This window comes from Miniopterus natalensis, chromosome 10 (assembly GCF_054644295.1).
Source record: "Miniopterus natalensis isolate mMinNat1 chromosome 10, mMinNat1.hap1, whole genome shotgun sequence".
Taxonomy (NCBI): Eukaryota; Metazoa; Chordata; class Mammalia; order Chiroptera; family Miniopteridae; genus Miniopterus; species Miniopterus natalensis.
Genome location: NC_142090.1, coordinates 3,898,652 through 4,031,171, shown reverse-complemented (window position 1 = coordinate 4,031,171; position 132,520 = coordinate 3,898,652). Strand labels below are relative to the sequence as shown.

Genomic DNA, 132,520 nt, shown 5'->3' with positions numbered 1-132,520 from the left:
CCAGCTGGTGAGGGAGGGAGATGGGAATGGTGACAGGGAGGGAGCTGGGTGTGGGAGGGGAATGTTGACCACCTCACCCATTCCGGGTCTCCTCCCAGGCCCGGGTGCTGATGGGACCAGAGGAAGTGCTGATTCAGGGTGGAAATGTCTCTGTGAATGGGCAGCTGGTACCTGAGGGGGAGTCTCAGCTGCTCCCGGGTAAGGGACAGTCTGCCCACCCCCAGGGTGGGGCTCAGAGGGCAGCAGAAGGGGCAGCTAGGGACTGAGCTTGCTGCAGTTCCCTGGACCCCCACTACTGTTGGGAGGCATTTGGAAATGAGGGAGCCAGCTGAGGGGCTGAGGTCGTGGACCTAGTCCCTGCCCCACACCTGCAACACCCCTCCCCCCAGCCCCTCACAAGGCGACCTTGGGCGAGTCCCTCTACTTAACCACTTAACCTCTCTGAGCTTCAGTTTCCCCCACCTGCCTGCCACAGTGCTGAGGAAGGCTTTGGTGCCAGTAGATGGGACAGTCCCTACCAGAACTTCTATCCGGTCGGGGTCCATGGAGTGAAGTGGGAGTGTGTTTCTGTGTGTGTACACGTGGGGCACTCTCTCAAGAGACCATCCAGAGCCAGTGCTCATGAACTTCACAGCTGTGATAGGAAACCAGTGGGGGCTGCTTTAAAGGGTCTGAAGTGCAGAGCTCTCTAGAATGGTGGGAATCTTCCCCTGGGCAGTCTGAGCCCTAGTGTGATGGTGGGAAGGGTGGGGAGTGTGACTCGAACTTCCCCTGTGCAGGGCTGAGCTTGCAGTGGCAAGGAGACTGGCTGGTGCTGTCAGGAGGCCTGGGGGTCGTTGTGCGGCTGGATAGGTCCAGTTCGGTCTCCGTTTCTGTAGACCGTGAGCTCCAGGGACAGACTCAAGGCCTCTGTGGGCTCTACAATGGTCGGCGTGAAGGTGAATGGGGTGTGGTGGCGTTGCTGGTGTAGGAGGGAAGGGGAGGCCTGAGACCTCAGACGAAGCACCTCTGCTTTCCCTCCCCCTCCCCTAGATGATTTCCTGGAGCCAGGAGGGGGGCTGGCTGCATTAGCTGCCACCTTTGGGAATTCCTGGAGGCTCCCTGACTCAGAGGTGAGATGCAGCCTTTGGGGAACCTGGGATCCCTTGCTCCCTACCTGCCTACCCACGCCTAGCTTCTCTGACACCTCCAAGCCTCTGTTCTGTCTCCCTCAAGTGACAGTTCCTGCCCCTCTCCCAGGCCCTCAGGGAAGAAAAGGCAAGCTCAGGGTCCCACAGGAGCTCTGTGTAAGGTGCTGCCCACAGCCCCAGCTACCTGCGAGAACTGACCATGCAGAGAACACATTCACTGACCTGGTCACCAACCAGTTTTGGTTACTTAGCTAGTCATCAAACCTCCTGCATGCGGGACCCAAGCTCCCCTACCCCCCCCAGGTTGCCACTTTGCTGCCTCTCCCCCATAGCCCCAGGATGATATCTGGGCTGCTAGCCCTGACAGTAGTGCTTTGGAGCAGCTATGAAAGTGGTGGCTATTTTCCTGGCATCCCTGTTAATGTGCCTCATCCCTGCCTCCTCCAATTGTCCCCAGCCTGGGTGTCTGGATGCGGTGGAGGCAGCCCAGGGCTGCGAGGAGCCTCTGAGGGGCACAGAGGTGGGCATGGAGGCCAGCCAGCTGCGGGCTGAAGCCCAAGATGTGTGCCACCAGCTGCTGGATGGTCCATTCAGAGAATGCCATGCCCAGGTATGGGTGGGGGTGAAGGTGGTGCCTGGCACCAGAAGGGTGGAAAAGAGGGGATGCTAGGGAGGTGCCAAACGGGGAATCTGGTCCTGCCATGAGATTGCTTTGGGCCACTGGGCAACCATCCCCCTCCCTGTCCTCGGTTTTATCTCTGGGAGATGAGATGGCTCATGTGTATGAGCTCTGAGGTCCCTTCCAGCCCTCACTGTTTGGTTATAATCCAGGGAGAGATGGAAGAAGAGGAGGGAGTGCTGGTGAGTGGTGCAGAGGAGGCTGGTTGGCTGAGGGGCTGCCCTTTCTCTGAAGGTGCCCCCTGCTGAGTACCACGAGGCCTGCCTCTTTGCCTACTGCGCTGGGGCCCCAGCGGGCGGTGGGCGAGAGGGCCGCAGGGAGGCTGTGTGCGTCACCTTGGCCAGCTACGCCCAGGACTGTGCCAAGCGGCACATCCGCGTGCTCTGGAGGAAGCCCGGCTTCTGTGGTAGGGTTCCTGCGGTGCCTCCTGGCCTCCCACCCGCAGGGCTGGGAACGGAGGGAGGGCCCTCGTGCGGGCCCTACTTCTGCGCGCTCTGGCACTCGCTGAACGCCCGGCTGGCCTCCAGCTCCTGGGCGGCAGCGAGGTCTGGCGGGAGGAGGCGGCTCCGGGGCCTCACAGCCCCCTCCCGTGCCCCCAGAGCGCCTGTGCCCCGGCGACCAGCGGTACTCGGACTGCGCCTCCGCCTGCCCGCGCAGCTGCTCCGGGGCGGGCGCGGGAGGGGAGGGGTCCTGCGAGCAGCAATGCGCGAGCGGCTGCGAGTGCGCGCCCGGCCTCTTCTGGGACGGCGCCCTCTGCGTGCCCGCCGCGCGCTGCCCCTGCTACCACCGACGCCAGCGCTACGCCCCCGGGGACACCGTGCGCCAGCTGTGCAACCCGTGGTGGGTCCCCGGGCCCTGCCGGCCCTTCGCTGGGGTTGGAGACCGTCCAGTCCACTCCGACCCCTCCCGAAGGCCATCGCCTCAACCTGCCTTCCTTTCTGGGGACCCCTTACAAGTGCCCGGTGACCTCTCATGGCATAACTGGTGGCCCTGCTTAAAGACCTAGCAGGTGACCTCCACCCGCTGACCTCTAACGGGGGGGCGGCACCAAGGTGTTGGTGGGGGGCGGGAGGTCGTCTCCAGCTCAGCACCCCCTCCCCCGGGGGACTGACCGCCCCGGGGGCGGGGGAGGACTGACCCAGGGGGCGCTCTCCCACCCGGTGTGCCCGCAGCGTGTGCCAGGACGGCCGCTGGCTCTGCGCGCAGGCGCCGTGTCCGTCGGAGTGCGCCGTGGGCGGGGACGGGCACTACCACACCTTCGACGGGCGGAGCTTCTCCTTCCGCGGCCGGCCGGGGTGCCGCTCCGTCCTGGCGCAGGTGGGCAGGGGGCCGGCTGGAGCGGGGCCCCTCGTGGAGCTGCTGTGCGGGACAGGTGACCGTACATTAGGGAGCAAAGCCCGCACAGTCGCCTCGCCCCGGGAGAAGCTGAGGGAGAAGATCCCGGAGGGAGGAGGGCTGCAGGGGACCCGCCGCCGCCTCCCCTTTGGGTTCTCGCCTCCTCCTTAGGTTCCCTGGAAAGTCCTGCTGTCATCGCCACCCCAGCCCCAGGGCCACCAAACAAAATCCACCCTCACAGTCCTTTCTCACAGATTGGACAGGTTGGGTTTGTCACAGGCTCCTTGGTGCAAGATAATCCCAGGGCCAATGAGGGACCTTCTTGGTCCCCTAGTAAAATGAGGTGACATCCCAGGTTCAGGTGCGTGTTCTTACACACACAGACACAAACAGGCCCGCGCAGATGACATATGCTCACGCACGCGCATGTAGATGTGACATGTGTAGACGCACAGACACATACACATGAGCATACACACCTAGGGGGAGGAAAGAGGGGAGCCATCTCACCCCAACATGCAGACACACACACACACACACGTGTGTGCACATACACAGTCTGGCTGGCTGGAAGGTGGTCAGCTCACATTGGGTGGGAGCTGCCTCCAGGTGTGTGCCCTGGATGCCTTCCCCCCCCCCCACATTCCTCACCATCTGCCCCAGGACTTGGCCAAGGGGCAGCTGTCGATCGTGCTGGAGCACGGAGCCTGCGACTCTGGGAGCTGCCTCCACGCCATCTCTGTCTCCCTGCGGGACACCCATGTCCAGCTCCGGGACTCAGGTAGCCTGGGCTCTTAGGGTACCTACCTACTAAGCCTTCTCTCCTGGCAGCCCTCAGAACTTTGGGGCAGGCCTCAGGCCCTGGCAGCCTCCTGTTACCACTCCGCTCCCTGCAGACTCTGGCTCATTCCAACATCGTCTGTCCATACTGCCCTGTGGTTTCTGAGTCTGGGTCTCCCCTCAGAGTCCCCAAAGCAAACACACTGCCTCTATTTCCCCTAAATGTCCCATTTTTGAAGCAGACACACAGTCTCAAGGCATCTTCTGCCCCCATCCTTGGGGGTGAGGGTACAAGTTATGAAAAGTCAGGCACCAGGCCAGGCCCCTCCCAGTTCTGGATGCTGAGCCCACAGTCCCTCTGCCTCTCTTCCCTGCACCTGCTCCGCCTGAACACCTACTCCAAAGGCAAACTAGGTGCTGAGGGTGGTCCTTGGTGCATGTGGGTGGTGTTCAGGGGGAATGCGTGACCTCCCAAGGCTCACTCCGGTTCCCCTCACTCAGTGTGGGCAGCCCCTGTAACGCAGGCTCCCACCTCCTGCCCAATCCTTTCCCTTCTTGCAGCCCCATCCTGCCATGTGCTGTCCCCCTATCCTCATCAGCTCAGCCCAGCTCTACGGGGCAGCCCCTCACAAACCCCCTTTCCAGGAGCTGTCCTGGCCAATGGGCAGGATGTGGGCCTGCCCTGGAGCAGCCCCGAGGGCCTCAGCGTCTCCCAAGCCTCCTCCGCCTTCCTGCTGCTACGCTGGTCTGGAGCCCAGGTCCTCTGGGGGGTGTCTGACCCTGCAGCCTACATCACCCTGGACCCCCGCCATGCCTACCAGGTGTGCCAGGGGGCAGGTGACTGGCTGGGTGAGGCTATGGTGGGCCCGGATTTGACAATTTCATGTCCATTTGGTGGCCCAGGTGCAGGGGCTATGTGGCACCTTCACCTGGAACCAGCAGGATGACTTCCTGACACCTGCTGGTGACGTGGAGACCAGCGTTGCTGCCTTTGCTGGCAAGTTCCAGCTTGCAGGCGAGGGAGGGTGCCCCTCAGAGGACAGCACCCCGCTTTCCCCCTGCAGCACCCACACTCAACACCACATTTTTGCGGAGGCAGCCTGTGCCGTCCTACACAGCCCAGCCTTCCAGGTAACCAGTTGGGGGCGCTCCTCCTGTTCATGCCTGTAAGATGGGGTCAGTACTTATCCTCTCTCCTCCTGGGTTATCACGAAGGCCCTGCTTCCTGCTGACAGGACTGCTGAGCACAGGGAGGTGGCAGTGGGGACAGGAGGGGACGGGGAACCCGTGGGGAAGGAGCTGATCCATGTCCTCATCTTCCCCCAAGGAGTGCCACAGGCTGGTGGACAGGGAGCCCTTCCACCTGCGCTGCTTGGCAGCCGTGTGTGGCTGTGCCCCTGGCAGGGACTGCCTGTGCCCGGTGCTCACTGCCTATGCTCGCCGCTGTGCCCAGGAGGGTGCCCTGTCTCCCTGGAGGAACCAGACCCTCTGCCGTGAGTCAGCTCAGCCAGCCCCCTGATTTCCAGTCTCCTCCTCCCAGCTATAAGGGATGCAAGAATTTTGCAGGGGAGTGTGGGGGGGCAGTCCCCAGGAGGACCTCTGACCTTGGCAGATTCCTGGTTTACCTACTTTTGGAGGCACAGGAGGGGGTGGTAGGTTCCGGAGGGGTGGGCAGGGCAGTGGCGGCTATGCCCCTGACCTGCTTGTGTCTCTATGCCCAGCTGTCCTGTGTTCTGGGGGCCAGGAGTACCAGGAGTGTGCCCCAGTGTGCGGTCGAAACTGTGGGGAACCGGAGGACTGTGGGGAGCTGGGTGGCTGTGTGGCTGGTTGCAACTGCCCCTCAGGGCTGCTGTGGGACTCCGAGGGCCAGTGTGTGCCCCCCAGCTTGTGCCCCTGCCAGCTTGGAGCCCATCGCTATGCCCCTGGCAGTGCCACCATGAAGGACTGCAACCGCTGGTGAGGGCAGCAACCTTTGCGGGGGGCGAAGAGCCTGGGGTGAGGAGGTAGGGCTTAGAGAAAAGGGCTTGTAGCGTGGTGGGTTTCAGCATGGCACGCACATTGGATGATAAAGTATCCATAACTCCTTAGTGTGGAACACTTTCACGTACTTGATCCTATTGTCCTTAATTCTTATGATAGCTTAGTGAAGTAGGAAGTGGGAGAATTGCTCCCATTTTGCAGATGAGGAACTGAGGCTCATATAAGGTAAATGGCTTTCAGAATCACACAGCTTGTTAGTGATGAAGGTCTAGTGCCCAGACCTCTGAATTCCAGTTGAGTGTGGTCCAGAGGTCCTTCCAAGGGTTAGGGAGAAGTCAAGGCAAGTTACAATCCTATGGAGGTGAAGCCAGGAGCCAAGGCTTGGTGGGTGAATGTGGGACTTCAATGACATCCCCCTCCTATCTGCACCGGGAGCGGGGTGGTTCACTATCTCTGCCCTCCCCCCAGAGCCCAGAGAATGGCCCCATTGGAGCTGGGGCAGGAAAGGTGACAATGTCCCAGGTATAGCTGGGTGCTGGGAACAGCCCCAATCCCTATGCTTCTAACAACTAGATTGTTGGGGGAGGAATCTCGGGTCTCTGGAGTGGACATTAGGGGCTTGGGAGCCCTGGTTCCTGAGCCTCCCCCAGGTCAGACCAGTCGCCTAGAAGTGAGGCTGGCCTGGACCTGCCTCTCACCTCCCTCCCATGTGGGCAGTGTCTGCCAGGACAGGGGCCTCTGGAACTGCACTGCTCGCCGCTGCGCCCCCCAGCGGACAGTCTGCCCCCATGAGCTGGTCTATGTCCCTGGTGCCTGCCTCCTCACCTGTGACAGCCCCAGTGCCAACCACTCTTGCCCCCCAGCCAGCCCAGGGGACTGTGTCTGTCCTCCAGGCACTGTGTTGCTGGTAAGTCTGGGAGGAGCTGCATAAGCACTGCCCGGCTCCCTGGCTGTCTGAAACAGTGGGCAGGGCATTGGGTTGTCCTCTAAGGTGCCCTTTTGTTCCTGGCCTCTGCCCAGGACCAGCGCTGTGTGCCTCCTGAGCTCTGTCCCTGCCGCCATGGCGGGAGGTGGTATCCACCCAACGCTACCATCCAGGAAGACTGCAACACTTGGTAAGCCCAGCCCCGTGACCTGTAACCTTTGACCTCGTGACCCCTGGATTGGGGCTGGGGTGATAGGTGGAATGGGAGAACCAGATTGCTTGGGCAGTGGGAGCCCCCCAGGATCTCCAAGCTGAGCGTCTCTTTGGAGTTGCCTAGAACCTGACCAGTTTCCTCCCCGGATACAGCTCCGGGTCCCTGTCCTCATAACTCTGTTTCCCCTCCTTCCCTTGCCCACAGCGTGTGCCAAGGCCGGCACTGGCACTGCACGGGCCAGCAGTGCAGTGGACGGTGCCAGGCATCAGGTGCCCCCCACTATGTGACATTCGACGGGCTGGCCCTCACCTTCCCCGGGGCCTGCGAATACCTGCTGGTGCGAGAGGCCAGCGGCCAGTTTGCAGTCTCTGCCCAGAACCTGCCCTGTGGGGCCAGCGGCCTCACCTGCACCAAGGCACTGACTGTGCGACTGCAGAGCACTGTCGTGCACATGCTCAGAGGTGACTGACACTGAAGGGTGGCATTGCCAGGGAGGGGCACACGGGATGGCTCACAGCTCTGCACGGGCGGCTGAGGCCCTGGTTCTCCATGTCCCCCCACTTGTATCAGTGCCCTGCCACTGATGCCTCCTCTCTTGGCTGGGAGTCACCATTCTAGAAGGCTCTAAGAGATTAGGGCCCAGAGAGGTCTAATGGCTTGCCCAAGGTCACGTAGCTAGAGAAGCAAAAGGAAGGTTGGAGGGGAGGTTGGGAGACCCCATGGGGATCTGGGAGGCCCTCTACCCCAAAGCCAAGCCTGATGGCCTGCCCTTTCCTCCACAGGCCGGGCAGTGACAGTGAATGGGGCGAGTGTAACACCCCCCAAGGTCTACACGGGCCCTGGGCTGAGCCTGCACAGGGCTGGCCTCTTCCTGCTGCTCACAACGCGCTTGGGCCTCACCCTGCTCTGGGATGGAGGTCGGGCCCCACCCCTAACCCTCCCACCCTCACTTGCTTTACCCAGGGCTCCAACTCCCCCAGACCCCCCCTCCTTACAAGTGCTCAGTTTCCCTGCTGGGTTTCTGTTCATTATGAAATCAATGCCTCCTCACCAAAGAAACATTTAGAAAATACCACGTTTCATAGAGAAGAAATGAAGATAAATTTCCTAACATCCCACCACCCAGACCAAGCAGCTGGTGTTTTAGAAATGACTTACTGAGAAACTGGAAACCAAAATAAGCCCCCATGTGGGAAGGAGTCTGGAGGTCAGCATAGTAGGGCTGCCATGTCAGACTCGGGTCCCTGAGCCCCCTGGGGCTGGTGGGTGTCACAATCCTTCCTGGAGCCTGATTCCTGGCTGGAATCTGGCTGGAGAACTTCCTTGTCCCCAAACCTGGGTTTAATTAGGGGTGTAGGCTCCCATTTCTACCATTAGCCTCCTCAATGTACTTTCCTTTTATTACCACCGATCATCCCCACCACCACCAAAAAAAGAGTAAACTAGCGCCCCCTATTGGGTGGCGGGACTCATGCAGGTAGGCGGCCTACACGCCCAGTCTGTCTTCTCCCTGCTCTGGGCCCTGTTGAAGGCCAGCGGGTCCCTGCTTCACACACCCGGGCCCTCTCTGCAGGCACCCGGGTCCTGGTGCAGCTGTCCCCGCAGTTCCGTGGCCGTGTGGCTGGGCTGTGTGGAGACTTCGATGGAGATGCCAGTAACGACCTGCGGAGCCGCCAGGGAGTCCTGGAGCCCACTGCTGAGCTGGCTGCCCACTCCTGGCGCCTCAGTCCCCTCTGCCCCGAGCCAGGGGACCTGCCCCACCCTTGCACCGTGAGCAAGGGCAGGAGATGGGAAAGGGAGTGGGGGCAGCTGCAGAAACCCAGGGGGTACGCAGGCTGGGTGCTGCGGAGAGATCTGGCTGGTCCACCGCGCTGTGCCCACAGGTAAATGCCCACCGGGCCGCCTGGGCTCGCTCCCGCTGCGGGGTGCTGCTGCAGCCACTCTTTGCCCGGTGCCATGCGGAGGTGCCCCCACAGCAGCACTACGAGTGGTGCGTGTACGATGCCTGCGGGTGAGAGGGGCAGGCCTGGGGACAGGGAGGGACCGGTGTGTGGCGGTGGAGAGGGGCTGCTGAGGCTGACCGGTCTCTCCCACAGCTGTGACTCAGGAGGCGACTGTGAGTGTCTCTGCTCGGCCATTGCCACCTACGCAGACGAATGTTCCCGGCATGGGCTCCAGCTGCGCTGGCGCAGCCAGGAACTCTGCCGTGAGTGTGCCCTGACCTCGGTGCCCGATGCCCAGTCCCACCATGCTCAGCCAAACACCCCAAGTTTATTGCCTGGTAGAACTTGCGCGTTGCAAACAGCCCTGGGAGGGGCTCAGTAGGAATCTCCCCCATGCACCCCCTGACCTTCAGGGTGTCACCTGGGGCTGGCTCACCTACTGCTTTTGCATCCTGATGTCCTTGCCCCTTGGTGACCCAAGCCTCTCTCCTCTCCACCCAGCTCTGCAATGTGAAGGAGGCCAGGTGTATGAGGCCTGTGGCCCCACGTGTTCCCCCACCTGCCATGACCACGGTCCTGGAGCTGGGTGGCATTGCCAGGCCGTTACCTGTGTGGAGGGCTGCTTCTGCCCTGAGGGGACCCTGCTGCATGGTGGGTAGGGTCAGAATGAGCAGGGGGGAGGGGGCACTGAGACAGGGAAGAGGCCACAAGGCCACAGTGACAGGACTGTCATGAGGGCCACGGTTCCCTTTGCTCCAAACCCTGCCCTCTGTGACCTCAGGAGGAGTCTGCTTGGAACCAGCTCTCTGCCCCTGTGAGTCAGGGGGCAGCTTCTTCCCGCCAGGGACTGTGCTGCAGAAGGACTGTGGGAACTGGTGAGTGGGGGGTCTTGGGGGAGCCCCATGCCCCTGGACTGGCCCAGAACTGTGGGCTGATCCCAGGACATCGTGTGCTCAGCACGTGCCAGGAGAGTCAGTGGCTTTGTGGGAGTGACAGTGCCCACTGCAAGGAGCCTGTGCCTGGCTGTGCAGAGGGAGAGGCCCCATGCCAGGAGAGCGGCCACTGTGTGCCCCACCAGTGGCTCTGTGACAACCAGGATGACTGTGGCGATGGCTCAGATGAGGAGGGTGAGTGTCCTCACCTGTGTGTGGCAGTGGCTGTGACAGGTCAGTCCTCTCATGTGTCCGAGGGCAGCTTCCTAAGCTGCTGCTCCCATTACCAGCAGCTATGACTTGCAGGCAGGGGGTTCTGGTCTTCCTGGGGTGAGGGACTTCTCTGGGTCCTGTTGTTGGATCCTGAGCCCGCTTACCTGCCCCACGCCAGGCTGTGCCACTCCAGGCTGCGGGGAGGGGCAGGTGTCTTGCAGCTCCGGCCACTGCCTGCCCCTGGCCCTGCTCTGTGACGGACAGGATGACTGTGGAGATGGGACGGATGAGCAGGGCTGCCCCTGCCCCCAGGGCTCTCTGGCCTGTGCTGATGGGCGCTGCCTGCCCCCAGCCCTGCTCTGCGATGGGCACCCTGACTGTTCAGACGCTGCTGACGAGGAGTCCTGTCTGGGTGGGTGGTCCCCACCGGCATCCAGCCTACAGGGCACCCCTTCCTACAAGGCCCATCTTCTGAGCCCCGAACTGCCTGCCTCCCCTCCTCCCCCAATCCAGGTTCCCACTGGGAAGTTGGCACCTGTGGGTGTGTGAGTGGGAACAAGGGGCAGTGTCCTGGGCCAGCTTCTTCTTTCTCCACCCCCAGGGCAGGTGAACTGCACCCAGGGGGAGGTGTCCTGCTTCGATGGCACCTGCGTAGAGGCCATCCATCTGTGCGACGGAAACTGGAACTGCCCAGATGGAGCAGATGAGGGACCTGGGCACTGCCCCCTCCCCTCTCTGCCCATCCCCCCTGCTGGCACCTTACCCAGCCCCTCTGCTGGCTCCTGGGACATTGCACCAACTCCCCTGGCCAGCACCAGCCCTGGTGAGTCTCCTGGGTGAGAAAGCTGGAGTGCTGAGGCCAAATCTCCTATGGAGGATTTGGGGCAAGTGCTGGGGGGGGGGGGAGGGATGAACGGGGCACAGGCCCAGTCTTCTGAAGGCACCAGAAAGAAATGAAGGTGTTCGAGGGGGGCCTGAAAGAGCCCAAACCTTATTTCCTGACGTTCAAGGCCCCCTCTGCGCTGACGGGAGGCTAATGGAAATTCCTGGAGGAAGGGAGGCAGCTTTTGGGAAACCAACAGGGCGGCAGAATGCGGGAGCGAATGGACTTGGGGAGGGGTCGGAGGTGGGACGACGGCCGGGCTCAGGTCAGGGACAGGGCGGGCCTGGAGCTGGAGCAGCGGAGCGGGTGGCAGGGAAGGAAGGGCCAGGCTGGCGCGGGCGCCCTGCCCGCCCGCGGGGGTCTAGCGCCGTACCCGCTGCAGCGCCCCCTTGCGGCCCCTGGGAATTCCCGTGCGGCAGCGGCGAGTGCGCCCCTCGGGGGTGGCGCTGCGACGGCGAGGAGGACTGCACCGACGGCAGCGACGAGCGCGGCTGCGGGGGCCCCTGCGCGCGCCACCCCGCGCCCTGCGCCCGCGGCCCGCACTGCGTGGCCCCCGCGTCCCTGTGCGACGGCGCGCGCCCCTGCCCAGACGGCTCGGACGAGGGCGCGGACGCCTGCGGTGAGCTGGCCCGCCTCTTCCCCCTCTACCCGCTACCCCCAGGGGACCTTCGCTCCCCGCGGCCCGGGTGGCGCGCCAGCTAGAGAGTGACTTAGGTCTGGGGCAGCAGAGTCCCCTTTGAGCTTTTTCATGAAAACTCGCCCTTCCTCCCAGGCCCAAGGGAGAGTAGAGGGCTTTTGTCTTTGCCTACGTTTGGGCAAGAAAGGGTAAAAGGGGGAGGGGGCGCTTTCTGGGCACGGGGAGTGGGCCTGTTTGGAGGCCTAGCCCCCAGCTCTTCCCCACCAGACTTGGGGGTTCTGTTTGTGCCTCTTCACACCCAGCCACCTCCCTGAGGAGGGGAGGCGATTGTTCACACCTGGGCCTGGCCTGGATGCCCCTCCTGCGCCCCTCCCCAAAGCATCTCTGAGCCTGGTGTGGGTCCCATGTTGGCTCCGCTTCCCTCCCACCCACCTCCCCCTCCACTGCCTCTGTCTCAGCCGCCAGCCCCTCTGCAGGGAGAGGGCGAGAGGGGTAGGAGCCCCAGGACTTGTATTGTGCCCACAGGCTCCAGCCAGCTGCCCCCATGCAGAGACCTCTTCCACTGTCCTTCGGCTCCCCAGCTGTGCCTGAACCTTGAGCGGCTCTGTGATGGGATCCCCGACTGTCCCCAGGGCGAGGACGAGCTGGCCTGTGGTATGGAACTTGGTTTCCCTGATGGAGACCAAGGTTGGTGGGAGTGGGGTCGGCAGGTGGCTCTCTTTCCCCCCATCTGACTGTGTTTTTTCTCTTCGCCTCAGAGGGGCTGCCAGTCCCTGGAGGCCCCAACAGGACCGGGGCTCCCTGCCCGGAATACTCCTGTCCCAACGGCCTCTGCATCGGTTTCCAGCTGGTGAGGAGGGGAGTGGTGGTTCAGGGAACAGATCCATTGTGCCACCCGAGAAAAGGGCCCTGACCCGGTCCCTCCTCAGGTGTGTGATGGGAAGGCAGACTGCGAAACGACAGGAGAGGCAGAGCTCTCCCCAGAAGAGCAGGGTTGTGGGGCCTGGGGACCCTGGAGCCCGTGGGGACGGTGCAGCCACAGCTGTGGGCCTGGGGTGCAGGGCCGGAGCCGCCACTGTTCCCCGCCCAGGCTCCCGGTGCTGCAGCTCTGCCAGGGCCCTGAGCACCAGACTCAGGCCTGCTTCACGGCTGCCTGCCCAGGTGAGGGCAGTGGGGCTGGGGGGGCCCAGAGACACTGGGGTGAGTGAGGCCACTGGGCCCCTGCCCAGACCTCATGGTGCCCCTGCCTGTTCGGCCCCTTCTCGTAGTGGACGGTGAATGGACCTCCTGGTCTCCCTGGTCCTCGTGCTCTGAGCCTTGCCGGGGAACCATGACCCGGCAGCGACAGTGCCACCCACCCCAGAATGGGGGCCAGGCCTGCGCCATGCTGCCTGGGGGCCCTCACAGCACCCATCAGACCCGTGAGTGGAAGGGAGGGGGCTCAGTGGGGGGAGTGTGGAGGGGGTGCAGGGGGGCCTGCCCTCCCCACCTCCAGCTCTTGTTTCTCTCAGGGCCCTGCCCTCAGGATGGCTGCCCCAATGCCACCTGCTCTGGGGAACTGGTATTCTGGCCCTGTGCCCCCTGCCCTCTCACCTGCGATGACATCTCTGGTCAGACCCTTTGCCCTGCTGACTGGCCGTGCAGCAGCCCAGGTGAAGGTCTGGGCTCTGGGTGAAGTGGGCACACCTTTGGAGAGAGGCTGAGCTCTCTGCAGGGGTGCCTCACCCTGGGTCTTCCCTAGGCTGCTGGTGCCCCAAAGGGCAGGTGCTGGACAGTGAGGGGCAGTGTGTACGGCCTGGGCAGTGCCCCTGCCAGGTGGATGGTGCCCGCTACTGGCCTGGGCAGCACATCAAGGCTGACTGCCAGCTCTGCATCTGCCAAGACGGGCAACCCCGGAGCTGCTGGCCTGACCCCGACTGTGCTGGTGAGGTCTTGCCCTTGGCCCTGCCCATGGGGTCCCCCCCAGCCAGACACCCGCCCCTGCTCCGGCCCCTGACTCTTGGTCTTTTTTCAGTGAACTGTGGCTGGTCGCCCTGGTCCCCCTGGGCTGAGTGCCTGGGTCCCTGCGGGAGCCAGAGCATTCAGTGGTCCTTCCGGAGCCCCAGCAACCCCCGCCCCTCCGGCCGCGGTCGCCGGTGCCGAGGCATCCACCGCAAAGCCCGCAGGTACTGGACACCCACCTGGGACGCGCAGGGACCCGGACCCCTCTCTTCCAACCCCCCGCTGCCCATGTGCCCTTTCTCAGGTCAGGTGCTTCCCCGTGTGCCATAGACCCCCAAATGAGGAACACCCCTTAGTCTAAACTCAGGAGTTCCAGCACATCTTTGGGGAACCCTGGTCTCCTCCTACATTGGTTTTGTGCCCTCTAGGTCCTAAAGGGGGTGCAAAGAGCCCACAGATGCGGCTGGACAGGTCTAGGGTCCCCTGGTTTGCATCCTGTGCCTCCGGAGGGACTTGGGTGGGGCTTGTGGGGTGTAGCCATGCCTTCCTGCCCAGCCCCTCTGGGACGGGGCCCATTGGCCAGTGCAGCTTCTTGGGTGCAGGGGTGGGGTTCAGGTTACAGGGTGACCCTCCCTTTCTAGGTGCCAGACCGAGCCTTGTGGGGACTGTGAGCATCAGGGCCAGGCCCACCACGTCGGGGAACGCTGGCAGGAGGGCACCTGCACGGTCTGCCAGTGTCTGTACAACCGCACAGCGCGCTGTTCCCCCTACTGCCTGCTGGGCAGCTGCCCCCAGGTGAGGGGCATGGGGTGGGGCTTGGCGGTGGGACTTGGGGGGGCAATATGGTGGGGAATGGGGTGGGAGTGGAAGGGGAGTGCATGAAGGCCAGGGTTGGGGACAGCTGATGGGCAAGTGGCCAGCTCAGCAAGTCCACCTTGTCTCTTGTGCCTGCAGGGCTGGGTCCTGGTGGAGGGAATGGGAGAGCCCTGTTGCCACTGCGCCCCGCCTGGTAAGTGGGCCTGGGGGGGTGGCAGAGGAGCCCCCAAGGGAGGAGGATGGCAAGGACTTGGAGGAAACCAGGAGTGGCAGCACCTCGCACCACCCCAAAGCCTGGGACACCCTCTGGAGGGCCCTGTGACCTCATCTTGGGAAGGGAGCTGGCACACCTCACCCTGCTCCCTCCTGCACCCACAGGGACGGGGCCAGTGAGCCATGCACCAGCCTTGGAGGCGACTCACCCAAGCCCTGTGCCGAGAGCAACTGTCACCTCCACATCCCAGCCTGAGGCCACAGCCTTGCGACCAGGAATGGCAGCCGTGACAGTGCTGCCCCCCCACCGCATGACTCCAGCGGCCCCTGCCAGTAAGATTCCTCAGCCTTCCGCCTACCAGCCCCAGCCTCCCTGCAGCTTCCTTGCGGGGGACAGAGGCCCTGGGAGGTGGGCTGCTGCGGTGGAGGTTACACAGCTCTAGGTGAGCGCAGGGTCTTTGTGGGACCGGGACTAGAACCCAAGCATGCGGACATAGTTTATCACTTTTCCACAGTCCTGAGAGGCAGGAAGTGGGGTGCACCAGATGTGAGGAAGAGAGGTGGGGGGCTGCTGGGAGGTGACTCAGAGAGGGAGGACCGGGTGGGCTGCATGTCTGGTCAGCCGGCTGTGGTCATACCCACAGGCCAGAGCATCGCCCCAGGGCCCTTCCCGCCCATTCGGTGCAGCCCAGGCCAGGTGCCCTGTGAGGTGCTGGGCTGCGTGGAGCAGGAGCAGCTGTGCGATGGGAGGGAGGACTGTTTGGACGGCTCTGATGAGAGGCGCTGTGGTGAGCATGGGCCTTCAGGGCTCCACGGAGGAGCTGGTGTCGTGTGCATTGTGATGGCAGAAGGCTTTAGATTTGGAGAAATCTCTGCGCCCCCCCCCCCCATTTTTAGCTCATATGGGAATGCATCTGTCATCCATGCATTCATTATCCATCCACCTACCCATGCATCTCACCGTCCACCCACCCGCTCACCCATGCATCCATTCACCCATATATTCATCTATTCATAAGGTTCACCTATCCACCCACCCACTCACCAGTCTACCCGCCTACCCACCCATCCATCTAGCCATCCAACTCACCGCCCACCCACTCACCCATCCACCCACCCACTCGCCGGTCCGTCCATCCATCCGCCCGCCCGCCCATCCATCCATCCATCCATCCATCCATCCATCCATCCATCCATCCATCCATCCATCCATCCATCCATCGTAGATCACTATGCTCAAAGCTTAGTCTTCCAACCAGAGGAGAGGTCAAGTGTTAGCCAGTCACAGGAAAGGGCACCTCAGGGAGCACCCATTCCGGAAGGTGGCACCTGAGGGAGTGAGCTGCTCTGTTAGACACTGTGGCCTCTCTGGATACTCCAAGAGCCATTCACAAGCAGACACTGCGAGGGCCTGTGCAGAACATGATCTCGCCCACACACAGCGGAGGGAGGCCTGCACCGGGTGTGGGAGGTGTCAGGAGTGGGGAGTCCAGGCCCTTGGTCAGCAAGCTCTGCTCTGCTCTTGCCTGAGGTTGAAGGGGCTCCATGTACCATCCTGCCAGAATGACTTATCCTTTCCTCCTCTCCTCTTGCTCACGGGCAGCGAGCGCTGTGCCCTTCACGGTGCCCACCACAGCCTTGCCTGGGCTGCCCTCCCCGCGAGCCCTCTGCTCCCCGAGGCAGCTGACCTGTGGCAGTGGGGAGTGCCTGGCCCCCGAGCTGCGTTGTGACCTGCGGCCTGACTGCCAGGACGGCTCAGATGAGGAGGGCTGTGGTGTGTGCCCTGCTGGGAGGCACTCCTCAGGGCCCCACCCTGGAGTGAGCCCCCTCTGAGCCTGGCCCACCTGTCCCCCTGCAGTGGACTGTAGGCTGGCGCCCTGGTCCGGCTGGAGCCCTTGCAGCCTCAGCTGTGGTCTGGGCGTCACCTTCCAGCGCCGGGAGCTGCTGCGGCCTTTGCTGCCTGGGGGCAGCTGCCCACCTGACCGGCTCCGCAGCCAGCCCTGTTTCATGCAGGCCTGCCCAGGTAACTGGCACCCAGCCCTCAGCTTCCACAGGCCTGCTTAGGCCTCCGAGGGACACCTGAGGTGGCTTCCCATCACAGACTTGCACCAGGGAAATGTCCCTGCTCTCTTTGGGACCTCAGTGTCCAGGCTCCTCTCCCAGACTCTAGGAGGACAGCCCCTTCTGATGTCACAGCCTCCCACCTCCAGAGGGCTTGTCAAGAAGCCTGTCCCATGCTCTGCCCTCTTCCTGCCTAAGTGGCCCTGGACAGTTCCCTGACACCCGGAGTGTGGGAACTAGAGTAACAGTAGCTCCCACCTGAGTGAGGGGAATGGGCTGAGCCACTAGTCCTGGGCTCTATGCTCAAGGCCTTGCAGCCCTTCTGTTCTGTGGACCCCCACGCTGTTGCTTCATCGCTTCCAACACCTGGGCCTCTCCAGCCCTCACATCTGGCCTCCAAGCCCGGCTTCTGGCCATTGCCACCAGGGGACGCTCTGCTCCAGCCCCTTCCCAGCCCTTTGCTAAGGACCAGAGACTTTCTCAGGAGGCACCTAGAGATCTTTGCCCAGGTCCCACTCCTGGGACAAGAGAGGAAGCAGTGGAGTCTCCAGGGTACTGCTTAGGCTGTCCCGCTGGTGGCTATCCAGGCTCCTCTTTGCTCGGCCACCTGTTCTCTCTAGCACCTTCCATGTTCCCTTGGGCTTGTCTGGTCCACCCTTGCTCTTCCTTCCCTGCAGTGGCTGGGGCGTGGACTGTGTGGGAAGCATGGGGACCCTGCAGCGTCTCTTGTGGGGGTGGTCATCGGAGTCGCCAGAGGAGCTGTGTGGACCCCCCACCCAAGAACGGCGGTGCCCCCTGCCCCGGGGCCTCCCAGGAGAGGACACCCTGTGGCTTGCAGCCCTGCACAGGGGACACAGGTAAGGGGAGCTGGGTGGGGTCAGAGGGTGGGGCCCTGTGGGGTAGGGCCATGGGGGTGTCTCTGGGCCTCCGGGTGCCCACCTCACCTGGAGCCCATCTCCTACCAGACTGTGGGCCAGGCCGTGTGCATGTCAATGCTTCCCTGTGCCAGAAGGGGCTGGTGCCCCTGTGCCCACCCTCCTGCCTGGATCCTGAGGCCAACAAGAGCTGCAGCGGGCACTGTGTGGAGGGTGAGGCACACCAGCAAGCAGGGGTGCTGTGGACAGAACCCTCAGGGGGAGTGTGGGCCCCCACCCACATCCCCCCACCCTCAGTCCCAGGCCCCCCACTTGGAACTGAGTGCCCCCTCCCTGCACCCAGGATGCCGCTGTCCCCCTGGGCTTCTCCTCCATGACGCTCGCTGCCTGCCCCTCTCCCAGTGCCCCTGCCTTGTGGGCGGAGAGCTGAGGCAGCCCGGGCTCTCCTTCCTCCTGGACAACTGCAGCCAATGGTGAGGGTGTCTGCCGTGGGGAGGGCCTAGGTTAGGGGACAGTCTCCTCCCCACCCCACCCTCCCCAGCCCTGGCCTCCTTGGCCTCTCTCTCCTCTGCAGCATGTGTGAGAAGGGGGTGCTGCTGTGCGAACCAGGGGTCTGCCCGGTGCCCTGCGGCTGGTCAGCCTGGTCCTCCTGGAGTCCCTGCGACCGCTCCTGTGGCTCTGGAGTGAGGGCCAGGTTCAGGTGTGCGGGACACAGAGAAAGGAAAATGGGACAAGGAAAGGAAGGGTGTGCGGAGTGGGCAGCAGGCTCAGCAAGCCGTGGGGTTGGAGCCCTGCAGGGCAGAGCGTCGCGGTGGGAGGGTGGCTGGAAGACAAAGGCAGGAGTGAGGGGCCGGGGGAGGAGAGCAGCTGCCCAGTCTGGCCCTCTCCCCAGATCTCCCTCCAACCCTCCGGCCGTTTCCGGGGGTGCGCCTTGTGAGGGCGACACACAGGAGCTGCAGGTCTGCCACACAGAGTGTGGGACAGGTATGGTCAGGGGCCACCTACCCTTCCAATGCCTGCCTTCCTCCTCCCACCTCCTGCCCCAGGGACTCGATGGGTTGGCACGGGTGTCAGCAAAGGCTCCCCGTCATCCCAGAGGCAGCCCTGAAACGTACTGGCCTTAATGTGTGGGGCTTTGGTGGGAGGCCAGGGCCCCAGCGGCGACCTCCTGCCACACGGCAGCCTGGGTGCAGTGAGCAGGCTGGTCTGGGGGGAGCAGGCGTGGGAGTGAGGTTGACCCCACCGGCTGCGGGTGTCTGGCTAGGGGAGGCTGTCAGGAGCACGCGGAGGCCAGACGGAGGTTTCAGGCAGAGCTGGTGTCAGTGGAAGTCTCTGTGTCCCCCTGGCATACAGGGTGTGTGGGGCAGAGGAGAGGGCAGGAGAGTTGGAGGGCAGTTGGGTACAGGGATTTGGGCCAGGCTCTCACAGCAGAAGACGGAAGAGGGGCAGCGAAAAGTGGCTGCTGGTGAACTGGTGGGTCACGGGGACTCTGCCGTTTCCAACGTTGGAGTTGAATGGAGGACAGTGGTTTAGAAGGCTCTGGAAGAACTGATCTGGGGGGAAAATGAGGTTGGATAGTAGACATGTCAAGGTGAGGAGTAGCCCTGGCCTGGCCTCGTAGCTTCTCAGACGTGACTCACGTGGCCCAGCCTCCCCAGCCCTGCTGGGATCTCCCCAGCCTTCCCTTCCCCTCCAGAGGCGCTGGGCTGGACGCCCTGGGCACCCTGGTCCGCCTGCTCCCAGAGCTGCCTTACCCCTGGAGGGGGCCCAGGCTGGCGCAGTCGTTCCCGGCTCTGCCCCAGCCTGGGGAACACATCCTGCCCTGGAGAGGCCACTCAGGAGGAGCCCTGCAGCCCCCCTGTGTGCCCAGGTATGCCCCTTCCTGCCCCTGGGGTCGCCTGGGGGCCAGGGTGGGGTGAGAAACAAAGAAGAATGACCTCTTGGGCAGGGTCTAAACACCTGGGGTGGGAGGGGGCAAACCTGGCTAGTGTCTTGAAGCTTCTCTCCCCCCCCCCCCCCCCCGGAGACCAGTGTGAGATTAGCAGGGTGGGCTTGGCCTGAAGGAGTGTTTGGGGCAGCCTTGGAGGTGTGGGTGTTTGGGGGGGGAAGCTGTGGTCGAGACCCTGTATACCACACAGCCCCACCCCCCTCCTGCTCCCCCCTGGGTGTCTTTGCTGCATCCTGATGGTGGTCTTGGCTCTCCCCGACAGTGCTGAGCACCTGGGGTCTGTGGGCCCCCTGGTCCACCTGCTCAGCCCCCTGTGATGGAGGCATCCAGACGCGTGGGCGCAGCTGCTCTGGCTCGGCTGCTGGGGATGCCGAGTGCCAGGGACCCCACAGCCAGACCAGGGACTGCAACACGCAGCCCTGCACAGGTGCCAGCTCCCCTCCCTATGCTCCGGCAGCCCCGGGGATATTGACCTTTCCCCAGTCCCACCTCCGCACAGTGACCTCTGGCTCCAGGACAGGCAAGGCCTTGAGCTAAGAGACTTTCCTGGGTTTCCTGTGTCTCCTCCAGCTCCTACCCACTGGAGACCAGGTACCAGCTGTGGCCCCAGGGAGGGGCCCTCCTCCAGCTTCTCAAACCTATCAACAGGCTGTCACCAGTCACCTGCATGCAGGTTGCCCTCTGCCCCTCCATTTTCTGCCCTTCCCTTCACCCCTGCTGAGACCAGCTCTGTCTTCCCACCAGCCCAGTGCCCAGGGGACATGGTGTTCCGCTCAGCCGAGCAGTGCCGCCAAGAGGGGGGTCTGTGCCCTAGGCTGTGCCTGGCGCAAGGCCCTGGGGTGGAATGTACCAGCTCCTGTGCCCCCGGCTGTGCCTGTCCCCCTGGCCTCTTTTTGCACAACGCCAGCTGCCTACCCCGCAATCGGTGCCCCTGCCAGATGCACGGGCATGTCTACGAACCAGGAGAAATTGTCCTGCTGGACTCATGTAACAACTGGTAGGCCACCAGCCTCAGAACGGGGAAGCAGGGCTTTGGTGGCTCCAGAGATGGGCAGGTGTGGACTCCCAGGTGTGGGTGTGGGTGTGTTTAGCAGGCCTCCATGGTGCCAGGCCTGGACCCTGTGAATACCAGAGTGAATGACATGCTGCCTGGCCTGGAAGGGCGGGCGTCTGTAAGGAATTTTCATGCCCATTTGACTTATGGGAAGACTGAGGCTCAGATGAGCAAAGCAATTTATGAGGGAACGAGAGCCTGGGGAGGCGCGGCTAACGTCTCCTCCAGTTACCCCCGCTTCTCTTTCCTGAATGGGGTTACCTGGGGTCCACTAATTTCTGCTCAGAAACCTGGAGGCACCCGGACCCAAAGCTGATCCTAGGCCCTGCCAGCGGAGGGCGAGCTAACCCCATTCCCTCTTTTTTCCTTCCGCTCAGTCTCATTTTCTTTCCATTTCCCTTTTTATTTTTTATCACCGGGGCCTCCTTCACTTGTCTCCTTCACCTTCCCTCCTCCTGCCGCTTTCTGGTTTTCTTTTCCTCCCAGGTTATTTTTCTCTGACAAGTGGGCCCTAAAATATTTATTGGAGAAAAGTAAAAGGGAAGAAACAGGCACCGTTTTCGTCCCCGGGAGACTCAAGTTAGGACCTACACTCCCTGAATCGCTCCTGCCTGGCCCTGGAGAGTTGCTCAGAGTCCTTTCCAAACAGTGTTTAGTAAATACAAATGGGATGAAAGGGTGAAGGGCTACTTCTTGATAGAATCACGAGACTGGGCTCGGTGCCAGGGCTCAGGAGGCTCACAGAAGGTGGCCTTCTGCTCCTGGTGACAATCCTGGGTCACGTGTGAAATTCACATAGGATGCGAGCAACTGGCTTTACTGCCCAGACCCTCAGTTTCTGTTCTGCACCGCGGACATGATAGCAGGTCCCCTGCCCGGAGCCAGGTACCCAGAGCTCCAGGGGCGGGGGCTGACCGTGGCCGTGACGGGCCTCTCTCTGCAGCACCTGTGTCTCTGGCGAGATGGCCTGCACCTCGGAGCCCTGCCCAGGTACCCCTAGGGACCTCAGGGACCGGAGAGGATGCTGGCCCCATTCAGAGATTGACCCTGGGGTTCCTCAGTGGTGCCCTGGGGAAGTAGGGGGTCCAGGGACCACCTGACCAGCTTTTACACCTACTGTTCCCCTTCTCCCACTCTCACCCTGGCAGTGGCCTGTGGCTGGAGCCCCTGGACCCCATGGAGTACCTGCAGCCGCAGCTGCAACGTAGGGATCCGGCGGCGTTTCCGGGCAGGCACTGCACCCCCAGCTGCCTTTGGGGGTGCTGCGTGCCAGGGCTCCAGTATGGAGGCCGAATTCTGCAGCCTGAGGCCATGTCAAGGTGAGTCGTGGGACGGAGTCCCCAGAACCCTCCAGCGAGGAGCCAAGAACACTCTCAGTCTAATCCCCCCCACTGTGCACCCCAAGAGAGGTACAAGGGCCTACCTAAGAGATGCCACAAAGATGTGGTCCCCAGGAAGCTCTGAGAAGGGACCTCCCTGGAGGCCAGCCCTGCTCTGGGCTGAATCCCAGAGCCTCCGGAGAAGGGGTGAGGTCTCCTGGGGTGGGATGTGGGAAAGCAGAGGGAAAACGTGCCCAGGCGTGTAGGTGGGAGGGGAAGGGGGGCTGGGTGTCAGAAGGCAGGGCCTAGTGACTGGGGCCACTCCAGGTCCTGGCGCGGAGTGGGGCCCCTGGTCTCCGTGCTCCGTGCCCTGTGGCGGTGGCTTCCGGAACCGCACCCGAGGCAGTGGCCCGAACAGCCCCGTGGACTTCTCCACCTGTGGCCTGCAGCCCTGTACAGGTGAGGGCTGCCCTGGGACCCACCTCTCCACCGCACCCCTGCCCTCAGTTTTCACCCCCACCTGACCCAGTCCCCTGTCACCCAAGAGACCTCTTTTCCTGAGCTCCTGTGCAGCCCTGTGACCTCCCTGGCTGTACCAGGAGCGGGTGCCTCTTCCAGGTTGGGAGTCCAGGGAGAGTTGAGTGAGTCTGAGCTGGGCTGTCAATTTCTGTGTCCCCAGGGCCAGTGCCTGGCGTATGTTCTGGGGACAAGCAGTGGCTAGACTGTGCCCAGGGCCCTGCCTCCTGTGCAGAGCTCAGCGCCCCCGGAGGCACTAACCAGACCTGCCTGCCTGGCTGCTACTGTGCTCCCGCGATGCTCCTGCTGGTGAGTGTCCTCCCTGCCTGACCTCCTTGGGGCCTGGGGACCATGGATGACAGGGAAGAGACAGGCAGGGCCTGGGCAGAGACAGAGCCAAGGGCATGGGGCTGGAGACAGGGAGACCTTGGGAGGGCCTTTGTTCCACCTGATTTTGAGGAGAGAGTGCTGAACTCAGGGGTGGGGGCTCAGCTGTGCCATCAGGCGAGTTGCATTTGTCTTCCTGGGCCTCTGTTTTTCTGTTTGTGAAATGGTGCTAGGTCTCTATCATTCATGCCTGCTTGAGTGCTCTGCCCTCTCATGTTATTTATTGAGCACCTACTGCATGCTCAGTCTTGGGCTACGTTGTGGGGAAAGAGCAAGGGCTACCCTCACAAGGCCTCCAGTCTGGGAAAGCGGACTCAGAGCCCATAGAATGAAGACAGAACCATCCACACACAGGAAGTGAGCTTTGCAAGCTGCAGAGCAAGGGGCGCAGACTAGCAGAGGCTGGGTCAGTTGTGGTGGGCTTCCCGGAGGAGGTGGTCCTGACTTGGCGGCCACTCCAGTTGGAGGGCAGTGGAAACCAGGGCTGGGAAATGCAGCAGGGGTGGTGGAGTTTGCACAAAAGCTTGTGGGTGGCGGGAAGGGCTTACAGAGACGCTGCTGAACCGTGGGTGTGGTTAAAGGATAGATCCTGTGGAGTCTGGGTTCAAATCAGGCTCTTCTGCTGGCAGCTCTGTGACCTTGGGCTGAATATACTCATGCCTTAGATTGTGGGGTTTTTTTGTAAAACTGGGGTAGTAATGTATCCAGTCATCGGAGTCCCTAAGACGGTGACGTTCTCTCCCCGGGCCTGGCTCTCAGACTTCCTGCACCTGACATTGAACCATGTGTTTCTGGATGGCCATTTTTTTTTTTTAAAGATTTGAGACACTAGTGACTTCTGTCCAAACTGGCTATGCACATAGTTTTGTCTGGTTTGATTTTGTGGATGAAAATGTGGGGGTTGCTATACTGATTGCACTTTTTTTTAAATTAATCTTCACTGGAGGATATTTTTTTCCATTGATTTTTAGAGAGAGTGGAAGGGAGGGGAATAGAGAAAGAGAAACGTTGATGTGAGAGAGAGACATTGATTAGTTGCCTCCCGCACACACCCCGACTGGGGCTCAGGATCGACCCTGCGACCCACGTACGTGCCCTTGACCAGGAATCGACCCTGCGGCCCTGCGGTGCGTGGGCTGACACTAACCGTCGGACCACACTGCCAGGGATGGTGTCCTTTATACTTTGTCAGCTGATTTCAAAGGCGCGTCCTCAATTGGGCTGGTCTTTTCTCCCAGAAATTGGGGGTCCATCCCCTTTCCCAACGACAGGAATGGGAAGGGACAGATGTTTGAGGGTGGGGGTCGGAGAAAGGGGTGCTGAGCTCTCACAGGTCGGGGAGAGCAGCCCAGACCAGCAACTAGAAGATGATGCTGTTTTGGTTCCAGAACAACGTGTGTGTGCCCACCCAGGACTGCCCCTGTGCCCACGGGGGACGCCTCCACCCCCCGGGTAGTACTGTGCTTCGTCCCTGTGAGAACTGGTGAGACCCCTCCCTGTGCAATGGGCCTGCAACCTCTTAAAGACCCTGCTGTCCCTCCTCGGTGGCAGGGGACGCTGGCTGCCGGTACGCCATGGGGACACCTTTTCCCACAGGCACAGTGCCCAGCTCTCTGAGGCCAGGCCGCTTGCGCCCCTCATCCACGACCCCCCACCAACCTCCTCTCTTCCTACCTGCCTTACAGTCCTGGGGCTACCCCTGGGTGGCTTCAGCAACCGGCTGTATCTTCTCACCGTCCTGGAGACTAGAAATCTAAGACCAAATAGTCGGCGGGCTGGTTCCTCCTGGGGGCTGCGAGGGCGTCAGCTCCAGGCCCCCTCCTCTCCTGTTCGCTGGCATCCTTGGCTGGCAGCTGCATCCCTCCGATCTGTGGCCACATGGCCGCCTCTTCCCTGTGTCCCCACATCGGCCGCCCCTGTGCACATCTGTCTAAACTTCCCCTTTGTATAAGGACACCCGCAGTGTTGGACTAGGCCCCCTAGTGACCTTACTTTAACTCGATGACCTTTGCAAAGACCCCCATCTCCAAATCAGGTCACATTCTTGGGGTTGGGACTTCAACATGAATTTGGGGGGACACGGGGAAGCTTGTAACAACACCCCAACCCTCTGCTGCTCTCCCTCCAGCTCCTGTGTCTCTGGGCTCATCACCAACTGCACCTCCTGGCCCTGCGAGGAGGGTGAGAAAGGGGCCCAGGCCTGACTTCATCCCCTGCTCGATTACTGCCACCCATGTGGCCTGCGCCGGGGCTGGGGAAGAAAAGCCCTCAGGACAGGTGGGGACGGGAGAGGGGGCTCCCGTTGCCTGTCCTCTCTCTGCCTGTCCCTCCTGTGCACCCCCAGGTCAGCCCACGTGGTCGCCCTGGACCCCATGGAGCGAATGCTCGGCCTCCTGTGGCCCTGCCCACCGCCACCGGCACCGCTTCTGCACCAGGCCTGCTGGTATGGGTGTGGCGCTGTCCAGCAGGGCGCCGCTGCCCCCACGGGCCTCTCCGGCGCCTCTTTGCCCAGGCCCCGAGGCTGAGGAGGAGCCCTGTGCCCTGCCCACCTGTGACCGTGAGTCCCGCAGAAGCCAGGATGGTCCCTCTGAGCCCTGTGGATACCTGCTGCCTCACAGCGGCTGCCACACCCCTGCATTCCTTTCTCTGTTGTCTCCCCAGGAGCTGGGGGCTGGGGTCCCTGGGGGCCCTGGTCCAGCTGCAGCCGGAGCTGTGGGGGAGGCCTGAGGAGCCGGACTCGAGCTTGTGACCAGCCCCCACCCCAGGGCCTGGGGGACTACTGCGAGGGGCCTCAAGCCCAGGGGGAGGCCTGCCAGGCTGGGCCATGCCCAGGTACCTGCCAGGAGTGGGGGTGAGGCAAGGAGCAGAGACAGGAAAGCCGTAGGAGGCTTTATGGGAAGACAGGCCAGCTCTGCGGCCCACACAGCCCTCAGCCCCTGCTGTCCCCTCGCCTGCAGTGACCGACTGCACCTCCATCGAAGGGGCTGAGTTTAGCACGTGTGGCCCGCCCTGCCCTCGCTCCTGTGATGACCTCGTGGTGAGTCTGGGCCCCCTTGGCACACCCACTGGTCCACTGATCCCAGGGTGACTTGGCGGGCGGGCAGGTGGGACAGCCTAGCAGTGGCGGCAGGGGTGGGCCAGCTCCCCCTAGTTCCAGAGAGTCCCGGGGAGCGAGCCCCACACAGCAGCCCTTGTCTTCCTTACAGCAGACGTTTCCCAATTTAACCAGCATATTGACAAAGCAGCATAAACAATGGGAGTCACCCCACTGTGTCATCTGAAACGCCAGGAGCATTTTGGTGCACAGATCTTGAGAGTGCATGTACATGCGTGTGCGTGTGTGCGTGTGCGTATGAGATGTTGCCTGAGGGCCTGGCCAGGACCATGGAGAGGGGCAGAGGCAAGCTCAGACTGGTCCCTGTCCCTGGAGCCCGTGAGGTGGGCATGCAGCTGACCCTGTGGAGGAAGAATGACAGACCTGTCCAGGGGGATCCAGGGGGCTCCCCCATGTTCAGGGAGGAGGGGGAAGGGGCAGAACCTGGCTCCCAGTCTCCCCCCGAGGATCCCAACTTTCCCAAATGGCCGTCCTCTCCCGTCCCTGCTCCCCATGTTCTGAGGAAGTCTGGAAGATGCCTCAGTTCCCAGGTGTTGACCTAGGGTCCCCACTGAGCCCTCCATGGGGTTCACCTCTGGAGGTCACCCCACCCTGGGAAGCTCCTCCCAGGCTCCCCTTTCCTCTCCCTCCTCCCCAGGAGGGGACAAGGCAGAAGCTCCGAGGGAAACCGAGGCATGAACTGTGTTGACAAGACAAGGACTGAACTGGGATGTTGCATTTCTACTCTGCACACCCAGCCTGCTCCCTTACTCCGTCTGCTCTCCTGCACCCCTGCACTGACTCCCCAGGGCGCCACCCCTCCCAACCCCTCCAGCCCCATCGTCTCTGACTAGAGCCCCCCTTGTTGTTCCCCAGCACTGTGTGTGGCACTGCCAGCCGGGCTGCTACTGTCCCCCAGGCCAGGTGCTGAGTGCAGACGGGGCCGTCTGTGTGCAGCCCGGCCACTGTGGCTGCCTGGACCTGCTGACTGGGGTGCGGCACCGTCCAGGTGCTCAGCTGGCGAGGCCAGATGGCTGCAACTACTGGTGAGGCGGGCATGGGGGGGGAAGCAGGTGCAGGGGTGAAGGCAGGGTGCCCCTGAGCTCTCCCACGTCTCAGCTGGTGCAGGTTAGACTCCCCCAATCCCTGAGAAGATATGGGCTGGTCCCAACCCCTGTATGATAGGTGGGGAAACTGAGTCAGCCACAGAGTGCCAAGTGTGCGCTCTGAGGGGAGGGGACAGGTGTGGTGTCCTCAGACGACCTGAAGTCATTGCCTAGTAGAGCACACCAGCCGGAGCCCAGCAGGGGGCCCAGGGGACACCCAGGAGGGCCCAGGAGCAGGCTCTGGAGATTGGGGAGGGGACCCTAGACCCCAGAGGGGAAAGGGGCAAAGGGGTGAGGGGAAAGGAAGAACAGCACAGGAGGGGCGTGTGTGGCGGTCATGGGCAGCGCTGAGCTACCGCTGTTCCCCTTGTGCCCAAATGTCCCCCAGCACCTGCTCGGAGGGAAAGCTGAACTGCACGGACCTGCCTTGCCCACGTATGTACCCAGCTTGGAGGGAGGTGAGGAGAAGCTGCCAGGGTCCCAGAGATGGCTGGGACTGGGGAAAGGATGGCTGTGCCCCAGTGCTGGCCATTGACCCCCGCAGTGCCTGGTGGCTGGTGCCCGTGGTCGGAATGGACAGCGTGCTCCCAGCCCTGCAGAGGGCAGACAAGGACCCGCTCCAGGACCTGTTCCTGTCCTGTCCCCCAGCACGGAGGGTCCCGCTGCCCTGAGGAGGCAGGGCAGTCAGGGACCCAGCACCAGAGAGAGCCGTGCCCCAGCCCCGGCGAGTGCCCAGGTGAGATGTTGTCACTGGTCTCCTCCAGTCCTAACAAGCGGGGCCTCCGGGGCCTCCCAAGGCAGGTGATTCTGTCTTTCTGGCACAGTGGATGGAGCCTGGAGCCCATGGGGACCATGGTCTCCCTGTGATGCGTGCCTGGGGCAGTCCCACCGGAGCCGGGCATGCAGTTGGCCCCCCACCCCTGCAGGAGGCAGGCCCTGCCCTGGGGGCCACAGGCAGAGTCGCCCCTGCCAGGACAATTCCACTCGATGCTCAGGTGAGACCTTTCACAGAGTCTGGGAAGGCCCCTTGTAAGGCTGGGGAGATACTGGCTCTGACCTTTGACCCCACCCACACATGCATGTCACTCTCTTTGAGGGACAGGCCTCTCACCCTGTTGACCTGGGGCAAGGTAAAAGGTCCGAGCAGGTGGTGGTGAGGCAGGAGGGCTTGTCACCAAGTGTCAGGATCCCTCAGGATGGGCCCCTCAGCACCCACCCTCTCTGCTTCCCTCCTGCCATAGACTGCAGGGGTGGCCAGGCTCCTTGACCTTGAAATCCAGGGGCTCAGATAACCCATGTCAGCATGTGGTGAGCCCTGTAGGAGTGGCGTGTGCTATGGAAGATCGGGAGGTTAAGAGTTCTCCTAAAGGGTCAGTCTAGGAGGGCTTCCTGGAAGAGGCAGCATCCAAGGGGGTTGGAGGGATGGAGAGGACTTTGACAAGCATTGGTGGGGAAGGAATGCCAGGTAGCAGAAACAGCATGAGCAAAGGCCTTGCTACCACGAGGAAGTGCTGTGCTCAGGGCCTGGAGTGTCCATGGCACATTGAGCTGAGGGAAGGGCTGAACCAGATACTGACAGGTTTGGAACTCAGCCACCAGCCCCGGGCTTGCCCTGGTGCACTGCAGGCTGGGAAACATTTCTGAGCAGGGTTTTCCTTTGGCACAGGGGCTGCGGGGTCCACGGTGGAGCCAGTGACAGACCTTGCAGGTAGTCCATACTCCTCAGGTCCCCTCCCCACACTACCTGCACCTACACCTCCCTTTGGGAAAAGCAAACTCAGGGTCTCCTCTCGCTCCAGCCTTGCTTCCTGGGAAACTAGAAGCCCGGGGATGACTCATTAAGAGCCCTCCTCTCCCCTCCCCCCAGGTGGCTGGGGCCTGTGGTCCCCATGGTCCCCCTGCTCCCGCAGCTGCACAGACCCAGCTCAGCCCGCTTGGCGCAGCCGCAGTCGCCTCTGCCTGGCAAACTGCACTGGCAGGGACACCTCGCAGGAGCGCCCTTGCAACCTGCCCTCCTGTACAGGTGCGCCTTCCAGTCTCAGCCTCTGACCCTGACACACACCCGAGCCCTACCCATCCCCTCTAACACCAACAACCGCCCTTGAACAACTCGTTCTAACCCCCAGCCAATGTCCAACCCCAACCCCAACATCTAACATCCCTCAAGCAAATACTGAGCTCTGAGCCTGACATCTGATCGTGAATGGGTGCCTGACTCTGGACCCCGGGCCCTTTGCCAACCCCAGCAGCTGCTGGGAGCCCTGCCAACTTCCAGCAAATCCTCACTCGTGTGTGTACTGAACACCCCCCCCGCCCAAGGTCCCATCCAAACCCCTCGGCAGCCCTGAGAGTCTGGCACTACTGTCCTCCACGAGAAAGGGGAAACAGGCCCAGTTGTCAAAACCACAGGCTAGTCGGTATCAGGTTGGGAGGGAGAACCGAAGGTCTGGGTGAGGTCATACTGGCCCTGGAGCTGGGGCCGGAAGAGGGACTGGCTGCAGCTCAGCTTTGCCCTGTCCCACAGGGCTGCCCCTGTGCCCCGGCCCTGGCTGCGTGGCCGGGAACTGTTCCTGGACCGCCTGGGCCCCATGGGAACCTTGCTCCCGAAGCTGCGGGGTGGGCCAGCAGCGCCGCCTGCGGGCGTACCATCCCCCAGGGCCGGGCGGGCACTGGTGCCCGGACATCCTTACTGCTTATCAGGAGCTCCGCTTCTGCAACCTTCGCGCTTGCCCAGGTGAGGTGGGCTGGGCAAGACTGGGACCTGTTCTTCCCTGGCACCAGTGCCCCCTGTGGCACTTCCATGCTAGGGCAGGGCCTGTCCTCAGCTCATGGGACATGGTGGGGAGCCCCTCTGTCTGATCCAGACCCCTCATGTGGCCCTTCTCTCTCCCATGCAGTGCCCGGAGGCTGGTCACGCTGGAGCCCCTGGTCCTGGTGTGACCGGAGCTGTGGGGGAGGCCGATCCCTGAGGAGCCGCAGCTGCTCGAGCCCCCCACCCAAGAACGGGGGTGCCCCCTGTGTTGGGGAGAGGCACCACGCTCGACTCTGTAACCCTATGCCCTGTGGTATGTTGATAGGGACAGCACAGCCCTGCGGGCCTGTACTCTCTGCAGGGCTCTCCCACCCCCACCTCTAATTCCATCCCCACAACATTGTGTGGCATAGATGGGGGCCAGGCCAGGACCTCTTTGTCCAGTTAAGGAATCTGAGACGCATACAGGTAGATGTTGGGATCTGGGCATTGGGTGAGGACTCCAGTTCCCATTGGAGGCTTTGAGGGTGACAGTCATGAACGTACCTGGTACCCGGTACCTGGGATGTGGACTGAACCAGACAGGCTGTAACCCCCACTCCCCACCCCAAGCTTCAGCTCTGTCTGTTATTCGTCCTTCGAGCCCACCACCTCTACCAGGACTCCCCCCACCCACTGACATCTTCTGTCCCCTAGGTGAACACATATATAGGAGCCTTGTAAGTGACAGTGTTGGTATTTTAGATGCACAAATTCAGTCCAGCTCAGCAAGCATTTATTGGGTATCAGGCTGGGTGAGAGTAACCTCTGTCACTGAAAATGTCCCAATCCCAGGGTCCCCAGTGCTCCATGTTTCCACGGGCACTAGCATGGGGAGAAGGGTGGGGCATGTGGCTTCACAGAGGTAGGGATGGTCCCTGGGGCTTAGGGCCCTCTTGACCCTGGTCCTCTCTTCTGCTCAGAGGACGGCTGCCCAGCAGGCATGGAGGTGGTCAGCTGTGCCAACCTCTGTCCCCGACGTTGCTCAGATCTCCAGGAGGGGATCGTGTGTCAGGACGGCCAGGCCTGCCAGCAGGGCTGCCGCTGCCCCGAGGGTACGTCAGGCTGGCTCGGGTGAAAGGCGGGCCGGCCCGAGTGCCCGCACAGCTCTGGAAGGCTGCCTCCCCCACAGGCTCGCTGGAGCAGGATGGCGGCTGCGTGCCCACTGGCCACTGTGAGTGCACAGATGCCCAGGGCCGCAGCTGGGCCCCGGGGAGCCGGCACCAGGATGCCTGCAGCAACTGCACATGCCAGGCCGGGCAGCTCTCCTGCACAGCGCGGCCCTGCCCGCCGCCCATCCACTGCGCCTGGAGCCGCTGGTCAGCCTGGAGTCCCTGCAGCCGCTCGTGTGGTCCCGGGGGACAGCAGAGACGCTTCCGGTATGGGGCTGGGCTGGCTAGTGTCCCCTCTCCTGCGTCCTTGGATGATGTCTCCCTCTCTGACACAGCATTCCCAGACCCTGCCCCCCTTCGGTGACTTTACACCCACCCGGTACCCTGGTCCCAGCTTCTGTCCCTGGTCACCCTTGCCCTCCTTTCCTCAGCCACTTCCATGCTCACCCTGGGTTTTCCCAGCTGGTGTCTGTCCAGGAGGCAGAGGGGTGGTGAAGGGCCCTGGGCCATTTCTCACATTCCCTGCCCTGCCCCCCCCCCCAGGTCCTCCACATCCAGCTCGTGGGCCCCAGAGTGTCAAGAGGAGCAGTCCCAGAGCCAGCCCTGCCCTCAGCCTCCCTGCCCACCCCTGTGCCTGCATGGTGACCGCCCCCGCTCCCTTGGGGACAGCTGGTGGCAGGGCGAGTGCCAGCAGTGGTAAGCCCAGGGGCAGGGCCAGGTGGCCTGTGCTGACCTGCTGGATCGCACAGGGTCCCTGAGTCTGCCTCCTCCCCCAGCTCCTGCACCCCGGAGGGCGAGCTGTGTGAGGACACTGAGTGTGCAGGTCTGTAGTTTCATCAGTCCCCCATCTCTCCCCACCCTGCCAGCCTCTTGCCTTGCTGTCCATTTGCTTACTCTGTGTCCTGTATTTCCCTCCTGCCTATATTTCCAACTGCCACCCCCTGTGCCACAAAGGTCCCAACCAGCCCTCTGGGCCTTCACTCCCTCTAACCCCTCTAGCTTCACCTGTGTTCTCCCACAGTGCCCGGGGCCTGGACACCGTGGTCCCCCTGGTCTGACTGCCCTGTCTCCTGTGGAGGTGGAAACCAGGTTCGCACCCGGGTCTGCGTGGCTTCAGCTCCTCCCCACGTGCGGCAGCTGCCCTGCCTGGGCCCTGACACCCAGACCCAGCGCTGTGGGCCGCAGCCCTGTGGGGGGCTGCTGGAGGCCTGCTCCTGGGGCCCGTGGGGGCCCTGTTCCCACAGCTGTGGCCCAGGCCTGACCTCCCGCTCTGGGTCCTGCCCCTGCCCACCGGCCGAGGCTGACCCCGCCTGCAATGGGACCTTCCTGCTCCTGGACACCCAGGCCTGCTACCTGGGGCCCTGCCTGGGTGAGTGTGTGGGGAGTGAGCCCTGCCCTTTCCCTACCTGGGAAGATTCAGGGAATAGTGTACTTTTCCCCAACCCCCAAGTTATCCCCCCAAATATATGTATCTTTATTTCTCCCCAATATTTTGTTGAGGTCTTTTCCTCTTGCCACCAATTTTTCCTTTAGGCCCTTTGAGACATGACCCTCACTGAGTGACAGGGAGCCCAGCCAGGACCTTTCTGAATTCCTGGCTTCCTTTTGCCCTTTCCTGCACAGGGGGTTGGCTAGGGCCGGGGTGAGGTGGGTGGTGGGTGGGAGAGAGGCCCTTGAGTGACACCCCCATCTCCGTCCCTAGAGGAGTGCATGTGGAGCAGCTGGAGCAGCTGGACGCAATGCTCATGCCAGGTGCCAGTCCAGCAGCGCTACCGACACCAGAGACCGGCACCTGGAGGGACGGGGGAGGAACCCCCCTGCACCCGACTGGATGGCTACTTCCGGCCTTGCCTCATTGGCAACTGCTCTGGTGAGGCCCCCAGGAGCAAGAGGCCAGGGAGCCGAGCCCTGGCAGGGTCCCCCAGTTCCCCTACAGGCAAGCCTCAGTGCCCCCAGGATCTCTGAGCGGTTGCCCTGACCCCTGTCCTCGGCAGCCCAGCTACTCCCCTGCCCCCCCCCCCCCCAGCTACTCTCTATCCTCCCCACCCCACTCCGGAGTCTTCACCATGACTTTCCCACTTGGCAGCTGCTGGCCCCACCTGTAGCTTTGCCCGGACACAGCGGGTCTTGCCACCTCCTGTTGTAGCTGCCCTCCATCTCTGCCCCTCCCTCTCCCACCTGCCATTCCTGGAGCACCTGCCAGGCTCCTAACTCCCCACAGCCCCATCCTCCATGCAGCTCTGGGCTTTCCAAGGCCCAGTGTCCCTCCCCTTCCCTCGAGGCACCACAGGGCCAAGGGGGTGCTGGATGGGTGACTGTGGTCTGTCATGCAAGAGGGGACAGTCTTGTACTCTTACCAGGTGATTCTGAGGGGCTCAAGGGACCATGCACTGTGTGCTCTGGGCTTGGAGGGTGGAGGGTGTCGCCCAGCAACCTGTCTGCCTCCCTCCACCCAGAGGACAGCTGCACGCCTCCCTTTGAGTTCCGGGCCTGTGGCTCCCCCTGCACTGGGCTCTGTGCCACACACCTGAACCCTCAGCTCTGCCAGGACCTGCCGCCCTGCCAGCCTGGCTGCTACTGCCCCGAGGTAAGGGGTGCAGTTAGGAGAGATGCCCCAGAAGGGGGTACTCTGTGCACATTTCCACACTCCCCTCCACGATGCCCACAGTGACCCCTCTCCTGCAGACCTTCTGTACTTGGTCCCTCTTAACAGCTGTTCACACTGTCCGTGGCCATTTACCATCTATTCACTCAGCCACGTCCACGTGCACCAGCTGTGAGCCAGGCATTAGGACGCATAGAGACTGTCACACAGCCCTGTCCCTGTGTCCCCTCCTGCACAGGGACTGCTTGAGCAGGCTGGGGGCTGCATTCCCCCAGGGCAGTGTAACTGCCAGCACATCTCAGGAGAAGGAGCCAGGGTGACCTTGGCTCCTGGGGACCACCTGCGGCTGGGCTGCAAAGAGTGGTGAGTGATGGGGCTGGAGTTGGTGTGGGGGAAGCTGGGGGGAGGCAGCACCAGAAGGCTGGAGGCAGAGAGTGGCTTGGGGAGGGGGCAGGGCGCCCTGCAGAGAAGGCCAAGCTTAGCCCCAGCCTCCTCTGGCTCCAGATGAGCCCAGAGCTCAGGTTACCCCTACCTGAGCCCCCAACCCTGACTGCCCCTCCCATAGTGAATGCCAGCACGGGGAGCTGCAGTGCACCAGTGGGGGCTGTAGAGGTAACTGTGGGCCCAGGAGACCAACTGTCCCCCTTTGCCCAGGGAGTGTTTCTGGGACCCGGAACTTTCAGTGTAGGACTGGGACTGTCCCAGACAAACCAGGGTGGTTGGTCACCCCATCCTGGCCCCTTCCCCCCCCCCCTTTCCTCAGCCTTCCTGGTCATAACCTGAGCCCCTCCCTCCCTCCGCACTGGGTGGGAGTGGGGTCTCTGGGTGTGGGGAGGGTCACTGGGAAGGGGCCCACATGCTGCCTGTTCTAGGTCTTCTGCCTCTGAGTGGCTGGTCCGAGTGGTCGCCCTGTGGGCCCTGCCTGCCCGCCAGCATCCTGGCCCCTGCCTCCAGGGCTGTCCTAGAGGAGCGGTGGCCCCTGGACCCAGCCAGCCTCTCCCCAACCTCGGCCCCCCTGCTGGCTTCGGAGCAGCACCGCCACCGCCTCTGTTTGGACCCTGAGACAGGGAGGCCCTGGGCTGGGGACCCAGACCTCTGCTCCCTGCCGCTCAGCCAGCACCGCCTCTGCCCAGACCCTGGTGCCTGCCTCGGTAATGGGGAGGGGCATGTGCCAACAGGTGGAAGGGCCTAGAGGGAGGGGGGGCCGGGCCAGGCAGGGCTGGGCCATGTTCATTTCCGTGGCCAGGCAGTTAGCCAAGCAGCCAGTCCTGCACCGGGGGCTCAGGGCATGCCAGGGTGTCTGCAGGGTGAGTCTAGGGCATTAGAGTAGAAGCAGGAGGCTGAGGAGAGGTGGGCTCTGAGTACTGATTTCCATTTTATCTTCCCAGACTTGTGCCAGTGGAGTCCTTGGGGGCCCTGGAGCCCCTGCCAGGTGCCCTGCAGTGGGGGGTTCCGGCTGCGCTGGAGAGAGGCAAGGGACATCCCTGGAGGAGGCTGCCGGGGACCATGGGCTCAGACTGAGGGCTGCAACGTGGGGCCCTGCCCAGGTAACCCCTGGCCCAGCGTCTGGAGGAGGGGACAGGGACTGCAACACACAACATGGCATCTGAAGGGGATGGTGCCTCTGCCCCCTGGGAGGCAGGGTGTTGTCCTGGGGACCCAAGAATGGCCCCAACACAGACTCCTACCTTCTGGTTCTCAGGGGAGAGCTGTGAGGCCCGGGACACCGTGCCCACCCTTGACTGTGCCAACCAGTGTCCTAGAAGCTGTGCTGACCTCTGGGACCGTGTGGAGTGTCTGCAGGGACCGTGCCGCCCAGGTGGCCAGGCCATGCCCACAGCCTGGCCTGGGAACTCTGCGGGAGCCCAGGCCTGCTTCACTCCATGACCTGGGGGTGGGATGACTGCTGGATCCCGAGCTGTAGGGCAGCAAAGGTCACCTTTGGCAGCCGGCTGGGGGCCTGCCTAGAGCGAGCCTGGGTGACCACAGGCTGTGCCTGGGGCGGCAATGGGAGACGGTGAGGAGACCAGGTCCTGTGGGGCCACAAGAGGAAGGGTGCACAGTGCCAACCTGAGGCTTTGGACTCCATCTGGTGGCCAGAGGGATCCGTCCTATGCACCTGCCTGAGCACTGAGTCTTGTCCTCCCCCTCCCCCAGGCTGCCGTTGTCCCCCTGGTCAGCTTGTGCAGGACGGGCGCTGCGTGCCCATCTCCTCCTGCCACTGTGGCCTGCCCAGCCCCAATGCCTCCTGGGTGCTGGCCCCAGCCGAGGTGGTACAGCTGGACTGCAAAACCTGGTATGCTGCCCACCAGTGGCCAAGTGTGGGAGGGAAGGTGTGTGCTGCAGGTGGGAGGCCTGGGGCAGGCAAGTCAGGGTGATGGGCATTGCTGGGGAGCGAAGGTTCTGCTCACAGTGACTCAGGGTCTGGACCCATTTTGAACACCCCTGTCCCTAGCACCTGTGTCAATGGGTCCCTGGTGTGCCCACACCGCGAGTGCCCAGTTCTGGGGCCGTGGTCAGCCTGGAGCCGCTGCTCGGCACCCTGTGGTGGGGGCACCAGCGAGCGCCATCGGAGCTGCAAGGAGGGTCCCAGGGGGGCACCATGCCAGGCCCAGGACATGGAGCAACAACAGGAATGTAACCCGCAGCCCTGCCCTGGTGAGTACCTGGGCCATGGGAGCCTGTGCTTCCCTCCAAGGCTGCGGAGCCTGGGCCCCCAACCCAGCTGGCAGGTGGCAGATCCGGAGGCAACCCCTCCCTGGGACCCTGCCTCACTGTCTGTGTGCTCCCCCAGAGTGCCCGCCTGGCCAGGTGCTCAGTACCTGTGCCACTTCGTGCCCGCACCTCTGCTCGCATCTTTGGCCCGGCGCTCTCTGTGTGCGGGAACCATGCCAGCTTGGCTGTGACTGCCCTGGAGAGCAGGTAGGTGTGGGTGCTGGGCCTGACTCCCTCATGGGGGCGAGGAGGCAGTGGTCTGAGTGTAACTGGATCCTGTGGTGCCCCAGCTATTGCACAATGGCACGTGTGTGCCCCCCGCTGCGTGTCCCTGCACCCAGCTCTCTGTTCCCTGGGGCCTCACTTTGACCCTTGAAGAGCAGGCTCGGGAGCTGCCCGCAGGGACTGTGCTCAGCCAGAACTGCACCCACTGGTGAGGGCCAGGGCGGGGGCTGGGATAGGGAGAGGGTGGAGGGTGGGGTTGCTGAGAATGGGGTGGGTTGGAGGGCATGGAGGGCCCTGACACATGCTTCTGTCTTTCCAGTATCTGCCAAGGTGGAGCCTTCAGCTGCTCCCTCACTGACTGTCAGGGTGAGATATGTGCTGTCTGGGCCTTGGCTGGTCTCCCAAAGCCGAGGCCAGGCTGGCCTTGAGGAGGGGAGAAGGCCCTGCCCACCCTAAGGAAAGCTACCTTCTTAAGCCCCTTCCCCTGTCTGCCCATACTGACCTCTCCCTGCCCTGTGCTCCCTGGACGCTCAGCATGGTCCACCTTGGGTGGCTGGGGGTGTTGGTCAAGCCCGCTGTGCTCACTGAGCCAGGGCTGTGAGTGATGCTGGCAGCGGAGGGTCCTTTCTCTGCAGATGAGGAAACTGAGGTAGAGGGTGAGCTGAAACAGCTTGGCAGCCTCCAGGTGGAGGCATCTGCCCCGTGCTGTGTCATCCCTGTCTGGTCAAGGTCAACAGGCCTTTGCTAAGGTCCCACACGTGCCCCGTTCTGCCACGCAGGGCTCTGTGTGGATTCAGGGACACACAAGCATGGGGAGCCCCGGGCACCCCCAGCCTGGCAGCCGAGGACAGATGGAGATAGGAGACAGTGTCTGGCTTGCTGACAAGCAAGCAGCACCCACAGGATGTGAAACTGGTGCTGCCAGTGAGAGGTCAGGTGGATAGGACTCGTCAGGGGAGGCTTCCCAGAGGAGGTGAGACCTGAGCTGGGCCTATAGTATTTGTGAGGGTGAATAAGGTGTGTTTGGAGGCCTAGAAGTCCAGAGGCTGCTGGACCTGAGCAGACAGTGCTGGGGAGGGAAGAAGGGGTGCCCAGTGTGGGCAGAATCGAAGCTCTAGCCAAGGCTGATGAGAGTGGGGTGTGGGTGGTCTTCCCTGGCAGAGTGTCCCCCTGGAGAAATGTGGCAGCAAGTGGCCCCCGGGGAGCTGGGCCCCTGCGAGCGGACATGTCAGGAGCCCAATGCCACGGAGACTCGGGGCAATTGTAGGGCGGGACAGGCCCCAGGCTGCGTGTGCCGGCCAGGGTACTTCCGCAGCCAGCCGGGCCCCTGCGTGACCGCAGACCACTGCGAGTGCTGGCACCATGGGCATCCCCACCCGGTGAGATACCTCTGCCCCTCTGTGCCACCTACCCCTTCTCAACCCGACTTCCCTCCTGTCCCTATTCTAGGGCCTGGGGCAGCAGGTGGCTCCCCAGCACTGGGGCAGTCTCTGGGCCCCAAAGGCTCCCCTCCCCCATGAGACTGTTGCCACCTCCAGTCCCAGTCCTTTGCCCTGACTAGGCGCCCAGGCTGGGTTGAGAGGGGGTAGTATTATAGAAAAGTCTACAAGCTGAGGTGTGGAGACTGAGAGGATGTTCCATTCTCTGCAGCCTGGAACCGAATGGCAGGAGGCCTGTGAGAGCTGCCACTGCCTCAATGGGAGGAGCGTCTGCACCCAGCACTGCCCCCTCCTCACCTGTGCCCAGGTACCCACCTGCAGCCTGCTACCCTCTCAGGCTGGCTCCCCAGGCTTCTTCCTGGTCTGTCCCCAGAAGCTGGTCTTAGGGCTCAGGCAGGTGGTGCTGGGCATGGGGCCATTCTCCTGAGTGGACCGGGGGCCACTCCTTCTGCAGGGCGAGGTGACTGTGCAGGAGCCAGGGAGCTGCTGTCCCACCTGCCACCAGGAGTCTCTGGGTATGGAGGGGAACTGGGGCACCTCCCACAGCTCCTCTTCCTGCTCTGGGCCCTCCTACCAAACTTCCCCCTTCACTCGCTGGGAGGCCCACTTGCCCCAACCCTGCCCACCACGGGGATTGGCAGGGTGAGGACCCCAGTGCTGCACCATGGCGCCTGGCCACATCCACCCCAACATGCTCCCCTTAGGTCTGAGCTCAGTCCCCCTTAAACAGTCCCAGCTGCCCTTCTCTATCTGCCTGCCCCACAGAGGAGCAGTCAGCCTCCTGCCGGCGCCTCACTGAGCTTCGAAACCTCACCAAGGGCCCCTGCTACCTGGACCAGGTGGAAGTGAGCTACTGCAGTGGGCACTGCCCATCCAGCACCAACGTCATGCCTGAGGTCAGCAAGGGGGCTGCTGTGCAGGCCCAGGGGAGTCCCTTCAGCCCTCACCCCAGGCACAGAATGCAGGAGAGCCCAGGTGACACAGGGACATGGTTGATCTCATGGGGAGACAGCAGATCAGATCCATGATGTGGCCAACACTTGCTGTGTGGCCCGTTGACCCTCATCACGGGGGGGCTCCCGAGCCTGCTGTGCACCTCTGCCCCTCCAGGGAGTCCCCTCCTGCCTCTCCTGCTGTGGCCCATGCAGTTCCCAGCTCCCTCCTCAGCCCACTGGGCCCCTCAAGGCAAGCGAGCCAGGACCCCAAGGAAGAAAGGCACAGAGGGGCTAAGTCGGCTTTAAGTGGGAGCCTATCACACAGTGAGAGAAGCTCCTAGGGACAGACTGTGCACACAGCCTGGTCTCAGACGCTTTTGAGTATGTCCTGGAAGGCTGGCAAGGCTCTGCTCTGCGCATGCTCTCCTTGACCCAGAAGACCCAGCCCTGCTCCTTGTGTGGACATTCTCAAGGACTTTGTGCCCACCCTGAATCCCGTAGTCCTCAGCCTGGAGACCTGTGTGTGGATCTGGCTCTGTCCTGCCAGGTTCCAGACAGAATGGAGCCATGGCTCCAGGCCCTGCCTCCTGTCACCTGGGGTCATTCCCTCCTGCCCAGGCCCACCTGAGTCATCTATTCCCGGAAGGCGAAGGTGCTTCCTACCTGCTCCCCAACCCCAGGCCACTGTCCTGCTCCTCCGACCAGATCCCTGCACCTCCTGAAAATGCCTCCCCAAGTCAATTTGGGATTTTTAAAAATAGTAAAAGATAGTAAAGATATTTTTTCTGGGGAGGAAAAATAAATGATAGTGGGATAGAAGTCAAAGGGAGATTTTTTTATTTTTTACTGAATCCTTTGTAGTTTAAAAAAAAATCTTTTGTAGTTTCTAGAAGGTAAATTGTGAATGTTACCTATTTCAAAATAAAGATAGAATTATAGAAACAAATCAACCGTTCAGTGGGACTTGTATAGAGTTACCATATAGTCATAGAGCAAGAGGCGGCTGTGAGGAGGGAGAACTTACTTTGTACTTTGGGTCAGAACCATGCAGTTTGGGGCTTGGTTACATGCAGTTTCATATATTATTAGTCTGTGCCTCCAACTAGACTGCAGGCCCCTTGCAGTAGAGGCTGTGTCCCCCATTTCTGCCAGGGTGCAGTGATGGGCGTGTTTAAAGCATTCCTTTAAACTGTTGGATGCTCAGACAGGTGAGGGCTGGAGTGAAGGAGGTGGGCTTCCTGGAGGGGGTGGGCTTAGCCTCCACACATCCCTCCTGCAGGCTTCCCTGCTGGGTGAGGGGAATTGGATCTGGCCTCCCCTCAGCCCCAGCCTCTCTTGCATGGAAAGACCAAGGGAGGGAAGGGAGGTGGTTTGGGCAAACTCCGTTGGGCCCCTCTCCAGCTCAGCCACCCCTTCTCGCCCAGGAGCCGTACCTGCAGAGCCAGTGCGACTGCTGCAGCTACCGCCTGGACCCGGAGAACCCCGTGCGGATCCTGAGCCTACGCTGTCCGGGCGGCCGCACGGAGCCCGCGCTGCTGCCTGTCATCCACAGCTGCCAGTGCAGCCCCTGCGAGGGTGGGTCTGCCCGGGCCGGGGCCAGGGCCAGCGCCGGGGCGGGGGCGGGGCGGGGTGGGGCCGGGCTTCCCCCCAGGCCCTTTTACCCAGCCCAACCCCAGCAGGATTTTTGGTCCTTGAATTCTTCCAATCGATAGCACTCTTCCGATTTCCTCTGCAGTCATGCCTAAGCTCGGGTGTCAGGAATCAGTGGCCCCTGGTTCAAATCCCCGTTCACCTCTTTCCCTCCCTGACCTCATCTTTACAACTGGGGCTGGGAGGCCCCGGGGAGGGCCAGCGCACCAAGGGCCCGGTAGCGCCCGGTTCCTGTTAAGTACCTGCTCTGTGGTAGCCTGAGGTCACATGGAGTGGCAGGGGAGAGACAGATGGAAGGGAGCCGACACCCATACCGCCTGGGTGGAGCGCGGGGCCAGAGCCCGCCTTTGCTCCCGGCTGTTTTCTGGCGGCTGGTGCTCCCTCCTCCCCAGTTCGCTCCCGCTGGCCTCTCCTGCCCCTTCCCTTCCCGGCCTGACCACGCTGCCTCCCTTGGTAGCTCATCTCCCCCTCACTTAACATCCAGGAGGTGATTTCTCAGAGCGCTGACGGCTCCCTAGGTGAGGCTGCCCTGACTCGCATGTGATCGCCGGGCTCAGCAACAGCGATGCCTCTTCCCATGCCCACCCCTCCACTCCATGCCCTGGCACTAGCATTTTCCAAATAAAGTAACGTTGGCAGCAAGCACCAGTCAGAGTCTGCATCCAGGGGGGAAAGGGAGGGAGGGCAGGTTTAGGCCCTGGCCGCGACTGTCTCCTGGGCACTTCTGTGATCAGTTATACTGGTGAGCTTGGGCAAGTCACCTCCCTACCCGAGCCTCAGTTTCCTCACCTGTGGCAGGTTGAATATACAGTGGTGCCTCGGTTTTCGAATGTCTCAGTTGGCAAACATTTTGGTTTACGAACGCCGTAAACCAGGGAGTAAATGCTTCAGTTTTCGAACATGCCTTGGAAGTCGAACATGCCTCACAGCTTCTGCTGAGGGCAAGATCCTGAGGCCTAGCTGTCGGCTGTGGATCCCTCGGTTTTCCAGCGTTTCAGAGCTCGAACAGTCTTCTGGACGGATTGCATTTGAAAACTGAGGGACCACTGTAAAGTCTTAAGGTCTCTGCCATCAGACATCTCTAGTGCCCCAGGTGGCATCCCTCACGGCAGCAGAGGTGGGCATTTCCACGCAAGGTCCGCCCATCCATGCTGACGTCTGCTGCTTTTTTAGAAGTTGTATTGAGGTTTAACTTATGTACTATGAAATTCACCCATTTTAAATTTACACTTCAGTGACTTTTATAGAAAATACAGAGTTGCCCAAACATCACCACAGCTCAGTTTTTGAACATTTCTGTCACCTTGGCTGGTTTGGCTCAGTGGTTAGAGCGTCACCCTGCGGAATGAAGGGTCCCTGGTTCGATTCCAGCCAAGGGCAGGTATCTTGGTTGCAGGCTTGATCTGCGGCCCTGGTCAGTGTGAGAGACACACACATCAATGTTTCACTCTTTCTCTCTCCCTCTCTTCCACTCTCTCTGAAAAGCAATGAAAAAATATCCTCCGGTGAGAATTAAAAAAAAAAAAATTTCCATCATTTCAAGCCCATTTCCAATCCTTTCCACCTCCAGCCCAGGGGACCATTGAACTTCTGTCTACCTCAATAGATTGGCCTTTTCTGGATGTCTCATATAAAAGTTTGGCTTCTTTTGATTAGCACAACAATTTTGAGGTTCACCCATATTGTAGCACGTACAGCAGCTTCTTTCTTTAGTTGCTGAATAGTAATCTGTGTGTAGCCGCACCACATTTGTCTATCCATTCGCCAGTGGATGGACATTTGAGTGGCTTCATTTTTTGTCTGTTATGAATAAAGTCATACAAACATTTCCTTGTGTGGGCATATTTTTTCCTCTTTCGGCTGTATATACAGGAGTGGAAATTGCTGGGTCATATGGAAAGTGTATGTTTAATTTTGTAAGAAACTTCCAAACTGTTTCCCAAAGTGGCCGCACCATTTTACACACACACACACACACACACACACACACACACACACACACACACACAGAGCAATGTGTGAGGGTTCCAGTTTCTCCACATCCTCTCCAACACTTACTATTATGTCTTTTTAATTTTTTTTAGTCATTCAGCAGGTATGAAGTGGTATTTCATAGCTGCTTTGATTTGGATTTCCTTAATGACTAATGATGCTAAGCATTTATTTTTTCATGTGCTGATTTGCTATTGTATATCTTCTTTTCAAGCTTCTTTTGCTTTCTGCACCAGGGATTTTCTGACACAGAGACTCCACTTGGCCTTTGCACAAGCACAGCTAGAAGTGAAGGTGTGAGGATGGGATGTACTTGAATGAGGTCATAAGGGTGGGTCCCTGATAGGACTAGTGTTTCTATTAAAAGAGACATCAGAGAGCTTGTTCTTACTCTCTCCCCAAGTACCCACAAGGAAGAGGTCATGTGAGCACACAGTGTGTTGGCATCCACCTACAAGCCAGGAAGAGGGATCTCACAAGAAACCAACCATGCTGGCACCCTGATCTCAAACTTCTAGCCTCCAGAACTGTGAGAAAGTCAATGTTTCTTGTGCAAACCACACAGTCTCTGGTATGTTGTTAAGACAACCCAAACTAATACAAGGTCAAATATTACAGTTCTACCCACACAGAAGGATTGACTCTCACATTTCTAGAGAAGGTTTTCTTATTGACCCTGCAGAGTATATTCAACCCCAGCCAAGAGAGCAGGGTTATGTCATGGAAAATGGTTACTTGGGACCTATCCTGGGCTGGTATCAAAATATTTAACAATCAGTATGGCAATACATATTAATAGTTTTTTAAATATAAACTATATTTGCTTTATTTTTATTCAAAACTTTGAATTGTGACTTAAAACACAGACATATAATTGCATAACACATAAATGTACAATTTAATGAATAATTGCAAAACAAACATCTGGGTAACCACCATCCAGGTCTAGAGATAGAACACTCTTCTCACCCCACCCTCCAGTATCACCTTCCAACCACAGCTGCCTCCTAAAGTTAATTTTGTTGAGACCCTTATAATAATCACTTCTTTACTTTCTGTAGTTTTACCTCTATGTATACATACTGGGAGGGCCACAAGGGAGCTTTCTAGAAAATTACTATAGCTGATCTGGGTGGTGGCTACATGGTACACATGTAAAAATACATTGAGCTGTACAGCGGAGATTTCTGCACTATACATTATTTGTACTATTATTATTATTACATATTACATCCATATAACTAAACAATACGTTGTTATAACTATTACTTTACATAACTTTATAATTTTAAAGAACATGAGAGAAGAAAGGAGAGCAAGTTTATATATATTTATAGAGTTTGGTCTTCTCTCGTCTAGTCTTTTCCATTTTAAATTCACCCTCTACTCTGCAAATTTGCCCACATCTCCCATCACCCCACTCTAAGGCGACAAAGTGCGCTTTCATAGGGCCTTCTGCTTACCTTGTGCGTTGCACTTGTCTCTTTAGTTTGTAATGAACTGTTTCTGGCCCCAATAGACTATGAGTTTTGGTCCATTCAACCACGTATTCCCACACCTTGCGCAGTGCCTGGCCCACGGCAGGCCATCAACGATGGCTTTCGAATGAATGTAACAAAAGGTATTGCCCTCCTTGATTAAATCAAGTCTGGAACCTTCAAGATTCACACTGGCCCCCCCAAAAAATGCGAGGGAAACGGGCGCCAGAGCAGTAAATCGACGGCGCAGTCGGAGCGCCCTGCGGGGCCTGAGAGCATCCTGGGGACCTCACCTGGCCACCACCTGGCGGGAGGGAGGCGGGCGGGGCGGAGAGCGAGCTGCTCGGCGTCCAATCAGGACCCCGCATTCCGGGAGCCAATGGCAGCTCGGGAGGCCCGACGGGCTTCCCGTGAGGCCCCGCTCCGGGCTCTCAGCGGCTGCCGTAAAGTGGTTCGCTCCGCACGACGCGAGTCCCAGCTGCGCGCCTCCGCGGGATCCGGGCGCGCTGCAGCCCCCGAGGCGTGGCAGGGGCGCGCTCCCTCCCCGCGGGGTACCCCCCGCCCCCGAGCCCCGGCCCCGGGCCCCGGGCCCCGCGGCGGCCGCGGCAGCGGGGGGAGGGGCGGCCTGGAGGCAGTGGCCGGGTCAGCGCAGGCCACCGAAAGCGGGGCCATGGAGCCCCGGGAGTCGGGGAAGGTAGGCCTGGAAGCGCCCCGGGGGCGCCCACCCCCCTCCCCTAGGTCCCCGATCCGGGCGCGGGCCGGGCGGGCGCGGTGGGGCGGAGTCCCGGCGGCTGAGCCAGCCTTGCAGGGCAGCACTCGCCTGCTCGCCCGCCGCCGCCTCCTGCGCGCTGGGCGGGTGGCGCTGGGACCGGCGGGCGCACCGGCGCCGAGCCTCGCGCGCTCCCGGGTTCCCCTCCGTCTCCTTCGGCCGAACCCCCGCCCCGAGCCCAGCGGCCGCTCCGTGCATGTGGGGGTGCGCGACCAGCTCCGTGTGGTGATGGGAAAGCGCTGGCCCGGCTTGATTTAAGGCTTGGAGGCTGGATGAGACCCCGGTAGGAGCCAAGGGGTAGGGATCCCCGAGAGGCAGGGCGACTGACAGCTTGGACCTGCCTGGGTCGGGTTCTGGCTACTATGGCCAGAAGAGTCTACCTAAGGAACTAACAGTAAAGGTAGAACAAGATCCCTATTGTACAGGACAGGGCCTGACAAGCTAGCCCAATAATCACCCTGTGTCGTCCCCTCCCCCCTAGTTCCCATAGAAAGAACAAACCAGTCGCACTCCGGCCAAGCATAACCCCATCACTCATTGTAAGACATTGTGTTTAAATCGTTCCTTTTGTGTTGCTAAAGGTCCCCCCTTGTTTCCTGTACCAAAAGCTGACAGCCTGGCAAATTATTGGAAACCCCTTTACCGCAGTGCTTTTGTGGTTCCTGAGCATGAAGTGAGAGAAGAACTGAAGGTCGGGGCTGCAATTTGGCTCTTACGTGGGTGAGACGCCGCAACTGTAGCCGCTGGCCAGCTAATAAAGGCTCCAAAATCAAACACAAACTCTGGTCGTCGTCCCGAGACCATATCTGTGTCTGTCTTCTTGTAGTGCAACCTGTCCTCTAGAAGGTTTTTGGAACTATAACCACATTTTGCTTTTGGAAGACACTCTGAGAGCAAGTAGTTATTTAAAACACACGTGTTTGGCCGTACAATTCCGTTTTTGTTTTTAAAACTGTTCAATCATACATAGTCATAGACAAAAGTCTGGAAGGTGACATACCAAATATTAATAGTAATTCCTTTTTAGTAAGGGAATTATGGGTGATCTTAAACACTTTTTCTGCTTATTTTTAAATTTTTTTGCCGTGAACATGTATTAACTTAAAAGAAAAATACTCAAATTATTTTTTCCCATTGATTTCTAGAGAGAGTGGAAGGGCTTGGGGAGGGAGGGAGAGAGAGAAACATTGAGAAGAGAGACACATCCATTGGTTGCCTCCTGCACGCTCCCCGATCAAACCCGAGGCACATGCCCTCGACTGGGAGTCAAACCCTCAGCCCTTTGGTTCGAAGGCCAAACCCTGAATCACACCACTGAGTATTATTTTTAAGAATAAAATTCAATAGTGACCAACAAGATTATGTGTATTGTTTTTCTCAAGAAGCTTCTACTTTCGAAGTTAAAATAGATATTTCATGTGCTTGAAATTTGAGTATAGAATTACAAAGCAATTTTAAGCAAGCCTATTAGAACTTGTTATAAATGGAAATGAATGTGTCCCCTTCAGAGAGGCCACTTTGGGAGGACTTACACCAAGGATGCTATTTCCCAAAATGTTCTTTTTCTTTGGGGAACTTATTTTTTATTTCTTTGACTAAGTGATGAATGTTCATAGTATAAAATTTAAAAGGATTGCAGAGCAAGGTTTCCTGACTATTTCCTTTTCTGATTATTTCTTTTATAGCTGTTTGTTTGATGGCTGTGATGTTTTATCTCTTTTAATGATAGTTTTGTTTCTGTAAAGTCTTTTTCTCCATGTCTCACCTCCATTTCCCTGGCTCCTCTCCTGCCCCCCGGCCCCCCGTCGACCACAACCTGTTTTGGTCTCTATCTGCCCTGTTCGAGCCTGGCTTCGAGTCTAAAAGTCCAGCTGGTGCCTAACACTCCACAGTGGAAGAACAACCCTACTTGGAAGCTCTGAGCCTGTGGAAGGGAGGGGCTTGTTAGCTTATGTCACCTTCCTGCCTCTTTCAGGGGATGCGGGAGGGGTGTTTGTTGGTGAACAGAATTCCCCCAAATTCTTCTAATTTTAGCCTCACTGCACCCTGAGTTGTTGCTGAGGCTGAGAAGCTGTGGTTCCTGTGGGAAGCCCGTGGCGAGCATGCAGGGAAAGGATTATGGAAGTCCCGGTTCAGCCTTCTTCATGGCTCTTTAGTTTCAGTGCATGGCCCTTCCTGCCACTGTGACTTGCACGCAGGTGGTGAGACAATGGGCGCAGTCTTGTATGCTGATCGACAGTGCCCCCTCCCGCAACCTGATACGCTCCCAGAGTAGGGGTGCCCTCAGGTAGTCTTGAACACAGGTGTGGAAGACTGATCTGAGGAAGAAGTTGGTCCTTAGCTGGTGTCATTTTTCCTTTCAGGCTCCTGTGACATTTGAGGACATCACGACGTACTCACTTCAGGAGGAATGGGTGCTGCTGAGTCGGCGACAGGAGACCTGTGGTTCTGACCAGCTGGTGGCACCCCTGGGTATGGGCTCCTGTTCACTTCCGCCCACCTGAGTGAGTCTGGAGCAGCATACCCACCTGTGTATGATTATGACATACTCAAGAATTTTCTGGATTCCTACCCTTTTTTTCCAGGCATCGTTATACTGTTTATATCTGCTCAGACCCGTCTCTAACTTACCTGCTCACGATTGCTCACGAAGCTTTCTCTTCTCCCTTTAAACTGGTCAAGAGGAGTGGGGAAAATGGCGTATGTCAAGGCTAGACCTTGGCGTGATGCCTCCGGATATCCCAGCTTGCCATGTGGGAAGCCCCGCCTATGGCCTGTTGGGCTGCAGGGTGGATTCTGTTGCCCACAGGACACGAGGTAGAAAGAACGTCAGACCTTGGAGTGTGGCACTCTGGTCTCGGCCCCAGCTCTCCCATGTGATACTGCTGTGCCTTTGACCAAGCCCTTGAGCGTTTTTACGCCTTGATTTCCCTCTTCGTAGGGTTGTCGCAGGGGTTGAATGAGACGGAACAACTCAAAACTTTGTGTCCATGTAGGTGTTTTTCATCTTTTCTGTTTTCTGAATGTCCTGTCTGTACCATGGACAGTGGCGATTGTATTTCAGCATGTGTGCATGTCTGCGTAGGGACCGTTTTCTCATTTCAATTTGATGGCCGTCTGCGGTGCTTGTCCTTTCTTCCTTTGGCCAGGTGTGTCTGTTCTTCAAATTAAAAAAAAAAAAAAAAAGTTTGCTTAAAGCCCACTTGACTTCCTCCTGGGTGCCGTAGGTGGGCCTGGGTAGCTGGGGGACTGAAGGAGGAGAGGTGGGTAAGGCTGGGCCATTTGGGTGCGTGGTTGACGCACCCAAGCTTTGGTGGTCGACATCTGAGAGACCCCATGAGTGGCAGTGACTCTAACTGTAGGACTTCAGGGCAATTCCATTTGTGTCTTTCCTCTAAAGGACAAAACAGGATGGGCTACAAAGGCACAATGGATGTGCATGGGCGAGCCAGAGAAGCCAGGCTGTCCCTGCCGCCACAGAAGGAAGCCTGTGTCTCCCTCTTCGGTGCAGAGAGTGGCTCCGTCAAGGAAGACTGTGCAGGAAAAAGCCAAAAGCCCTTGAAACCCCGGTCCATCCAGAAGTCCTGGTTCGCGCAGTTCCCGTGGCTGGTCATGAATGCAGAGCACACGGCTCTCTTTTGCTCCGCTTGCCGGGAGTACCCATCCATCAGGGACAGGCGGTCCAGGCTGATCGAAGGTTACACAGGACCATTCAAGGTGGAGACGCTCAAATACCACGCCAAGAGCAAAGCTCACCTGCTCTGCGTCGACGCCTTGGCAGCGCGGGACCCCATCTGGGCAGCCCATTTCCGGGGCATCCGGGGTGCCAGCCGGGAGCACCTCTTCCCTGCAGAGTATCCCATCCTGCACCCCCCAGGTGCTCTGGGAGCCTGCGGTGACGTGGCCCAGCTTCTGCCCAGCCCACGAGCTGAACCGGAGGGCCCTGGGGGGAGTGGAGTGCTTCCTGCCTTGTATCCGGACTGCATTTCCCGTCTGAGCTCTAAAGAAACCGCAGGTGACGTCCACAGCTCCTCAGACGCTAACACTGTGTGTGATGACCCCGCTGAGCCCTGCAGCCAGGTAATATATTCAGGATGGTCGTTTTATGTCCAGGGGAGGATCCACACCTAGAACAATACTGTTTCATGATGAGGAGGGAAAAATTACATTAGCTTACCTGCTGCTGATGTTACCATGAGCTAACTTGCTGGTCATGTCTTGGGCCTTGTTTTAAGGGCTTCACATGTATTGTTTCACTTACTTAAGACAACAGTCCCATTATCATCTCCTGTTTGTAGGTAACAAAACATCATTAGTGGGACAGGGCCTTCTAACTCCTGAGAGAAGGGAGGCGCCTACATCCAGAACAGTGATGTTTATCCAGAATCCAGAACAACTACAGAGCTCAGTCAGTGACCCACAGCCGCGAAACAACTGCCGAGAGCTTAAATAATCAAGCTAAAATCTTTTCAACTTGAACTTTGGAATCATGGAGCACTTTTAAACATTGCCAAGTTTCTCCACACACGTTCTTTCATGTAGTGATTAGGGTTTTTTTGGGTTTTTTGTTAATCTTCACCCGAGGATATTTTTCCATTGATTTTTTAGAGAGAAAGGGAGGGAGGGAGAGAGAGAGACAGAAAGAGAGAAACATCAATGTGAGAGAGACATCGATGGGTTGTCTCCTGCACGTGCTCCAACCAGGGCAGGAATCAAACCTGCAACCCAGGTACTTGTCCTTGACCAGGAATTGAACCCACAACCCTTCGGATCACAGGCCAACGCTCTAACCACTGAGCAACACCTGCCTGGGTGTTGCATGTAGTGATTTCACGCTGCTCTGAGGGTGGCAGAGCAGCCCGATTGAACTCACCGTGTTGGGAGTGACATGTCCAGAGTTCAAGGGCTCTCGTGGCGTTGACCTCCCCCCAGGCCTTGATCACCAGCCCAGAGCTTTCCTTCCACTCCTGGCAGCTCTTGTGGGTCCTAGAAAACTCTAATTCTCATCTTAGGTTTCTTTTGTAATTTTCTAATTCTTTGGAAAGTTGGCCTGTGAGGAAACGGCGTTAACTGGAATCTTGGAGTAACTAGAATCTTCCCCTTTTTTCACTATTCCATGTAAGTAGGATTTTGCTGCACATCTTTTTGAGTACCCCCTCTAGTATCCCAGGGAGAATAGCTCAGATATTTCTCATACCTAAAATTGGAAGAACCCAGCTAAAATTAGTAAGCTCAAGTTTTTCCAGAATCCAGAAAAGTGACAAGGCTTATTTTTCTTCGTGTTCATGTTCCTTCTGGTTTGTAGTATTAGAAGCTAATAATGGGCCCAGCCTTTTATAATCTGGATTCCTGTAGCAGTAAGGCATGTGTAAATCGGGTTGCTGAATGTAGCACCTCTAGTTTTTTCCTACTTCCTTCTCATCCCGGTGGGAAATCTCAGCAGGTGCTCCTAGAGGCAGAGGTCTCTTTTATGGTCACAGGTGAGTAGATGGCACCTCTCAGGACTGGTGGACACAGTGCAGCCGTGAGGCTCTGCCAAGACTCCTCGTTCACATTTCCTCCCAGGAAACCCTAGGATCCCACTGAGGCTCATTTGATTTTTACCCACTAATTCCGGGGCTCGCGAGTTTGCTTCTTTGACTCGATGGATAAATTAGCTCCTCGGAGGACATCTGGCCTCTTGGAGAGCTTCCCAGGAGACGCAGGGCTTGAGAGGCGCCTGAGAGTGTGACGCTGTTGCCCGATGGAGGAGGCGCACCGAGTGACGGCTGCTCTCTGTTGCAGGGTCCTGAAGAGGGCCCGCTGGAGGAGCCCCCGGTGGACTTTGAGGAGGTGGCGGTGTATTTCACCCGGGAGGAGTGGGGCGTGCTAGACAAGCGGCAGAAGGAGCTGTACAGAGACGTGATGCGGATGAATTACGAGCTGTTGGCCTCCCTGGGTAAAGACTCATGTAGACCTTTGTTCACCGCTGTCATTTGTCTTGACCCACAAAGGTAGCTGCGGCCGTGGTCACCTTCCCATGTCCGCCCTCTCCCCATACACAGGCAGAGAGCGAGTCTGTCTTCTGCACCTCGGAACTTGCCCTACTTCGGGCGACTGTACTTTATCCCCTCTTCCCCCATCTGTCACCATCCTCCACCTGACATTTATTGAGTACCTACTGTGTGCCGGGTAAACCTGAACTCATTCTGCTTCCCAATGTCTGAACAAGGTTCCTACTTTCAAGGGGCCAGCAGGTTTGTGCGAGACAGATACTTTAATAAGAAGCTATAAAATAACACAGGCTCCACAAAAGAGGTTCAGGAAACGCGCCCCAGGGCTGCTGAAGGAGAGTGACTTAATTTTGCTGGGTGTCAGAGGGAGAGATCCTCAAAGTCTTCACCGAGTATGACCTGTTTTAACTGAGTTGAAAACCAGCTGGACAGCGAGGATGAAGGGCATCTAGACATGACACAGGCAGGGAACAGAGTGAGCAAAGGCGTGGAGGCGAGAAAGGGCCTCCAAGTGGATTGTGCCCTCCACTCTGCCTGTGCCCAGGAAGCCTCATCTCTCCAGGGGCCAGCCAGGGTAGCTGGTCTTGGGCAGGTGTCACGAGACTGGGCCCTGGAGAATGCGGAGGGTCTCAGTGTTTCTTACCTTCCAGAAGAGTGTTATCTCCACCAGATCCTTGTTCTCTTTGCCTCCCTTTTCTGTCAAACTCCCGAGGGTCTCATGCATCAAAATAGAAAGACAACTTCTCATGATATAAGGATTTACTTATTTCTTTTTTTATTAGCACATATAATAACAGAACAGGCTGCTGTGCATAACTTAGGAATTCCAGCAGCGACCTGTGTCATGCCTTCTACAGAATAAGAGGTCAGGCAATTTGTGACTTAACCAGTGTCATATCCCCTGGTGTACACTATCCTTTCGTGTGCAGCTAAGATACTGATCCTTTCTAAGCGTTCTTGACCCATATACTTGTTTTTATCATTGTTTGAAATTTTTTTAATATGTCTTCATTGATTTCAGAGAGAGGAAGGGAGAGGGGGAGAGAGAGAGACAGAAACATCAATGATGAGAGTCACTGATCGGCTGCCTCCTGCACGCCCCTGACTGGGGATCGAGCCCACAACCCGGGCCTGTGCCCTGATTGGGAATCGAACCGCGATCTCCTGGATCCTAGGTCGATGCGCAACCGCTGAGCTACGGCTGGCCGGGCTGTTCGGAATTTTTAAATGGCTCCCCAAACATTCAGAAATAATTGTTTGTAACGTAAATAACGGGATGTAAGTAATGGCTTATTTCGTCATGATAGAGGCTTTGTAGTCATGTCCGAGGCCCAAGGCACCTGTGCAGAGCGTACCTTCGGAGAGCATCACTACCACCTACAGCGGGAATGAGGGGGAGAGTCATTTTTTAGAAATACCCACATACAAGAAGTTGGTTTTCCCTTCAAAGGAATGAGCAGTAGTGATGCACGTTGCCCATTGGACCCCTGTGGGAACTTCTGGCGAGAGTAGTGGGTAACTAGTACACAGCACGGGACTGACGCAGATTGTTCAGCTTGTACTTTAGCTCAAGCTCTGTGGTCTAAGCATTTTATTATTTTTGAGGGGACCTTCACCCAAAACAGGCAGACAGAACCACACTTTAATATCCTGTTGCATATGTTTATTGCTATTCCTGATTTATTGATTTTAGATCTTATCTATCGATTCCCACTGTGGAAGATGAAGATATGGCCCTCTTACCACACCCCAGCCCCCACTTCTCTTCCCTCCATCCTCTCAGAACAGGTACATCACACTTTTTGGTTAATTCAGTGTAAACTGTTTTTATGATTATATACGATTTACTTCTGATCAAGGTGGCATATTATGATGTTTCCTTTGTCGTAGGATTTTCCCTGGAATTGATTTTTTTCTTATTTTTTCTTTGCTAGTGTTCTGTCCTATCACCAGTTCTTCTGAACCTCTCCAGTGAAATCCCACAATTCCTCTGAAGAGTCTGTTCCACATGATCAAACTCCGGTGACCCATTGGCTTCACTCTTGGTCCGGAGACTTCTGTCACGGGTCTTCCATTTGCCTCTATTCCATCTAAACTAGTGATCCTTGAGGCCTGCTGCACAGCTGTGGCCTCACACTGTCCTTTGTGTTTCCCCTGTTTCCTGGATCTCTCTCTTCTTTCTGGTCTAGGTCTTTGTTTTGTTGAAGCACATCTTCCAGTAACTTTCTAAGAAAGAGTGCATGGGAAGAAATGTTTTTAAGACTCTGCATATCTGAAAATGCCCTCACAGTTGATAATTTGGGTGGATATAGAATTCCAGATTGGAAATAAATTTTCTCAGCATTTTGAAAGCATTGCTCTTAGATCTTACAGATGCTATTGAGAAGTATAAATGCCTTTTTATTCCTACATCTTTGAGCATAGCCTGTTTTTTCACTCTGAAAGGTTTTAAAATCTATTCCAGGGTTCTGAAGTATGGAAGCTCACCTTTTCCAATTTTGGGAAAATATTTTTGTATTATTTCTTCCTACCTATTTTCTCTCTCCTTTCTTCCAAAAAGTCCTAATTGTTAGATACTAGACTTCCTAAGTTAAGCCTCTAGTTTTGTTTTATTTTTATATTTTTCTCCTGTTTTCTGCTTCTATCTTTTTTTTGTTCTACCATCTTAGAGATTGCCTCAGTTTTATTGTCTAACAATTCTATTTGATTTTTTAAAAATTTCTTCTATCACATTTTAAATCTAAGAGCCTTTACTGCTCTTTCATGGGTGACTATCATGAATTTTCTCCCTGGGATTATTAATTCTACTTTGTTATTTTGAAGTTCTGCTTTGCTCCTTATATTACCTTCCATCCCTTTTCCCACTTGTTTTATGTTAGAGGCTTGCCTCAAATAAATATCATTAGATTCATACATATTTAAGAGTATAACCTTAAAAAAACTGGGCGAAAAGCTCTGTGGGGCTCATTAAGGGGTAGATTTCACTGTAGGGTGACCAGCTGTGAACCTGGATGTCTCCCTGAAGAGCCCCCAAAAGTCATTCTGCATAGGTTTGTGGGGAGGAGGAGGTGGGAAGGGGCAATTCAGTTTCTCCAAAGAAAACTCTTCCAGTCCTCTTCTGGGAGGGTATAAGCTGAGTCAGTGGTCTTGGAGCCGAGTAACGCACCTTCTGGAACCTAGACTGTCTTCATCTCTCGTCTGTATTGCATCCCCTCTTCATCTCTCTTGCACTCTCCCCATTGTCCCAGAGTCCGGGCCTTTCTGGTTAAGTTTTCTGTAGACTCGATCTCTGTTCTCCTCCTCGGGTGAGGGTGGTGGTGTGTTCTGGTTTCCTGGAACAGGTGAGAGGCCCTAGGGAGATGCTGGTCTGTACAGACTTTGAGCTGGCCCCGTATTCTCCCGTTCCTTTCCTACCCCCTTATATTGTACCTGGAACCTCTGGAGCCTGAATCTACCAGGGATTCTGTGGCCAAGTTCAGGCCCTTCTTCACCCCCTCTGCCTGCATTTGGTGTTCAGCTCTATTAGTTCTTCTTGCTCTTTTTATCTTTCCTTCTTCGAAAAATGTATTCACATTTCTAGTCCAGTGTTTCTCTTGTTTTAAGAAGGATATGTGTTGTCCAGCTGGTGTGGCTCAGCAGTTGAGTGTCAGCCTATGCGCCAGGAGGTCACGGTTCGATTCCCAGTCAGGGCACATGCCCGGGTTGCGGGCTCAATCACCGGTAGGGGGTGTGCAGAAGGCAGCCAATCAATGACTCGCTCATCATTGATGTTTCTCTCCCTTTCCCTTCCTCTCTCTGAAATCAACAACAACAAAAAAGGGTATCTGTTCAATTCACTATCCTTTAATACTTTATATTTTTATTAGTAATAAGAATATGGATACATACACGCACATATAGTAAATATACACGTATTCAAGTTATCCAAAAGGTGAACAGTGAAAGCATTCTCCCTTCGACTCCGCCCTTTGGTCCCTCCCCAGTAGCCCCCACAGTCACCATCTCCCTGTATGTCCTTCCAAAGAAAGCTTATACACACATTCACACAGACACATACAGACCCACGGAAGTGGATGCTAGTAGATTTTGTTTTAAATTAAGAAATGATTTCTTTGCCCTTCCCTGAGGAATATTCGTATTTTAAATAAAAGCCAGTGCTTAACCCAAAGACATGAACCTCTTCTAGTCAGATTTCAAGTTTCATGGCAGGGGGTGGACATTTTTAAGGGGCCTTTCCAGTGCCCCGTAAAATAACCCGCGCAGTCAGCTACCTGCACCAAGGCCGGCTGTGGGTGTTGCTGAGGGGCACGTGCATGGGACCGTAGTTGGCGGCACTCGTCCACTTCTCGTCTGGCTTTCTTTTTCACGCTGTCTTCTCTCCTTCTACTTTATCCCCCATGGTTCTTCCTGTTTTCACGCCGTCCTTTCTAGACGCATTTGGCTGACGCGTGGCTGGCATGGCTGGCCTGTGGATCTAGGGAAGTTATTTATCCTGGCTAATGGACACACCCTAATCTGGCCACTTCTTGGGTTTTAAAAATAAATTGGCACCCTAGGTGAGTATGTGTCCATCGTGCCCGTGGCTGAATAGACTATGAAGAGATAGACCCAAAGGCATCCCTCACTATTTCAGGAACCACGAGTAGCTTTAGGCGGGCAACTTGGCTTGGTGGTCCACAGCAGTGACATCAGTATGACCCTTTGTCCTTGCAATAGGGCCTGCGGCTGCCAAACCAGACTTGATCTCAAAACTGGAGCGTAGAGCTGTGCCCTGGCTCAAGGACCCAAAGGGGACGGAGTGGGGGAAAGATCTTTCTCCAGGTGAGTCTTGACCCACTGAGCTCTCGAAGGCACATCCAGGGGCCCAGGTATCTATGGCAAGTCACACAATGTTAGTTCAGCCATACTTAGCTTGAACCTGTTGTACACCAGGCCCTGTATTAGGCTCTGGGTAGACAGAGATGAGTAAGATATTAAACCTCAGCGTGTAGAAGAGCCTGGGAAACCAGACGGTATGGAAACAATAAGGAGCTCTGATGAGCAGAAGTGCTAAAGGGACCTGTGGTCAAGCTGATGGGAGGAGAGGTGTGGGAGACGCTGGTTTTGAGGAACAACGTGCCCGAAGGCCTGTGAGCCTCTCCTCCCTTCTTCCTTCCTCTGGGTTTTAGCACTGCTGGTCTCTGAGAGTTTGTTTTTTGCATATCTCAGGCAGTAACTTGTTGGCTAGTAGCTACTGTTCATACTTCTGTGCCTCCCTTCTTTCAGAGGCTCATAAGGACTTACGGATGTTTAACCTCATTTCTTGGTGATGCCCCAGAGGGGATTAAAGCTACCTGTTTATCCAGTAGCATCTGTGGCCAAGGTGGTTCACTAAGCTTGTTAGCAGCTGATGTCACATGATCCCGGGTCCCTGTGTGGATAGAGAGGGGGACGCTGGCTACAGTACCCACAGGGATTAGCAGATGACTCTTAAGGAGCCAGACTGACTTCCATAGATAGTAATGGGGAGGCCAGTACTGCTGTCTAGAAGGCGGCTCTCACGTGTCCTCTCCGCTTCGCATCAGGGTGCTTACTGCATTGGGTGTCTTAGCTGGTGGGAGACTGCAGAGGTTTGGGCGGCAAAACCAAGCACAGTTTGATTTGCTCCCAAGGGAAGAAGATGGTGGCTGCAGGAGAGGCAGCCACGCAGGCCCCGGCTGTCGAGTCCGCGTTGCTTCCGGCTCCTGTGGAGACCTGTGTCTCCTACTGCGGGTCCGGCATCTGTGACGTGGACGCATATGGGCCCAGGAAGATCAAGAGGACTTACAGACCTCGCTCAATTCAGAGGTCGTGGTTCGGGCAGTTCCCATGGTTAGTCGTCGACTCAGACGAGACCAAGCTCTTCTGCTCAGCTTGCAGAGAACGACCGAGTCTCCACGACAAGTCGTCGCGCTTAGTCCGAGGTTACACGGGGCCTTTCAAAGTGGAGACTTTAAAATACCACGAAGTCAGCAAAGCACACAAGCTCTGCGTCAACACTGTTGACGTCAAGGAGGACACCCCTCAGGCTGCCCTGGTCCCAGAGATCTCCAGTGACCTGATGGCCAACATGGAGCACTTCTTTAACGCCGCCTACTCCATCGCCTACCACTCGAGGCCGCTGAACGACTTTGAGAAGATCCTGCAGCTCCTCCAAAGCACGGGGACCGCGATTTTGGCTAAGTACCGGAACCGCACCGCGTGCACCCAGTTCATCAAGTACATCTCAGAGACCCTGAAGAAGGGGATCCTTGAGGATGTCCGGAACTCCCCCTGCGTGAGCCTGCTGTTGGACGGCTCCACCAGCGCCTCCGACCAGGCCTGCGTGGGCATTTACATCCGCTACTTTAAGGGGATGGAGGTGAAGGAGTCTTACATCACGTTGGCCCCGCTCTACAGTGAGACGGTGGATGGGTACTTCGAGACCGTCGTCTCTGCCCTGGATGAGCTGGACATCCCCTTCCGGAAGCCTGGTTGGGTGGTGGGCCTGGGAACTGACGGCTCGACCCTGCTGAGCCGCAGAGGAGGCCTCGTGGAGAAATTCCAGGAGATCATCCCCCAGCTGCTGCTTGTCCATTGCGTGGCCCACCGGCTGCACCTGGCTGTCGTGGACGCCTGTGGGGGCATTGACCTGGTGAAGAAGTGTGACCGGCACATCCGAACCGTCTTCAAGTTTTATCAGTCCTCACACAAACGGCTGACCGAGCTGCGGGAAGGTGCCGCGGCACTGGAGCAGGAAATCAGCCGCCTCAGGGACTGGAGCGCGGTCAGGTGGGTGGCCAGCAGGCGGCGCACACTGCACGCGCTCGTTGTGAGCTGGCCCGCCCTGGCTGGGCACCTCCGGAGTGTGGCGGCGGCTGGGGGCCAGACTGGGCACCGGGCCCAAGGCGTGCTGAAGCTCATGGAGAACTTCCATTTCCTCAAGTCCTGCCACTTCCTGCTGGACTTCCTGAGCGTCTACAGGCCGTTGTCGGAGCTGTGCCAGAAAGAGATGGTGCTGATCACGGAGGTGAACTCTGCGCTGGCACGCGCCTATACAGCCCTGGAGACCCTCCGTCACCAGGCGGGGCCCAAAGAGGAAGAGTTCAGTGCTGGCTTCAAGGATGGGCGGCTGCATGGCATCTCTTTGGACAGAATGGAGGTGGCAGAGCAGCGTTTCCGGGCAGACAGGGAGAGAGTGATCCTGGTGGGGACTGAGTACCTCCGGCAGAGGTTTGACACCGACCGTCCCCCGCAGCTCCAGCACATGGAGGTGTTTGACACCATGACCTGGCCAAGTGGCACCGAACTGGCTGGTTTTGGAAATGACGATATCCTTGCCCTTGCCAGGTACTTTGAGCTCTCGCTGCCCCCAGGGTACAGCGAACAAGCCCTCCTGGAGGAGTGGCTGGGCCTGAAAGCCATGGCCAAGAACCTGCCACTATCCATGCTGTGTAAGAGCGCCCTGGCTCAGCACTGCCGCCTCCCCCTGCTCAGCAGGCTGGTGGCGGTGGCAGTCTGTGTGCCCGTTGCCACCTCCTGCTGTGAGCGTGGTTTCAGTGCCATGAACCGGATCCGGACTGAGGAGAGGACCAAGCTGTCCAACGAGGTGATCAACATGCTCATGATGACAGCAGTGAATGGCGTGGCGGTCCCTGAGTACGACCCCCAGCCTGCCATCCAGCACTGGTACCTTACCTCCTCGGGCCGGCGCTACAGCCATGTCTACACCTGTGCCCCGGGGTCTCCCCTCTCCCACGAAAGTAAGTCCACCGGCGGAGTTCCTGGATATGGGAACACGGAGGAAGGGAGTCTCATCTTCCCAGTCCCACATGAGAGATCTGGGAGCGCCTGATACAGTCGCCATCACAGTGGGCTTGGCCTGAGGTACCACTGAGCTTCTATAATGTGCCTGGCCATTTGCTAACCTAGGGCTGCTGGGGACATGACACCTGCCCTCCAAACGCTCCCGACCCAGCTAGAGGCCAGATGTATTCACAGGGCTCAGGGCACAGTGCTGAGAGCATGAACTTCCGCCCAGGCACTAATGCGTGACTTGGGCAAGTTAAATCTTCCGTGCTTTGGTTTTCATCTGTGAAGTGAGTTTATACACATGAAGTGCTTAGAACAGTGGCTGGCAGGTAGTTCCGACTATGGGAATACCTAGATGACTGGCCCAGCTGGTGCAGCGACATCACATTCCGAGCGGGGCTGTGCACTTGGAGGGATGGAGAGGGAGGAGGTCAGTGCAGGTCAGAGGGCCGCAAGGAGGGTGCTGGCGGAGAAGGTTGGCGTGGTCCAGGACGGGGGGCAGTCCTAGGGCACTGCCTGCTGGCCTGGGGGCCAAGCCAGGGACCAGGCTCCAGGGGGATGTTGCATGATATGGGAGGCAACTTACAGAAAAAGTCTGAAGCAACTTACAGAAAAAGTCTGAAGCAAGAAGTTGCCCTCTTTGCAGGTGGTCACGGAGAACCAAAGCAAACGTGATGGTCACGGCGGTCCCCAGGCTCATCGTGGTTACTTAACAGAGACAGAACTGTGATTTGTCCCTCTTGACGTCCACTTCCAGCTGATCTCCTTCCTATTGCTCCCACTCTCATTTTTTAATGTTTTGCTGTTGCTGCTGTTAATCCTTACCCGAGGATATTTTTTTCATTGATGTTTTAAAGAGAATGGAAGGGAGGAAGGGGGAGAGAAAGAGAGAGAGAAATATTGATGCCAGAGAGACACGTCGATTGGTGGCCTGCCACTTGTGCACAACCAGGGCCGGGGATGGAACCTGCAACCCAGGTAAGTGCCCTTGACCAGGAATTGAACCCATGACCCTTCAGTGCACAGGCCAACACTCTAACCACTGAGCCAAACTGGCTAGGGCCACTGTCATTCTTTACCTCTGAGCCTGTGCCCATAAGCAGTGGACCAGGTCTCCTTCACCCCAGCATTTGTTGTCCATGTCCAGCCCTGTGGGGGAGGAGACAAAGATGCTACCCCTGTGCCCTTTTGGGGGCAAGGGAACTTCTACATCTGAAGCAAACAGCAAACGCTACTGAACGTTGTGTGACAAAATCCTCCTTCCCAGGCAGCTCTGTCAGCCTCAGCACTGTTCACATTTGGGGCCAAATCTTCTCTGGGGGGCCCGTCCTGTGAGTGGTGGGATCTTTAGCAGCATCCCTGGCCTTTCCCCATGATATCCCCACTGGGTACCAGTAACACCCTCCAGGTTGTAGGAACCAATCACCTTCAGACACTGAGGGGCAAATGGCCCCCAGGAGAGATTCCCCGTGTCCCAGGGTGAGCATAGATCAGCCTGCAGCCCTAGTCTGTCTCCAGTCTGTGCTCCACGGTTTTCCCCCAAATATGCCTCGGGGCACAGCTGGCAGTGGGAAGGGGATCCTCATGTAATGAGTTTTCCCTGAGTCTGATGGTGCCTTCTCTTTCCTCCTGCTCAAGGGACAGAGCTCAGGAAGGAGAAGATGGGAGCGCTCTGTATGGAGGAGGCCGTGACCCAGAGGCCACCCATTCTGTCGTGTGGGGACGGGTGGAGATCCTGAAGGACTGTCTCATGGACTCTCCCGACAGATGCCTGTACTGCAACACCAGCTGGGAGGCCCTCCGGGCTGTCCTGGCGCAGGCTCTGCAGGAAGAGGAATATGAGGGTTGCCTTGGAGACCCTGCCCTGCCCCTTGTGGTCCTGACAGGCTCTGTGCCATAGAGTCTTCCCTTGGTTGGGACTCAGCACAGGAAGTGGGCAGTGACAAGATGGTTATGCCCACATCCCAGAGAGGCAGGGCCATCAGGAGGCACAGGACCTGCTCACCTCTGAGCAGATGGGGACTCCGCACTGAAATAGGCAGTGAGTTCACATTTAAGGTGCTTCAGGAAACGATCCCATCATGAAAGATTTCACCCCATGTTCTGGTGGCAAGAGGACTTTCCTGGGTGGGAGAGACTGTTGGGGGTAGGAACTTAAAGGAGCACCCAGCCCCTTGGAAAGTTGGGGAATGTTCCAGGGGGGCTGCCCATAGCCTCAGTGGCCTGGGGAAGGCACTGGGAGAGGGGCAGAGGATGACCAGGCTCCAGGGACAGCTGGCCCAGCTCTGGGATGTCACCCTGACTCCATGGCAGAAGTAGGGACACCCCAACTTCAAATGGGAAACTCACATCAGAGAATCTCTACCTAGGAGGTTCCCAGGACCTTCCTTTAGGGTGAGACAAGCAAAGCCCTTTGCACAGAGCGCTGGGGAAAGCTGCTCCTGCAGCTCTGGGCCAGTGGAGGGAAGTATCTCCCTGGAGCCGGCCCCCACCGATGGGCCAGCTCCCTCCCTCACCCGAGCATCCGTCAGCCAAGGGGTGGGGGGGAGGCAGGGATGTCCTCTTGGATTGTGGCTTCAAAGATGTGCAAACGAGGTTAATAAAACCACGATTGATTCTCAGCGTTTTGCTCTCTGAATAAAGCAGAGTTTATTTCCACACATGCCTCTGCCCTGTAAATTCTCTCCCAGCCGTAACTGGGAGACGAGAAGCTGCCCGAAGCTAACTAGACCCGGCTCCGCGGACAGCCCGCCCCCAGCCCCTGGGCCCTGCCCCGGGACCCCTCCCCGCGACCCGGGCTGAGCGCGCGCGCCTGCGCAGACCGGGCCAGCGAGCGCGCTCCCCGGCGGCCGGTCCTGCTGCGCATGCTCGGCGCCCCCCGCCCGCCCGGACCCGCGCCCGGAGCATCTCCAGCTGCCCCGCACCCGGCCTGGGCCCCCCGCGCCCCGCCATGACGGCGCACTCCTTCGCCCTCCCGGTCATCATCTTCACCACGTTCTGGGGCCTCATCGGCATCGCCGGGCCCTGGTTCGTGCCCAAAGGACCCAACCGCGGGTAAGGGACGCGCGCGGGCCGGGCCTCCCCGCCGACCCCCCCCCCGGGGCGCGCGCACTGGGGGTGCCCGAGGCCGCCCGGCGCCCGCTCCTGCCCGGGTCTGCGCCGCCTCGGGAGATGCCCCGGGGCCGCCCCTCCGGCCGCTCAGGCTGGTGCGGTTCGCTTACGCCGCACCGGCTGTGACCTTGAGCGAATGTCACCCCGCAAGCCTCCCTTTCTGCAAAGGTGAAATGGGGATGATGATGGTGATGATGGTGATGGCGGCCTTTTAAAGAAAAACCTCGCCCGAGGATGTGTTTCCATTGATTTCTAGAGCGAGGAGGGGGGAGAGAGAAACACCCGATAGGTTGCCTCCCATGCGCGCGCCCCTACTGGGAATTGAACCCCAAACCTAAGGGTGTGCCCTGACCGGGAATGGAACGTGCAACCCCTCCGTGTGCAGTGTAGGGAGGGCGCTCCAGCCAACGCAGCCACCAGGCCAGGGCGATGGCTGCCTTGTAAGGCCACTGCCAGGATCACACGAAATAACACATATGAAGGCTCTTAATGGTGCGTGACGGGCATCGTGGCCCGTGGAGGCCCCTGAGCAGATTTCTGTGCCTGCCAGCCCATTCACCAGTTCCTGCGTCACGTTATTGGCAGTTGTCAAGTGCTGTCTCCCCTCGATTGCAAGTCCCTTGACACCCCAGATGGGTTTGTTGGCCACTGTAGACCCCAGTGCCCAGCCCAGGACTGGCCCACCCTGCCTGGTAACGTTGAAAGGACAGATAAGTGCTAATTTCTCAGGCGCACACTTCCAGTGCTTTGGGTCAGAGGTCGTAGGGCCTGGTCTGGATTCGGTTTAGCTCTGGCGGGAGGCCTCCTGGACGCATGGGTGTTGCCTCTGTTCATCAAGATGTGCAGGGCAGAGGACTTACAGCTTCACCTCGTAAACCTTCTTAGCGTCTCAGCTCTCCCGCAAACCTGGGTAAGTTCCTTCTTCTGTCTCACTGAAGTCTCGTCTGCGGCACTGTAGGCTTCTGTCTCCACTCGTCTGAGTGGACACAAGGCAGCCAGTCCCTGTGCTCTTTCTAGCCACTCACTCTGCCTCGGAGACGGTTCACGGTCTCCTTGCTTCTTGCCATCTTCTGGTCTTCTCTTTTCCCTCCCCTTGCCCCATGAATTTGGAATTCCAGAGACCCTTCCACGAGTTGCTGCAAATGCAGCTCTGGGAATGTCTTTTCCCAAGATGACAGCCTTAAGATGGAGACATAGTGGGTGAAGGGCAGGAATAGTAAGGTGACTTGGGTGTAGTCAAATCAGCCTCCCTTAAGGTGACAAGTGTTTTCGTTTCCCGTCTGAGTAGAACTCAGCGTCCTGTGTTCAGCTGACTCGGGGGAAGACCAACGGGAAAGAGGCTGACACCAGGGGCTCTCTCTCCGGCCCTGGCCTGGCCTGCTGAGGGTGCTGGTTCCATCCATGGCCCTGACCCGACGACATTCTCTTCCTTTGCAGGGTGATCATCACCATGCTGGTCGCCACCGCTGTCTGCTGCTATCTCTTGTAAGTACCTGTCTCCCCAGCTCAAAATCATCGAGTGCCCTTCTCCCTTCCTCCCTCCTCCCTCCCCCTGCCCTCCCCTCTGTCCCCATAGTCACAGGTTCAGTTCTTGAGAGGCTGGGTCTGTAAAACACAGGAGAGGAAGCATTTGGAATGGCGAAGAGAGCGACAGGCCGGAAGTCCTGAACTCAGGGTTCTGGTTCTGAATGTGTCACCTGGACAAGCTTTGTAGCGTGTCCACAGGATGCAGCTTTCCTGTGTGAAATGAGTGAATTGGGCCAGCTCAGTGCTTTTCATGCCCACCTGCGACCCACTAAATAACAGCGCTCAAGGTCTGCACTTGGGAATCTGCATTTATAACGCACACTCCTGGGTGGTTGTGGTGCAGCCAGTTAGAGTTCCCAGACGGGCGGTCTCCAAACTTGGAAAAGGGGCCCTGGGGACACAGAAGAGCATTATGAGGGATTTGAGGACCTGAACAGTGGGAAGCAATCAATTTCTAGGTAAACATCTAGATGATCTCTTTCTAAAACTGCCATTCACGGTAGCCCCTCCCCTCCGAAAAGGACACCCCACCCCTCCCCTCCATCCATCCCCAATCCTTCTGTATTTTGTTGCTCCATGTTTATTTTTAAAATTAATTAATATGTCTTTATTGATTTTAGAGAGAGGAAGGGAGAGGGAGAGAGAGATAGAAACCTTAATGATGAGAGAGTCATTGATCGGCTGCCTCCTGCACACCCCCTACTGGGGATTGAGCCCACAACCTGGGCATGTGCCCTGACCGGGAATTGAACCCTGATCTCCTGGATCATAGGTTGATGCTCAACCGCTGAGCCACACTGGCTGGGCTGTTGCTCCATGTTTAAATCACCCTGGCTGCCAAACCGAGGAGTAAGTCCATGTTCTGGTGTGGGGGAGGCCTCTCATGATCGCTCAAGCCCACATGAGGCCTGTATGGCTTCCCATCTTCCTGCGTCTCATACACCATTTTTATCAGTTAAGTTTGGTGTCGTTGAATTTAGAACATTCAAGATAGAACAGGTAACGTGAGGAAATGCTGATTCTTTAAAATGTGTAACAGATTCTTTTGAAAGTAACTGGAGTATTTCTCAGGGCTGCCAAATTTTTCAGATACATAGGTTACTACCCATATTTTTAAAAATTTGCATGATTGATTTCAGATTTGATGCCCATTTTGTAGTTAAAACCTGTTTTACCTAATTAGATCATAAGCGCTTTATTTCTACCAGGCGATTTTAATTTCACTTTATATAATGTTTAATATTTCTACCTCCTATTAAAAAAAATAAAAAAACTTGTTAAAAATAATGATCACTCTCAGATATTAGTTTAAATATGTGAGGACTACAGTGTTCCAGAATTCTCCCTGGACAGAGCATCTCTAAGCCCCTTTCTTGATGCTGTTTCTTGGTCTTTTAGGGCCAGACAGATGTTCTCCTCTCCCCCAGGGAGGGCCTGCGAGGGGCCGGGGTTTGAAGGCTCAGAGGCCAGGATGGAGGGTGCTGACTGGGAACGAGGGGAGACAGAGTAGAGGCGGGATGTGGGTCATTACAAACACCGATCACCATAGGGGAAGGGAACCTGGGCTGCAGAACAGACGCACACAGGCAGAAAGGTGGGCAACTGAAGCAGATGCCAAGCCTAGAAATTATATTTATGAAACATAAACTCCGGGTCATGCTGATGGTAAGCAGGCAGCCCCTTCTGCCAGTGTCCTGGGCGTCAGGCAGGTGACTGGCTGCTGTGGGGATTCAGAGGTGGAAGAGCCGGCTCCTTCCTGCAAAATCAGACGGAGCCCCATGGGTACCATTATCGGGGGAATGCCAAGTTGTGCATCTCCAGGGTCTTTGTGGGGCTGCTTCTGTGGGCAAATGAAGTCACGATGATGGGGCCTGACACCCCTGCCCCACGTGTGCAGCCTGCCACTGGTCCCTGGAGAGCTCACTAGCCCTGCCCCATTCCCAGCAGGCCCGGGAGTGGGGTGTTGTGGCCAGCACCTTTTGGGGTAGTTTCTTCACCTTGCTCCTAAAAGGGGGTGATTCTGACATGCCTCCTATCAGACCAGCCCTGTCCTGCTCCCAGGTGCAGACTGGGGCGCCCACACCAGGAATGTATTGGGGCAGAGCTGGGAGTCGCTGCCAATGTGCCCCAGGAGGCTGTCTTACCTCTTCCCTCCTCCCAGGGTCCAGCCTCAACTCAGGGATTGTAATAAATCTACAGATCATCAAGTCAAACCTAAACCCACACCCACAAACTCCAGCCCAGCCCACCTGCCAGCTGGAGTGCGGAAGGCTCTGTGGGCCCCTCACCCCGTAGCACAGATCCCGGCACCTGTGGCCGGCGGCTGGGTTGGTCATGTGCCCGCAGGCCTCGGAGGAGGCACACCTGGGAGGTCCCATCTGTGTCCGAGCTCACCCTCACTGTGCTGTCCCTGGCAGCTGGCTCATCGCCATCCTGGCCCAGCTGAACCCCCTGTTCGGGCCGCAGCTGAAGAACGAGACCATCTGGTATGTGCGCTTCCTGTGGGAGTGACCACTCGGCCTCAGCGCAGGTATGGGGCTCCGGCAGGGGTGGGGGGCTCCCGTGGGGGTGGGGGAAGAGAGCAGGCAGGGAGGTTTTGAGAGTTCACTGGTTTGGATTCAGATGTTCATTTATCAGTGCTCCCCCCCCAAAAAAATTAGTGCTGAGCCTGAGCACCTGCTCTCTGCCTGCCTGGTGCTGTGCTGGAGACCAGGGTGGATCACAAACCAGGGTCCTCCAGGTGCTTCCCCAGAGGGCGTGGGCTGGGATACAGAATCTGAGCATCGAGGCAGGAACTGGACAGATGAACTGTTGAGCCCAGTGACTGGGGCAGAGGCAGGAGGGGGTGGTGGACAGGGGTCTCCACAGCGAGGAGGTGACCCTTTCATGTGATGTGCTTTTCAGGTGCCCCAGCTCTCTGGATGACCTTGGCTCAACTGTCCCTGAAGACCTCTCTGCCCCCACCCCCACAGCTGTGTCCTGGTCTAGCTGTGCAACCTCCTCCGAGCCTGCCTGGTTTCCAGAGCTCCCCCTTCCCCACCCAGTGGGGCCCACCCTCACTGAACTCCCACAGCCCCTTCCCAAGCAAACCTGGCCGAAAGCTGACAACGCTGGCATCTGCCTTCACCAATGGAGAGCCCAAGAAAGGCCATGTGTCCTGCGGAAAAGGGCCACCAGCCCAGGAAGCTCCAAGCCTGGGGTGGCCGGGAGAGAGGAGAACATAGGTGGGAGGCAGGGGAGCAGTTACCAGCTCCGTCCCTGTCCTGCTATGACCCCAGGAAGCGCCCCTGTCTCCAGGGCCGCCTCACCTGTGAAGTGGAGGGAGGGGCTCCTTCGGGGGTGGCAAAGGCCTTTCTTGGAATTCTTTAACTTTCTTACACATTTAGATGTGAAATTTCTGAAAATATTGAAGCAGTGGGAAAACATTCCCACCAAGAACACCACAGTAACTTGGGTTCAGATTGAAACTTGTCTATTCAGCATACTGTACAGCTATAAAGTCACTTAAATCGGCCTGCTCAGAAAGTTGTACCTCCTCTGAATATCTTGTTCCACTCCCCCTCCCCCCCCATACTTGTACTCCGCTCTAGATAAGCACCCCCTCCCCAGAGGCTCGGAAACAGGCAGCTCCTGCCGGGGGTTGGGTCTCTGCCCCAGTGGGCCTCAGTGAGGCAGATTTCAGAGCTCCCCACAGCAGCCTCTAGGCCACTTGAGCCAGGGAGGGTAAAGAGAGGTGCAGGCACGGTTTGGGTGGCACTGGGCTCCTGAGGCGGGGCTGAGATGGTGAGGGTCGGAGGCCCAGCCACCCTGACTGGCTGAGCAGGCAGCAGGCCAGCGGGTTCCTGGGACCCCTGTACCATGGGCTCACCTCCCAGGAGAGCTGAGGCTGAGGTCTCAGACATTTCCCCTCCGTCCCAGGGCTAACTGGGGGTCCCCTCTCTGCCGCGTTGCTTCCCTGGGGGAAGAAGCCAGTCTCGGGTCTTTATTGACTATTTATTTGATTGGCCCCCCTCCCACTTAGTGGGCGTTGTTTTTGGACCTGCGGTAGAGTGTGAGGCGCCTCACCTGGATTCCTTGCTCTTGGCTTGGCCTGGCGCTCAGAGCTCAGGCCGGGTCTCCCCTTGATATCCCCTCGCCCCCCCCTTTCAAACTCCCCGTCCTCACCCCTGTGGCCCTCCTGGAGTTGGGGTGTTGTGTGTGGGTTGTACAGAAAACCCAGTCATTTCTAGTGACTCATTAGTGGTGGGAAATCACTGTTTGGTGTCAAAGTCCTAGCTGAGGCTGTTTGCTGGTCGCCCCTCCCCTGCCTACCTGACTCCCATGTCCTGGGGTGGGGGCGGGGTGGGGGCAGGAAAGGGGACTGGCAGCTGCTTGGAGCTGCAGCTCTGGGACTGGGACACAACTGCATTTTCCTGGGACCTGAAGGAAAGTGCAGCTGGCCCAGACTCTGCCAGCACCAGGCCTGGCAGGAGGAGGAAGCAGAGGACTTGCTGGTGGAACTTGGAACCACCACTCGCCTGTGCCTGTGACTGCAGAGTGAATGGCTCCCGGGCTGCGCAGTAATGCAGGTCCCCCGCCTTTCTGGAGCATAGCCTGCCTCGTTCCCGAATACCTGAGGGCCCGAATCCGCCCGCTCTGCGCCTGGCTTGGGCGAGGATCCATGTTCTGTGTGGGGCAGGGGGACAGTGAGCAGAAGGAACTGGCACTTAAGGCCCGGGAGGGGCCAGCACAGGAAGTTTGGGGTGGGGAGGTGCATAGAGAAGAACCAGACCGCTGAGGGCCTGACCACGGCCCAGGAGCATAGGTCCATCCAAAGGGCAATCCAAAGCCACAAAAGGGTTTGAAAGTTGGGGAGGGACATGGCCCAGTTTGATTTCTAGAGCCTGGTGACAGGGCCTCAGGTGAGCAGTGGTGAGGACAAGTGGGCAGGTTGCAGGTCTACTTAGGAGCTGAGGGGACCAGCGTGTTGGCTGTGGGAGAAGAGGCTGGGATGGTGGCCCTGGGAGAAGACAAAGGCCGGAGGTAAGCTAAGCCTCCCACGCAGGGTGGCCAGCAGAGGGCAGCACCCGCACGCGGGACGGGAACCTCCCCGGCCAGGGCAGCGTGATGTTCGAGGTCCTGTGGCCTTAGTGGCCTTGGAGCGTGGCTCTTAGCCGGGAGCAGGGACAGTCCTCTGGATGATTCCACAGCCTGGATGGAATTTCCTTCAAAGATACGTAACAGCCACCACGGCTGGTGCTTACTGAGCAGATGCCAGCCTCTGCTCAGGGAAACGGAACGGCAGAGAGCTGGGGTGACTTGCCGTGACGCTCCGATGCCGGGCTCCCAACAGCCCTCGCTGACCCTTCCCACCTCAACACCTGATAGACCTGGCAAGTTCTGACCTGTCACAGGGACACCCAGCAGCCCAGGTTCTCAGTGGGGAGGGGGAGGTACATACAGATGACTGCTGATCACAGGGTCCCCTCCTTAATGAAGCCCCTAAAGCAAGGCCCTTTGCTGAATTGTGGTTGCTTTGGACAGACATAGAACCGTTCTTCAGTAACAATGGGAATGTGAGAAGGGGTGAAATCGGCGGGGGCGGTTATGGTTGCTCCTGGTAATCACGTGAGTGCTGGGAGTTCATAAGCTTGGGGTTTCCAGGAACAAAGTCAGTTGGCAACCACCAGCACAAAAGTGAGGGCAGATGACCAAAGCCTATGCTAACAGCCCATGCTCTGTGTTAGCAAACCTGCGTAAGAATAACTCAGAATAGCCTTGGCCGGCCTGGCTCAGTTGGTTGTCATCCTGTGCACCAAAAGGCCACCGGTTCAATTCCCGGTCAGGGCACATGCCCAGGTTGCGGGTTCCTCCCCCATATGAAATGGGAGGCAGCTGATTGATGTTTCTAGCATCAATGTTTCTCCCCTTCTCTCCCTAAAAGTCAATAAAAGCATATTTTAAACAAAATCATTCACAACAAAGCAAACCCATAGAATGCTGGGACCAGGCTGATTACAACAGAATCTCCCCAAGGATGGAGCAAGAGCCTGAGATTTTTAATAATCGCTCCAGATGGCTATCAGACCTGCACAGGTCCAGGGACCAGAGTTTTGAAATCTGGCAGTGGCATTCCTCAGGGTGGAATATGGTTCATCTTGACTACAATTACCTGGACTGCTTGAAAATGCAGATTCCTGGGGCCTACTCCACACCCTGCTGGATTAGGGTGTCACAATTGGGACTTAAGATTTTGCATTTTAAACAAGTTTCCCAAGGGTTCCCATGCTACTGAAACCCTCCAGGCAGGGTTCCCCAGCGTGGGCACTATCGGCAGTTTGGGCTGGATAATTCTTTGTGGGGGGTGAGGGGCACTGTCCTGTGCTTTGTAGGACATTTAGCAGCACCCTGACCTCTGCCCACCAGATGCCAATAGAGGCCCTCTCCCTGCTCCCAGTTGTGACAACCATATAGGTCTCCAGCCACTTAAAAATGTTCCCTGGGGGGCCAGGTCCCCCCAACACGGGGAACCACTACTCTAGGTTTAACCCTTCAAGTGATTGATAAAAATTTAATTAGTTTATTGACCCAGAGCTGCTGTGAAAGAGGTTGAGAAGCCTTGATGAAAGCTGGTGTCCTGAGTGCCAGGGTGCCCGGTGAGCCTTTCCCAGCAGACCTGGAGCTTCTGACCTGGCCTACGCCCTGGGGAGATGGGAGCACCCAAGCTTTAGGGGATTATTGGGTGTCTGAACGGACTCTAATCCCAGCACCATGTGGTCCATCAATAAACTGGAGGCCAGGTGAAGGAGGGAGCTCTGGCATAACAGCCCAGTAGAACCTTGGGCTCACCCTGTAGGCACTTTCCCTGAAAAGGGGTGCTGGGTATGGTTAAGATGGATATTCTCAGAAACCCACAGAACCCCCACCTCAGCTTCCTAACCTCAGGATCAAGGGACGGCAGGCAGCACAGCTTTTCCTTCCTGCTGAAAGGGCCAGCCTTTCGCCCCCCTGACAAGACCTGGGAAACATTCGGATGATGGTTTTCTTTACCTGCCCATCTGTGGCTCTGCAACAGGGGTGCTGGGCCCCGATGGACCACTGCAGAGGCTGCAACCTTGATTGGCTGCGATACCAGCTGCAACAGCCGTGCTCTTGGCCCACAGAGACTGATGTGACAAATGTGTCTCTTTAGTCTTTCTGCCCAGCCTCCCGGAGCCCTTCACCTTGCCTGAGCGGCTCAGCTCAGCTTCGAGGTTGAGCGTGTGGAATTGAGAATTGGGCTGCCTGGGTTCAAATTCCAGCTCCACTGATTGGTAGGTGAGTGAAAGTTACTTAATCTTTCTGAGTTTTGGTTTTATTGCCGAGTTGGTATAATAATGCCTACCTCATAGAGGTTGCAACTGAGAGAATGGATTAAAGTGCCTGGCTTGTGCATAAACGCCAGCTATTAATCACATTACTTTTGCATATTAACTCTTCAGTTCCACGCCGCATTTTATTCTGCCCGGATCTTGGCTTCCTTTGCCTTTTCTTGTTTCCCAAAATGGGCGCCACATGGATCCAACTTGTTTAAAAAAAAAAAAAAAGTGGCAAGTACCCTGAGAGCTTTGACATGTGCAATAGGACCCGGGAAATAAGTGCCATGAAAAAAATACCTGGGGCCTGTTGATGGATCTGTATTTCTGTTTCGTGTCAAATGTTCTTTTTTGTTTGTTTTTTGTTTTGTTTTGCTGATCCTCACTGGAGGATATTTTTTCCATTGATTTTTAGAGAGAATGGAAGGGAGAGAGGGGAGAGGAAGAGAGGGAGACATCGGTGCGAGAGAGACACATCGATTGGTTGCCTCCCACACATGCCCTGAAGGGGGCCGGGGGCGGGGGATTGAACCTGCGACCCAGGTACGTGCCCTTGACAGAGAATCAAACCTGAGACCCTTTGATGCACGGGCCAGTGCTCTAACCGCTGAACCACACCAGCCAGGGCTCAAATGTTCTTTTTTAAAATATATATATCTTTATTGATTTCAGAGAGAGGAAGGGAGAGGGGGAGAGAAACATCAATGATGAGTCGTCATTGTTTGGCCCCCAGGGTGACCTTTCCTTCCTTAGCCTATAGCTGGTCATGCGGTTTGGGCCCCCTGACCTTTCCTCCCTGGAGATAACATCTAGACCTCAGTTGTATTTCAGCTCCAGGCCCAGGAAAGCAGCAAAACCAGATAAATGACACCAGGGCTGAGCTCAGGACCAGCTGCACTGGATAATGACCCCCTGCCTTGGCGCCAACCAATCAATCAGTGGAGACTTGGGCCCTGAAAGGACACACCTGGAAAGCTGCTGAATAGTCTATTGAGATCTTCCCCTGGGACGTCCCCTAAAATCTCCACCCTTACAGCACTTAGGCTGGGGGACCCAGGGGCACTGTCCGTCCAGGAAGCACGCCTGCACCTTTCCCCTCCCTTCCCCTTCCCTCCAGGTGCATCACCTTTATCTAAACCCATTTCTTCTACGAATTACTTCTACCTCTGTGATTTTCTATAAAAATGCTCTCTAGTTTGAGTCTTGACCCTGAATTCTTTCCTAGCCAACACTCAAGTACTAAGGTTGCTGAACCCAGGTCGGGTCTGACGCCACTGGTCTAACACCTGGTGCCCATGCTCACCACCCACAACAGTTCTAAAGTTCTCAGGGGAAAATACATGCAAGACATTTTTGAAATTGCAGTTTGGGCATAGTTGTACGTTCCTGTGAAATAAAATTCATAAGGTGTAAATGAGTTTACAGTGAAAAGTCTCCTCATTGACCCATCAATAATCCAGCTCCCTCCGGTCGCTGTTCTTGTTCTTGTTTGTCTTTCCGGGGAAGCTCTGTGCATGTCGAAGCAAACACATGAAGGGACCATTTTTCCAAGAAGAGATAACAATCCTTAACGCATAGGTGCGTAACAACAAAGAATCAAAATATGTGAGGCAAAAACTGATAGAAGTACAAAGAGAAATAATTGAGATATTGGAGGCTTCAACATCTATCAGAAATAGAAGCAAACACATACTCATATATATATATATATATATATATATATATAAATCAATGATTATTACATATATATTTTTGGGTTTTAAAAAAATTGATTTGAGAGAGAGAGAGGGAAACATCAGTTTTATTTTTCCACTTGTTTACGTATACATTGGTTGTGTGGGAGGCAGTTAGACAGGAGCAGAGCAAGGACAATGGACCAGGTACAGAAGGTCACCGGGGTGGAAAGTCCCACGTGTCTAGCAATGGACAATTGTAGGGTGGGACCTCGGCCTCAGGGTGATCTTTCCTCCCCTAGCAGGTTTGGACCCCCTGACCTTTCCTCCTTCAAGATAACATCTAGGCCTCAGTTGTATTTCAGCTCCAGGCCCAGAAAAACAACAAAACCGGACACAACTGACCTCAGGACCAGCTGTATTGAATGATGCCCCCCTCCCGCCCCCGCCCCAACCAATCAATCACTGGAGACCACAACCCTGAAAGGACACAGCTGGAAGCTGCTGAATATTATGAGATTTCCCCTGTGACCTCCCCTAAAATCTCCACCCTTAAAAACCTTAGGACTGAGGACCCTGTGCGCTCTCCTTCCTGGGAGCACACCCATGCCTTTCCCTCCCCTCTCCCCCCCAGGAATGTTACCATTGGCTTCCTCACTCCCAAGCTCCAAGGGTCCTTCCTTTGCCTCTGTAACTTGTTTCTTAAGCCCATTTCTTCTAGGAATTACTTCTACCCCTGTGATTTACCAAATAAATGTTCTCTTATAGTTTGGGTCTTGGTTCTGAATTCTTTCCTAGCCAGAACCCAAGTACCAAGGTCGCTGAACCCAGGTCCGGTCTGACCCCACAGGTCTAACACCCAGTGCCGTTCCCACCATCTACAACAATTGCTTCTTGTATGTGCCCTGACTGGAGGTTGAACCCACAACCTTGGCGTATCGGGACGATGCTCTAACCAACTGAGTTACCTGGCCAGGGCTTATTACATATATTTATGTTTTTTGTTTTTGTTTTTTGTTTTGTTTTTTTTTTTAGAGAAAATGGAAGGGAGGGGAGGGAGGGAGAGAGAAACATCAACCGACTCCAGGAATTGAAACTGAGAGATCTTTCGGTATATGACACAACATGCCAACCAACTGAGCCACATCAGCCAGGGCAAGTTCTTTCCTTTCTTAAACACTTAAACGTGCACTGTTCTCAGTTCGTATTAGTACACTAAGTTTCTTGTTGTCCCACAGCTCCCTTAAGCTGTCCTCCTATTTTTAAATTGGTTTTTTTAGTTCTGATTTTTTTCTATCCTGTCTTCTAATTTGTTGATCTGATCCTCAGCTTCCCTAATCTGCTGTTTACTCCTTCCAATGTATTTTTTATTTCTACTATATCATTCTTAATTTCCTTCATAGTTTCCATTTCTTTTCTCATGCTATTGAGCACCCTTATGATCAGTATTCTGAACTCTATTATCTGAAAGGTTGCTTATCTCCATTTCATTTAGCTTTTTCTGGAGAATTCTTTTGTTCTTTCATTTGGAGCTTGTTTTTTGTCTCCCCATTTTGTCTGCCTGTTTGAATTTGTTTCTATATATTAGGTAGATCTGCTAGGATTCCCAGTCTTTTGGACAGTCTCTGGTACAGGCCAATGTCAGACACTGTTTGTGACTGGCCTTGAGTCCCCATTAAAAAGTCTTTATTGACTTTAGAGAGAGGGAGAGGGAGAAGAGTTGAAACATCAGTGATGAGTCGTCATTGATCGGCTGCCTCCTGCATGCCTCCAACTGGAGATGGAGCCCGCAACCCCGGCATATGCCCTGACCGGGAAGTGAACCATGATCTCCTGGATCCTAGGTCGATGCTCAACTGCTGAGCCACACCCAGCTGGGCTTGAGTCCCCATTTGAAGCTTTCTGCACTGCACAGCTTGTGGCTCCCTCAGCTGGGCCTGGTTGTGTTTGGAAGGGATCAAGATTCGCACCATGGTCTGATTTTCTATATTTTAGTTGTAATTCCAGTTTGGTCCTGGGAGCGTGTCAGTGTAGCCTCCACTCAATCTGCCACCACTTTGGAATCCCCTAAATTTATTTTTTAAAAATGTATTCATAGCCCGGTGGAGTGTGGCTCAGCTGTTGAGCATCGACCTAGGACCTAGGAGATCGGGGTTCAATACCCAGTCAGGGCACATGCCCGGGTTGTGGGCTGCAGCCTATCAATGAATCTCTCATCACTGATGTTTCTATCTCTCTCTCCCTCTCCCTTCCTCTCTCTGAAATCAATAAAGATATATTTTTAAAAAATAATAAAAAATGTATTCATAATATTCTGTCATATGAATTACCATGATTTCTTTAATACGCTGGGCTTGTTTTTACACCTCTTACTGCATTCCATTAATTTGGTCCTCAGTACTATTGCATCATTACACAGTGTTTCAACTGTAGGAACTTTACCTATTTTTATAATGTTGTAGGGTTTGTTCCTACCTACCCCTAACCATTACTACCCTTTGTTTGAATTTTTCTAAGATTTTCTTGTTTACTTTTCCTTCTGAACTTTTAGAATCACCTCCTCTGTTCTAAAAAGTTGTTAGAATTTTTATAAGGATTTAATTAAACTTGTAGGTTACTTTAGAGAGAGCTAATATCTTTGAGATATTAAGTCTTCCTAACCCTGAACATCATTTGCCTTTTTATTTGTTCAGGTATTCTTTTTGTAGTCCTTAGTGATGTTTAAAGGTTTACTGTTTTTTCTTTCATTGATTTTGTACATTTCTTGTTAAGCTTTTTCCATGATGTTTAATCTTTTTTTATTGCTAGCAAAATGTAATCTTTCCTTCCTTGGTATTTCTGAATGGTGGTTTACATATGTGGAGGACTTTAATTTCTATACATTACTATTAAACCCAGCTACCTTTACTGAGTTCTCTTATCTTTTATGAAGTTTGTCTTGTGTCTCCTAGTTTTGCAATCAAATCGCCTGTTTCTAGAGTGCCTCTGGGTTAACACTGCAAAGAGACCAGCTCTGAGCCTACTACATACGGACCCCTATTTATCAACACAACTTTAAACTCACTTGAGGCCCCTGCCATCTTCCACTTTCAGGGGCTGTGTGGCTAAGTCTGTGTCCCCAATTCGTATAACGGAGAAACCAATACCTCCATCTCTGAGGCACTGGAGAGAATCAAGTAAGATTTAAAATAACTTTGATAAAGTGTAAAGATGTATATACTTCTGTGGCAGGGGCACTTCTTTTAGGCCAAGCTGAAGACCTGCACCCGGAGTCCATGCGCTTGAGACAGAGGAGCGCAGGAAGGAGCTGGAACAAAGCTTCCACCGTGGGCGGCCCTGGGGCCTCAGGAATTTGACTCTGGACGTGGGAAGCAGCTCGGCGTGGCCTGCGAGGCAAGAACTGGGCACTTCGGTGCCCAGGTGGGCGGGCGAGGCCCTCCGCGCTCAGCCCGGGAGCCGCTGGACGAACTTCCAGCCTCCGGGGCGTCCCCGGGAAGCGGGCACTTGCCCCCAGAGACACCCCGGCGGGTTTGCTGAAACGCTGGGTGAGCCCTCAAGCCAGCAAGAGACCCCGCCGTGTGCAGGGCGCACCTCGCTATTGTGGTCACCTCCGCCCGCGCACGAGACTGGGGTCGCGCCCGGCAGTCAGGCTCCCCTGGCGCGGAGCCCCGAGTGGAAGGAGCCTTGGGGGGGGGGTCGGTCAGCGGAGGAGGAAGACGAGGTCCCCGCGGCAGAGGCAGGTCTGGGACTACGGGTCTCACGGCCACGTCGAAGCCCAGCAGCAGGAAACCGGAACGAGAGAATCTGGGTAACGGTGAGAGGGGGGCGTGACTTCCGGTGAGGAGGCGGTGCAGCCACGTCGCTTCCGGCCAGCGGAGGTCGCCGGCGCCTGCGCACTCGAACTTCGGACTGGCCGCAGTGAAAAGGTACCAATCGCAGGGCGGGGCGGGGCGGGGGCGTGGCGAGGGCTGTCGCTCCCGGAAGTAGCCCCTTGCACGCCCCGGAACTCGAAGCCCCCCCCTCGGGCTCTGCCGGGTCCTTCCGGTGGTGTCTGCGGCCGGCCCCTTTCCACCTGCCTCGGGAGCGCCGTGGGCCGCCGTGGGCGCTGCGCCCGGCTTCCCGGCCTCACCAGCCGGGGCTTAGCGGGCTTAGCGGGCGGCGGGCAAATCCCGAACCCCCGGCCTTAGGTAAGCCGGGGACAGGGCGCTGCGGTCCGACTTCACCGAAGTGGACGCCGAGGCAGGGGGAGGGGCGGAGGCCGCTTGCTCTAGTCCTAGGCCGGCCTCCCCTGCCCGGCGCCTCGGACACGCCAGGCGAGGCCGGAATGTCCCGCACAGCGGCGCGGCGCTCACTCTGTTGTACACACTGACTCGGCCCTTCACACGCCTCGAGGTGGGCGCTGTGGTGCGGCCGAGGCCGAGTGGTCGCGGAGGCCGAAGCCCGGCCACAGCTGGTGGGCGGAGCCGCCGCGGTCTGACCCTGAGGCTGCCTCCGCCTCGGCGCTCAGTCCACTAGGGAAGAAAAGCAGCCTCGCAGAGGAGGCCAGAGGAGCTCACTCTCTCTGCTGGTGTGCCGTTTGAGACGCATCTCATTTAATGACGCTTTTGCGTGACGTGAAATCTAATGATGCGTGGTTATGGTTCGAACCATCTTTCTTAGGATTTGCATGTGGGACAAAACCCAAAAATACATAGCGGCTTGCTCTACTCTCCCTTGCACACGTTCCTCCCAACCTTTTTCTCGCCACCTGTCCAGGTGAGTGGGGGAGGGAGGAGAAGCTGAGGACTTGAGGGCCCAGTAAGCGCTTTGGCCCCCCTGGGGTTGGGGATAGGTGGACACCCGCCTCTAGCCCAGTGCAAGAGCTGAGAGAAGAGGTGCCGGTGGGACTGGGCAGAGTGAAAACAGAGCTCTGGCATGGTTACCAAAGGCCCAGGGTGGGCGGAGGTCTGCACAAGGCCCTGGGGTGCAGCAGGCACAAGAGAAAGGGAAAAGCGCTCCCTTTCCCTCTGGCCATACACATGGGAAAAGGCCTGGTAAGGTTGGTCAGAAGAGTCTCTGATCCATGGTGCCAAGGCCGTTCCCCCCATCCCACACTCAGCCAGCAGGTTGCTGCCTCAGGGAGTACATGGCTTCCCTTTGGGAATCTAGGCTCCTGCGAGTAAACTGCCTCGGTTCCTTCTCCTACCCACACTCAAGGACTTACTGCCGCCACAGCCATCCTTCCTTCTTTGCTCTATGAGAAGTAGATTCTTTCTTGTCGCTGGGGATAAACCCACCCACCGCTGGTGTTCTGGATCCCCAGCTCTGGCCTTTGTTCTCCCTGTGTTCTGAATGTGTACCTTCCCCCTCTTCCCACTGCACCTGTCTCTCTGTTTAGAGACACAGCCAAGCCTTTTCCCTCCCTTCCCAAAGCGGGACTCTCCCAACCCACTTCTGACCTTGCAAGTACCTGCTTCCCCCACTTCTCATTGCACAGCCCTGAGCTCCACCTTCACCCACTGACCTGTGACCTTGTCTATCCTTTCTAGAAAATCTCTTGGCTTCCCTAACATCACTTCATAGTTTTCTCTGTCTCCTTTGCCTGTCAGTCATCAAGGTGTGTTCATCCTCCACCCTCCCCACAGTGTCCATGTGGCCTGGGCAACCACCTCCACGCTTCTACCTCAGGCATTTCCCCTCAGTTTCTAAGGAGACTCTTACGTGGATCCATATCTTTGGCTCAGACCCTTGTCCCCTCACGCATGTATCCGTCGTATGTACCCCTGAAGATTTACTACAGAAGAACCTTAAAATCAGTATCTCCAAAACTGAACTACATTAGTAAATGGATCTCTGGGGAATTCCTCCTTTGTATCCCTCATCCACATCTCAACTCAAGCATAATCGGCCTCCTAAAAAGCTCTTCAGACTGTCCCCTCCCCTCCGGTCCCTCTGCCTTACCTGCTCCGGCCCTCCTTACCTCCTGCTCCCCAGTGCCATGCCTGCCATTGTGGGGTGCCCACTATGGCACCCTTTCAACTGCTGCCCGGTGTGCAGTCCGAGAGGCCCCATCCCCAATCTTGTAGTCCTCAAATGTGAGAAGTGACACAGTAACTTCTTACTAATAAAGTACTAAATATTTTATATTCAAGATTCAGCGTTGGTTGTGTTCTCCACAGTGTCAGCCTCACTGTCATTCTGATGTGCTTCAGTGGAAGAGAAGGGTGATCACTGTCGATGCCAGTGACTGCACAAGATCCTGGATCTACCCAGGGAGTCTTGTCAGGAGGTAAGGATCCTGAAGCAGTAGCCTAAGGCAAGTGACCCCTTACCAGACAGAATCTAAACTCCACTGTCCTAGACTTGATTTACCTTCAGGTCAGCCTGAAACCTGGCCTCCGTAGCACTTCCCAGCACTTGCCTTGCTCCAGTGCCATGAGCCCATTTCCACGGTGTCTTCTTGTCATGAACCCCAAGTGCCAGCTGGCAGTTATTCTCCTGTGTTTGCATTTCTAGGGCACAGTGCTGACTCATGGTAGATATTTGATGAATTTTTGTTAGATCCAGAGTATCTGCAGAATACAGACACACTGAGGGGACAAAAGGCTCATGGGGGAAAGAAACGGAATTGGTGTGACCCAGGCTGCAGCCCTAACACACAGGTTCTTTCCTTTTCTCTGCCATCATCAGTGAGGGCAGGGCGCATGCAGACTGCTTGTGGAAGCCTGCAGACTGCTTGTGGAGGCCCAGCGCCAGCTCTGGTCTTCACTCTGCTACTGACCATCACGTTACCACTCTGGGTTTCTGTTTCTTCAGTCATGAAATAGAACTGAGGTAAGTCCCCTCCAGTTCAGACATCCTAGATTACTACTATTTGAACCAGGACAGTGTCTTGCATTTCATTTGCACCTTTATTCACCCCTCCACAGTGTCACCTTCCATGGGGCTTTGGACACTTGATTTGGTGGTGACCGAGATCTTCCTTGATGGGCCTGAGGTCATTGCCTCTTGCTCCTTCCAAGGCTTCTAGCTGGAAGGAACCTGTCTGTATCATGTTGCCCACACTCCTCCCTGGACAGTCTGCATGAGCCTCCTCAGCGGACTTGTCACCTGCAGAGGCAGTCCTGCCATCTTAACCTGTAACGTCACTCAGTGTCAGAATGTACTGGTTTTAAATCTTGTTTGGCCAGCATTTTATTCTGGTCTGAAGAGAGGAAGACTCCTTTCTTCCTGAACTTTACGGTGGGATTCTTAAGCCATCCTTCCCTGAACCTTCTCTCTCCTAAGGAAACACATCCTAGCTCACTAGCTCATTTTCTTTTCTTCTCTGCCTATTTCTCTTCTGACTTCATCATGTCTCTTTCCTTTTGAGAGCTCCAAATTTGACCTAATCTCCAGGAAAATGAATGAGGGGAAAGGAGTTAAGGATTGTGCCTAGATTTGGGGTCTGAGCACCTGGGTGAACAGATGTCTATCTGAGTTGGCTGTAGGAAAGCAGGTGAGCCAGGGAGAGGTTGGACAGCAGCCAGCGTGTAAATGCAGTCCTACCTGGGGAGATGGTACAGCCTGGTAGAAGGTGTAGAATGAGAGAGGCTCTAGGAAGGAACCCCAGGAAACATCTTTAGGGGACAGGCAGAGGAAGAAGGACCAGACAGAGGCTGCAGAGGAGGTGCAGATGAGAGGGAAACAAATTGTGGTGTCCCAGGGCCATGGGGAAATAGCCTTCCAAATGGAGGCTGTGGGCAGATGCTTCAGTTGTTGCAGAAAAGTCCATTGGGGTCACTGGGAGCCTTGGCAAGAGCAGTGACTAGGAGTGGTGGGGGCCAGAGCCAGAGAAGAGAGGGTTTCAGGGGATGGGAGGTGACAAAGTATAACCAGCCCTTCAAGAGTCTCTGTGACAAAGAATGAGAGGACACTCGGGGGGCCAGAGTCACTGGCATTAGGAGCTACTCCATCCTGTGTTCTCTGTTGGAGGCTGACTTCTAGAGAAGGAATGTCAAAGGATCTGAGCCAGGCCTCTGGCCTAAGCAGCCTCAGGCTGCATCACTCCTGAATAAGCTATGTAACCTATTTATGATGCCTCCCAGTGTGCCTACGGCCAGGTGCTTACAGTGTCTAGTGCCGCACCTCTTCCAGGGAAACCGGCCTGACTTCTTGGTGAGGTCAGACCCTCTCTGGGGTCTCCCAGCCTCGTTCCTGCTCCTTCATACCTGCATTATGGCTCTGGTTCTACCTGTCATGAGTGAGTCTTAGTCACGTCTGTCCCTACGCCAGCCTGGAGGTCACATGCATGCAGGGGCCTTGCCTGCTGTATTCTGTGTCCGCTACACAGGAGAATTGCCAAGTGTGCACTAGGTTCTCAGTAAACACTGAGAGAAAAAAGAGAAACACTAGTTAGTTTGGCAAAGAAGCTGGACACAGAAACCACTAATGTGCAGAGGGCTGCTCCATTGAGTCTGGGAATGAATGGCATCCTTCTCCAAGGAGGTTTGAGGTCTTGAGAGTTTTGTTTTAGGGCTGATTTCATATTATTTCTCTATGCCTTTTGTCCTCTGCTGTCTTCTCTCCCCTCTTGGCCTCACCTTCCCCCTCAGTGTTCCTCAAAGTTGAGTAGGGCAGCTGAGAGCCGTTCTTTTCATCTTGCTTTGCAGCCTGGGCTCATCTTCTCATTTCCCCAAGTTCCCAAGCATGTTGGAAGTGGAAACAATAAAAAAGCCCCATAAGAGACGTACACCCTCAGGACCTGTCTCCCCCATTACCAGACCCCAGAGTCCAGCTGCCACAATGACTTCTCCTGGCTCCAAGTTCAACACCAGAGCTACCAACACCTCTTGTGGACTTGGCTGGGGTTCCAGTGGGGACCTGCCAGAGACTGAGGTCAAACTTGAGTTTGTAGACTTAGAGGAGAAGGCCAGCAGTGGCCACAGGAAGAGCAGACCCTCTGGCTCCCAAAAGGGGAGTGAGAGGGATCTGCCCCTGCAAAGTAAGAGACCCCGCCCCCTCCGCAGTGGCTCTTCCATCCCCTCACCTGACCAACTGTTCCTGGAGGAACAGGAGGAAGGAACCCCGGGCCTACAAGTCTCTGGCAGGAAGAGAAGAGCCTGCTCCCTGGGGAGGCCTGGTTTCCACTCAACTTGTGCAAAGAGCCAGGCCATCCTGGGGCAGAATAAGCCAAAGGGAGACTCTGAAGTCTGTGGTGTGAAATCTGGGCTTGGGCAGGAGCCCTCTTTGCAGCCTGAGAAGGTGTCCAAGCAGAAGGCACGTGGACAGAGGGACGGGGGGCAGCAGGCAGGAAAGAAGTCGAGAGCCCCAGGGCTCAGCTCTGGGCCGGCCCCTTCTACTCCAGTGCTGGTCCAGGCAACCAGTCTGGACAGGTCAGAGGTGGGCCAGCCTAGTGAGACTGATGAGGCGAAGCAAACTGATATCCTCATAGCCCATCTGGATAGACAGGTACGACGCCTCAAGAAGTGGAAGAAGAGGCATTTGCTTCCTGGTGTGGGGGAGGAGAAGTCCCTGCCGAGCCTTCAGAAGCTACCCTGCTTGAAGAAGCTGGTCAGAACTATAAAAGAGACCAACGGCTGGGCTTCTCAAGGGCATTGCCCAGGCCCTCAGGCCACCACAGGTCAGAAGCCCTCATTGGATCGCAGACGGTTCTTTCCTGTTGACTCTAAGAGCACCTGCCATGCCACCTGCATTCTGTGTCATGCTGACATTAGACAAGGCAAAAGTAAGGGGCAATCTAAAACCTCAGGCCTGCTCTGTCCCCTGGTGAGTAAGAATGGGCTGGAGAGGGAAAGAAGGCCAATTGCAGCCAGCCCAGGGAGAAAGCGGGTAGGAGCAGTGAAGAAGCAGAAGGGCCTGCCTGCAGATGCCACCAGCCTTGTCCGTGAGGGTCTCCCGTCAGGACATTGCCCAGATGGCTCACCCTCAGAAGACAATGACGGGCAGCTGGCCCCAGGGAGGTGTGAGCAGCTGATACTGGCTCCACCACCCCTGCCCACTCCCATCAAAGACGAACCTCCCCCAGTGGCAGGCGGAGAGGACCAAGGTGGTATATGTGCTCCCAGCCAGTCCCGCTCCCAGGCCTGGCACCAGAGCATTGCTGAGCTACTCTGCAGCTTGACTTTGCCACTCTCCTTTTTTTCTTCCCCGCCCTTCAGAAGGTTTATGGCCCAGGTTGACCCTTGCTACCACCTGCCGCCTCCAGCTTTCTTTTCTGACAAAGCCTTGCCTCTGCTCCGCGAGTCGATGGGCGAGCAGGTGCGTCGGGAGATGCAGTGGGCTGAGGGCAGCCGCATCCACCTCACCATGTCTGCGGCAGCCCAGGAAGTGGTCGCGGAGGACTACGTGGCCATCACTGCCCACTGGGGGGTGATACAGCCCCGTAGCTGTCAGGTGGTGTCAGGGACCCTGAGGAAGCAAGCAGTGCTCTGCGTCCGAGGCCTGCCCCTGGAGAGTACTGTGGAGGACAGGCAGCGGGAACTGCACAAACAGGTCAGCCTGTGGCTGGGCCGTGACTCCCTACAACCAGGCTTCCTGGTATCGAGCGGCTGCTCCAGCCTAGAGCAGGCGGTGACAATGGAGGGCTACACTCTTGTCCCTTGCTTTGCCCACTGCCTCAACTCTCTGGTGAGAAACTTTCTGTGTCACCATCATAGTGTCCAGATCATCCTGGGCACAGCCAGGGCCATCTGCAGTCATTTCAAAGGCTCTTCAGAGGCCCGGCGGCTCCTCATGCAGCTGCAGCAGCAGTGTGGCCTCCCAGCCCATCAGCCCTTCTGGGAGCTCTCAGATCACTGGGTCTCGGCCTACCACCTGATGGAGTGGCTGGTGGAGCAGCAGCGGCCACTGCGAGAGTATGAGGAGAAGCACCAGCTGGGGAAGGCTGGCATGGCCCTGTCGGCCACATTTTGGAGCCTGACAGACAGCCTGGTCAGGCTCCTGCAGCCCTTCCAGATGGTGGTCCAGGAGGCGAGTGCACCGCAGACTTCCTTAAGCCAGGTGCTGCCGCAGCTGCGCTACCTGCACATCTTCCTGGAGCAGGTTCAGAGGCACTTTGAGGAGCAGAGCGGCGGGGAGATGGGTGCGGCCATCCGGTTGGCCCAGGGCTTGGCCCTGCAGCTCTCCACAGACTGTCAGCTCAGCAAGCTCTTCCACCGTGAGGAGTTCGTGCTTGCCACTCTACTGGACCCCCGCTTCAAGGGCCAGATTGAGGCCATCCTGCCTGTGGGGGCCGACATTGACCACTGGAATCAAGTTCTCGTGTATAAGGTGAAGGAGGTTATGGTGTCTGAATACTCCTTGTCTCCCTCTCCCTCCTTGCAGAGCCCCAAGACTATGTGTGTGGACGCCACCCTGAGTGACAGAGTAGCCGAGGGCCCTGGGGCAGAGGGGAATGGCCAGAAGGAGCCAGAAGTGCGGAGAAGCAGCAGATCTAGGTCTTCGCTGTTGGGCCAGAGGGAGAAGAGCTTGCTGGAACAGCTGGAAAGTGTAGGGCTGCTGGCATCCCGGAGGAATGGAGCTTCGCTTTCCACTGAGAACCACCTGGCCACAGTCATCGTCAAGAAGTACCTGCATGAAAACGAGACAGTTGGTGCCCAGGAGGACCCCCTGGCTTACTGGGAGAAGAGGCGGGAAGTCTGGCCAGCCCTGGCAAGACTGGCCACCGTCTATCTGTCCTGTCCTGCTACCAGCACCTTCTCTGGAAGTGTATTTGCTTCCCTTGATAGCCGCACTATCATGGAGAGCAACTCCCCTCTCCCAGTGGAGACAGTTGAGCATCTCCTCTTTTTGAAGACCAACCTGGAGAATTTCCCCAACTACACCACCTCTCCCCTTATCTTCCCCAGTGGCGACCTGGCGAAGGGGGAGCAGACCAGGGAGTCTGGCCCCACTGTCTGATGCCCTCAGAATCTGCCTGGAGGAACTCTGCCATAGATGAAAGGAGAGAGCAGTGTTGTACTTAGGATATCAGACAAGGGCAGCCAGAATCCTAAACCATTTGGGAAGAATGGGGACACTTTCTCAATTCTTGACAGATTGCCTTTTTTCCTTTTGTCTGGGAGGTGGCATTTTCTGTCTACCCATTGCTTAACTTACTTCTAGCACTATGTGCATAGAAAAGGTTGACTCTGTTGTGAGTTGTACTATATAGGTTTATAAGTGGTAATGTTCTTTTGAAATACTGGTGGGTATTAAGGGCCCTAAGTGCAGCTTGTCCATGTGTATCAAGGTACACATGCCCTTAAGAGGTCTGGTTTTTCTTGGGACAGGGACAAGGGGAGGTGGCATATATACTCAGTGGGATACATACTCAGCCACCTAGAACTGGGTGTGCTATGAAAGCTTTCTGAAATTGCTTTCACTGTAGAAAGAAAGAAACCCTAGGAGTAGCCGTTTCAAGAAGGAGGTGTATGTACATGCACATATCAGTCTTCTTAGGGTCTGTACTTTTTCCTGTTGCCAGGCCCCATAGTTGCTGGATAGTTCTTCTTGCTAGAACTGCTCAGCTAGTGAGGAAGAGTGCTAGGATTGAAGAACCCTGCCCTAGACTGCGACCTGGAGGAAATGGGCAGAGGAAGGGTCCCCAGTTCGCTGAAGCAGCCAGGTGACTGCCCACTGAGGCTGCTCTGGGTCGAACCATTTCTTCCCTAGATTTAGCTCTGTCCTGGTGGACTCCTGGGCATCATTTTCCAGCCCATTTCCTACATAGGTAAACTGACAGCAAAGGCTGACTGCTCAGGGCAGATGCGCCTCTCCCTGAGACCCGAGTGTCAGTTGTGTCTTAGTTGCTGTCTCATCTGTGTAACCAAGTCCTTGGTGCAGACTCACACATTGGGTGAGAAATGTTGACATGGGTGTGGATGAGTCAGTCTCCTGTTGTGCAGAGCTTGCTGTTGGCCTGTGCATTACAGCAGGTGGCTTTGCACAGATGGGTGGACACAGGCCGACCTCCATCCTGCCTAGAGCTGCCTGGTTGAGGTGTGCAGATTTGTGGTAAGATGGGGGCCATAAGAAGGTCAAAGGTGCTTGTTGCACAGGAGGAATGAGGTGGTACTGTTCCTGTACTGCAGGGGAGGGAGTAAGACCCATGGCTGCTGGAAGGCATGGGACCTCGGGGCTTGGGAGCCTGATTTCCAGCTTTATCATCATCTTTCTGCTCCACTGTTTCTGCTCCTGCAAAAAGCGTTTCTCCCAGCTTCTAGGTGGGAGCACAGTTCTCTCCGTCTCCCTCCCTTGCTCTGCCTGCTCCCCTTGATCTTTCCCACCCTTTGCAGCCACTATGTCCATCTAAGCCAGGGGTGGGGAATGTCCAGCCTGCAGACCATGTATGGCCCACAAAATCATTTGTTCTCGCCCTGCCAAGGCCTCACCAAAGAGAAGCAGTTCCATCCATCACATTAGGGGTGAGTTAATTAAGTGACCAAATATAGCAGGCTAATTTTTAAGTTGGTAATTTTGTATGGCTCGTGAATGATGTTATAAATATCCAAATGGCCCTTGGCAGAAAAAAGGGTCCCCACCCCTGATAAGCAGTCACCCAGTTCCTCAGGGCATCCAGCCCTCACCCGTGTGGGCTGCAGGGGCTCACCTCTGCCTGAGAATGCCCATGAGTCCAGTGGGGCATTTGAATACTGTTGCATCATTCCCTCCTTGAAAGTCACCATTTCTCCCTCTGGCTGCTCAGCCGTATCCTTGTTCAGCCTCATAAAGGTTGGTGTCTGACTTCTACCCTTGACCTCTCTACTGTACACCACTTAACTAGTCGCCACTCTCACCCTCAGGTAGTGTGTCTGGGGAGGGTATGCAAATTCCTGCAGAGAGGCCTACAGGTAATGAGAAGTCTATGTCCCCATAGAGCCTGGCCCGCTCTGCCTGCGTCCCTTCAGCCTAGAGTATCAACTGTCTCCTAAGCCTGATGCCACATGGTCACCTCAAACTGGAGGTCTTGCTCCCCCAGCCTGTCCCATCTGTGTCCCAAGTGTTTGAGAAGGGAGCCTCTGCATCCAGTCACTAGGCCAGATCCCTGCACCATGTTCTAGACTCTGGTCCCTCCTCTGCACTCCACTGCCTTCGGTGGGGTCCTTGTCTCACTAGTGTTTATGGCAGGTGTCTTGTGCCCCTTTAGTACCCATCCCCTGGGCCAGAGCAGTTTTAACCAGAGGCACAGGGGACTGTCTCATTCCCTGCTAACAAACCCCTGCAGGTCTTGTTCACATAGAGCAAGCCAAATGACAGTAGATGCCTCTAGTCCTTTTTGGAAAGAAATTAGGTCAAAATGAGAACTTGCTGGAGTGTTGCAGACCAGGGGAGAGCTTGGTAGAGATGTAGGGACTCCCTTCTCAAAGATGGAGCTTGGGGGTAAGCTCTGTCAGCCTCCCCAGCTCCCTGGCCAGGAGTATGGGGCGAGCTCTGGGCCTGGTTTCCTTGGAGAGGGAGAAATGCAAAGTGGCCTTGATTATGGAAACACAGACTTGGTACTGCTGACACTCTGTAGTCCCAGGTTTTGTCAGGAGGGAATGGTCCCATAGTTCTTTGCAAGTGTCACCCTGCCTGGCCTGGGCCTGACCAAAGTCTGCAGCGTTGGGAAGCGGCCACTTGGAGCAGAGGTCCCTTCTTGTTTTCCTCTTTGCTGAAATCTTGGCCCCTTTGTGGGCGGCAGCGACCCTCCCCCATGCCTCCGCCCTCGTGCTTGTCCTGCACTGGCACCTGGGCTTCTGTCCCATAGCCACTGGTGACTTGAAAGACCGCTCCCCTGCCTTTCTGGAGCCAACTTTGGTGCCACCCGCCCCCTCCCTCCAGGACAGTCCCCACCTCTCTAGTCCTCTTGCTTTCTTTGGAAATCTCATGTTTGCAGCTGGAACAGTGATTGGTGTTGTTTAGAGTAAAGAGCTCATTTGGATGGGTGGCTGGGGGTGTTTGGAGAGCAGCAGGGAGGTGGGTGGCAGAACTGGCACTGCTGCCTCTTACCCCAGGCTTTACTGTCCCCTCTGTCCATCAACCTCAGTTTCCTCACCTAGGACTGAACGCTGGTCCTTTGAAGGACCAGAGGTTACAAATTGGCTCACGGAATCTAGAAACCATTTTGAATTTGCGTTAAAAAAATTGCATTAAGAACATTTTTGAGTGAATAAGCCAGGCCCAGGTGCTCCTGTTTATGTTTGCTTATGAGAGGCTCTCCCAGGGAGGGGACAAAAGAGGTAGGTGATGGTGGTGACCTATTACCTATTCAAAAACATATTTAAAGGGCTAAAAAGAAACACCTCAAAACTAATAAGAGATCATGAGCGGTTATGGAAAAAAGAAAATTATGAAATTTTGCCACCCAATAGATATTTGGAAAATGGGGAACATTGGTAACACTGGGCCTGGGTGCTAGCCAGCACACATGGGCTGAGTTGGGTCCTCTTAGTGGGGGCTGGGCCACCTAGGTTTCTGGCCTTGGCAGTAGAGGCTGGGTGGCACTTCATGCTGTCACCTGCTTCAGGGCCACAGGGGTGTTCAGGAGAGGCTTGCTTACTGTTTAACTGTCTCTCCTTAGGGACCTGCTGGCCCTTGAGCAGGGGTGTTGGAAGTAGGCGTCCGGCATTGCCCACAGTTAATGGTGCCTTTTTTGGGGTGAACAGCCAGCTGACCCCCGATGGTACCCGTGTCCCTGTGACAGACTGTCAAGGCTCAGGCCACCTGGACCAACTTCATCTCATGGAGCCTCAGGGTGAGAAGCCAGGAGAGGCTGAAGGGGTGCGCATCACGCCCCAGCTGCTCAAGTCGCGCTCAGGCGAGTTTGCCCTGGAGTCCATCCTGCTGCTGAAGCTGCGAGGCTTGGGGCTGGTGGACCTGGGCTGCCTGGGGGAGTGCCTGGGTCTCGAGTGGCTGGACCTGTCGGGCAACGCGCTCACCCAGCTGGGCCCCCTTGCTTCCTTGCGCCAGTTGGCTGTCCTCAATGTCTCCAATAATCGGCTGACGGGGCTGGAGCCACTGGCCGCCTGTGAGAACCTACAGAGTCTCAATGCTGCGGGCAACCTGCTGGCCACCCCTAGCCAGCTGCAGAGCCTGGCTGGCCTGCGGGGCCTGGAGTACCTGCGGCTCCGGGACCCTTTGGCCCGGCTCAGCAACCCACTCTGTGCCAGCCCCTCCTACAGGGCCGTGGTCCGAGAGCTGCTGCCAGGCCTGAAGGTCATTGATGGTGAGCGAGTGACTGGGCGTGGCAGTGAATTCTACCAGCTGTGCCGGGACCTGGACTGCTCCTTGCGGCCTAGCTCCAGCCCAGGGCCTGGCACCACTGAGGCCCAGCCCTGGGTGGAGCCAGAGTACTGGGAGTCCTGGCCGACCCGGAGCAGCTCCATCCTGGAGGAGGCCTGCCGGCAGTTCGAGGACACACTGCAGGAGTGCCGCGACCTGGACCGCCAGGCCAGCGACAGCCTGGCTCAGGCTGAGCAGGTGCTCAGCCCTGCAGGGACTGCCTCGTCCTTTGTCTTCTAAATGTGGCACGTGGCCGTGGGATGGGCACAGTATGGTCTGCTGCCCACATCTCCCCTCTGCCTCTGCACTCGTCTTCACGGTTTCATCACGCTGGGCTATTTGTTTATCCCTGTTCCTAAGAGCAGAGCCCTCCCTCTCACTCCTACCTCAAGAAAATTCCACTCTGCGCTCTTCAGGGAAGCACCTCCCCAGCTCCTCGAGCAGGTGTGAGGGCCTGCATTAGCAGCTGGCACCGAGGCCGCGCTGCGCCTACACTGCACGCCTGCGGGGGAAGCCACGCCTGGCTGCGCAGGCCTGAGACTTAGTGGAAGAAACTGCTTCTCCCTAAGGTTTCAGGCGGCACGGGGGTGGAGGGCCTCCCATGCAGTGGCCCTGGAAGTGGACATGGGCAGAGCACGGCACGTGGCAGCTGGTGTTGACCCCCTTCCAGACCCGCCTGCCCCCAGTCCTGTGTCTCTCCAGAGCCTTCACTGCTGTTCTGATCCCTATTAAATATTTTGTTTTAATTTGCATCACTGCCTGTCATTTCATATGGGCATGAGCTGCTGAAAGCAAGGTGTCCTGCCATATCTGGTCTCCTGCGGGAAGGAGGAGCACACGCCAGCCCCTGCCCCTGTTCTGGAGCCCTGCTCCCCCTGGGCTTTGCTTCCTCCTGTGAGTTTCCCAGCCTCGCCTCACTCACCCCTACCAGTCAGCTGAGGAGACGAGAGTGCAGCAAGGGGAGGAGAGATGGCGGTTCTGAGAGCAGTTTTATTAGCTCTGGCATCATGGATGGTCCCCCCCGGGCCCGGGAAGGGAGGGCTGACTTTCACTGGTCGCCTCCCACAGCTGTCCAGAAAGCAAGATGAAATTCTGGAGGAAAGGAAAGAAACATTTGGGGGTGAGGGAGGCTGTTTTGGTCCTGGTCCAGCTTTAGGAGTTCCTCCCTCCCTCCTCCCACAGCCCGGCACCAGCCCTCGCTTCCATCCAGTCCCCCCCAGTGCTGCCTACCGGTCCGTGCCTCAGCCGGAGGCAGGTTTCTGGAGAAAGGCAAATTGTCCTGGGAAGTAGTATCTGTGGGGTCCCTCTCTGGCCTGCTCCACCCTGTGGCACTGGGCCTCCTGGTGCTCCTTGGGCCCCTGCTGGAACCAGCATCGCTCAGGTGGGAGCAGGGCGCTAGAGGGCTGTCTGCCTCTGCCTGGTCCACCTCCTCACTCCTCACCCCTTTTCCCACTCCACCTCTGCTGAAGCCTTGCCTTTTCTCACCCCTCCTCACCCTCCCCACCCCTCCCCACCCCTCCACCCCTCCCCACCCCTCCACCCCTCCTTCCTCACCCCTCCACCCCTCCACCCCTCACTCCTCCTCACCCTCCCCACCCCTCCACCCCTCCTCACTCCTCCACCCTCCACCCCCTCCACACCCTCACCCCTCCACACCCTCACCCTTCCTCACCCTCTCCACCTCTCCACTCCCTGTCCTTCCTCACTCTATCCAGGCTTCTGCCTCTCAACCTCCCCCAAGGCCCAGCTTCTGTGGATCCTACCAGCCGCCTCCCCAACCTCTCTGCTTCTTCCTTGCCCACTCTTACCTGTTGAGCCTGCGTCTCTATGGGGCAGTGGACCATCCGGCCCAGGACTTTAGACTCAGTGTCCAGCTTGATGCAGGCCAGGCATTTTCGCTTTCTCTGGGGGGAGGGGCGTGGGGCCAGGAGAGGAAAGGGGTGAGGGGAGGCCCATGGCCTCATGAGGGTAGAGACTGGGGACTGCCTGCAATGAGGTCCTTTCCCCTGCAGGCTCTAGAGCAAAGGGGCAACGGTCATGCAGACCAGCTGGTTTCAGGCGCAGCACAGCCTTGGACTGGGAAATTTCAGAAGTCAAACTATCCTGCAGTTTTCAAAACTAGAGAACTTGAGTGTGTGTGCGCGTGCACCCGTAGGCAGGAATCCTCCCTGAGTGGGGTATCCCCACCTGACTCCCACCAGATCCAATCTTCTGTCATCTATTATATTTATTTGCATTTTCTTGTCAGAGTTGATTTGAACACAAGGACTCTGGCACAGAAGTTGGAAAACCACTGGGATAAGCTGGTTCCTCCTTTAACAGATGGTGGGAACTGAGGCCGTCAGAGGACCTGCAAAGCCACAGGGCTGCCGCTTGGCAGAGTGGGTCTAGAAACCGGGTGGTTACATACTCAGCCCAGGGATCTCCCCCATAGCAGGTTTTGCCCCCAAGGTGGCTGATTACAGTCAAACCCTGTTATGGATCAGACTAGGCTGGGCCATCTCCACTTGAAGACTCGCAGAAAACGGAATTCACCAGGCCTGGGGCTAGACCAACGCCACACCTGGGGCTTCAGCTATGACCTGGAGCCTGGGAGAGGAACTCGGGTGAAGTTGTCCTCCATCAGAGCAGCCCGCCTCTCGCTCCTGCTCATCCAGGCCCAGGCCACCCACACTGTCACTGCCACAGGCTCCACAGGGGGGTCTCCAACCTCAGGGCTTATAGCAGGATCTCCAGCCAAACCCAGTTACACACACCGGCACCTGAGCCGGTGCCCCATCACCCACGTATTCGTGCGTCGTCTCACTCACCCCATGGGGCTTGACCTTGCACTCAGCCTTCCTCCAGTCCTTCTTCCAGCAGTCCGTCTGCTGCAGGGTAAATTCCAGCCTCACGAAGGTCCCCGCCTGGGAGGGCTGCCCACAGACAGACAGACAGAGGAAGGCCAGCAGCCTGTTGAGCAGGCAGAGCAATTCCTGGATGTGACCTGTCCCTCCTCCCCGCAGCGAAGCAGCACATCCAAGCTGGTGGCTGGGGCAGTGGCCCTTCTCCAGAGATCTGGGTGCTCACAGAACCTAGGCACCTTTGCAGCCACTTCCTGGGTCTCTCGGGGTGCAGCCCTGGCCCCCTCCCTCCCAGGGGTGGGGCTGCTAACCATGTCCATTGCACTGTCCACATTGGTCTTCTGGAAGGCCCACTGCACCCTCGGATGCCTGTGGAATTCCTCCAGGGCCACCTGCAGGCCCTGGTGCTGGGCAGCTGTGAGCTCGGCCCTGCCCAAGCCCACTGTGCCCAGCCACAGGGCCAGCAGGAGCAGCAGCTGCCACATGACTTCACCTCAGTCGCCCTGGTCCTGCAAAGGGTGTGTGTGATCCTCAGCTCTTCATACCAGCCAGGGGAGCCACCACCCCCCTGGCCCTGCACTGGGGTGGCCTAGCAGAGCTCTGGGCAAAGGTGGAGGGGCAGGGCGTGGCCCTTTGCCAAAATTCCCCTGGTATTCCCCTGCCCTTCCCTCTTCCCCACCCTGCCTCCCACTGTTCCTGGATCAAGCTCAGCCCTGGTCTGGCCCTGTCCTGGGTAGGTACTGAGTCGGCTCTTGTCCTTGGACGACAGGGAAACACTCCTGTTGCTCCTCTCTCCCTCCCTGCCCGCCTTTTCTGGCCCCTTCTCTGCCCCCACTGCCCCAGTTGCCCCTAGAGCCCCCCTCAGCTTCCTCTCCCCACCCTGGGGCTACTGGCTCCTAGGTCCCAGCCTCTGGCCCTCATCCCCTCCCCTCAGTATAACTGCAGGGGAAAGACTGGGGCACAGAAAGGAGGCTGAATATTTCTGGAAGGATGTAAACACTTGGAGGGGCCAGAGCAGGGTGGGGACTGAGGATGCTTAACCCTCCCTGTGCTGGGACTGCCTGTCGCCATGGGTCCCACCCCTAAACCAGAGAAGGGGGTCTTGCCTGGGCCCCACCCTTGGCTATCTTCTTCAGGCAGACCCCCCCTCTGTTGCCTTTTTTTCTGGGCCTTCCACACCACCCCTCTCCCAGCCCCAGGGCGTTGCCTTAAAGCAAGGGCTCACGGACAAGTTGACAAGCTTGGCTTTTGGACTGATTCCCTCTGCCTGTCCCTCTCCTCTCCACCCCCCCACCCCCTGCACCCCCCCAGACATCCAGCTGTCCCCAGCCTGCTCTCCCTCCTCACCTTGTCTCTGGTGCCTTGGGGTCTCTTCTAACTTCTCGCAGCGACTTTGCCAGACAGTCAGCCTCTTCCCAGTCCCCCTGCCCCCCTCCCTCCTTCTGTTGGCCCCACCTCCTCCCACTCCCACCTCCTGGGCTCCCTCCAGTCCCCTGGGCCTCCCGAGGCTCCTCCTACCCCGTTAGGACCCGCCTTCCGGGCAGATCGCCCTCCTGAGCCTTTTCTTTCTGTCCCACCCTCCTGCTGACCCAGGTCCTGCCCCCTGTCCCTGACCCTGACCCTGACCCTGACCCTGGCCGCTCACCCAGACAGGGCAGGGGAGCAGGGTGTCCAGGGAGCCGGGGCAGGCATCTTTTTTTGAGATGACGCTGGTGTCTGACAACCTCTACCACCAACACACAAGTCCAGCCTTGATCCTGCATGTCCCATCCTTGGTGGCAGTAGACCCAAGGGTCTCCCCCCTGCAGGTGTTAGGAGGCCGGCAGGACGCTGTGGTGGAATTCACAGGCCAGTGGGGAGTCAGGAAAACAGTGTCCAAATATTGGTTCGACTCCTGCACCCCTGAGTGGATCTGAGCCAGCTCTGGGGCCTCGCCTGGCAGTAACCCGGGGGACTGTTCCTCTGCCTCCAGGCCCTGTCCTAGTGACCGGACATAGAGGACGGCATTGAACTTCTAGCCCCGGAACTCCTGCTTCCGTCTCTGCAGGGTGGGTCACACACCCTGCCCTCGGGGTTGTCCTGAGGAGGAAATGAGGACATATATGGAAAGTGGCTGCTAGTGTTCTGGGTGCCAAGTGGGGTCAGAGACCGAGAGCGACATTAGCACGGGGACTTTGATTCCATCCGCCTGCTTTCGTTTGGCCCATTGCCCCCACCTGAGCGCACTTGCATGCGGGAAAGCCTCTCTCTGGTCTCCGGCAGCGGTGGAGGCTGGGATGTTCCCCCGAGGTCCCCAGCCTCACCCCTGGCTCCCTTGCACCTGGCGCCTTCTGGTCCCGAGCCCCCTCAGGGTTCAGAGGGTGAGTCTCTTGCTCCCACGGGTCCCCCTGCCCCTGTAGGAACTCTGCTCAGTCACCACCGTGCCTTATGCACCATCTCCTAAAACATGTCGTGTGTCTCATCCTCCGTGTCTCCTCTTCCATCGACTTTCTCCTTGTGAACTTATAGCTTTTTATTTTTAAAAAAAGGTTTTTATTGATTTTAGAGAGAGAGGAAGGGAGAGGGAGAGAGAGAGAAACATCAATGATGAGAGCCATTGATCGGCTGCCTCCTGCACGCCCCCTGCTGGGGATCGAGCCTGAAACCCGGGCATGTGCCCTGACCGGGAATCGAACTGGGATCTCCTGGATCCTAGGTCGATGCTCAACTGCTGAGCCACGCTGGCCGGGCAAATCATAAGATTTTATCTTCTCTAACCAAGGACACTTAAGAGCAAATGGTTTACACATTGCAGACCTTCCTGGGACAGAATGGCCTAGGTAGGTCCTGGTCCCTTTTTTGTTGTTGTTAATCCTTACTCAAGGATTTTTAAAATATTTTTAATATTTATTTACTTATTTATCTTAGAGAGTATTGTGGGGGGAGAAGAAGAGAGAGAGAAACATTGATGTGAGAGAGACACGTCGATTGATTGCCTCCTGCACGCACCCCAAGAGAGGCTGGGGAATCGAACCTGCAACCCAGGTACGTACCCTTGACCATGAATCGAACCTGAGACCCTTCCGTCCATGGGCCGATGCTCTGATCACTGAGTCACACTGGCCAGGGCTTGATGACAATCTTTAAAAATGAAACTAACCAGAAGAAAACCCCTGACCCCTCTATACCCACATTTTAAAAAAAAATCAATTTTAGAAAGAGGAAGGGAGAGAGAGAGAGAGAAAAAAAACCATTGATTGGTTGATGCTGCTCCAACCCACTGAGCCACACCTGCCCGGGCTCTATAAGCACATTTTGATGAATCCACATATTGAAAGACACACCTGAAAAGCTAATAACTATTCTGTTATAAGACAATCCCCTGAGACCTCCCCTAGGATTTCAGCTGGCCAAAGAAAGAGAAAAAGCCTCAAGACAAAGGACCCACGGCAGCTCTGGCTGGAGCACACCCACGCCTTGTATCTCTGCTGTTTTTCTCCTAAACTCTAAGGGACCCCAGGAGACTTGCAACCAGGGGAGCAGTGGGCAGCGGGAACTCATTCCAGGCTCACCCCCTGAACCTGTCTCCAAGGCCCCCTGTTCCTCTGACTTCCCAGTGAGCTCATTTCTTTTAGTGTGACTTCTCTTTCTAGAGGGCCAAAGCACCCTGCCTAGGCTCTCTCCTGTTGCTTCTCTATCTTAAGCCCTTCCTTTGAGTCACTATCCCCAGCTTTAATAAACATACTCTCAAAATCACCTACACTGGTGTCGTGAAATCTTTCCTACATGCGGCCAAGAACCCACCACTACAGGGGGACCCAAGGCAGACCCGCTCCGGGCCCAAACCCCATCTTAACGATAACATAACATACAATTAACATTTTAAAACTTGTAATGACTCTTTCAAGGAAATTCAGGAAACTAATCAGAGAAACGTGCACATTTGTTAAGTACATTTTAAAAGTCGCTTTCATGAGTAAAAAATATTGTCCCCAAATCAAAGCGACCAGGAGGCAAATAACAAAGCTGAGAGTCGGGCAGATCCCCTACGAGCTCATCAGGCCTCACTCAAGGACCTATCACTAGGTGGAGACAGTGAGCATGACCTAGGTTCTTAAACTTCAGAGTCCCCTATTTTTTTCCAATTATAAGTCTGTGGAATCATTTTTCTTACATACTTGTGGTTGCCTGCGATCACTTTTTTGGTTCCTGATTTAACCCTAAGAACTTCTCTTAACTCCGTCTGACCCATAAATCATGCCAATTTGTTGCAGCGGTTTTATACCCGGATGCGTGTTCATCAGAACTGAAAACCGACACAGGCCCCGATGATGAGTGGCATCTCAGCCAGCGGGAGAAGGCGCTGAGGGCAGTTTAGATGCTGGGAAATGAAATACTTTTCAAGCTTTTAAAAAAATTAATTTTAGCCTAGCTGGGCGTGGCTCAGCGGTTGAGCGTCGACCTAGGATCCAGGGGATCGGGGTTCGATTCCCGGTCAGGGCACAGGCCCGGGTTGTGGGCTCGATCCCCAGCAGGGGGCGTGCAGGAGGCAGCCGATCAATGACTCTCATCATTGATGTTTCTCTCTCCCTCTCCTTTCCTCTCTCTGAAATCAATAAAGATATATTTTTTAAAAAAATTAATTTTATTTAGTATATTATGTGTTAAATGTAGAAATTTAACAGACTGTTACTATGTAGTCAACATGCTACATTGTTGTGATTTCAAATAACATCCACAAAACAAACCTTAAATCCTGTTAAGAGGAAACTCAAGTTCTTAAGAGTGAAGGCTGCCCTGGCCGGTGGGGTTAGAGCATCTGCTCTTGCCCTGGAGGGTCGTGGGTTTGATTCCCAGTCAAGGGCAAGTACCTGGGTTGCAGGTTTGATCCCCTGCCCCAGTCCAGGCACATGAGGGAGGCAACCAATTAATGTTTCTCTCTCTCTCCCTCCCTCCCTTCCGCTCTCTCTAAAAATCCATGGAAAAAATATCCTTTGGTGATGATTAACAAACTCTGAAGGCACCACATTTAACTGTGACCCCAAATTCAGTCTCGAAACCTGTTAGGAGGCTCCGAGTTGAAGCCAGGTTTACACTTGGATTCCTCCAAGCCACCACGTGGCTTCACTGGAGAGGAATCTGGGTAGGAAGGAGCCCAGGGCGGAGGCAGCGTTTCTGTTGTTGGTGAACACGGGCAGATGGTTTTCCCAAACAGCAGCACACGCCACTCACAGGAAACAAAACACTTGAAAACACACCTGCTTCTGCTAAACTGCAAAGACTGTGGAGATTCTGTTTAGAATTTCCTTGTCTTTCCAAATCGAGGTTGGCAGTCAGCGGATTTTAAATCAGGACTGGATACACCCTGGCTCCTAACTCCGTCTTTGCAATTAATTTGAGGAAGGTAGAATCTGATCCCAGCCCGGAGTAGAGCAAGACACAGCTTTGTAATAATAGATGGGGTTTGCCCTTGAAAGGGTAGATTGGAGATCTGTAGATTGCTAGGTAAAGTCAAGCACTTTCTTTCCCGGCTGAGACACCAAGAGGATTTGGTCCAGCATTTCCTGGCAATGTCTGGTCCTAAGACCAAATCACCTCGGGGTGGCAAACGTGGTTGCCAGGGAGGGGAACACCCTCCCCCCCCAGGAGCCACAGGCTCCCTAACGGGCCCTGCATTTCTGTTAATCTGAAATAATGTTCCAGATAGAAGAGTATGTTTAAGGCACTGCCTCCAACAATGAGTCCTTCAAGTCCCTCAAATACGAGAGTACAGACTCCAAGTTTCCTTCTTTTTCTTTTTTAAAAAAATCCTCACCCAAGGATATGTTTTTATTGATTTTTAGAGAGAGAGAGAGAAACATCGACGGGTTGCCTCCCCTATGCGCCCTGACCGGGAATTGAACCCACCACCTTTGGTGTGCGAGACAAAGCTCCAACCAACTGAGCCACCCGGCCAGGGCGAGACTCAAGTTTTCTCTTGAGTTCCTCTCACATACAGACTTGAATTTTTCTGTAAGAAAAAGCGGTATTTCCTCTCCCTAAAATTTCTGCGGGGTCCTAGCACCGGCTCAGGCGGCAGCCAAGGGGGGCCATGTGAGGCTGGCTGGCGAACAGCCGGCTGGGCGGCTGCCGGGGCCGCTCCGGGGGGCTCGTGGAATCCGCTCACCCCAGGGGCCGGGCTCCTTACAGTTCCTCACTCACTTGGCCCGCAAAACACTTACCGAGTACACACCACGGCCGGACACCTTTCTAGGGGCCGGTTAAAAAGGCAGACAGGACAACCCCCCGCCTCGTGGTAGGTAAGCGGACGAAAGCCATCTAGCCGAATACATGCCTAACCGATTTCGAGTAGGTGGAAAGCGCTATGCAGAGCAGTAAGACCAAGCGGGGGGCTTGACGGTGACGGGGCAGGAGTGGGTGGCCGGCTTGTCCAAGCCCTGTCTGCGGAACCTGTGGCGATGGCCTTATATGGCACAAAGGGACGGCCGATGGGATTAAGCTAAGAATTTGGGGATGGGGAGATTATGTTGGGGAGACAGAATTTAAAAACAAAATCTGCCCACCCGGGAAAGCTCCGCGCAGAGGTAGAGAAAGGGGACAGTTTTATTATTTAATAAGCATCAGGGCAGAATGAGACGCCCATGACGGGCGACCGCAAAGACCTGGAGGACCCTGAGCTGCTCCACAGCTCAGGTGCGAGGACTCGACCACGTGTCACACAGAGTTCACCCTAGACTCACCTGGAAACAGGGCAGCCACCTGCGCTCGAGGATTGCCTTCACCCAGAGGAAAAGCACACTTCTCGTATCTTTACCACCGGAGGTAGTTTGGCAGCTTGGAGCCAGGTGTCCACCCAGGTTAGGCCCCCAGCCTCCCCTGGGCACTGGGAGACCGGGCCCCATCTCCCTAGATATTTACATTTCAAAGAGATGGCTCCAGGGTCCCCGTCTTACTCACACAGGCATCTCAAAGAGAGAGGAAAATTCACAGTAAGCTTTCTAAGGAAAGGGTGGTGGTTGTGGGGAAAGTCTCTCCCTTTCTAAAAGGACCAGGGAGAACGCAAACTTCTCTTTCTTAGTTTTAATTTGTATTTGCCCTTACAACTGACCCGGGTTATCTGGGTGGCCCTGGATGTAATCACGACGGTCCTGATAAGAGGGCGGCGGCGAGACATACGACCACGGCCGAGACCGAAGGCTATGTGACCAGCCCTAGCTGGCGTGGCTCAGTGGTCAGAGTGTCGTCGGGTGCACAGAAGGACCCCGGGTTCGATTCCCGGTCAAGGGCACATATACGGGTTGCAGGTTCGACCCCTGCGTTGGGAGGCAACCAATCGAGGTGTCTCTCTCACATCAATGTTTCTCTCTCTCCTCTCTCCCCCCCCCACTCTCTTTGAAAATCAATGGGGAAAATGTCCTAACATGAGGATTAAGAAACAAGGCGATGCAGCTCTAAAGGCTGGAAGAGGCAGGGAAACAGTCTCCCTCGGGGCCTTAGGGCCTCCGGAGGGAGAGGGGCCCTGAGGACACGTTGATTTCTGCCCAGTGAAGCTGACTGACCTCTGAAACTGCAGGGGAATCAATGTGTGTCGTCTTAAGCGACCACGTTTGTGGCAATGTGTTACAGCAGCCACGGGACGAGTAGGTGAGTATACAGGTGGCAGGTGCATGTTTTGAGGAGACGATACTTGGGCTCTGAACCGAATAAAGCCAAAGGCTGACCGTATATAAAGCTCTGAAGAAAGAGCATCCTAGGCAGACAGAACTGCAACCCCAAAGGCCCTGAGGGCCATGAGCTGTTGTGGCTGGGGCAGGGCGTCCAGCAGAACCCCGACGACAGGGAGCCAGAGAGCCAGGCACGGTCAGTCCAGACAGAGCCCTAGAGGCTGTGGCAGGGGTTTGCAAAGGTTTCAAATTGTGACAGAAGCCACCTGATCTATGTTTAAAAGGGTTAATCTTATTCGGGAGGCCAGGCTCCAGGGGGCTGTGCGGGGCCAGGTGGGAGCAGTGGCCGGCCACGGGGAGAGGTGAGAAGTGGTGAGCAGGCCTCACAGCCCTGGTGCCCACACAGGGAACCTGAGACGGCTGCCTGGTTCCCTTCTGGCCAATCACGTTCTTTGTCTTTTAGAAAAAAACCCCGCACCCCTGGAACTAGATATGCAGCGGCAGAGTGTCCGGTGCCGCAGAGTTACGGGTGACATCTGATCCCAGCCTAGGGCTGCTCTTACAGGGTCCGTCCTGGCCAGGCACTCGGCACGTGTTGTGCCTTTAAGGATATTTTTAGAGCTGCAGCAGTAGGAGCCGCTGATCTTTTCCTGGAGTTTCCACATGACCCAGCAAGACTGCGCTCACCTGAGATGCCAGCCTGGGGCAGTGAGGGCCTCGCTCAGGGCGGGCCTTGGTGGCTGTCTCTCCAGGTCCCTATGCTGAGAGGGCTCACGGGTGGAGGGCGGTGTGAGCACCCACAAGCGACGGTGCCAGTGTGAGGCCCTCCCAGGGGACGTGGCCTCCACCACGGTGAGCGTGGTGTGTGCTCTCCGCCTCCTTCCCACACTCCCCGCAAACACATGGAAGAAGCTCGGGGAGTCCCCCGCTCTGCCTTCAGGATGCCATCTGCTGCAGGAGTTAACAATGCAGTCAGTTCCGCTAGAATGGAGTTTTCCTCTCTTCTCTCTGTTCCCTAGTCTCCTCCAGGTTTTCAACAGCCACCCATTCAGAAGTTGTCAACAAGCATTTGGTTTTATTTCACTTTTAAGTTCTAGAGAGGCCGCCACCCCTAAACCAGGGTTGTAAGGCGCTGTGGGAAAACAGCACGGACCATTTCTGCCTGGCTCACCATCAGGCCAGGACCTGGCACGGTGGCAGATGGTGGACGCTGGTTAAATATTTGTTGGATGTACAAGCGGGGACTGGAACAGTCTGTCTCCAAGAGGTGGATGGAGTATTTCCTTTTGCGGATACAGGGCTGCTTCTTTTATTATTTTATTATTATTTTGTTAATCCTCACACGAGGATATTCTTTCCATTGCTCTTTAGATAGAGCAGAAGGGAGGGAAGGGGGAGAGAGAAATATCGATGTGAGAGAGACACACTGACTGGCTGCCTCCTGCACATGCCGACCCAGGTATGTGCCCTTGACAGGGACTTGAACCAGAGACCCTTGGGCGAGAGGGTGGACACTCTTAACCACTGAGCCACACCGGCCAGGGCAGGGCTGCTTCTAAACAAGACTTGGGCATCTTCATAGAGGGTCTCTGGAGACATAAAAGGTGAATCTATAATGTCATAAAAAACCAAAAATTTGAACAATTTACCTGTGCATAGCCTGCCATTAAGAATAGTGTTATAAAAGAATCCGTAACACAAAGCAGGGAAATTCATAGTAGCGTTAAGTGAAAAGGGCAGAATCCATCTTTGCACAGCAGTATCCCAGTTATGACCAATATCCATAGATAAGCGTAGAAAACACACACCAGAGGACACATACCAAAATATTAAATGGAATTCACTTTAGGAGGTAAAAGTAGGAGAGATTTTTTTTTTTATGTCCTATTTCCTACTTATGAAATAGATTTAAAAAGCGTTTTTAGAATCTTTGTACGGTTAGAAAATGGCCTTTGTTGGGAAGCATAAAAGCACATGAACACTACCAGCCTGGAAACCCCAGGGAGAGTTTCGCCGGGACGGCCAAGGCCACCTGCTCGCGGCTGAGTCCCGGCCCGGCTCGCACCTGCCCGCGCCCAGCCGAGCGTCTCCCAGCCCCAGGCCCCGGCGCCAGCGCGGCCCCGCCCGCAGGAGCCGCGCTCTGCTGATTTCTGGACCCGACGGCGTTCCCTTGGCGATCGGGCCTCTTCGTCTCCGCTTCTGCTCCAACCAGAAGCCAGACTCTGGCGCCCGGCGCGCCGCCCTCGGCCCGCGGATGCCAGCGCGGCTCAGACCGCGTGGCACCGAGACTCCGCAGCTCGGCCAAGGTCAAGGTGGCCGGAGCGTGCAGGGCGAGGCCCGGGGGTGGCGCGGGGGCGGGAGCGCCCTCTCCCAAGGCTCGGGGGAGCTTGGAGACTGTAGAAAGCCCAGGAGGCTGGGTCTGGCCGAGTGACAAGCCTGGCCACTCGGTCCCCCAGGGACGCGCGTCCTCCATAGGGACAAAGGGTCGGGAAACTTGAGCCCGGCCGGTTCTGGAAAAAGCGAGGCTGTGGTCTCCATGGCAACGGAGTCGGGCCCTCGGCGGCCTCCCCCTGCCCGGCCCGCGAGGGGGCGCTGGGAGCGGCGAGGGACCCAGCTCCGTGGGCACCGCTGCCAGGCGCGCCCCGCCCTCTGGCCGCAGCCGCCGGCCGGAGCCCGGGACTGACCCTCGGCAGCTTCTGTAGTCACGTGGCGCTGGGAACCGGCGGGGGGGGCTGGGCACGGGCCTGGCAGTGGTGAACTCGAACCTGCTGCTGTCGCCGCGGCTGGGGCGGGGAGCGCGGGGCAGGCGCCCGCTCGCCGGCCTCATGGACGCGCCACGCGCCTCCGCGCACCCCGCCGGAGAGGTTCGTCCTGGGCAGGGCGCGGGGCTCCACGCGGGCCCGCGGCGGGGGCGGCCCGTCCCGCCGAGCGCGTGACCGTGTGCGCACTGTGTGTGGGGGGGGGCACAAGCCGACCGAAGTGGGGGGAGACCCTGCGCACCTGCGCACAGGCTCCCTGGGGCGCGCTCTGCGCGGGGACCCGAAAGGGCCCACTAGGGGGGTGCGGGCGCACGGGGTGGGGTGGGGGTGGGGGGCACGCGCGGACACAAAAGGGGGGTGTGGGGACTCCGCGACCCTTTGCCTTCCAGGACGCGCCAGGGGCTCTGACGGGGCCCTGGCACCCTAGCTCGCCTGCGCAGCCCCTGGGAAACGGGCCTGGAATGCCTGGGGGGGGGGGGGAGGGGGAGGGGAGCCAGCGGGGATTCCAGAGTTGCTGCCACGGTCCGGCCTTTGGCCATCAGCGTGGAGCATTCCTGCTGTGACCTTACCAGTGGAGGAAGTGACCCCAGAACGCAGCCCTGCGTTTCCTTGGTGCAGGGGACACATTTATTTATTCATGTAATAGCTGTTAAGGTCACTTTGCCGGCCTGGTGTGGGGCTTGGGTGGGGGAAGGGTTGTGGCTGGCGAGGACACAAAGATGACTGCCCTGGCAGAGCGCAGAGCCTCACGCCTGTTTTCTCTCCCCTCCCCGCAGGTAAGGCTGGCCTCTCTGCAGTCGGAGGCCTGAGCTCTGCCATGGGGGTAGGGGTGTCCTTACTCCTGCAGTTTTCTCTGACCTCTGGGGGCTACCAGAGTGTGGGCCGAAGCAGGCGCTACAGCCGCCGAAGTATCCCCAGGAGCATCTCCAGCAGCAGCTGGAAGAAGCCTCATCTCCAGCTCCACAGCCTCCAGGGTAGAGTCAGGCCTTCTTTGTTGGGTTCCCAGTCCATCCCACAGCCCCAGCGCTCAGGCCTCCCCATCCGGGGAAGGAAGGTGCCTGTGGGTGGGGGAAGGATCCCATTCTCATGTCCTGGAGCCTTCTCTGCGCTGCGCTCAGTCTGGCGGTTGGGGATGAGTCACATCTGATCCTCAGAGGAGTGCAGACTCTAGGGAGTTCAAGAGGATGTGTCTGGAGCTTTTGAACAGGGAGTGAGGGTCCCTTAGGGGTCTAATCACCACCCCATACTTTAGTGGGTGTAGGAGGCTCTCCTGCAGGAATCTGGGCTCCCTGGCACTTTGGAGTTGCTGAACGTGGGGCAGCCCCTGGCAGGGCTGGGGCAGGACCAGACAAGGGGACAGACAAAAATCTCCTTTCCTCTCCTCTTGCCCCAATAATCCCTTCCAACCCGAGGGAGGGCCTCGGGCCCCCGAGGGCAGCAGGCTGTGGGTGTTCCTTGGATTTGGGAGAGTTTTCCTTCCTTCGATGTCCTCACCACGCGTGTGTGGGTGGAGGGGGGGCAGGCCTGCAGAATGTGGACACAGTCCGGACAGGCGGTGGCCTGGCCTTGTGCTGGGAGTAGCATCCAGCTCCCCTCCTGTTCCCAGCGGGCTGTTCTCACTCTATCTCCTGGCTTCCACCCTGAGAGACTGAGTCGGGGAGGCTGAGAAGGCCTCCGAGTGCTGCGATTAACATCAGGGAGGAGGAGATAACAGGAGTGAAAGGCTACAGAAATTTCTGTGAGAGCCTCACAAACCCAGGTTTTAAGAGGAAAGCACACTGGCCTGGCAGTTTAGAACATCTGCCCCCTCGTCCTGGTTCTGTTGTTGGTTTGCTGTGTCTCCCCCCGGCCAGTCCTGTCACCTTTTATGCTTCACGGTTCCTTTGTCTATCAAACAGGGAGCGTAATGTTTGCTCCTCCAGCCCCAGAGTTGCGGTGAAGCTCAGTTGTGGCAACAGGAAGTCGCAGGGCCAGGAGAGGGCGGCAGGACTGAGCGTGGAAAGAGCATGAAGCAGGGCAGGGAGAGGTGATTCGTTTTCTGGCGAGGCAGGGATGTTTGTGGAGCCAACACTGGAGTGTTTACTCCATGCCAGACAGGTGGCAGCAATAGGGGGGTTCCAGGAAGTGTCAGGGTCGTTAAAGGCTCATGACAAATATACTTGCAATGTGTCTAGAAGCCCAAGATTGAACTAATATAGGATGTAGAAGCGTAGCCGAGATTCAAGGGCTCTAGGAGTCCAGCCGGCGAGCTCCTGGGGGGGGGGGACAGCAAGGGAGGAAGGGGTGGGCCCAGTGGCCCTCTAGCCTGACTGTGCTTTTCCACCCACAGCTGAGGAAGGACCGATGCTGGAACGACGCTGCAGGGGCCCCCTGGCCATGGGCCCAGTCCAGCCCCAGCTCCTCTCTGGGCCCTCCCAGGAGTCGCCCCAGACCCTGGGGAAGGAGCCCCGCGGGCTGAGGTTACAAGGCACCTCGGTGGCCCAGTCGGGCAGCCAAGCCGCAGGTCGGGTCCATCGCTGTGCCCACTGTCGAAGGCACTTCCCGGGCCGGGTGGCCTTGTGGCTTCATGCCCGACGTTGCCAGGCCCGGCTGCCCCTGGCCTGCCCGGAGTGCGGCCGTCGCTTCCGACACGCCCCTTTCTTGGCGCTGCACTGCCAGGTCCATGCGGCCGCCACCCCGGGCCTGGGCTTCGCCTGCCACCTCTGCAGGCAGAGCTTCCGAGGCTGGGTGGCCCTGGTTCTGCATCTGCGGGCCCACTCGGCTGCCAGGCGGCCCATCGCCTGTCCTGAATGTGAGAGACGCTTCTGGCGGCAAAAGCAGCTTCGAGGGCACGTGCGGAGGTGCCACCCCCCTGCCCCCGAGGCCCGGCCCTTCATATGCGGCAACTGCGGCAGGAGCTTTGCCCAGTGGGACCAGCTAGTTGCGCATAAGCGGGTTCACGTAGCCGAGGCCCTGGAGGAGGCAGCGGCCAAGGCTCTGGGGCCCCGGCCCCGGGGCCGCCCGGCGGTGACCGCGCCGCGGCCGGGCGGGGACGCGGTGGACCGGCCCTTCCAGTGCGCCTGCTGCGGGAAGCGCTTCCGCCACAAACCCAACCTGATCGCGCACCGCCGCGTGCACACGGGCGAGCGGCCGCACCAGTGCCCCGAGTGCGGGAAGCGCTTCACCAACAAGCCCTACCTGACGTCGCACCGGCGCATCCACACCGGCGAGAAGCCCTACCCGTGCACCGAGTGCGGGCGCCGCTTCCGCCACAAGCCCAACCTGCTGTCTCACAGCAAGATCCACAAGCGATCCGAGGGGGCCGCCCCGAGCGCCCCCGGCTCAGGGAGCCCCCCGCTTTCAGCCGCGCCCCCGGAGGCCTCGGCAGAGCCCACGCCAGAGGCCCCGCTGAGACCTGCCCGGGAGCCTGCCCCCGAGCCTCCGCTGGAGGCCCCCCGAGAGGCCCCCCGGGACCAGGCGGCAGCCCCCCCAACTCTCTACGGCTGCGATGACTGCGGGAGGAGCTTCCGGCTGGAGCGCTTCCTGCGGGCGCACCAGCGGCAGCACACGGGCGAGCGGCCCTTCGCCTGCGCCGAGTGCGGGAAGAACTTCGGCAAGAAGACCCACCTGGTGGCGCACTCGCGGGTCCACTCTGGGGAGCGGCCGTTCGCCTGCGAGGAGTGCGGGCGCCGCTTCTCCCAGGGCAGCCACCTGGCGGCGCACCGGCGCGACCACGCGCCCGAGCGGCCCTTCGTCTGCCCCGACTGCGGCAAGGCCTTCCGCCACAAGCCCTACCTGGCGGCGCACCGGCGCATCCACACGGGCGAGAAGCCCTACGCCTGCCCCGACTGCGGCAAGGCCTTCAGCCAGAAGTCCAACCTGGTGTCCCACCGGCGCATCCACACGGGCGAGCGCCCCTACGCCTGCCCCGACTGCGACCGCAGCTTCAGCCAGAAGTCCAACCTCATCACCCACCGCAAGAGCCACATCCGCGACGGCGCCTTCTGCTGCGCCATCTGCGGCCAGACCTTTGACGACGAGGACAAGCTCCTGGCCCATCAGAAGAAGCACGACGTCTGAGGGCAGGGGCGCCGTTGGCGTGGAGCGATGCAGCGGGGCCATGGGGGGGCCTGTGCTGTGCTGGAGCAGCAGGGGCTGGAGAGGCGGGGAGCGAGGGGACGTTGGAGAGGGAGGCCCCCCTTCCCCCCCAGGCCAGGAAACCCACTGCAGAGCACAGGGACCCGCCTCCAGCTGGCGTTTGCTAAGGTTCAGTCCTCACTGTCCTGTGCCCTGGAAAAGTAGCAATAGCACCTGGACCTGCCCCTTAGTGTCTGTCTTCTGCTGGAGGGGCCACCGGTGGACAGGATGACCCTTCCCTGGTGTTAACGCCTTAAAGTCCCAGTCTTTTATTATGAGCTCCTTAGCTCTGTGTTGTTTTTTTTCCCAAGTAGATGTGGTACAGTCCTTAGAAAGGAGCAAAGCGGACCAGCTGGATCCACCTGGGAGAACCTGCTGGCCTTGTTAGGCAGCCCTGGGAGGTGAAGCCGAGCTGCTCTGACCTGTCCCACCCCATCCCTCCTGCCTGCCCCTGCACTGGCACCCAGACTTGGAGAGGCCGCTCTTGTGTGAACGCCCCAACCCTCCTCACACCTTCCAGAACCCCACAGGTTGTGGAAGGACTGCCCCACCTGACCCACTGACAGCAGAGGCTCAGCTGATGGGAAGATGGGGTGAGTTTCCTTTTCAGCACTTCTAGTGTCCGGATGCTCCAGCCTCTGCTTGCGCACTTAGGTGACAGGGAGTCCCCACCTCCCAAGGCCCCGGTTCTATTGTAGGATAATTCTAATTGTTAGAAGTTCCTCCTTATAATGAATGAAATCTGCTTTCCTATCATTTCTACCTATTGGGCCTTGTTTTGTTCTCTGGAACTAAACAGAACTACCACTTACCCTTCTTTTCAAACTAGAGAATAAAGATTTGGTTTTAGAACTGGCGGCTGAGATGAGAAGTGTTCCTTTCTCCCGGAGCTGTGGCTTTGGAGGGAGGAGGGAGCGGCTTGCTCTGCTCCGAGGAAGGGGGTGCTGGGCTGGAGGGGGGCTTGGTAACAGGCTAAATGCCCTGCCTTGAGCCCCTCTGTCCCTGCTTCCAGTTCTTCCCCAGGGAAGGCCAGGCACATTCAGCTAGTGGGGCTAGTTCTCGAGGGGTTCAGCCTCCTGTGGGGCCCGGTCAGGCTTGTTGGGTGCCAGCTATCAGGGGGAAAAGTTATGATTTGTGGTGCCTCCCTGGCTGGCCTGCCTCCGTGCCCCACATCTGTTACTGTGGATGCTTCCTGGCACTGTTGTTTCATGCAAATATGATTGCCTGTTTTTGACCAGTATCCATAGGCCCTTTTCCTGCCAGTCTTAATGATTTCTGCACAGGTCACCGACACCTGGCAAAGACGGGTGCATTATAATGACAGCCACAGCTTGTCTGTGTGAGTGCCACCTTGCAAAGAAGCGTTCCTAAATTATCTCACGTAGTCCTGGTGCCGAAGGTGCTCTTCTTTTACTGACGAATGCACTCGCTCAAGGTCACATAACTGGCGATTGATTGCCAGGGGTTAGTGTGACTCCTGGAACCTGTGCTTTGACCACCGCCATGGAGTGCGCTGCTGTGTGAAGGTAAGTATTCAGTGCCTACTGTGTGCTTGATGTCGGGAGGGACGTGGAGAGTTTACAAAGATAAGCCCCCATCCTTTCCCTTAGGAGGCCTGTCTGGGGTGCACATACATGTGTAGACAAGTAATGAGAGAGATGGACGGGCATGTGTGGGGCTCCCAGGGTGTAGGAAGGAAGCAGGCAGCTTCCAGGCTTCATACTGGCATATGGGGGGTTATGGGGCCACTTAAAAGCCTGCGTAGTTGATGGCAAATTGGCTTTCAGAGCCTGGGGGCATTGCATCTAGAAAGCCTCACTTAAATGTGTCTAAGGGAGCTGAGGGCTTCAAGGGAAGGGAGCAGTATGTTATGGGGGGGGTATCAGCAAATTAGATAGATGTTGAGGTGATGGTCAGGGAGCAGGAGACAAGTCCTTGGGCACCTAGGGTTACTATTTGTGGGGGGTGTCAGAGAAAAAGATGAGAGAGAGGGAATCTGACCAGGGGTCCTGACTTTTTGAAAAGTCGCCTTTAAAGGAAACGCCTGGTGTGTGGGGGAGGTAGGCGTTGAGTGTCCTCTCCCGCTATGCTGTCCACTGCTTTTGGTTAGAGATGTTGGGGGGGGGCAAGGGTCAGGGAACGCCACAGAAGTGGCCTTGAGGGGGCTGGTAAGGCAGGACCAAGAGAACTTGTCCATAGTTCCTGAGTCCCGTGGGGAGCCAGAGGGTCCCAAGCTGTCTCGAAGGAGGAATTGCCTGGGTTGGATGGGTCAATGCTCTGCTGACAGGAGCTGCCCTTCTGTTCTGAAGAGCCCTGGGCTTTTTTTTTTCTTTTCCTTTTCTGCAATTACAGAAGAATTCAATTATCTTGTCGAAATTAAACAATGCAGATATACTTAGATGTATTTTTTAATGTGGAAGTCTTTCATTCCCTCCCCTCCACCCTCCATATCGTTTCTCGAGGTAGGGAATTGAAGGGCATGTCTTTGCAGAACTTTTTTCTGTGCATTTACAGATATGTATATATAGCCTCCCCCTTTTTTACTTTATGGAAATAGGACCCCAGTTATGCTTCATTCTTTCTACCCTTGAGATAATATTGGTCATGAAATGTCAATTTGGAGGAAGTCTCTCATTCTGCAGAGGAGGCAACAGGCCCAGCGAGTGACAGTGGCTTTCCCACTTGAAGCCAGTAGCAGATCTGGAACTAGAACATTAATTCACAGCCTTTGCTAGGTAATCTAGAAAATAAAGAGATGAATGAGACTCTAAATTAGAGCCTTTAAAAACTATATATATGTCTTTATTAATTTCAGGGAGAGGAAGGGAGGGAGGGAGGGAGGGAGGGAGAGAGAGAGAGAGAGAGAAACATCAATGATGAGAGTCATCAAAGGCTGCCTCCTGCATGCCCCCTGCTGGGGCTCTAGCCTGTTACTGGGGCATGTCCTCCGACCCGGAATGGAACCCTGATCTCCTGTATCATAGGTTGATGCTCAACCGCCGAGCGGCCCCGGCGGGGCTGATGGCTTAGCGATGCCTGCCTTCTGTGTAGGGTTACTTTACAAATGCTTCTACAGTCAATAGAACCGATTAGGGTCCCGCAAAAACCCAGTAAGGTGTGTCTGCAACTCTTTTACAGATGAGTAAGTCACAGTCCAGAGACACAAAAGTGTCCTTTGGAAAAAGTGCACACAGAGTTTGCGGTCAAACTGCTAGAATCTCGGTCACCAGTTTCTGTTGCGTGAAGAGGCTACACAGGAGCTGGCCCCCCCCCCCCCCCCAAATGCTTCCCAGGCAGCTGCTGCCTTTAATTTGAATAACGGCTGAGCATTAAGATTTGTAGCACATCTCAGGGCCCAGCTTCACTTTGTATCAACCTCCTGTCCCAAAGCAGCTCCAGAGAGCATCCTGCCAGCGCGAGCGGAGCTGCGCTGAGCTGGGTCCCGTAGAGGTGGCAGCGTGAGGAATTTTATTGACACAAAGAAGCATTTCCTTCCAATTAGAGGAAATTCTTCCTGAAGGTTTCTGGGAACGCAGCACCCTCCTTGGCCATCTGGACCCTGCCTCTAAATCAGCAGTGACACCTCCGCAGGTCGCTGTTTCCTCGACGGGAAGGCGAGGGGTTGGGTAGAACCACGGCTGAGTCTTGCGGAGACCCCGGGATCGCTCGTCACGCGCCCGCGGAGTGCAGGGCCGCGCGGGGGCGGAGGGCGATTTCTCTCCCGTCACACGAGACACGTACGTCTCACTCGAACACGGGGTGCGCGGTGGTTCCGAGCACCGCCACCCTGTCACATGCACACTCAGGGGCGCGCGTCCGAGCGGGGTTCCTGCTGCTTCCCCCGGTTCCCGGCGCCAGGAGCGTGGGACTGGCTGCGTGGGTTGCACAGCGCGGGGCTGCGGGGCGGGGGCTGGCGGAGGCAAGAAGCGGGTGCCCGTCGGGTCGCGGTCCCTCCTGGCCTCGCCCCCGCCCCTCCTCCCCTCGGAGCCCTGGGCGGGGGTCGGGAGCCCCGCTGCCAAAGCGTTAACACGCGCTGGGCGCCGGGAGGCCCCGAGGGAGGCGAGGTGAGCCCGCCTACCCCGGCTATTGGCTCCGGAGAACAAAGGGGCCGCCCCGCCGGCTTCTCCGATAGGGCCGAGCTGGTCATCTGAGCGCCGCAGCCAATCAGACGGCGGGGCGGCCCTGGGGATGGTCAGGCCCACCAGCCAATCAGGGGCGCGCGCCCGGCCCCCTGCCCCGGGTCTGGCGGGGCCCGGGAGCCCAGTGCCCAAATCGCCCCGGGTGGCAGTTCCCGTTAACCTTAGCCTCAAAGTCAAAGGTATTTATTCCCGTCGCCTCCCTCCGAGTCCCTCTGAGTCCGGGCGGGGCGGGGCGCGCGGAGGGACTGACCGTGCAGTGGGGCCGGCGCCCGGCCCGCTCCCCCCGCGCTGCCTCCACCCATCCCCGGGCTGGAGGCGGCCTCGGGGTCCCCTGAGCCCCCCGCGCCCCGGCCTGGAACTTTGCCCACTCCCCGCACAGCCCGTGGGGGCGCGGGCCCGGGGCGTGCGTGGGAGGGGCGGCGGGCCGGGGCGGAGAGCAGGAGGGGGCGGGTGAGAGCGGGAGGAACCGGGCGGTGAGCGCGGGGACTGTCCCGACCCCGGGAGCTGTGACAGTCCCCCAGCAAGACCGAGCTCCTGCCGCGCAGGAGCCCCAGTGCTCGCAGCAGAGTGACACACGGGCGCCTAATAGATCATTAAAAGAGTGGGGAGAAGGTCTGGGTTAAGAACAATGAGAGGGAAGCACCGCAGAAATTGCAAGTGTGTGTAGGGGTCTCCCCGAAACCTCCATTCCAGGAAAATGGGCACAGGAGCCAAGATCTCAGCGGGGATGGGGTAGGGGCTCGGGGCTTCTTCCCCTGGAAAGGTGGGGGCACACTGAGATGATGCCCCCTGCAGCCCTTTGGGCAGGATGCAGCCTGGAGCTGGGTGTGGGCGAATCCCCAGAGTGGGGGCGGGGCATAGGGGCGGGGAATTGTCTAGGCTCCTTTTGGGTCCCTGTGTCACCCTTAGAAATGAAGAGACTGGAGAGTATTAGTCTCCATTCAACTCTAAGGTTCTGTGATTCTGTGATCTGTTTTGGACTTGACAGAATATTATACCATGTGGATGGTGCTGGGTTGGGGGGGTGCATAGGCTAAATAGAGGAGGGTCCCTGAGCCTGACACATCCAAAAAGCTTCCTGGTCACAGTGATCCCTGATCGGGCAGGGCAGGGAAGAGCTGGGCAAGGGTATTCCAGGACTGGTCACGCTTGCCACGACATGGCGAGGTCAGGGGGTGCAGAGTGGGACAGTGGGGCGGGTTGGGTGCAGTGAGGTGAGGCGAGCAGAGGCCAGCTTTTAAATGGTTTTGCCAAGACATTTTTAGCTCAACCTGAAAGTGTTGAGGCCCCACCGACGTATTTTGAGCACAGGAGAAACATGTCCAAATTGTAATTTAGGGAAAATTGCTTTGGTTCTGGGTGGTGGATGGATTGGAGGGACAAGATAAGCTGTAAAACGGGTGCAGTGTTCAGGAGAGAAGTGCTGAGGCCTAAACTCAGGAAGCTGCAGTAGGAGGTCTGGAAATATTAAAAATAGCACTGGTACCACTTAGCGACCTGCGCTCTATGATAGTGAAGGTGGTGGCGTTTTTTGAAAGGCCTGATGAAGACCCATTGTCACCTCTGGGGAGGCAAGGGAGATCCAGGGCCAAGTGCAGAGCACCGTGGAGGTGGTCTGTCCCATGCACCTGCCCCTGGAGAGGGTTCAGCTGAGGATTCCAAGGTTTCTGAGGGTTGAGTGGCCTGGAGGGAAGAGCCCGTTCAGGGTGTGCAGAAGACCTGATATCTGTCTCTCTTTGAGGCAGAGAATGTCACATCTGGGTCTCGCTTTCCTCATGTCACAAGGGGGAAGCACTTCCCACTTTCCCTGAGCTCCTTTAAATGCAGCAAAGACCAGAAAAGTGTTTGTAGATTAAAATGCGACACCCGTTCAGTGTTGTGAGCAGTTGGTTTTGTCCCTGGCCTTCAAATGAGGCAATGGGGGTCCCAGGCCTTGGCCGGCTCCTGAGTCTTGGACTTGGGGCGGAGGAATGTGGCTGCTGCTCTCTCCTCTGAAGGGAGACTGGGATGGGGATGCCGTAGATGTGGGGCAGGCCTGGGGGCAGGGAGGTGGGGGTGGGACTGTCCCAGCAAAGGTGTGCATGTAAGGCAGGTGGAGGCAGAAGTTCTGGAAGGAGGTGCCACAGGGATGGGCCTGGGGTCGAATCAGGGACCTCTGAGAGGTGGGCAGGCATGGTGACCTGGCTGCCCTTAGACTTGGTTCCCAGGGAAGGCTGGCTGGTGCAGGCTGAGGTCACCTAACTGGGCTCTTCCTACCGGGGAAACCCTGTGGTTCAGTTCTTATAGTATGGGGAGTGGGGAGGGGATGTGGCAACAGCAGTGACCTAGAAAGAATTCATCTCACACCCTGTGAACATTTTTCAGTCTTTCCAAACTGTCCCCTCCATTTGATATAACAATTCTCTACACAGGAACAAGCATTATTTGCATTTGCAGATGGGGAAACAGGCCCAGAGAGGGCAGACGGCTGGCCTTGGGTCACATGGCTAATCAGAAGAAAACCCCAACCCCGCTGGTGTGGCTCAGTTGGTTGAGTGTTGTCCAATGCACCGGAGGTCGCCAGTTCGATTCCTGGTCAGGGCACATGCCTGGGTCTCGGGCTCGATCCCCAGTAGGAGGCAGCTGATGGATATTTCTCTCTCATCAGTGCTTCTATCTAACCTCTTCCTTCCTCCCTTTGAAATAAAAAAACATATTAAAAAAATATTTTTAAAAACAGAAGCAAACCCCATCCTAAGCTCTTGCCTTCCCCACCCCATCCTGGGCCCTTTCTGCTATAGCAGGTCTTTCTGTGGGAGGGTGGATGGCTTGCCCTTCCCCCGTGCTCCTTACTTCTGAGTCATGATGGGGGTGCACCAGTGCTGAGAGAGTCGAGGAAGGTGGAGAGGAGGGAGGCAATGTTGAGGAGCAGAGAGGAAGATTGGCAGGGGCCCTGGAGGGGCTGGGGAGCCTGTGAGAGTTGTGGAAGAATGCTGGGCGTGGGATGGAGGCCAGCCTTTAGGTGGTGGAGGTGATATGTCCCCACACTGTGGCCTTTCTCCTTACACAGCTGCTGTCCACCCCTTTCCCACCCCCAAGTTTCTGCTAAGACCAAAGCTCCTTTGTTACCTTCCCCTGCCCCAGACCTCACCACCTGCTGCAGGCCACAATCCCCGCTTTGTGTGGTCTGGCAGTTGTCATGGCAGCTGCCCCAGGGGACGCCTTGCGGCTGAGGGGGCTCCTATCCCAACTGTGGCCTGACCCCACGTGGGCTGGGGAGAGGTGGTGATCAGGTCCTGTCCTGAGACCCGCTCTCCACAGACCTTGCTGGGTGGGCAGGGAGAGATCATGGGAGAGGGGGTCAGAGCCAAGTGGCCTTCAGAGACTTGGTGTGAGCCCTGGTGGGGATGGCACATAGGCCCCTCTTGCCTCCTGTTTTCTGGTTGGGGCATTTTGCTAGGGAGCCTGCTGGATGGGTCCCTGGGCATCTCACAGGTCAACTGAGTGATGCGTCAGGTAAGGTGAGACTGGCGGGTGGCAGAGTAAGAGAGAAGGATTGGAAGGCGCAGCTTGGGGCAGGTGTACCTGGTGGCCTGGCTGACCTGGAAGATATGGCCACAAGGAGGGACTTTCCTGGACTTGGCTATCGCAGGGTTTGTAGGCAGGGCACCTGCTGGGCTGTTTTCTAGACGTCCCACCTGAGCACACAGGTGGAGGTGGGCCTTCAAGACATGGCCTGCCTGCCCCCATCTTACTCGGACCACACGCCCTTGTGAGCCCAGGTGACAGGACAGAAGTACCCAGGGAGGCAGGAGGGGCTCCCCTGGTAATTCACTGTGAACTGTTCAAGAATTGAAGCCTTTCTGCCACTCGAAGCGATGTTTAGGTCCCAATACCTCTTAGAAGACAGGATGGGTCAAGTTAGGACTAATTTGATTCGGCTCAAGGGGCCTCTCTTGTTGGGTTGGGGTTTTGTAAGGCCAAGCCCCACCCTCTGTCGTCACCCTGAAGTGTGGCTCTGGCCCCCTGTTTGAATTTCCCTGAGTTTAGGTGGCCCCCCTATTCGCCAGTCCCCTCAGCCTCTTTAGGTGGACATTGGTCAGAGGCATCCCCAAGGCGTGGGACACCGAGTCCACCAGGGCCCCCAGGTGGGCCTTTCCTGCCTTGTTCTCCGGGCTCCCCTTTCTCTGCCCCACCGGCAGGTTTCGGTGTCTACAGACCACGTTAGGAGTGTGGAGCGCACCCTGCTGGGGAAATAGAATTAAAAACCAAATCGCCTGCCAACTCAGAAAAGCTCCTCACAAAAGTAGGAAACAACAGGTTTTTTATTATCAAATAAGCATTACATCAGAATGAGGCCCACACGATACCCAGTCCTCAAGGAGACTGCAAAGACAGAAAGAAATCTCACCTGTTATACGGCCCCCCAGGTGCGACCTGTTTCACATGTTCTCTAGATAAGTTGTCACTAGTCCTCAGGTGAGAGGGCTCCACCGTGTGTCACACAGAGTTCATCCTAGATTCACCTGGTGATGGGGGCAGCCACCTGTGCTCGTGAATTGCCTTTCTCATATCTTTATGACGGGAGGTAGTTTTGCAGCTTGGAGCCAGGTGGCCACCCAGGGTAGGCCCCCAGTCTCCCCTGGGGACTTGCAAATAGGGAGGCCACACTGAGTTTGACTGGGATGTGGACTGGGAGGAGGAGGGGCCCCATCTCCCTAGATATTTATATTTCAAAGAGATGGCTCTGGGGTCCCTGAGACAGTCCTGGGTTGTTAAGCTGGCAAGAGGCTCATTTATACACACATCTCAAAAACACAGAGAACTTAAAATTTGAAGTTTTCTAAAGAAAATGCCCTAAAAGAAAGGGGAGCGGTCTCTTTTTCTGCACTAGGGACAAAGATTTTTCTATATTTTAGATTCGTATTTACCTTTACCTCCCCCACCTTCGCCTCTCTTGGCAGGGTCCAGATTCCCTGCCTGGGAAGGGGACCTGGGAGAGGGACCCTTAAGAAAGGGGCTGGGGGGGGGGCTCTCGAGGGCCCTGAGATGAGGAGACGTTTCATGTGAGGGTGGCTGGGCTGAGGTGCCCTGGAGGAAGGTCCAGCTGACAGTTAGAAAAGCCCCCTGGTGGCAGCTGCTGGAGCTGAGCTGAGAGCCACGGTCCTTGCTAGGGCTCTTTGGGATTGTGGGGACCAAGGGGATGTGGGCATGTGAAAGAAGATTCCCGTCCTTAGCAGAGGCCGTCCCTGGCACCAGAGTGAAGGGAATGAACCCCAGGCTGCCCGCAATCCACATGAGTGCCACACTGGCGACCAGGTGTTCCCTGTGTGGGCTCTGTCCCAGATCCCAGGCCTCCTCAGTGGGCACGAAAAGTTCCTGTCCTCCAGGTGAGGGGAATAAGCAAAGTAAATGCCATGTCAGGTGGTAAAGTGTCACGGAGGAATGCGAGGTGGAGTTAGGCTTGTGACTTTACCCAGGGTAGGCAGGGAGGGCAGCTCTGAGGGGGTGACCCCTGAAAGAGGCGAGGGGAGCCACACAGAGACCTGAGACAGAGCACCCCATGCAGAGAGAGGGGCAGCCGGTGCAAAGCCCGAGGGTCTGAACAGTACCACCGCCCCCAGTCATGTTCCAGGCAGGAAGTGAGCCCGCCAAGCAATGTTCTAACGACTTGAGCATTAGGCAGCAAGGCGAGCCCCGGATTAGTGGACAAATAGCCCAGCTGGACTGTGTATTCTTGCATGGAGTGCTCCCTGGGAGGGCTTGGCTGGGATGTAGACTGGGACAAGGAGGGGTGGGACTTCACAGGGACAAGTCTGCCTCCCGGGTGTCTGCACGACCTTTCAGGCCGCTAACTCATTTGAGTTTCTCCTGTGCGGTGTCCTTCATACTCCTCCCTGCAGATGCTGAGGCTGTGGTCTGGAAGCTAGAAGGCCTGGGATCTTGCCCCGCTTCATTCAGCCACCTGTGTGACTTGGAGCATGTCAGTGGCCCTCTCTGACCTCAGGTTCCTCTTCTTACAATGGGAATCATGCCTCTTTTGCCTGCCTCGCAAGTATGTGTGCAATTTTAAAAATCTTGCACATTTCCTCTGAGGTCTGGATAGAAAAGCTCTTGAAAAAGGAGGACTCCATCCTGTGAGGTGGCACAAGGACTGGGCAATCCTTTCATTCTTGTCGCACGGGTCAACTCTGTTTCCTTTGCTTCCATCTCCCCCGCAGACGGAGCCGGGGCACCGTGCTGATGCTGTGGGGCCTCCGGGATGGAGAGCGGCCTGGCTGGTGCCAGCACAGGTAAGACAGAAGATGGAAAGGTGTGAGCCAACCTTGGCCCCTCCCCAGGCACAGGTCTTTCGTGTCCCTTGGAAGCTGGAAGCTGAGCCACTTGCTGTCCTCACCAGTAGCTTAGAGGGTGTCCAATTGCAGGACACTGAAGGTCATCAAAGAATGGAACAAAGACCATGGGAGCTAAGAAAGTGACAAAGGGCAGCCTGTAACTTACCAGGCAAAGGAACACACGTGCATGCACACACACACACACACACACACACACACACGCACACGCACGCCCCGAGGGGGAGAGTGAGGTGTTTGGTAAGTGCTAGAACAGGGCATTCATGGTGGTTATGCCAATCAAACCTTGAATCAGCATTCTGGGTAGGACAAGGGGTTCAAACCAGCCATGGGCCCTGGGGCCCCTCCAAGATCATGGTCTCTATCAGCTGACCCACTTGTGTGTGTGTGTGTGTGTGTACAGTCATCACCACTATTTCGAGAACTTTTTTTTATCACCCCAGAAACTCTGTATTCTTTAAGCAATAGCCCTCCATTTAAAACTTTTTTATTTTATCTGAACCATTTAGAATGATATTAAAATGATCCTTTTTACGATGATTGAGGGGCAGAGCCTTTGCTCCAGGACTCCTTCCACAGGCCTGTTTTCCCCTGTGTTGATACCTGATCCACAAGTGTAACACACAGAAAAGTGCAAAGGTCGCAAGGTCTGTAAATTCTTACGATGTGAACACTCCCATGTGACCAGCACCCATATCAAGAGGGAGACCATTGCCGGCACCCAGAAGTCCCTCCTGCCACCTTCTAATCGCAGGGCACTCTAGAAGGGGCTATTATCTTGGCTCCTAACTCATTGGTTCATCCTGCCAGCTTTTGAACTCTATTTAAGTGGAATCATATAGTCTTTATTTAGTGTCCTTAGCAGACCTTTTTTTTTTTTAAAAAAAATATTTTTATATTGATTTTAGACAGGAAGGGAGAGGGAAAGATAGAAACATTGATGAGAGAGAACAGCTGCCTCCTGCATGCCCCCTACTGGGGTTCGAGCTCACAACCCGGGATGTGCCCTGACGGGAGGGAATCCAACCAGTGACCTCTTGGTGCATGGGAACATGCTCAACCACTGAGCCACACTGGCGGGGCCTTAGCAGACCTTTTCCATGAGGCCGATGTCGGTGAGCCAGGTAACAAGGCGCCCTGTAGACCCACGCAGCCCTGTGCGGGGGACTCTCGGGAGGAAAGGCGACTTGGTTTAGTACAAGGACCAGGCAACGCCTGTTCTGGGTGCTGAGACCTTTCTGGCCAACATTCTCGCTCTTGGTTCTGCTGAAGAAAAGTGAGATTGCCAAACGGCCAAGGTCCAAGCAGGTGAGGTGTGCACACGGCGGCTGCCGCCCTGGAGAGGGCCCAGCGGTGACGTGGGCCTTGGTCACCCAGCCACTGAGGGACTGGGCGCAGACTCCCTTAGCATGCTCCCAGCACCTGATCCTTAGAAAAAGAAGACGTTTGAACTCGGCCAGGTACTGCTCGCTCCCCGGGTGAGGAGACCTCACTGGATGGGTCTCTTGAACCATCCGCGTCTCCTGGGCCCCCGGGTAGAGCAAGGGGCAGCCGGTGTGTCCCTGACCGCCGCTCCACTGGGCTGTCCTTTCCTGCGTCTTTCCCCTCGCCCTTCTCCGAACCCCAACCCACCCCTGCCCTACAGTCCTCCCCGCCTTCCCCGCCTCTCCCCCTCTCCCCCTCTCCCCATTCACATCTCTTCCTTGTGCAATTTTTATTCTTGTCTTATTTTCCGCTAAGCTCTGCCCTCCCTGCGAAGTCTCTCCCTCCCCTGCTCGGAGCAGTGACTGATTCCCCGTCCTCCGTCCCTTTGCCTCTGGCAGGAGATGGGCTGGTGACGAAGGTAAAGCCCGAGAAGCCCGAGTGGCTGCTGCAGACCCTGGCACCGCCGGCCGAGCTTTCCAAGGGCAAGGAAAACATTTTCCTGCAGCCCCTGGGCCTCCCGCCGCGCCAGGCCATGGGGAGGCGCCGGTCCTTTGGGGGCCAGGAAGAGACTGGAGGTCCCAGGTGGACCCCTGCCGCTGAGCAGGACGCGGGGCTGGCAGGCCGCGTCCTGGGCGCAGCCCCCGGCCCCCTGCGCCCCGCGCTCCCCGCGGGCGAGGGCCATTTCGTGTGCCTGGACTGCGGGAAGCGGTTCAGCTGGTGGTCGTCGCTGAAGATCCACCAGCGCACGCACACCGGGGAGAAGCCCTACCTGTGCGGCAGCTGCGGCAAGAGCTTCAGCCAGAAGCCCAACCTGGCGCGCCACCAGCAGCAGCACACGGGCGAGCGACCCTTCTGCTGCCCCGAGTGCGCCAGGCGCTTCAGCCAGAAGCAGCACCTCCTCAAACACCAGAAGACCCACTCGCGGCCCGCCACGTACCCGTGCCCCGAGTGCGAGCGCTGCTTCCGCCACGCGGTGGGTCTCCGCATCCACCAGCGCGCGCACGCCCGGGACCGCCAGGGCGCCCGCGCCAGGCTGCTGCAGCTGCTCCGGGGCTTCCGTCCGCGCCCGGGGCCGCCGCGGGGGCGCGCCGAGTGGGCCTGGCTGGGGCTCTGCCAGGGCTGGTGGCGCCAGGCGGGGGCGCAGCCCGCCGTGCCCGCGGCCCCCGCGCCCCGGCCCGGCGAGCAGCGCCAGTTCATCTGCAGCGAGTGCGGCAAGAGCTTCACCTGGTGGTCGTCGCTGAACATCCACCGGCGCATCCACACGGGCGAGCGGCCCTACCCGTGCCCGGAGTGCGGCCGCCGCTTCAGCCAGAAGCCCAACCTGACGCGGCACCTGCGCAACCACACGGGCGAGCGCCCGCACCCCTGCCCGCACTGCGGCCGCGGCTTCCGCCAGAAGCAGCACCTGCTCAAGCACCAGCGCACGCACCTGCCCGGCCCGCAGGGGGCGCGCTGCCCCAGCTGCGGCCAGAGCTGCGCCAGCCGCGCGGCGCTGCGGGCGCACGAGCGCGCGCACGCCGGCGCCCCCGCCGCCCAGCTGCTGCGCCCCGGGCCCGCGGGGCTGGGCGCCGAGCCCCAGGCCCCGGTCCCGCCGGGCCGGTCGGCGCCACCGCGCAGCCCCCCCGCGGCCCGGGGACCCGGGGACGTGCGCTGGGGCGACGCGCGGGAGGACCCGCCCGGGGGCGAGCAGCGCCAGTTCATCTGCAGCGAGTGCGGCAAGAGCTTCTCGTGGTGGTCGGCGCTCACCATCCACCGGCGCATCCACACGGGCGAGCGGCCCTACCCGTGCCCGGAGTGCGGCCGCCGCTTCAGCCAGAAGCCCAACCTGACGCGGCACCGGCGCCACCACACGGGCGAGCGGCCCTACCTGTGCGCCAGCTGCGGCCGCGGCTTCACCCAGAAGCAGCACCTGCTCAAGCACCAGCGCGTGCACCAGGGGGCCCGCGCGCCCTCCCCCGGCGTCAAGGCCGAGGCGCGCTAGTGCCCCGGGACCCGAGAGGACCCGTGGGGGGATGTTTGCGGGGTGCCCGTGGGGGAATGGCCGGAATGGTGGCTTTCAGAGCCCCAGGGGCAAGACCCTACCGAAAGGCCCTGGAGGCCTGAGAACAGAATTCCAGAAGTTTCTCAAAGGGGGACCGCGGAAGGCCCTGGTAGTCTCGGGGAGGAGTGGGACCAGGCACTCCTCCCGCTGGAGCCAGGATGTGTCCCTGCTGGGTGGAGGGCCAGCCGGGTGCTTCCTCAGAGGGGGGACCCCAGCCCTCAGGCACCAGGTGAGGGCCTGTTGGGGGCCCTGGGAGAGGCTCCCTGGTGTGAATTGGCCCAGGTCTGGACTGGCCAGCTGTAGTACCAGCCTGTGCTTCAGGATGGCCGGGGGCTGTCCCCGTGTGAGAGTCTCAACAAACAAACTCAGTGATATCACAGCTAGAAGCTGTGGCTGGGGAGGGGCAAGCATATTCCCAGCACCAAGGGCAGTGCCCAACACTTAATGGCCACTCAATACATAGTTTTGGAAGGAGTGAGTGGTTCTATGGTCCCTTCTCAACCATGAGTGCCCCATACTCAGGGTGCTGTTGTGGCCGGCTGACCCCAGGACTGGCCAGGGGCTGGGGTACAAGGAGGGTGGTCTCAGCTGAGGTTTGGTGGCTCGGGGAGGGTCCTGCAGCAGGGAAGAGCCAAAGGTGCCACTCGTACTCCATGGGCCTGGGGCGCACTTGATGGCTGTCGCTGACTTGGCTCCTTGTCATGGCAGTGTTGCCAGGAGAAAAAAGGAGGATTGCCAATCTCGCGTGGTCTCAGCATCTTTTTTAAGCTTCCCTTCCCGATCTCCGGGTCTGGGTGTGATCTGAGGATCCATTGACCCCAGGACCAGGACAGGGAGCTTTGGGCATGGATATAACAACTCCCCACGCCCAGTTCTCTTTTCCCTTTTTCCAACACAGTTTGATCTCTTCCACCTGCAGCCCCTCAGAGAACCACAAAAGAACCAGGGCTGCAGGCCAGCTGTAGCCTTGGACTGTGTGGTCCCGCAGGAGGGGAGGGGATTGTAGAGAGAGGGGGTGCCAGGGTTGGGTAGGTGGGAGGGAAAAGGGGGGACCTAGCTGATTCTGTAGAACTTGCCTGCCCGCCTCCCAGGGGCTTGCGGGGTGGGGGTTTGAACTCAGAGATGTGTTTCCGGCTGCAGGAGTTGCTACGTCCACCCTGGCTTCTGGTCACCCCTTTTCTCAGGTTTTGTTTAATCGCCTTCATCTGGCAGGAGCTCTAATTGTAGCGTCACAGAAAGACCTGTGGAGGCGATGATTCAGCTCACCTGGGGACACGGCCCTGGTACTGGTTAGTGTTCAGCAGGGCTCCTACCCGTGGTCCAGGTCTTCTATCACAGACCATGCTGTGTGAAATCCCACGCCTGGGCAGGGTGTGCCCATCGGAGAGTTCGGCTCTCAGGACCAGCCAGAAGCCAAATCAGAAGGGTTTTCCTGGGTCCCCTCCCCTCTGACGCACACCAGCCGTAGGTGCCCCCCGCCCCCCTGTAACGCCTGCCTGGTAGGCTGGATCCCATCAAAACATCCTTTAACCATGGGGAAGGCTCAAGAGTCACTTGCTGCTTCATCTTTGCCACTTAGCAAATCCTGAGACCAACTCGAGCAATCCCACCTCCGCCAGGAAGGCATCCGGGAGTGCCATGCCTGTGCTAGAGAGCCCCTGTCTGCAAGGACGGACCTGCAGAAACACTGGAGCCCGTGGAACCTGGTGCCTGAGGGGCAGGGCAGGCAGATAGTGCAGAGAGAGGCGGGGGAATCTTGTGCCATAGCTTCTGTAATCTTCCACAAGTGGCCTGTGTTCAGTGATCAAATCACACAGCTGTGTTGGTATGACTTGGGCTTAATGAGGCCCAACTGCAGCTTTTTCCCTACGAGCAAAGTCATGAGAATGCCCCCAGGTGATGGATTCTCTCACAAATGGGTGCTTCAGGTGACAGTGGGGATAGGGCCAAGTCTATCAGAGTGAAGAATTACTGAGGTGCATGCCCTGTTGAGCAGGTCAGGGGGTGGCACGGCACTGACCCACTAGCCAAGCCTCCGGTGTGGCAGGCAGTGTGGCAGACTTCAGGGACGCTGTAACAAAATAGCAGTCGGGGGCTTAGCGAAGTCTGGAGGCCGGAAGTCCAAGATCGAGGTGCTGCAGATTTGGTCACATTGCAAATTGATGGCAGGTCCCAGGCCAGCTGTTCGCCTAAGCTTCTCCCAAGGTCACAATCCCAGGCTTCTCCTGGCAATGTCCACTTCAATTTCCATTGCCTTTCAGTTTAAAATAATAAAACTAGGTCAGAGAATATTTCAGAAGAGCTGCACTGTAAAATCAAAGACGGTCAGACCCATCTTAGTGGTTTATAATTCACAATGCTCAGGAGCACCCTGAGATTCAAGGGGGGGTCGAGGGGAACAGCACACCACCCTGAGTAAGGAAATCAAAATCTTAAAGGACTTCTGTCCATGGCCAGGTAAGTGCAGGTCTGTTGTGGGGACCCTCGGCCATGCTTCCTGCAGGCCACATGGCATGGTGGAGCTGGGGTCCGGGACCCACCTGCATAATCCTTGTGTTCTCTGGTTAGGAGCAGGCTGGGAGCTAGAATAATGACAGGTCCTTGGAAAATGGCTGTGCTCTGGCAAGCACTGTGAGCTTCAGTCAGCGGCAAGGTAGTCAGCTTCCTTGGAGGGTGTGGTTCCCCAGGTAGCTGCCCCAGGGAGAGAGGGCTTGGAGGCCAAGGTCGATGCCCAGCAGCTGCTGTGACCCGGGAGAGAGTGGGTCCATCAGGGACTTGGCAGTGAGCGCCTGGTGTGAGTGAGGGACACTACTAGACTTTTTCTTTTTTAAGTGGTTGGGTTTGGTAAAGAAATATCCTTGACCTTTTGTTAAGAGGAGTAGTACTGGGGCTGAAAATAGTATGTTCTCACATATCACTGCTCTGATCGGATCACAGACCTGGAGAGAGGGAAATGAATGGTGTCCCCTGGCTTGTCCCCTGGGGTAAGAGAGAAAGGCTGTCTCCCAGGTTACTCAGATCTGGAGGGGGAGGGAGGTGCTAGGCCAGCCAGTCCAGCAGACTTTCTGTGATGATGGAAATGGTCTCTGCTGTCCAGTGCCATAGCCTCCACTCACACATGGCGCTTCAGCACTTAACATGTGGCTAGTGAGGCCCTGGCCAGGTAGCTCAGTTGGCTGGAGGGTCATCCCAATATGCCAAGGTTGTGGATTCAATCTCCGTTCAGGGCACATGCAAGAATCAACCAATGAACGCACAGGTAAGTGGAACAGCAAATCGACATCCCTCTCTCCATTTCTCTCTCTAAAATCAACAAAAAAGAAATTAAAAAAAGTGACTATTAAGGCTGAGGCACTGAATTTTAAATTTTATGTGATTTTAATTAATTTAAATTCAAGTAGCCACATGTGGCTACTGGGCAGTGCAGGCCTAGGAATTTTGCTTCTATTGAGAAGAAGTAGAAGTGTTGTCCCTCCCTGCCCCTCCCCTCACCTAAATCTAGAAAGAGCTTTCTTTCGTCGTTGGGAACAGTGGATGGAGTCAGGCAGTCCTGGGGCTAAGTCCTGGCTTTGCCGTTTAAGCTGTGAGACTTGGGCAAGTGACCTACTTAAAGCATAATGTGTGGTGCCCAGCACGCAGCTGGTCACTGTAGTGATGACATTATTGTGACCATTGCTACCTGTATGGCACTTGCAGAAGTGGAAGTTGTACTGTGGAAAGAGGAGGAGAGGGGTGCCCCAAATAGAGCTCAGTCCCCGTAAGGAATGAGCCACCCCCAGGGGTAGGCAGACCTGCTGCAAGTTGAAGGGCTTGGCTGCCTTGACGTCACGGGCTATGTCTTGGGTTTTAGTTCAGAGGAAAGAGACCTTTGGAGCAGATGCAACCTCACACCCAGAGCCCCCACCTGCAGCTGGGACTCTGCAGGTTTCCCAGCCCAAAGCCGTGGCCAGGGCAGCCTCTGCCTGCCGTTCCTCATTCCTAACGTTGCGCCAGCACCCGGGCCGGCCGCCACAGCTCTCAGGTGTCGTTGGCCAAAGTGCATCCATTCAACCAACAGACACAGACCGGGGACCTATTGTATGCTGGGCACTGGGATCCGGAGATGTTGATAACACTGATGTTCACAGCCTGGTGGGAAGACGGGTGCGCTGTCTCAACCTGAAGTCAGCACAAGGTGCTCTGGAGGGGGATGTTAGAGAGCGCCGTGCAATCCGGAGAGGCAGGAGGAGTTGGTCACGAGAGGCGGCTGCCCAGCTGAGCAAAGCCCTGGGGACCCAGGCAGAGCAGGAGCCGGGGGATGGCCAGGCTGAACTGTGAGGGCAGCAGCCTGGAGCTGGCCGGGGGAGCCCACGGGTGATGGCTAGCCATCGGGTGTGCCCCCGGGGGGTGGGGTGGGGGATACAGTGTAGGGCCCCACTCCCCACAAGGGGGCCACGGGCCATCTGTTCTCTGGGACGCTGTGGCTGTGGGCAGCCCAGGCCTTTGTTAGGGACCAGAGTCCAGCTGTCATTGGAGCCTCGTGGACTCGTGGTGATTGCCACGCCGGCGGCGGGTCCTGCCTGTAGGAAGAAGCACGGCTGCGTTAGCAGAATGTTTCCATGTTGCCTTTCTATTGTGTTCACCGGAGGGGAGAGGTGGGAGGGGTGTGTGTGTGAAACCACAGAAACAAAGTGGAAATCAGGCAGTCGCAGAGCAGAGAGCCAAGGCCTCCTGGAGCCCTAGGCCTTCGGCCTTCCCACTGAGACAGATGAGTTTCAGGTGACTTGTCAGCCCCCCCCCCCCCCCCCCCCCCCCGGCTTTGGTCCTCTCCTTTCCATTTGGCACAGCTTACCAAAAGAAATGCTGCTAAAAATAGGGGCAACATCCTCAGGTATATTATTGATTTTGCTTTTGAAAACCTAGTCATTTATAAGTGTCCCCATTTTCCCTGCAGCCTGCAGGAGAGATGACATCTGGTGGCTCTGGCAGGTGACAGCTTTTGCAACAAAAGCTGGAGCTGGGAGATGTGGCTCTCCCATGAGCAGAGTTCCATCACCCGGGCAGGTGTGGGTGTCACCAGTGCTTAGGGGTCCTGTTGTCAGTGTCGAGGGAGCTCTACCCTTGGCCCTGGGTGTCATCCATCCTGCTGGATTCATTTCTTAGGGTTCCCCAGAATTCCCTCCCTGCTGCCTCTATTTGAAATACCAATTTCCTTGGGATGTCTGACTCATGAAGTCCCACATGCCTCAGTCAGGTGCCTCTGAGCAGTACAAATGGGGGTCCTCGAGAGGCTGAGAGTGACCTGGGTGGACCTTCTGGGATAGACGGTCCACGGAGCGAGCTGTGAATGCTGACCTGGTCTGGGGTTAGAGGTAGGGATTGATTTTACTGCTGGGTGGACCCCACCTGGAACCCTTCAGTTCCTGGGCTCTCAGAGGCACAGAGGGGCCTCATGAGGCTGGGACAGGGCCACCGGCCCGGCCACATCACCGCTGTGAGCAGCCCTGCCTTGCGGAATCCCAACTGCCTGGGCCCTGCGGAATCCCAACTGCTCCTGGACCTGGCAGCCACAGAGGGGCCACGGAGAGAAAGGCTAGTCCATGCCCCTCTAGCGCTTTTAACTTTAAAAAGTCACTTTCCCTTCCAGGCTCAGTTTATCTGTGACATGCATTACTTCTGATCCCAGTCATCACCCCAGATTTCTGTTTTGGGGTCTAGGCCCCAGAGCGGGTGGGGAGAGTTTGCTGGGTGGTGAGCCCACATTCCCACCTGGGCTCTGCCACCAAGAGCTGTGGGCTTCGGCTGCGGGGAAGCCACTCTGTGCTTCCACTGGAATTTATTTTCCCATGTATAAAATGGGATAACGCCTGTTTAACCTAGACGACACATGATTAGACAGCTCCCACAGGGAGATGGGGAAGGGCTTTGTGAAAAGACAAGCAATGCCTAGTCAGGCGTTTTATTATGAAATGACAGTTGGAAGCTGGAATTCAGCGCAGCCCTGTCCGCACCAGCTGCTTCCCCTGGGTGCCATACCCGGCCCTTTATGAGATATCTTTGGGTTCTCTTCTGAGCAGGAGAGGACTGTCGGGGTATAATTTCTTCCACCCCCCAGTCACCCTAGTGGCATAACCCGGGTATACAGGAAGGTTGGCTTGGGCAAAATTGTCTGCTGCGCTCCCCCTGCCCCAGGACGCCCCTAAAGGCTGCTTTCCCCCCCTTCTGTCTCCTGTAAGGGAAGAATTTGCTCTGTATTTCCAGCCCCGACCCTTTTCCCAGGCCCTGGGGCAGGCTTGTGGGCCCGGCTAGGGTAGCCCTGCCTCCGGATGAGGCGCTAACTGCTGAACTGGGGGTCAGGAGTCCTGAGTGCCTTGGGCAGGGTTAGGGGGCCTGGGGGGACCCCCGGGAGCCGGCCTGCGCCTAGCTCCCGCCGGCGAGTTAGACCTCCCGGCCTCACGGGGCTGCTGTGCGGCCGCAGCTGCGCGGGCGACTGCGGCGCCGCGCCGCGCACACCGAGGGGCTGCGGCGGCGACGCGGGCGGGGGCGGCGCCCAGTGAGTCCCGGCCCGCGGTTACCGTATTTACCCAGGCCGGTGCGGGACCCTGGGGGCGGGTCGCTGCGGGCGCTACCGTATTTGCTGGGAGCTGCGCAGGCCCTTTCTGGGAGCGGGGAGCACTGCGACTTAATTCCGTATTTATCCAAGATTGCGTGATCCCCCCGCCCCCCGGGAGCGCTGCGGGAGCGGGGGAGCGGGGTGGGTTGCATTCATTCCCTAAGGGATCCGGGGCTCTCCGCCGGGTGGGGCGAGTTTCGGGAGCCGGGTGGGAGGCCTACGTGTTTTCCTGCGGGTGGGGTTGCGACGCAGAGTTTACCATATTTCTCCAGGGTGACGGTGGCCCCAGGAGTTGGTGGCCCCACGGTTGTGCGCGGGGGAAGGGGGGCCGGGTGGGTGGGGTCAGCTCTTCCGATTGAGGCAGCTGTTTGATAAGAACAGCGCCGTGGGAAGCTGGCCGTGTTTCTGGGGCGTGGAGAAGGGGCGCGGGAGGCGCTGCGGGAGAGTTGACCGTATTTGCGTCGGGCGGCGCAGACTCTAGAGGAAAAGAGTCGCTGCTGGAGACGGAGGCACAGGGGCGCAGCCTGGGCTGTGAGTGTGGGGTGGGATGGAGAAACTTGCGGGAGGAGGGGGGCCATGGCCTTGAACCCTCTCGGGGGGCGGGGTCTTGGTTAGGCCTGGAACCTGGGAGAGGGGGGAAGCTGCCAAGCGACAAGGCCAGGCTGAGATTGGCCAAAGGGACTGTGATGAGCTGTCTTTGCAAATGTGAATGCAGCTGCCTGGGAGAGCACTTGTGGGTAGGGTGGGCCTATTGCAAGTAGTACTTGACCCCTTCTCCAGGGCGTGTTCCACCCTGGCCTGAGGGTAGGGGGAGCCAGGGGGGTATCTTTGAGGCCCCGCTCTGCAGATTGACTGAGGCTGCAGTCGGCAGTGAGGTCTGAAGTGTGGAGAAGGCCTGCATGGAGGTCCAGGGGAAGGGCCAGCAAGCTCCCCTTGTGGGGGTGGGGGAAGGCAGGGGAGGGGCCTGGTCAGTCGCTCTGGAGCAGGCAGGCTTTGGGGCCTTGCAGGAGCAGGAGCCCAAGGTGTTTTGGAGGCATGGAGGGGTGGCAGCAGACAGTGCCCTATAGGAGCAGTGGCCCTTTGGGTATCTATCCATGGCTCTGCGGTGGCTGGGATGATGGTGGTGGTCTTGTGGTTTGTGTATTTTGAGGGGAGTTGAGTTGGTGAGCCACTAGCTAGTACCTTGAGAAGAGCTTTCCACAGTGAGTCAGGAAATGAGGGCCTAGTCCTGGCTCACCTTGCCGTGTGACCTTGGGCAAGTTAAGTTGACCTCCTGAGCCTCAGTTTCCCCATCTATAAATTGGGGTTCAGTGATCCCTGCCCCTTCCTCAGGGCTGCTGTGGGCACAGTGGGATGCAGTTGAAGAGGATTGCAGTGCCCTGGGGAACAGGATTCTTAGAAGAGCCAGCGTGGATGGACGGAGCTGAACTTGGGGTGCTCGTTAAGTCCTGAGTGCTGCTCAGCCTGGGCCAGGCTCTGCTGTGGGGACGCCAAGAGGAATGGAGCTGAGAGGCCCCGGGAGCTCACACTCTGGTCTGGTGACTTGCAAACAGACGTCTTACAGGATTGCCTCATTTTGATAAACAAAGAGGTGCTGCCTTTAGTGTTTTAGGTACTTTCGAGTTTAAGGGGTTTTATTTCTTCTTTTAAGCTTTGCAAAGAGTATCTTTCAACCATTCCCTTCCCCTCCCCCCGTATTGGGGATGCACCTGCCTACCCTCTCCTTGAGCAGTGGGTTGGAGAGAGAGGAGGCATCCAGGTGCAGGATAACCTGCAGTACCAGGACCCCCTGAATATTGCCCATCAGCACTTGTGCAGTGCCGTGTAGGGCAGGTTCAGTGCTTGGTGCTGGGGTAACAGACGGAGGCGGCTCTGTCCTTAAGGTGCTCAGAGGTGAGAAGACAAGGTGGCCTGACCGACCGCATGCAGGGTGATGAGTGAGGGTCATCAGGTTGGGCCACACGGGGTCCCGGGAGGCTTCCAGGAGGAGGTGGCATTCCAGAAGGGCCTGAAGGAGAGGCAGGATGTGACTAAAGGGGCGGATGCTGGAAGCTGGGCGCGGACAGTGGAGTGTCCCTCTAGAGGCTGGGGCTGGCTGATCCTCAGGTCTGCCCCCCCTGACTCCGCTCTCTGCTTCTGCCTCCCCAGGGGCTGGTGATTACAGCCGCAAGCGCCCATGACCGAGCTGGCGTCCTCCGGGGGCGGGTCCCCTCCGGGGGACGGGGAAGAGGGCCTGGGGGACGAGCGCGGCCTGGTCATCCACCACCCGGCGGAGGAGCCGCGCCACCGCTGCGCGCTGTGCGGCCAGACCTTCTCGCAGCAGCCCAGCCTGGTGCGGCACCAGAAGGCGCACGGCGGGGCGGGCCGCGCGGCCGCCTTCGTGTGCCCCGAGTGCGGCAAGGCCTTCAGCGTGAAGCACAACCTGGAGGTGCACCAGCGCACCCACACGGGCGAGCGGCCCTTCGCCTGCCCCGAGTGCGGGCGCCGCTTCAGCCTCAAGCAGAACCTGCTCACGCACCGGCGCATCCACAGCGGCGAGAAGCCGCACCAGTGCGCGCAGTGCGGCCGCTGCTTCCGCGAGCCGCGCTTCCTGCTCAACCACCAGCGCACCCACGCGCGGATGCCCGCGCCGCACCCACGCCGCCCCGGCGTCTTCGGGGAGCGGCGGCCCTACTTCTGCGCCCGCTGCGGCAAGAGCTTCGCGCGCGAGGGCTCGCTCAGGGCGCACCAGCGCGGCCACGGCCACGGCCACGGCCACGGCCACGGCCACGGCCCCGACGGCGCGGCGGCCCATTTAGGCCGCGTGCTGGGGGGCGCGCAGGGCCGCCCGCCGATTCCTGCCCCGGAGCTGCGTCGCTGAGCCCTGGAGGTGGCCCTGGGCCGCGGACGCCCCTCTGGACGGGACCCCGGGAGACGGGGAGCGCTGGCTGGGGGCCTTGGGGCAGTGGGCCGCCGCCGCCCTCCTCTGTGGGCGCCTTTCGCCCCTCTCCCAGGCCCCCCGGGCGCGCTGCACGGGGCTGCTCCGGGCACCCGCGAAGGTTTTCCTCCTCGGGCCGGCCAGGCCTAGAGCAAGCAGGTGAGACCCGAAGCCCAGCGACTCTCTCAGGCTTGCGGGACCTGCATGGGGTCGCGCGGGGGGGGGGGGCATCCTGGGCTGTCCTAGGTGTCTCTGTGACCAGCTTCTTACTACATCTTCCTTCCTAAAATGTCAGAATGGAAAGCAGGCTGCAGAGGGCCACTGTCCACAGCCCCCAGGCCCCAGCTCCCGACCCCAGCGCTCACCGCCTGGTGTCCCTGAGAAGTCATTTCGCCTCCCGTCTCAGTTGGCTCATCTGTAAGTTGGGGCTAAAAAATGAGGGAGATTGTGAGGGTTGTAATGGCCATAGCTAGATAAGAGAGGGTGATGTCGCTGGTCCAGTCCATTTTTGAATGCCCCTGTGTGCCAGGCTGGGCTGGGTTTTCCCGAGGAGGCACTGGCACAGGCCTTGTCCGCAGAGGTGCCACAGAGGGAAAAGACTATAAAGTGCTGGAGGGGGGGGCCGGTGGTGACTGGTGTCATCCAAGGTCGTTTGTTGGTTTGAATTGGATCCTGGGGGATGAATAGAGGCACCCCAGGGAGAGCAGGGTAGGAGGAAGACTCTGAGGCAGGGGCCTGATAGTGGAGGCTCATGTGTGCCCTGCAAAGGACTATGGCCAGGGAGAGGGGACACCGAAAAGATCACAGTGACCTCAGATGTGCCGTTCAAGAACTGGGGGCCCTGTGAGGACAGATCGAAGTGAGAGGAGCAGGAGCCTGGAAGGTCTTGGGCTCCCCTGAGCCAGAGAACAGAGGCCTTCAGCTAAGAGGCTTGGCCAAGGTCATGCAGGAGACAGGGCAGAGCCGGGACTTGGCCCGGGGCCTCTGAGTCCAAGGTGGTGCTCTGGGGCGTGGGCTTCTTCAGCCCGTTGGCAGGTGAGGAAACTGGGGCTCATCCAAGCTGGCCCCAGATCACTTAGTACTTAGTGGGACAGCTGTGCAGGCCTGGGCCCTATTTTGGTTTCTGGACCCCAAGACCCTTCATCTCTATTCCACTGCCCTTAGAGAGGCTCTAACTAGTGGGGAAATGGAGCTTCAAGGACACAGGAATGGCCCTGGCCGGTGTTCAGTGGTTAGAGCACCAGCCCACCGACTGAGGGGTCGCAGGTTCGATGCTTGGTCAAGGGCATGTCCCTGGGTTGCAGGTTTGATCTCTGGCCCTGGTTGGGGTACGTGCAGGAGGCAACCAATCGATGTGTCTCTCTCACATGGGTGCAGGAGAAATATGACCAGGATCATGTGGCAGGAGTCTGGGCAGGGGTGTCACAGGGTGGTGTGGGCATGGCGTCCACAGTGATGGGTTGGGAGGAAGGAAGCTGGGGCTTGGAGAGGACCTACATTCACAGAGCCCTGGCTCTGTGCCCAGTGCTAGGCTCCATGCTGGGGACCCAGTCCCACCCTCTGCCCTTCCTTAGAGCTTCATGGCTCCTCTGGGACCCCTTGCTCTCTGCCTGCCACCCCCAGGTGGCTATGGCAATGTGGTCTGGCACTTAGTGGCAAAGATTAAGAGATTAAACCGGGACCTGGGACATCTGGGTCCAGTCACCCAAGTGTCCTGAAGCCAAGTCCTCGTGTCTGTACATGGATGAGTGATCCTGGAGTCCGGGGACAAGTGCAGGTGGCCCAGCTGCATGCCCTCTCACAGCCCCAGAGGGGTGGCTGGGCAGGGCTGTGCCATGGCCCCAGACCTGACCCTGGTCTCTTTGTCTCTGTGAACAGATGTGGAGTGGGCAGGACATCTGGGCAGTATGCAAGGCACATCCGGGCATAGAAACTAGGAATGGGGACCCTGGGGAACTGCACCCCAGCATGAGGACATGTGCCCTAAGAAGATCGACCTCGGGAGGTGCCCACAGTGCCAGCTGAGGGGACCGGTGGAGCCCAGAATGGGAGGCAGGTCCGTTCCCTGGTGGAAAGACTCCTGAACCTGTCGCGAGCCACGGCTGGGGAAGAGCTAGTCCTGGCTGCCTGGCCACTGGCCATGGACCTCCACTTCCATGTGGCAGCAAGGACCATGCCTGTGTGGAGAGGTGGCCTCTCCACTCCTGCCTGGCCCCCCAGAGATGGGAAGTGGCCGGCCTAAGAGAACACAGCACTTTCGTTGGTAGCAGACCTGGCTCCAGAGTCTCGGCCTCCTGGGTGTGACCGCACTTGCCTCTCAGCAGAGGTTCTCTCCACACCCGGGGCATGAAGCCCTTTGTAAAGCTGACAGGAGCTATGAACCTTCTCCCCAGGAAAACACATACCCATGAATCTACCAGCAACAGCAGGAGCTCCTGGGCTCCAGGCTGGAACCTCAGCCCCGGGACCCAACCCGTGACCCTGTCCTTCCCTGACCCAGAGGGTCCACCATACAGTAGCATTCCTCCCTCCCTCGTTCAGGAATAAAGAATTCTGAGGAGGGGGCCCAGTTAGTCTCTCTTCTTCCAGACCTGAGAGACAGTGCTCAGGCTGCTGGAACCTCAGTCCTTCCCTGGGCATTGCTGGGGGCTCCCTGGGCTGGCCCGGCCCTTCCCTGGTTCGGGGCTGCTGGCTCTGGCTACCAGGTGGCTGGCTTCCCTGTGCAGCCCCTGGCTCTGAGCTCACCGTGAAGGTGGTGGGGAAAGCGGGACCTTCCGTGGACACTGGCGAGGCAGGAGTTTGGGTTGAGTCGACCCCAGGGAGAAGGGGCATTCAGCCTCAGGCATGGTGTGGGGAAGGCTGGGGAGGAAGATGCAGCCTCCATCCTGGGGCCAGCCTGCTCCGGACAGGGCTGGGTGGGTTTTGATGACACCCGGACTTCACAATGCTGGTTATATTTAGGGAAACCCTTGGGGGTGGAGACAGGCCTTTTGCCATGGAATTTAGATCAAAGCCCAGCGATGCGAGTTGTCGGGGCACATAGGAGTTGGGTTTAGGTAGGGGGTCCCAGGGCTGGGCTGGGTTTGGTCAGGGCTGTCGGGAGGCCCATCTGCATGTGCCTTGTGCTGGGACAGCAAACTGCTCCGGGAGGCGTGTGTGTCAGAGACTGAGAGCAGGCACTCCTGGTTCCTGGAGCTTCCACTCGCTCTGATTCTTAGCCAACGTGGAGGAAACCTCACGGACTCATCCCTTCCCTGCTGATTGTCAGCTTGTGCCCCCCCGACCCCCAACTCCTAGCTATGTCTTCCTTCCTGCCCCTGGCTTCCCTGGCATCGCTCTGAAACCTGCTGCTC

The 132,520-nt window shown here is 57.5% G+C and overlaps 9 protein-coding genes and 1 long non-coding RNA gene across 13 annotated transcripts in view; 9 read left to right on the top strand and 1 right to left on the bottom strand.

Moving 5' to 3' along the window:
* SSPO (SCO-spondin) overlaps positions 1-40,889 on the top strand; it is a 42,773-nt gene extending 1,884 nt beyond the window's left edge. The window contains exons 5-90 of the mRNA XM_087821320.1: positions 1-7; positions 99-198; positions 780-938; positions 1,033-1,112; positions 1,588-1,740; positions 2,044-2,215; positions 2,409-2,649; positions 2,982-3,126; positions 3,808-3,925; positions 4,570-4,745; positions 4,828-5,055; positions 5,252-5,417; positions 5,646-5,880; positions 6,622-6,811; positions 6,925-7,019; positions 7,248-7,504; positions 7,826-7,960; positions 8,617-8,813; positions 8,927-9,054; positions 9,140-9,249; positions 9,488-9,637; positions 9,768-9,861; positions 9,944-10,113; positions 10,310-10,543; positions 10,733-10,954; positions 11,397-11,633; positions 12,410-12,501; positions 12,581-12,812; positions 12,920-13,072; positions 13,163-13,303; positions 13,393-13,575; positions 13,666-13,816; positions 14,234-14,387; positions 14,547-14,601; positions 14,787-14,954; positions 15,266-15,409; positions 16,225-16,395; positions 16,480-16,644; positions 17,360-17,539; positions 17,648-17,770; positions 17,901-18,030; positions 18,132-18,257; positions 18,450-18,541; positions 19,254-19,427; positions 19,768-19,932; positions 20,250-20,502; positions 21,503-21,549; positions 21,708-21,878; positions 22,206-22,337; positions 22,558-22,703; positions 24,170-24,264; positions 24,910-24,962; positions 25,126-25,338; positions 25,443-25,613; positions 25,739-25,818; positions 26,752-26,921; positions 27,370-27,416; positions 27,526-27,717; positions 27,806-27,976; positions 28,648-28,689; positions 28,849-29,004; positions 29,506-29,715; positions 29,879-30,046; positions 30,696-30,827; positions 30,905-31,151; positions 31,428-31,580; positions 31,661-31,707; positions 31,906-32,253; positions 32,587-32,754; positions 33,341-33,471; positions 33,728-33,852; positions 34,055-34,101; positions 34,362-34,640; positions 34,878-35,036; positions 35,192-35,308; positions 35,647-35,785; positions 35,945-36,147; positions 36,284-36,411; positions 36,495-36,637; positions 36,749-36,795; positions 37,591-37,808; positions 38,080-38,175; positions 38,323-38,383; positions 38,634-38,764; positions 40,228-40,378; positions 40,846-40,889. The exon at positions 1-7 is cut by the window's left edge and continues 238 nt beyond it. Coding sequence (XP_087677446.1) covers positions 1-7; positions 99-198; positions 780-938; positions 1,033-1,112; positions 1,588-1,740; positions 2,044-2,215; positions 2,409-2,649; positions 2,982-3,126; positions 3,808-3,925; positions 4,570-4,745; positions 4,828-5,055; positions 5,252-5,417; positions 5,646-5,880; positions 6,622-6,811; positions 6,925-7,019; positions 7,248-7,504; positions 7,826-7,960; positions 8,617-8,813; positions 8,927-9,054; positions 9,140-9,249; positions 9,488-9,637; positions 9,768-9,861; positions 9,944-10,113; positions 10,310-10,543; positions 10,733-10,954; positions 11,397-11,633; positions 12,410-12,501; positions 12,581-12,812; positions 12,920-13,072; positions 13,163-13,303; positions 13,393-13,575; positions 13,666-13,816; positions 14,234-14,387; positions 14,547-14,601; positions 14,787-14,954; positions 15,266-15,409; positions 16,225-16,395; positions 16,480-16,644; positions 17,360-17,539; positions 17,648-17,770; positions 17,901-18,030; positions 18,132-18,257; positions 18,450-18,541; positions 19,254-19,427; positions 19,768-19,932; positions 20,250-20,502; positions 21,503-21,549; positions 21,708-21,878; positions 22,206-22,337; positions 22,558-22,703; positions 24,170-24,264; positions 24,910-24,962; positions 25,126-25,338; positions 25,443-25,613; positions 25,739-25,818; positions 26,752-26,921; positions 27,370-27,416; positions 27,526-27,717; positions 27,806-27,976; positions 28,648-28,689; positions 28,849-29,004; positions 29,506-29,715; positions 29,879-30,046; positions 30,696-30,827; positions 30,905-31,151; positions 31,428-31,580; positions 31,661-31,707; positions 31,906-32,253; positions 32,587-32,754; positions 33,341-33,471; positions 33,728-33,852; positions 34,055-34,101; positions 34,362-34,640; positions 34,878-35,036; positions 35,192-35,308; positions 35,647-35,785; positions 35,945-36,147; positions 36,284-36,411; positions 36,495-36,637; positions 36,749-36,795; positions 37,591-37,808; positions 38,080-38,175; positions 38,323-38,383; positions 38,634-38,764; positions 40,228-40,378; positions 40,846-40,889 — 12,829 coding nt within the window. The remainder of the gene's footprint in view (positions 8-98; positions 199-779; positions 939-1,032; positions 1,113-1,587; positions 1,741-2,043; positions 2,216-2,408; positions 2,650-2,981; positions 3,127-3,807; positions 3,926-4,569; positions 4,746-4,827; positions 5,056-5,251; positions 5,418-5,645; positions 5,881-6,621; positions 6,812-6,924; positions 7,020-7,247; positions 7,505-7,825; positions 7,961-8,616; positions 8,814-8,926; positions 9,055-9,139; positions 9,250-9,487; positions 9,638-9,767; positions 9,862-9,943; positions 10,114-10,309; positions 10,544-10,732; positions 10,955-11,396; positions 11,634-12,409; positions 12,502-12,580; positions 12,813-12,919; positions 13,073-13,162; positions 13,304-13,392; positions 13,576-13,665; positions 13,817-14,233; positions 14,388-14,546; positions 14,602-14,786; positions 14,955-15,265; positions 15,410-16,224; positions 16,396-16,479; positions 16,645-17,359; positions 17,540-17,647; positions 17,771-17,900; positions 18,031-18,131; positions 18,258-18,449; positions 18,542-19,253; positions 19,428-19,767; positions 19,933-20,249; positions 20,503-21,502; positions 21,550-21,707; positions 21,879-22,205; positions 22,338-22,557; positions 22,704-24,169; positions 24,265-24,909; positions 24,963-25,125; positions 25,339-25,442; positions 25,614-25,738; positions 25,819-26,751; positions 26,922-27,369; positions 27,417-27,525; positions 27,718-27,805; positions 27,977-28,647; positions 28,690-28,848; positions 29,005-29,505; positions 29,716-29,878; positions 30,047-30,695; positions 30,828-30,904; positions 31,152-31,427; positions 31,581-31,660; positions 31,708-31,905; positions 32,254-32,586; positions 32,755-33,340; positions 33,472-33,727; positions 33,853-34,054; positions 34,102-34,361; positions 34,641-34,877; positions 35,037-35,191; positions 35,309-35,646; positions 35,786-35,944; positions 36,148-36,283; positions 36,412-36,494; positions 36,638-36,748; positions 36,796-37,590; positions 37,809-38,079; positions 38,176-38,322; positions 38,384-38,633; positions 38,765-40,227; positions 40,379-40,845) is intronic.
* Positions 40,890-44,593: 3,704 nt separating this feature from the next.
* On the top strand, positions 44,594-61,170 carry ZNF862 (zinc finger protein 862). Its single transcript, XM_087821319.1, is given in 8 exon segments — positions 44,594-44,617; positions 46,996-47,164; positions 48,093-48,772; positions 50,477-50,630; positions 55,402-55,506; positions 56,337-58,445; positions 60,133-60,216; positions 60,219-61,170. Coding segments are annotated over 8 exon segments (3,501 nt in total). The 3' UTR covers positions 60,395-61,170.
* Positions 61,171-61,387: 217 nt separating this feature from the next.
* ATP6V0E2 (ATPase H+ transporting V0 subunit e2) lies at positions 61,388-66,657 on the top strand. The gene is made up of 4 exons (XM_087821362.1): positions 61,388-61,548; positions 63,043-63,090; positions 65,550-65,662; positions 66,037-66,657. The coding sequence occupies exons 1-3, from the start codon at positions 61,445-61,447 to the stop codon at positions 65,641-65,643; spliced, it is 246 nt and encodes an 81-aa protein (XP_087677488.1). The 5' UTR covers positions 61,388-61,444; the 3' UTR covers positions 65,644-65,662; positions 66,037-66,657.
* Positions 66,658-77,190: 10,533 nt separating this feature from the next.
* Positions 77,191-89,112, top strand: LRRC61 (leucine rich repeat containing 61). Of its 2 annotated transcripts, none has more exons than XR_015715152.1 (3): positions 77,191-78,407; positions 78,809-78,952; positions 79,048-80,218. XR_015715152.1 is itself a non-coding variant. In XM_087820939.1 (3 exons), exon 3 carries the CDS (start codon positions 87,821-87,823, stop codon positions 88,598-88,600), a length of 780 nt encoding a protein of 259 aa, XP_087677065.1. In that variant the 5' UTR covers positions 78,081-78,407; positions 78,809-78,952; positions 87,660-87,820; the 3' UTR covers positions 88,601-89,112. The 2 variants fall into 2 exon arrangements, 1 of the variants encoding a protein (XP_087677065.1); XM_087820939.1 differs by lacking the exon at positions 79,048-80,218 and adding an exon at positions 87,660-89,112 and having other exon boundaries at positions 78,081-78,407.
* Positions 80,227-84,024, top strand: ZBED10 (Putative protein ZBED10P). The gene has a single exon (XM_087820938.1). The coding sequence runs from the start codon at positions 80,807-80,809 to the stop codon at positions 84,017-84,019; it is 3,213 nt and encodes a 1,070-aa protein (XP_087677064.1). The 5' UTR covers positions 80,227-80,806; the 3' UTR covers positions 84,020-84,024.
* A 224-nt stretch (positions 89,113-89,336) lies between the features above and the next one.
* Positions 89,337-92,617, bottom strand: RARRES2 (retinoic acid receptor responder 2). Of its 2 annotated transcripts, XM_087821361.1 has the most exons (6): positions 92,551-92,617; positions 91,515-91,712; positions 91,171-91,275; positions 90,169-90,264; positions 89,591-89,721; positions 89,337-89,452 (listed from the first exon to the last, which is right to left on the bottom strand). In XM_087821361.1, the coding sequence occupies exons 2-5, from the start codon at positions 91,686-91,688 to the stop codon at positions 89,602-89,604; spliced, it is 495 nt and encodes a 164-aa protein (XP_087677487.1). In that variant the 5' UTR covers positions 91,689-91,712; positions 92,551-92,617; the 3' UTR covers positions 89,337-89,452; positions 89,591-89,601. The 2 variants fall into 2 exon arrangements, with proteins under 2 accessions (XP_087677487.1, XP_016051004.2); XM_016195518.2 differs by lacking the exon at positions 92,551-92,617 and having other exon boundaries at positions 89,591-89,718; positions 91,515-91,863.
* An 8,854-nt stretch (positions 92,618-101,471) lies between these two features.
* Positions 101,472-106,577, top strand: REPIN1 (replication initiator 1). 2 transcript variants are annotated; one of them, XM_087821359.1, is made up of 3 exons: positions 101,472-101,710; positions 102,453-102,579; positions 103,935-106,577. In XM_087821359.1, the coding sequence occupies exons 1-3, from the start codon at positions 101,672-101,674 to the stop codon at positions 105,662-105,664; spliced, it is 1,896 nt and encodes a 631-aa protein (XP_087677485.1). In that variant the 5' UTR covers positions 101,472-101,671; the 3' UTR covers positions 105,665-106,577. The 2 variants fall into 2 exon arrangements, with proteins under 2 accessions (XP_087677485.1, XP_087677486.1); XM_087821360.1 differs by having other exon boundaries at positions 101,645-101,710; positions 102,382-102,579.
* A 3,387-nt stretch (positions 106,578-109,964) lies between these two features.
* On the top strand, positions 109,965-122,401 carry ZNF775 (zinc finger protein 775). The gene is made up of 3 exons (XM_087821358.1): positions 109,965-110,039; positions 116,061-116,132; positions 118,016-122,401. The coding sequence occupies exons 2-3, from the start codon at positions 116,102-116,104 to the stop codon at positions 119,596-119,598; spliced, it is 1,614 nt and encodes a 537-aa protein (XP_087677484.1). The 5' UTR covers positions 109,965-110,039; positions 116,061-116,101; the 3' UTR covers positions 119,599-122,401.
* A 4,934-nt stretch (positions 122,402-127,335) lies between these two features.
* On the top strand, positions 127,336-129,226 carry LOC148092163 (uncharacterized). The gene is made up of 2 exons (XM_087821357.1): positions 127,336-127,862; positions 128,399-129,226. The coding sequence occupies exon 2, from the start codon at positions 128,427-128,429 to the stop codon at positions 129,108-129,110; it is 684 nt and encodes a 227-aa protein (XP_087677483.1). The 5' UTR covers positions 127,336-127,862; positions 128,399-128,426; the 3' UTR covers positions 129,111-129,226.
* Positions 129,227-129,481: 255 nt separating this feature from the next.
* Positions 129,482-131,331, top strand: LOC148092162 (uncharacterized). The gene is made up of 2 exons (XR_015715204.1): positions 129,482-129,584; positions 131,046-131,331. It is a non-coding gene; the product is annotated as an uncharacterized LOC148092162 (long non-coding RNA).
* Positions 131,332-132,520: the final 1,189 nt, after the last annotated feature.

Bases quoted from the DNA above. Each gene is read 5' to 3' on its own strand.
- ATP6V0E2 (XM_087821362.1), top strand. From the start codon at position 61,445: ATGACGGCGCACTCCTTCGCCCTCCCGGTCATCATCTTCACCACGTTC. The intron at 61,549-63,042 runs GTAAGGGACGCG...CTTCCTTTGCAG, and splicing joins CCCAAAGGACCCAACCGCGG to GGTGATCATCACCATGCTGG. The intron at 63,091-65,549 runs GTAAGTACCTGT...TGTCCCTGGCAG, and splicing joins GCTGTCTGCTGCTATCTCTT to CTGGCTCATCGCCATCCTGG.
- ZBED10 (XM_087820938.1), top strand. From the start codon at position 80,807: ATGTTGGAAGTGGAAACAATAAAAAAGCCCCATAAGAGACGTACACCC.
- LRRC61 (XM_087820939.1), top strand. From the start codon at position 87,821: ATGGAGCCTCAGGGTGAGAAGCCAGGAGAGGCTGAAGGGGTGCGCATC.
- RARRES2 (XM_087821361.1), bottom strand. From the start codon at position 91,688: ATGTGGCAGCTGCTGCTCCTGCTGGCCCTGTGGCTGGGCACAGTGGGC. The intron at 91,276-91,514 runs GTTAGCAGCCCC...GTCTGTGGGCAG, and splicing joins TGGACAGTGCAATGGACATG to CCCTCCCAGGCGGGGACCTT. The intron at 89,722-90,168 runs GTAAGAGTGGGC...TGCTGGTTCCAG, and splicing joins TAGAGACGCAGGCTCAACAG to CAGGGGCCCAAGGAGCACCA.
- REPIN1 (XM_087821359.1), top strand. From the start codon at position 101,672: ATGGACGCGCCACGCGCCTCCGCGCACCCCGCCGGAGAG. The intron at 101,711-102,452 runs GTTCGTCCTGGG...TTACTCCTGCAG, and splicing joins CCGCGCACCCCGCCGGAGAG to TTTTCTCTGACCTCTGGGGG. The intron at 102,580-103,934 runs GTAGAGTCAGGC...TTCCACCCACAG, and splicing joins CCAGCTCCACAGCCTCCAGG to CTGAGGAAGGACCGATGCTG.
- ZNF775 (XM_087821358.1), top strand. From the start codon at position 116,102: ATGGAGAGCGGCCTGGCTGGTGCCAGCACAG. The intron at 116,133-118,015 runs GTAAGACAGAAG...TGCCTCTGGCAG, and splicing joins CCTGGCTGGTGCCAGCACAG to GAGATGGGCTGGTGACGAAG.
- LOC148092163 (XM_087821357.1), top strand. From the start codon at position 128,427: ATGACCGAGCTGGCGTCCTCCGGGGGCGGGTCCCCTCCGGGGGACGGG.